This window comes from Heloderma suspectum, chromosome 6 (assembly GCF_057233095.1).
Source record: "Heloderma suspectum isolate Gila_16-S chromosome 6, 16-S_ref, whole genome shotgun sequence".
NCBI classification, from domain to species: domain Eukaryota; kingdom Metazoa; phylum Chordata; class Lepidosauria; order Squamata; family Helodermatidae; genus Heloderma; species Heloderma suspectum.
In genome coordinates, this window is record NC_139463.1 from 31,323,710 (window position 1) to 31,467,888 (window position 144,179).

General features: G+C 47.1%; 3 protein-coding genes across 3 annotated transcripts; all 3 read right to left on the bottom strand.

The window, feature by feature from the left end:
• Positions 1–8,714: 8,714 nt before the first annotated feature.
• On the bottom strand, positions 8,715–29,389 carry GOT1L1 (glutamic-oxaloacetic transaminase 1 like 1). The gene is made up of 9 exons (XM_084807248.1): positions 29,278–29,389; positions 27,871–28,055; positions 25,692–25,815; positions 22,085–22,197; positions 20,414–20,506; positions 17,771–17,921; positions 14,946–15,111; positions 12,082–12,224; positions 8,715–8,890 (listed from the first exon to the last, which is right to left on the bottom strand). The coding sequence occupies exons 1-9, from the start codon at positions 29,387–29,389 to the stop codon at positions 8,715–8,717; spliced, it is 1,263 nt and encodes a 420-aa protein (XP_084663374.1).
• A 9,493-nt stretch (positions 29,390–38,882) lies between these two features.
• Positions 38,883–54,399, bottom strand: LOC146340613 (nucleoplasmin-like). The gene is made up of 6 exons (XM_084807249.1): positions 54,331–54,399; positions 48,981–49,071; positions 45,823–45,905; positions 44,229–44,348; positions 41,074–41,167; positions 38,883–39,043 (listed from the first exon to the last, which is right to left on the bottom strand). The coding sequence occupies exons 1-6, from the start codon at positions 54,397–54,399 to the stop codon at positions 38,883–38,885; spliced, it is 618 nt and encodes a 205-aa protein (XP_084663375.1).
• A 3,261-nt stretch (positions 54,400–57,660) lies between these two features.
• Positions 57,661–78,826, bottom strand: ADRB3 (adrenoceptor beta 3). Its single transcript, XM_084808176.1, has 3 exons — positions 77,225–78,826; positions 67,901–67,966; positions 57,661–58,031 (listed from the first exon to the last, which is right to left on the bottom strand). The coding sequence occupies exons 1-2, from the start codon at positions 78,565–78,567 to the stop codon at positions 67,927–67,929; spliced, it is 1,383 nt and encodes a 460-aa protein (XP_084664302.1). The 5' UTR covers positions 78,568–78,826; the 3' UTR covers positions 57,661–58,031; positions 67,901–67,926.
• Positions 78,827–144,179: the final 65,353 nt, after the last annotated feature.

Genomic DNA, 144,179 nt, shown 5'->3' on the forward strand with positions numbered 1-144,179 from the left:
AAACAACGATCTGGTGGATCCACAGTTGGCTACAGAATCGGACTCAAAGAGTGCTTATCAATGGGACCTTCTCCAACTGGGGAGAGGTAACGAGTGGGGTACCGCAGGGCTCAGTCCTGGGCCCAGTGCTCTTCAACATTTTTATTAATGACTTGGAGGAGGAGGTGCAGGGAATGCTGATCAGATTTGCAGATGACACAAAATTGGGCAGGCTGGCTAATACTTTGGAAGACAGAAACAAAATTCAAAGTGATCTGGATAGACTAGAGTGCTGGGCAGAAAACAACAGAATGACATTTAATAGGGATAAATGCCAAGTTCTGCACCTAGGAAAAAGAAACCAAATGCACAGTTACAAGATGGGGGATATGTGGCTCAACAACACTACAAGCGAGAAGGATCTTGGAATTGTTGTCGATCACAAGCTGAATATGAGCCAACAATGTGATGTGGCTGCAAAAAAGGCCAATGCTATTTTGGGCTCCATTAATAGAAGCATAGCTTCCAAATCCCAGGAAGTACTAGTCCCCTTCTACTCAGCACTGGTTAGGCCTCATTTGGAGTACTGTGTCCAGTTCTGGGCACCACATTTCAAGAAGGATGCAGACAAGCTGGAGAGGGTTCAGAGGAGGGCAACAAAGATGATCAGGGGACTGGAAACAAAGCCCTATGAAGAGAGACTGAAAGAACTGGGCATGTCTAGCCTTGAGAAGAGAAGACTGAGGGGAGATATGATAGTGCTCTTCAAATCCTTGAAAGGTTGTCACAGAGAGGAAGGCCAGCATCTCTTCCCGATCATCCCAGAGTGCAGGACCTGGAATAATGGGCTCAAGTTACAGGAAGCCAGATTCTGGCTGAACACCAGGAAAAACATCCTGACTGTTAGAGCAATACGACAATGGAACACATGACCTAGGGAGGTGGTGGACACTGGAGGCATTCAAGACAAGGCTGGACAGCCATTTGTCAGGGATGCTCTGACCTGGATTCCTGCACTGAGCAGGGGGTTGGACTCGATGGCCTTGTAGGCCCCTTTCAACCCTACTATTCTATGATTCTAAAAAGATATCAAAACATACCCACTCATTGCGATCCTTCTCAAAGACATACCACCAACTACCCTCTGAGAAGGAGAGGAAAGACCAACTGGGGTCTTCTTTGCTTGCCTCCCTTGCTCTCCTTTTCCTTCCTACAGGGCAAATCTGGTTTGTTGGCCCTGTGGAGTGGAATGGAGTGTGGTAGATATGGAAGAGTCAGGGGACAATTGAAAGTTGGTCGTTGACCTCAGATTCAGCATCTGAATTCCAGAATTAAAACCAACATTCAAAATGGGTCAGTTTCAAATGATTAAATAAATTACGTTAATATAAAATTTACTAACTTCTGTCTATCAAATCCTGCCAAATACTTAGTGCTACTGCATGTCAGCTGACAGATTCTGTCAAAAACTGCTGAGGCAGAATAACAAATATTTGCTCCTCTAGAGCAGGGATGGAGAATGTATAGCCCTCCAGACGTTGCTGGACTGCAACTCCCTCACCATTGGCTATGCCAGCTAGGGCTGATGGGAATTGTAGTCCAGCAACATCTTCAAGGCCATATGTTCCCCACTCCTGATCTAGAGGATACTATGCCATCCAGATTCACATAGGAGAATTTTGCTGAAGGTTTGGAGGTGGGGGTGGGGAGTTGGTTTTAGCTTCGATGTCTCTGAGCAGTAGAGAATTAAGACACAGCCTCCCAAATTACCTCTAGAGAAGTTCTTAGAACACAGTTTACTTGCATCCGTGAAGGCAGCCTTTGGAGCACGCTTAGCTGTGGTTAAAGCAAACTGAAGTGATTGATCACTTTGTCCTTTGGTTCTCTTGTTCTTGCCAGTGTTTTTAAAAAAGATACACATACGCAACTCTCCCCTTTGAGGTGGTGATGGGGTGCATGTTCCTCTATGCACTTGAGTATGTTCTGTACTTGCTGCTTTACAGGGGAGTCTGTGCCTTAAAAATGACACAAGTTGTGGGTTTGGCAAAAGGCTCATGAGTTATTTTTATTTCCTGCCTGATTGGCTGTTAAAATAGCTAGACTGCCCTTTTTGGCGGTGCAGATCACCGAGTACTTTCTCTCCATTACCATCACTTTTTCCCAAGAGTGGTCTGTTAGACATATCATGCCGAGTCCAGACTTAGCACACGCAGGTCCTCTGCCGCTTGTTTGCCTCTCTTTTGTTTGGCCTTCTCTGTCTCTGCCTCAGAGATGGTTCATGAGGTTACCATAGAAACTGCTGAGTGCACTAGCACAGGATCCCACGTAAATACAAACTAGGCCCAAATGAATCCTAAAAGCAGGAATGGACAGTTGGCTGTAACGACAGACAGTTCAACACTTCACAGTTGAAAAAACAGGAACCCCTTTATAGGGTTTTTTTTTTGGGGGGAGCAGCATACACATGTCTCATGAGTAGTACTAGGGAGAGAGCATATTTTAAAAGCATGAAAGGTGCTCAGTCCACCTTTGATTCAGGTCCCTTACAATCAAAAAGAAAGAAAACAAGAAATTGATGTTGAAGTTTGGCCTTGCCATGCAAGGCTTAGGCCTGAAGTACACATTACACTATTCACACCTTTTTAAATAGTATGTTTAAACTGGCCCCTTTTAGTCTGAGGAAAAAGCACCCACAGAACGCGATGCAGAATGTGCTTCCAGTCTGGAATGGGTCCCCACACCAATGTCCTGCTGCTACCAACTCACCACCTTGTGCTGTTTGTCCCGAAAAGTGCTGCTTACTGCACCTGCATGTGCGTGCGTGTGTGTGTGCATGCATCTGTGTGTGTGTGTGTGTGTGTGTGTATAAGCAGCCACAAGACCAGCAGCAAATAGCAGCAGCAGCAGAGGGCAGCAGCTTTAAAGACCAGGGGAAGGGGCAAACGTGGACTATCTGCTCCTTCTTAGCTGCTGTTCTCTTTTATCTCTTTTATATTCTTTTAAACTGTTGTATATTTTATATCTTAATATTTTAATATGTGCCTGGGAGGACTATTGGATAACTCAGGGGGTGGGGGAGGTGCCACCATAACTGTGGTCATGGGCAGGGGGAGGTATGGCGTTGGGGGATTAACAGGCCAGATGAGGAGAAGAGGGGCTAGACACCTTACAGCTGTCCCCTCTTCTGGTTCTTCCCCCAACCTGATGGTTCCTGGCAGCCTTACCAGTCTGCCCTCGGGTCTGGTGCTGCTGCTGCTGAATGCCAGGTCGGCCCAAAATAAGACCTCCCTCATCCATGATTTGATTGTGGATGAGGGGGCTGACCTGGCATGTATTACTGAGACCTGGGTGGGGGAACTGGGAGGGGTCACTCTCTCCCAGCTGTGCCCTCCTGGGTACTCAGTGCAGCACCAACACCGACTTGAGGGTCGGGGAGGGGGGGTTGCCGTGGTCTATAGGAATTCAATCTCCCTCTCCAGGCTTCCTGCTCATTCGAGTGCAGATCTTGAGTGTCTGTACCTTGTGTTGGGTACCTGGGACAGATTAGGGATTCTGTTGGTGTACCGCCCACCCCGCTGCCCATCAGACTCCCTGCCTGAGCTGACGGAGGTGGTCTCGGACTTGGTGTTGAGGACCCCCAGGATGATGGTCCTGGGGGATCTCAACTTCCATGCTGAGGCCGCTGTATCCGGGGCAGCTCAGGACTTCATGGCCACCATGACAACCATGGGGCTGTCCCAACATGTCATTGGCCCAACGCATATAAAAGGACACACGCTTGATCTGGTTTTCTCGACTGGGCAGGAGGATGGTGATCTGAAAGTAGAGGAATTAACATCTGTCCCTTTGTCATGGTCAGATCACTTCCTGCTGAGGTTTAGACTTCTGGCGGCCTTTCCCCTCTGCAAGGGTGGGGGACCTATTAAAATGGTCCACCCCCGGAGATTAATGGATTCCGATGGATTCCAGAGGGCTCTGGGGGATTTTCCTGCTGGTATGGCTGGTGCTCCTGTTGAAGCCCAGGTCGCTCTGTGGAATGCAGAGATGACTCGGGCGGTTGACACGATCGCACCCAAGCGCCCTCTCCCTCTGAGCAGAGCCCGGCCAGCTCCTTGGTATACACCTGAGCTGAGGGCAATGAAGCAAGAGGGGAGACGGCTAGAATGCAGGTGGAGGAAAACTTGTGCTGAGTCTGACCGAACACAGGTAAGAGCCCACTATCGAGCCTACTCTGTGGCGGTGAGGGTGGCAAAGAGGCAGTTCTTTTCCACCAGCATTGCATCTTCTCAGTGTCGTCCGGCGGAGCTTTTCCGAGTGGTTCGCGGCCTGTTACATTCTGGGCCAAGGAGAGAGACGGTGGAACCCTCGGTAGCACGCTGTGACGGGTTTGCGCAGCACTTTGAGGATAAAGTCGCTCAGATTCGTCATGAATTGGACACCACGATTAATGCAGTTCCATTGGTAGAGGCGTTCAGAGCACCGTCTGGTCCAGTTTTATTGGATGAGTTTCAGTTACTGAGGCCTGAGGATGCGGACAAGGTGCTTGGCCAAGTCCGATCGACCACTTGTGTGCTTGACCCTTGCCCTTCATGGCTTATTAAATCAAACAAGGAGGGGTTGTCCGGCTGGGTCCAGGAGGTTGTAAATTCCTCCTTGAGAGAGGGAGTGGTGCCTGCCACTTTAAAAGAGGCAGTAATTAGACCACTCCTGAAAAAGCCTAACCTGGACTCAGAGGATGTTAACAATTATAGGCCAGTGGCCAACATCCCCTTCCTGGGCAAGGTGCTTGAGCGGGTGGTTGTAGGACAGCTCCAGGCACTCTTGAATGAAACGGAATATCTAGATCCATTTCAATCGGGCTTCAGGCCTGGTTTTGGAATGGAAACTGCCTTGGTCGCCCTGTGGGATGACCTCTGCCGGGAGAGGGACAGGGGGAGTGCGACCCTGTTGATTCTCCTGGACCTCTCAGCGGCTTTTGATACCATCGACCATGGTATCCTTCTGGATAGGTTGTCTGGGTTGGGAGTTGGAGGCACTGCACTACAGTGGTTCCGCTCCTACTTGGATGGCCGATTCCAGAAGGTGGTGCTGGGGGATTATTGCTCTGTGCCATGGCAATTGTGCCATGGGGTTCCACAGGGCTCTATTCTATCCCCCATGCTGTTTAACATCTACATGAAACCGCTGGGGGAGGTTATCCGGAGGTGTGGGCTGAGGTGCCATCAATATGCGGATGACACCCAGCTCTACCTCTCTTTCTCATCAAAACCAGGTGAGGCAGTGGCTGTTCTGAACCAGTGCCTGGGCACGGTAATGGACTGGATGAGGGCCAATAAACTGAAACTCAATCCAGACAAGACGGAGGTACTGTTAGTGGGTGGTTCGTCTGCCCGGCTAGGTGATAATCAACCTGTTCTGGAGGGGGTTGCACTCCCCCTAAAGGATCAGGTTCGTAGTTTGGGGGTGCTCTTGGATCCAGAACTGTCACTTGAGGCACAGGTGAACTCAGTGGCACGGAGCACTTTTTATCAGCTTAGGCTGGTATACCAACTACGCCCTTATCTGGACAGAGATAGCCTAGCTACAGTTATCCATGCTCTGATAACTTCTCGTCTGGATTACTGCAATGCGTTATACGTGGGGCTGCCTTTGAAAACGGTCCGGAAACTTCAGCTGGTCCAAAATAGGGCAGCAAGATTGTTAACAGGGACTGGCCTGCGAGCTCATATTACGCCAGTACTTTTCCAGCTGCACTGGCTGCCGGTCCATTTCCGGGCCCGATTCAAAGTGCTGGTGTTAACATTCAAAGCCCTTAACGGCTTGGGGCCAGGTTACCTGAAGGATCGCCTCCTCCCATATGTGCCTGCCCGGACCTTAAGATCATCAGCAGCAGCCCTTCTCCGTGAGCCCCTGCCAAAGGAAGTGAGGCGGGTGGCTACTAGGAGGAGGGCTTTTTCTGTTGTGGCACCCCGGCTCTGGAATGAGCTCCCTTTTTATTTTCCCAGGCATTTTAGCTTTCTAAATTTTTATCTTTGCTGTTTTAAATCTGTATTTTAAACTCCTGTACTGCTGCTAGGTTTTATTGTGGTTGTATTGTTATATTGTGGTTTTAATGTTCTATATATTTTAAATTGTTTTATTGTGTGTTGTTTGGTTTTAGTTTTTGTGAACCGCCCAGAGAGCTTCGGCTATTGGGCGGTATAGAAATAAATAAAATAAATAAATAAATAAATAAATATAAAACAGCCATGGACTCCTGATCTGGAACATGCTTCTGTGCCTCAGGGAAATGGTGCTGTGGCCCTGCTCTGGATCAGAAGCATGTTCCAGATCAGGGGTCCATGGCTGCTTTTTTCTTCAAAATAAAAGCAACCTGTTCAAGCACACTTTTTAACACAGTATGAATAAGTCAATGTGCACTTTGGTTCTCGCTTTTTTTCTGCACATTATCCCATTGCTGGGGCAGAAGAAAGAGCCATTCAGTTTGCTGGTGAAAGAGAAGGCAACCAGGGGAATCATCAGTGATCGCTAACAAGAGAACTGTGTCGTTTCTCCGTCATTACTGCTCAGAACTCGTGTTTGCGTGCATTTCTGGCACCAACTGAATGTTAAGCCAGCTGGCAAATATGACCAACCACAGTGAAAGGGACAGCTCTAATCCCAGGAAACAGGACAACAACAAAGAAACCAGACACCTGTCGCTACAGCTCGAAAACTACTCAGGTAGCCAGAGTGCCTGATCGAGCAGTTGAGCTCAGGAGCTGAGCGTTTCACACAGCAGAATCCAGGAGCCACGCAGAGTCATTTGGACAAGCATGACAGGGCCTGCGCAGACCAGTGTGAAGCTCATTCTTCAAACCAGCAAAAAAAATATTTTTTTTTAAAGGCTGGGTTTTTTTAGTACACCACGTTACCATTTCATACCACCCCATAGCCAAAGCTCTCTAGGTTGTTCACAAAATTAAAAACTATTAAAACACATTATACAAGGTACAAAAAGAAAAGCATTTACATAAAACCATACGTACAGATAACACAGACAACATATGTCTAAAATCAGTTTGTTAAACTATCAGCCAAAAACGATCCAAGACCTAGTTTAAAACTCACTGTATGCTGCCAAATGCCTGAGAGAAGAAGTCAGTTTTAAGCTGGCACCGAAAAGATGATGATGTTGGAGCCAGGGAGATCATTTCACAATTGGGGGGTCACCACCAAGAAGGCTTTCTCTCTTGTTGCCACCCTTAGAGCCTCCCTCAGAGGAGGCACCTGGATAAGGGCCTTGGATGCTGAGTGTAGCATATGGATCGGTATCAAATACTCTAGGGCAGCCCTCCCCAAGCTGGCGCCCTCCAAATGTGTTGAACTACACCTCCCAGCATCCCCTGCCAGCATGGCAAGTTGGGGATGATGGGAGTTGCAGTCAACACATCTGGAGGGTGCCAGATTGGGGAAGGCTGCCGCAAAAACAAGACTACATAAACAGGACTAGCTTTCACAAGCAGGGACACAACATCCTGACGGGGTTTTTTTTAGTAGGCAACAGCAGTAGATACATAGCTGAAACATTTGATTTTTATGCCTTTGCATAAAAGCTCTTTTGGTGGGGGCAGACCAAGCTCGGAAGGCTGGATGACATCAAGGGGTTGGGTGGGTGGGACCTCACCAGAAAGCCCTGCCTCCTCTCATGGCATCATTGGTGTCAGCTGGGAAGGGACTCAGATGGTGCTTGCAGGACCAGGTCTTGCAAGCATCTGCAAGTCAGGGTGCATCTCCTTGTTATCTCTGATCAGACATGGGTGATAACAAGGTGATTCCTCTCCCCAGGCCAGAGGATAGGACTTGGCGAGGGAGGAGGTGGGGTCTGCAGAGGGTGCCCAACCCTCTGCAGGCCAGATTGGGCTGGATTAGGCCTGTGGGCCAGAGTTTGCCCTCCCCTGAAGTACATTATGCAAAGAAGGTGGGTTTTTTTTGGTGCATATGGCAGATTGTTTTTGTCAGATTGTCCCTGCCACTGCTTAATCAAGCAGGAGTTGGGCCCCTCTACCTACCCACTCTCCACAGAGATCATTCCACCCAACTGCCCTGTGAGCAGGAGAGGAAGAGGAACCAGCAGTCTCCATCACCATCTTTTCAAATAGGCTCCCCCCACCCCATTTTTAATTGCATCTATCTTCCCTCCATATCCTTCTTCCTTGTGTGTCATGTCTTAAACGTAAGCCTGAAGGCAGGCTGCTTTGGGAGCATTTTTATCTAAAGGGCAGGGTATAAATGCTGTAAATAAATAATGGTCATTTTAATGATCAATGACTGAAGAGACCTCAACAGATGGGGTTAGATCCAGAATTAGAGGTATGCAACTGGGCTGGCAAAAACAGATCTCCCCAGCCCCTCCTCTTCCCACAGCCACTCCAGGCTCCAGAAAATGCTACACAGAGGGTCAGAGGACCCTGCTGAGTGGGGTGAGCTGTGGTGCAGGTGGAAAATGTGGATCCCCGAAAACTGGGCAAAGGAACCTTCCATAAGTGGAGTTGTTCTGTCAACAGAAGGCAGACCTTGGATCCAAGTCTTGGTTTCCTGAAGATCAGATTATGGCTTCTGTTATGCCTAATGGACCAAAGAAATGACTTCTATCTGATCTGACAGAGGTTTTCCAAAACACAGTTTTATTACCTCTACAACTATTTCAAAATGCTCAGACTGGCTCCCTCCATGCAACTGTTGGCCGGGTCTTCTTAGTCGACCTTCTCCATGCTGTGACTGTGGTCTTGAAGACTGGTTGCCACAACTGCTTCATGGATGCTTTGTGCCACATAGTCCAGGTTCTTGGAGTTAATGCTGCAGATGTTGATCTGCCCGTTTGGAAGGAGGTAGATGTGTTTGTGCTTTGCCAGGTACTCCACTTGGGAAGCTGGCAGGGAAACAGTAACATTATTCACTTTGGCATATAACCAGATAGGCACAAAAGCCAGTGTGGTGGAGTGGTTAGAATGGCGGACTGGGACTCAAGTCCCCACTCAGCCATGACGGTCACTGGGTGACTTTGGGCCAGTCACTGAGTCCCAGCCTAACCTACTTCACAGGGCTGTTGTGAGGATAAAATGGAGAGGAGGGGGACTATCTAAGCCGCCTTGGGTTCCTTAGTGGAAGAAAAAGAGTGGGATATAAATGCAACAATAAAAATAAAAGGTATTGTTAGCATATGCATTATTTTCACAAAACTTAAAACTCTAAAATACAATTTGATAAAACATAATATAAAATCTTTAAAAGTTTGAAGCGGAATAAAATCAGAGTAAAATACACAAAATGCATGCATTTACTTAGCCTGGGTGGCTGCAGATTTTAGGGCCGATGTTGTATATATCTGTAGGTTGGGAAATCCCACCACCCTCGTGTAATGAGATTGGTCCCCACATGAAACTGCCCATTCACTCAGGTAATCTCTGAAAAACTTGCTTCACATCCTCCCCACCATCAGAATGAGGTGTGTGGTTCCACTCCTGATTTTACTCTAGTACAGCTAGTTAATTGGAACATTAATTAATGCTTAATCCAATTAATTTGCAACCATTCATGAGTGATGAACAGAACCATATTTCCTTTATAGGATCTTGTGAAATCATTTTTAAGCATGACTACAATTCATCAAGAGATTCAACTCTGTTTTCAGTGCTTTGAATAAGGACGAAGGTGGGTTTTTTCCATTTTTGTTTTAAATCACACTTTGCATGTTAATAGGCTCACCATTGTTATGATGACTGTGTTATATCACCCAACAACATTTTGTGTATGGCAACTGTTAAGGTCATCATCACTCTGTGTACTTTCTGCATTTCAATTTCCTCTGAAACACAGTTTGCATCTCCACCCCTTCCCCCAGCATTTGTAGATGAATCTACTGATTTGAGGTTAACACTTAATTCATCTGATGAAGTGGTCAGTGTCCACAAGAGCTTATGCCAGAATGGATTTATTAGTCTTTAAGGTGTCACAGCCCTCTCTTCTTCTTTTTTTTAACCATATTAGAGACTCCCTCCTGAATCCAGTAAAGATTATCTGTTTGGTTTTATGTGCAAAAATATGTTTTAGGGTGAAATTTGCAGGTATGGGGCATAGGGGATCTTTGTGGATAACTTTAACTCCAATTCAGCCCTGTGAACTCAAGAACAAATAAAAGTTTGAAGTGAGTCCAGGAATTATACCAGGATATTTTATAGTCAGATGGGGTGTTCAGAGGTGTTCCCTCCATATATTTAATCCACACATGGAGGGGGTAGAGGAACTGCACATCCTGCCCCCAACCTTGATATCCTCTCATTAAGCAGAACATAAGCATGGAGGAGTGTATGTGTGTATATTATGTATAAATGTATGTATTATATTTGTTAGTGCTGATAGTGTTTGCATTATTTGAAGAGCTAAGTGTTTGGAAAGATATTTATTATTATTAAACAATAATAAAATACTCTAATCATCTGCCATTCTCTGGGTGATCATTTGAGGTCCCCCTTGGTTGTGGAGCCCTGGACTTTCACCCCAAGGTCCAGTTCTAGCTGCACCACTGGCAGGGAGTTCTCCTGAACAGCCTTTAAATAAGTCCAGGGTCACCTACCCTTGTACACATGTGTTAAAAGAACAGAGGTGGTGAGATTAGAGATAATTCCAGGTAAGCAGGCAAGACTGAATCCATGGCGAAAACTAGACATGTTGGAGAAATCTGCAATGGAACCAAATAAGTTCAGATTTTCATGGATCCGACCCATGGATTCTGCAGTGGACCAGCTTTTCCCCTGTTGGGTGGATTCCACAGACTTGCAGACTATTTTTCTAACTTTCCCAAATTTTGCACAAATTTTGTCATAGAAAAATATGCATTAAAAAAAAAAAACCTGGCCAAAAATGCACATTTTCCCCATACGCTAAAGTGTGAAAATGTGCATTTGGGGGGAAGTTGCCCATTTTCGCAAATGTGAATGTGCACAAATTCACACGTGTACAAATGTGAATTTGTGCAAATTCAGAGACACCAAAATCTGATTCCATCGATGGGCAGATGATTGGAACGAAAGGTGCCTGACAATCCACAAAACACAGACAGAATGGATTTTTCACAGTCTGTACATCCCGAGTGAAAGCAGCCCTGCGATTGCTTTACCAGGCAGCCAGGCAGCAGCTCATCATCGCAGCACAGCAGTGACTGATAAGATCCACACTGCTGGCAGGATTTGAACTTAGTGCTTACGAAGGCTATCCACAGGCAGCTGCTTGACCACTGTGTAAACAGAATACTGGACTAGATTTCATTTCCTTTCATTTATTGTATTTCTATACCTCCCCATAGCCAAAGCTCTCCAGGCGGTTCACAAAAATTAAAAACCATTAAAATACATTAAAAAAAGGTGTCCCCAACCAGTCGTGTCCAACTTTAGGGTGTGGTGCTCATCTCCATTTCTAAGCCGAAGAGCCAGCGCTGTCTGAAGACGCTTCCGTGGTCATGTGGCCGGCATGACTGAACACCAAGGTGCACGGAACGCTGCTACCTTTCCCGCCGAAGCGGTACCTATTTATCTACTTGCAATTTCTTGCTTTCGAACTGCTAGGTTGGCAGAAGCTGGGACTGAAGACGGGAGCTCACTCCATCACGCGGCACTTGGGTCTCGAACTGCTGTCCTGCCGACCTTCCAGTCTGCAGTTCAGCGTCTTAACCACTAAGCCACCGCAGTCCCTTTAAAATACATTATATAAACATTAAAAAAAATATTCACATAAAGACATAAAACAAAGAACACACAACAACATATATCTAAAACAATTTCAAACCATCAGCCAGAGACAATCAAGAAACTCATTATATGCTGCCAAATGCCTGAGAGAAGAGGGCAGTTTTAACCTGGCTCTGAAAAGATGTCAATGTTGTCACCAGGCAGGCCTCATCAGGGAGATTATTCCATAAATGGGGAGCCACCACTAAAAAGGCCCTCTCCCTTGTAGATAGGCCTTTGGCCTGATTTATCAGAGCTCTTCTTGGGTTCTTATGACACCGCCCAGATGCAGACCTGCCCTGGGCTTAGCAATGGAATAAGCTTATGGGATACTTACAGTTGAGCCCAATGAAGCTATATACTCCCGACTGCTCTGTAAGATGCTCCCAGGAACCTGGTGTTCCCAGGATACGCAATTTCTCTTTTAGTTTCTCTCTGATCAGCATAATCCTCTTTACTAGCATCTGGAGGCTCTGTTTCCTGAGAAAGATGGAGTTAGAAAAGATATGGCATGAGATTTCTCTGGCAATCCTTGTTTAGGACTCAAATGTAAGTCGGGGGTTTTTTGTTTTGTTTTTTAAACCCCTCTCGTTAGAAGGGTTACGTTAGCACAGCAAAACTAGGATGTTGGTGTTCTTCACAGAATAATAGAATCACAGAACAGTAGGGTTGGAAGAGGCCTACAAGGCCATCGAGTCCACCCCCCTGCCCAATGCAGGAATCCAAGTCAGGAATCTTGCCAATTACTGTGTTGTGACAGGCCACGGTGCTCGTCTTGTATACCTTTGACAACAGCGTTTGCATTTTAGCATATATACAATAACTTAAAAGCAACTAAACATCACCCCAAGCAAGTAGGATCCAGATACTAGAAGGATACTGTCAAACAGCAAATTTTAATGTACATACATATATAAGTGAATGACCAAATAGAGTTTAGTTAAACACTTTGGCTTCCGCCCTTCTGGGAAGGATAGAGTTAGGCAAGGTATGGCATCCATTTCACCGTGTAAGATTGATTCTATTTGTTTCAGACTCAGTCAGAACTTTGAAGAAGGCTTTAGGGGTAAAGGGTTTAGAAAGGGGCTGTGGGGACTTGGTTGAAGCCCCACCCACAACGATGCACAGCTCCTTCCAGCCAAGCTCCTCCTGTCCTCACGTCCATGTGGACATCTGAGGCAGGGTCAGGGACGCATTTGCTCCTAGATCTCAGCGAGCAGAGGACCTGCTGGATTCCAGAACCTGATGACACAAGGAAGCCAACCTGTGTAGAGGTCTGCGTGGGTAGGTTTCCCCACCCCAGACATTCACATGAACGCCAGGAGGAGCAGTACCTCATAGCAACACAGGAAGCTCTGCCCTACACTGACTCAGACCATTGGTCCATCCAGGTCAGTCAGTATCATCTACATTGGCTGGCAGTGACTGTCTAGGGTTTCGGATACAAATCTTTGCCAGCCTTACCTGGAGATGCTGGGGAGTGAACTTGGGACCCTCTGCATGCAACGCATGTGCTCTACCACCGAGCTATGGCTCTCCCCTTATTGGGGGTAGCCCCAGAACCCCTTTCTACAAGCTTAACCCTTTCAGGTGAGTTAATATCCTTAAAGGCAGCCTAAATATATTAAATATAAATAAATAAAACACAGGAAGGGAGATGGTGAGATGGACAGGTGCTTGCTGAAGAGAAACACTTCATGCATATGATGAAGTTGGCTCCAATCCAAGGGTTTTGAACCTCTTTCAGTCCAAGAGTTGAATTCCCTTTCAGAGAAGCTCTTGGGGGAGGTGAATTCCAGTGCCGGGCAGGACTGAAGGCAAAACTGACAGGGCCCAAATACCAACATGGTTTAGCTTCAAGCACTTACTGCCAGTAATTCAGCCTTAGGAGAGGCATTTCAACCTTTTAGAATGGGGAAAAGATCTGTGCAAAAGCCAGGAAACCACCCAAAGTTCGGTGGTCAGGGGGAAAGGGGTGAGGCCAGGGGAAGGAGTCATGGCCATATGGGGAAACTCTGGTGGGCTGGATTGGGACCCCAAATGGGCTGGATTGGGCCCACAGATCTGAGGTTCTGCACCTCTGTTCTAGCCCATAACAGCCTGTGCCACAAGACTCTCTCTGTCTGTCATTCTCTCTCTCTCTCTCTCTCTCTGTGTGTATGTGTGTGTGTTGAAAAACTTGGTTCAGACATATTGATCCCAGTCCAACAATCCAGGGGATTTGGGGTGCAGATTAAGCCATGTGCTCATCCTTCCCTCCTCCATTCTCTCACATACCTGAATTCAATACGTTTTGGTTTGTTATATCTTAGTTTCCCCTTGATGTCAGAACCAGGAAACTGTGGTTTAAGCAAATCCGATAAACCAAGATATCCAACCAGGATTGAGACATCCATAGCTTTGGGGTTATTTTTAAGGAAGGGAGAATTCCTGCTTCTCTGCCTGCTATAATGCATGCATGCATCATCTAAAACAGAAGTAGGCAGACTGCAGCATTGCGGGATCTACTTTTCTTTTTATTAGAACGAACACCAAGATTAACCAACTAGAACCTGGTACAAATAAAACACACTTAGAATTAAAGAATTCTGAGCTTGGGAATTTGTTCTGAGTACTAGAACTGAACTGAACTCACAGTCCTTCCACACACAGAAATCTACTCCTGGTTACCCCAAGCTTTCTTCATGTCTGCAGTATAAATTCAGGTGGCATGTGGAGGGGAGAAGAGTGATTTTGTTGCTGGGAGCCAAAAACCCTTGCTGATCTACTGCAAACCACCCAGGAAATCCAGGTCTACCTTCTGCCCATCAATGATCTAAAACAGAAGAACATCACTTTTTCTTCTTTAGTGGTTTGACTTCTGCATAGGCAAATTTAACCAGATGTAATGAAACCCATGAATTAATCACTCAGGCAGTTCATTGACTAAGATTTCTTCAACCAGGGCACAATCTTAATAATTTATTCTAATCATAGGATCTGTATATTAGATCACTAAGTGCTGTCAAGAGCCCCTGCTCATGCCTCGTTTAAATTATAGCACTAATGGCTGCAGAATATTTATTTGAGGAATGCCCTTGCTTCGTTTGCTCTTCTCTGTTCTGTTGCTTTGTCTCAGCCAGAGTGAATGGGTTGGAATTTTGCAAAGTACTGTGGGATAATTCATTATTACAGATGGGAGTTACCTACATTCCTCCTTACCACTCATACAGCAGGGCAGGGCTGGTCAGCACCATCGCAATAACCCGTCCCCCCAAGCTGGTGGGGCCAAGCCATGTCATGGTTATTTGCTTGGCAATCTGGGAGTGGATTCTGAGCAGCGTCTCATTGTTTTTCGTCACCACAATGAGGTTCCCCACCCGCTCATCTGCATGAAAAAGCAAATGGAACATGGCATGTAGTGCATGCCACAATGATATCATTTGTATTTGGATCAATAACATTTCTATACAGCAAACCCTGCCCCACAAAACGCCTCCACACTGCACTTCCTGTCCCTCCACCAAATTCAGAAACTCATCCTGACCCACACTCTCTAGATACTGACAACTGATGACAGAAGAGATTCTATAAAGGGGTTGGGGTTGGGAACCTTTCTAATGTTGAGGACCAAGTTCCCTCAGGGGTCATTTGTTAGGTTGTCTCTTTTTTGCCCCATTCTGCCCCCTTCCCCCCTCTCTTTCTGCCCTTTCTCTCTCTTTCTGACACCTGCTTCCCTCTCTCTCCCTCTCTCTCTCCCTTCTCACTAAGTGGGCTGCTGGGGGAGGGATAAATTGCTCTTGCCAATGGTCTGAAGTGATTGATTTCAGAGGAGGTTTGAAATTAGGCTGAGGGCTGCATGAAAGTATGTCGGCTAGTGGTCCCCCCCCCTTTAGTTCATATGCAATATTTTGTATGAAGACTACCAGCTTGTTATCAGGACCAGCCAATGCCCAGACACAGAATTTGATGAGACTTAGTTAGAGAAGGAGGACCACACCACTGGCTGCATTAAAGGACCCAGTGCTCCCAGCTCTGGACTGGACTCCACCAACCCTAGGACCCCCAGAAATAGAGGCAGTGATGAGTCCAAGTGGGAATTCAGAGCAGGAGACGGGATACATACTCCAAGTCATACTTGAGTCAAGGGAACAGCAATACGTACTCTGAATTAGGGCCCTCTTGAAGTTCCAGGAAGGGGTGGGCCAGCTATCAAACCACTCACTTGCTGCCTGACGGCTGCTCCTGCAGTATTTCCTCATGCCCATTTCCTTGTTGTCTGAGCCCTTGGTTGGACAGCTCCCCACTGATTCAGCACGCTTTCCTTAGGACTTGTCCTCCCAATGCTGGATAGCTCCCCAGCCTTGCTAGTAATATGTGAAACTGAGCCAAACCACTTAGGTTCAGTGGGATTCAGACCACAGCATATGAACTGAGCACTGCTGGAGCAAGGGGAAGTCTGGGAATACTCCCAGAAAAAGAAGTGAATATTTCCAAAACAACAAAGGGATCTCTCGCCGTCTTTTTCTACCTAATGTCTGAATTCCTTTTCTCAGGTCTTCGGGGACCTCTAGTGTTCGCACATGGCGACGATACCTTCTCAGAGCTGGCGCAGAGTTTCAACATTTCCAACTAGGGCACTGCTCTTTCTCTTGGGGCAATTATGCCTCAGTTCATACTCATGTGTGGCTGCCATATGAGTGTTTTAGCAGGAAGGACCACAGCACAGCAGTAGAGTGCATGCCTTGCATGCGGAAGGTCCCAGGTTCAATTCCTGCCATCTCCCATTAAAAAGATCAGGTAGCAGGTGAGAGGAACGTCCTCTGCCTGAGATCTTGCTACCTGTCAGGTGATGGTTTTTAAGCCAGTTAAGGGCTTGCCAACATGTGATTAGGGGACGGTCTATGGCTCAGGGGCAGAGCACCTGCTTTGCGTGCAGAAGGTCCCAGGTTCAATCCCCGGCATCTCCAGGCAGGGCTGGAAAGAATCCTGCTTCAGATCCTAGGGAGCTGCTGCCAGTCATTGCTGACAATACTGGGCTAAGTGGACCAAGGGTCTGACTTAGTATAAGGCAGCTTCCTGTTCTCCTGTTCCTGAGATTGTACAAGTATAGACTTGAGTGCATGGTAAAGATGAGTTCATTCGCTCACACTGAAAATGGAGAGGATAGCCAGCTGCAAATACAGAAGGTGCATGCACTTTACCCAGATGTGAATGACTGGTTGAGCATGCACCTATCTGGAAATGTAATCCAAATATTTTATCTAAGCCCTGGCAAATATGACTGCAGGTTGAGAAAATGTTCCACCTCATCAGATCTGTGTATAACAATGCCTTGTTGTGCATAGTTAAACTATGGAAGTTACTACCACAAGATCTGGTGATGGCCAACATCTTAGATGGCTTTAAAGGGGGATAAAGGTATCAGTGGCTACTAGTCATGAGGGCTATATACTACCCACAGGATCAGAGGTAGCATGCCTTTGGATACCAGTCACTGGAGAACAACCCTGAACATTGGGTTGGCCACTGTGAGAAAAAGGATGCTGCACTAGATAGGCCTTTTGGCCTGATCCAGCAAGGTTCTTCTTATGTTCTTCTTATGTTCTTAATCTGTTCTGGAATGTGGTTATTTCTGAATTTCAGCAGCTTCCTTATTCTCAATAAAGAGGTCCACATAAATCTGGTCACATACTGAAAGTATGCACTAGGGGGTTGCACCAGCTACCCCTCCATCTGCTGCCAACGTGCCTGCTGGCCATATACCCTGCCCCCCACCAGTGATGCATTCAGTGGCCATGTACCCCCCTGCTGGCCATGTACTCCCCCTCACCAGTGATGCATTCAGTGGCAGTGTCAAGGAGATGCATGTTCCTACCAATTCACACAAGCCCTCTTTCACATGGGAAAGGGATGTGGTTAGCTGGTGCCACCTCCTCAATGTGTGCTTTCATCCTTTGAGGGGTTTCTTGCAAACCACCCTCAAGACGACACTCAGACTGTCTAAGTCCCATAAAGTGTGGCCAACTGAGAATGCAAAGATTTACCGTATAGGCCGAATATTTTGGAAAAGGACTGGGCACATAGCAGCTCGAAACCTTTGTCCACGAAGTGTCGCAGTGCCCAGGCATCTCTGTCTAAGTTTCCCGAAGCCAGTCCTTGAGCTGCGATGTCGAAAAAGGGGAAGAGGTGCCTTTCCTGGGGAAGCAATGGAGGGGAGGAGTAGGAAGAAGCAGATGCATCATTGTGAATGAGGAAGACTCGTTACTGTGAATGAGTCTCCTACAGGGGTGGCCAATGTCAGGTGGTCCGGGGGCCAATTTCCAGTTCCTGGACTCCCCCAGTGGTGGCGCTCCTGCCATTGCACTGCTGCCACATGTTTGCTGCTGAAATTTGGTGGTACAGCAGCCAAAAAATTAGTAGTTTGCTGCTGAAATTCGACAGCGGACCAATATGGAGATACAAAAGGATCACATTTAGCCTGAAAACAAGCTACGTTTTGCACTGTGGGTCTCCATAGGGGTTTGCTGCTGAATTTTGGCAGCAAACCACTGGATTGTTTTTTTGCTGCTGCATCACTGGATTTCAGCAGTGCATGGGTGGCCCCATGGATGGCAGAGGCAGTACTCGAGGCCACCGGGGACTGCATGCAGCTCTAGGGCAATGCGTTGCCAGGTCTTGCACTATAGTTTTGCCTAAAAATATTCTACTCTGTAAGCCAGGGGCAAGGAGCCTGTGGCCCTCCAGATGTTGTCAGACTACAGCTCCCATCATCCCTGACCATTGGCCATGCTGCCTGAGGTTGATGGGAGATAGAGTCAGGAGGGCCACAGGTTCCCCCCTCCTGATTTAAACACTAGCTTGGTCACCATAGGCGACAAGGAATTGTATGTAGGTGCATGAATGGAATTCCATGCAGCTGAGCATGCAGTCTGGTGGAAGGAGGGATGGAGTGTGCCATCCTTCCTCTGCTCCAAGCATTGAAACTAAGTGGGCTGGCAGAGGAGGGAAGCCACTCCTGCACCCAGCTATGGGATGGAGGGATCTTTCTGTCCCTCCTCTGCCAGCTCCTAAGCAGGCTAATGTTTTTGTAGTGGTTTGCTAGCTTGCTTTTTGCAGGCTAGTAACTTTTGTGGCCTTATTTACAAGGTTGCTTAAAATTGTCTCCTGATTAGTGTCTGGGATTTCAACAGTCTATATAGAAAGCAATCCTATGCCCCATAGACAGCATCTCGGGGGGCCAGACCAGAAAATATTTTAGATTCCCATATCCAAGGTGGAGTCAGCACTCTGACCTCAGAGGAGGGAATCTGTGCTCTGCCCCCCTCACCATCCCAGACGGTGCAAAAAAAAACCAACTACATCAGCTACTTCTCCAAGGTTGGAAATGCGACCTTGGAGAGCAGGCAAAGGCAGTGTTCTGATGGGCAGGGAGTGGAGGGGAGCAGAGAGGCTGGGATACAAGCTATCCTGAAGCCATTCCAGCCTCCCTGTCTGAAGTGCCCCACTAGATGTGCAAAAAAGCACATCTAGTGAAAATGCAGACTGGGAGGAGTGGGGAGGCAATGGGTGCCTCTGCCATTCTCCCTGCTCTGCACTGGATGCTTGTAAGCCTCCAAATTCAGCATCAAGGCATAAACAATAGGACTTAATTTATTAATTTTAAATATAGTGGTCCAAATCATCAAATAAACAGGACAACGTTAACACTCATAATTTACATATGTCATAGGTATGATTATGATTGTGTGCAGTACATATGAAGGTTTTCCTCTCGCAGTCCTCTTATGGACACTGTATTGTAGTTTCTCTTGTAGCTAAAATACCTTTTCAGAAGGAGTACTGATTTGCAGATGGTCTTAATATTGTTGCTTTATTATTGACATAGGATATAAATGGAAACCAATTTTCAAGAAATCTTTTTTTCTTTTAATAACCTCTCTGACTAACTTGTTTTGCTGACTTAAATCTGCTGGCCAGTGCAATTTGCCAGATAGTTTTTGCAAACCAGCCATCAACTGTATATCCTGCAATGGTTTTCCAGCCCTTTGCTTCTTCCAGTTTGGCTGCTACTAATAGTAATGAGATCCTTGTGGGAAATATTTTCCAGTTTAGGTAGAAAGATGGATAGCAATGCCAGCAAAGGATCTGGAGCCATAATCGGATGGACAATATCTGACAATTAGTGTCTGGAATTTAACAGCTGAATGTCCTTTTTTCATGGCTGTGAATGTTTCCTGAATGGGCAGTTCACCTGTAGAGGTGGGATCCCAGGCTAGTGCTCTGCAGAGAGTGTGTGTATGTACAGAAGAAGCAGGTGGTTGGCAGTCTTTGAATGGTAGAGGCACGGAAAACTTCAAGCAGGAAAGTGGCATGCAGCTACTGGAAGCTGTGCTCCCTGCTGAAGGAGGGTCTGATTTGCTCTGCTTGCATATTTGTAAATAAAGCAAATATTGCAAAGACAGCTTAAGTAAAGTGATGTTAATGATATACAGCTTAAGTAAAGTGATGTTAATGATATACAGAAATCATTAACATCACTCTTGAGATAGATAGATAGATAGATAGATAGATAGATGATAGATAGATGATAGATAGATAGATGATAGATAGATAGATAGATAGATAGATAGATAGATAGATAGATAGATAGATAGATAGCAAAAACACAAGCTGTTCCCTAGGCTTGCCTCCATCACTGCTGCAACTTTTTCCCACTGCTTGGGTGTCAGGCCAGTTTCTTCAGGAGCATGAATGAACACAACAGACCCTTCTGGTGCATCCTGCAAGAAAAGCATCCCATCATTCATCACCTTATGTCAGAGGTGCAAAAAGTCCAGCCCATGGGCCAGAAGTGCCCCCCCATGCTCTGGCAGCCCCCCAAGTAAAGCCCAGGGAAACATGAACACTCTAGAGGTAAGGCTGTATGGTTCCTGCCGTAGAAGCTTCATTCTAGAGCAACCCTGGAGCATCCTTGGGCACAGTGTTCAGAGGCTCCTGCCTGCTTCCTATAATGCTCTAGGAATGAGGACAGAGTCAGACTATTAGTCCATTTAGCCCAGTTTTCTTTTCTCAATATTGTCTGGCGGCGGCTCTCTAGGGTTTCAGGCAGGATTCTTTCTTAGCCCTACCTGGAAAAGCTACGGATTGAACCTGGGACTCTCTTCATGCAAAGTATGTGCTGTACCACTGAGCTCTAGGGCTTCCCTACATGAAGCTTTTATTGTGCACTTGTGATTGGTCACTCTTGGCTTTTGTGGGTCTTTTGCATGATGTCATCAGCCTCCAGGGCCCCTCCCATTCTTTCTGCCCATTATAGCGGCTTTATTCTCAATGGGGGAAATGCAATAAGAGATTTTATTGTGCTTTGAAGTGTGATACATTTCTGGTGAATTCCTGGAATCCCACTAGATGGCAGATATACCACAGCACCATCTAGTGGATGTATAATGAAACATTTAGAACTTGCCCAGAAAGAAAACCCCCTGGGAAAAAAACCATGTGTAAATGAGCTGATCTTAATTCCATAGGGAATCCAGAAGCAGAAGCTCTGGTAAGGGTGTGGGATTTTAGCCTTATGTAGAGAAGCCCATAGTCCCTCTCAGAAAACTGGGGAAGCCCAAGACTAATTTATGATCCATCAATAGTGCCGTACTTACTAGGAGTAACACCTTCATGTTCAATACATCTCCAATTGTAAGATGCTGGCAAGGAAGAGCAGGAGCAATTATTTCCATCACAAACAGGTGTGTGGGGAGGGAATATCTCTCAGACATGCTTTGCCTGCAGGTGGTTCCAGGGTCAATCCCTAGCACCTTCTGCAGACAGGATCAAGAGGTAGGTGATAAGGAAGGGCTTGGCATGAGATGCAGGAGAGCTGCTACCCATCAAAGTGGGCAATACTGGGTAAGATGGACAAATAGGGCAGTATCCCATGTTAGTCTTACACAGAGTAGACCTATTGAAATGAACTGGACTTAAGTTAGTCATGGCTACCTTAAAGTCTCATTCATTTCAATGGGTCTATTCTACATAGGACTACCCATCATTTTACCTGGTATAAGGCAGCTTTCTATGTTCCTGGGGACAACAGGCTGGACTTTGTTGGAGGCAGGATGCAGTATTTATTTCATCAATTGCATTAGTACTGCATCCTTCCTCCATAAGAGTTTAAAGTCTTTGCAACAGCCCTGTGAAGTGGGTTAGGCTGAGAGAGAGGGTGGGTACCCAGTCAACTTCATAACCAAGCAGAGATTTGTACCTGAGTTTCCCTCAAGCCCAACAGTCTAGCACCAAACTGAACTATATATGAACCATTGGTCTGCTCAAGCGGGGAAGTTCTTACATTCTTATGACTATACCTGCAGTTCCTTCAGTAACCCTTCAGTGTCGACCATCAATTTGATGGGATCCCAGTAATGGTATGTACGAATGTCTGTAAAGCCAGCATGTTTGAAGATTGAACCGAGACTGCCTGAAAAGATGGGTAAAAAACCCAGTTGTCAGGGTTTCCCTTCTGACCTGGACCCCCTGAGCAATTCCTTAAGGATTTCTTGCCTCCTTAAGAGTCCCACCTCCCTTCTTTTAAATTTCCCCTTCTCAGTACCGTGGGGCTTAGGCTGTAGGTGTGGGGTGATTGACACTCTAGAAGCAAGGTTAACCCACAACAGTTTACTGGTAAATTAAAGCAAGCAAATCACAACTAAAGGTATTTACACAATAGAGCTGAGTGATACAAAAGGTATCAAGAGAAAATAAAGGTGGCAAAAATCCAAGTTCCTCTACCCTAGCTGTACTTAGACTTCTCCAGGCTGCTTCTTCCTGCTCCCTCTTCAGTCTCTGGTCTTGCTGACTTTGCTTTTACTGGCTCTCTCACCCTCCTCCCTCAAAACCAAAAGTACTGCTTCAAACCTGAAGAAATGAAGTTTAACTGGGGAAATGAAACTGAAACTTAACTGGGCAAGTGAAACTACTCCTCTCAGGGATACCCCCTTCCAACAAAAAAACTCTTAAGCCTGACCTTTTATCCCTTTACCTCTGTAGGTCGCAAACCTTCACACCAGTAGAGCGATTTGTACCACCTTTATATTTTGGTTGGGACAGAGGAGTATACTCATGTGTAAGAGATGGGGAGCGGCTCATCGTTCAGTGGCAGAGCACATGCATTGTATGCAGAAGGTCTTAGATCCAATCTCCAGTTAAAGGACTTCTGCCTGAATCCCTGGAGATCTGCTGCCTGCCAGAGTAGGCAATACTGAAATAGGTGGGCCAGTGGCATAGAACAGTTTCATATGTTCATCAGATGTGCTGGGCTGGACAGGGCAGAAGATGGCCTGATTTAGGAGCTAAATCATCCTAAACCCCTTAAGTCTCTAGACCAGTGGTGCAGAACTTATTTCAGCCCAGAGGGCTAATTCCCTTTTGGAGAAATTCTCAGGGGCCATATATCAGTGCTGGGCAGGGTCAAAGGCAAAAGGCAGGACCAAAAATACCAGCATATTTGCACTTAAATGTTCTTACTAGCAGTAACTAAGCCTTAGGAGAGGCATTTCAATCTTTTAGAATCGGAGGGCGGGGGAATGCACAAAAGCCTGGAAACACCAAACAACTGGTGGTTGAGGGAAGAGGCGTGGCCTTCCAGGCAACCCCAGAGGGCCAGATTTGGCTCCTGGGCCTGAGGTTCTCCACCCCTGCTGTAGACACATTTATTTCCCACAGCCTTCTCTTGAGTTCTAGTTTTTTACTGGACTGAGAGTGGTTTTAACTAGAGCTGTGCACAAATAGCCTCTCAAAATTCTCCAGTCTATTCATGGGCAGAGAAATTGCGGGAAGAATTTCACCGAATATCTCCTAAGGGAGGAGAAATTCTCCATCAGTTTCTCACAGATAGGGCTCACTATTGGCAGGGGTTGTAGCACAGCTTCTTTCTTTTTTCCCAAGGGATTTTGGTTTATTGCACTGCTCCTGCAAGTGGCAACAGCATCAACTATGTCAAGGCTTCCACTTTTCTGAGGCAGAACTTTAAATTTCTTTTGGGTTTTGAGCTTGCCTAATCACTGCAAGGTGGCCGAGGGTGCTGTGTGTGTTTTTCCTCTCTGTTACACATCTTTCTGTTGTTCTGCAGCCTCCTAGGCCACCTGCACTTCCTAAACTGAAATAGCTCCATGGGAGGAATTGCCTCATGACATCTTCCTCATGATGGCTTTAACTGAAGTGCAGGAAGCTGAGGAGTAGCAGACTGCTGCAGAGATGACTGTACAATGACAGACAAGACACTCACACACACTCTCCAGCCACCCCATAAGTAAGGTAAGCACAAGAACCCCAAACCCAACCCATGAAAAATTCTCTGAAATTTCTCCTTTGAATTTCTTTTCAAAAGCAATTTATTTTCTCTCAGATTGAATGAGAATGGTTGAAAAAAATGTGGGAGACATTTTCAGCACAGCACTAGTTTTATCTCCGATGGCTTTTTGGGTTGTAGTATTTTGGGGTGGGATGTGTGCTTTACTCTTGTCACCGGCTTCTAATAATTATGATGCTTGTTGTTATATTGCATTTATCTTGTGATCCACCTTGAGAGGGTTTTAAAAATAAATAGCTAGGAATAGCATCTGGGGCTTAGAGTAAAGGAGTCCCTAGCCTTTTTTTGGTCAGTGGGCACATTTGGAAGTTTTAGAGACTGTTGTAAGCATTCTCACAAAATGGCTGCTATGGAAGGCCTTGGCCATTCATAAAATGGGTACCATGGTGGGCATGGCAGGACAAACCACTCATTTCCCAGAAGGCAACTGGTAAGACTAAAAGAAAGAGAACCAAGAACAAAAGTACAAGTCAGAAGTGGGCTCTGAGTTCCAAAGCACAACAACACTCCTTTGAATCCAAAGACAGATAGTGCTGGATGGCTGCACTTTGCTCTGAAGCATGCCAGCCTCCCAGTTTAAAAAATGTATTAAAAAATACTGCAAGAAACAAAATAAAAATCAGGAGGGGCAGGGAGACTGGCAGGCACAAAGACAATATCTGTAGACACATTGGTATCCATGGGTACTATGCTGGAGATGGTTAGGAGTCCTCTTGATTTCACAGTTCTGAAAGACACTATCAGCTATGTTGCTTGCACTACTACAGACTGGATTTTTACCACTCATCATGGTCTCATCTGGATTCAGATGATCCCTCCAGCCTCCACACATTGAAAAGACATGTGAGGAGGGCTTATGTGGCTGTGTGGTCTAGACCCACCTATGCTCTTGCCATCCATGTATTTGGAGAAAGGTTCTACACAGGGGGTCCCCAACCATTTTGGGTCAATGGACACATTCAGAATATTAAGGGAGTAACGTGGGCACTCTCCCCAAATGGCTCCCATATACTAATGTAGACACGTAGAGCTCCTTGGCACGAGGAGGGACATCTTCCAACATGCTGTGAACCTGTGGGGGGGGGGGTGAGCCTAGGCCAGGGGTGAGTAGCATGCATGCGCCCCTGCTGCCACTCTTGTGTGGCTGCTGCCAACCCTAGTGTAACCCTGCTGCCCGTCACCCCCAAAAGTAAGGGGGAAAGACCCTATTGGCGGTTGCCCAAACCACTATGGAGGCTTACTGAGGACAAATTTAGCTTGTTTCAAGCTTAATTTGTCCTCAGTAAATCCTGTAGTGGTTTTTAATAATTTGTTTTGCTGCTGATGCTGCGGCAGGGTGCAGGCAGCCCACGGGTGTGTGTGTGTGTGTGTGTGTGTGTGTGTGTGTCTGGGGGCAGAGGTGGCCCCCAGACCACCTGAAGTTGCTCAACCCTGGTCTAGCCTGCATAGCTTTGAGGCCCCCTTCATGAGTACTTTCAGTGTGCGTGGAGGATTTTGTCTGACCACCCACACATCCCCTGCTAGCAGCATGACCCATGATTTGTCGTTTCAACTGTAGGACTAGACCAAAACTAAGTGATGGAGCAGGAGGGGAAATCATATACCCAATTGTGGTATGTCAATATAGACAGTTGCTGAAGTTAAACCCCTGGGCTTGTACCACCGGCGCAGAAATTCAGCTCCAATCCACACAGCGCCTGTCCCGCCTATTGTGTGAACACCACCTGCCTGTTTACAGAAAAAACAGAGAACACAGTCTTTTTTTCTTTCTTTCTTTAAAAAAATAAAACCAAGCATCTAGGATTGACAGTTCAAACTTCCAGAAATACAAAACATTGCTTGCCCCAAAGCAGGTGTGTGTGTGTGTGTGTGTGTGTGTGTGTGAGAGGGGGGGGGGAGGAACGGAAGGAGACAGAGGGAGAGGGAATATGAATATCCAAGTACCCAGTTACCACTGACAATCTAAAAAATGGGCCTTGGCAATTGTCATTTGGATTGCCAAGGCCAACCCAAGACATTTTGCTGCCTGAAGCAGAGCAGCAAATGGTACCCACCAACCAGTCAAGGTTGGTGACTTGTATTTCAGTGGGGCAGTAAATCCACCCTGGGTTTCAGTCCAGAACTCTAAAGGAGCTACCCAAGGTGCTGAGCCCATTTGGGGGATGGGGTTCAGCACTTTGGATATCTCTTTGAGAGTTCTGACGGGTTCTGACTGAAAGCCAGAGTGGATTCCCTGCCCCACTGACATCTGAGCCACCAGCCTCCACTGCCAACCATCCAAATCAAGGTACATTGTACCCAAAACCAGACAAGTTATTTTGGCACATAAGGCAGAAAATCCCACAAGCACCTGTCCCCGTCCCTGGCAGTAAAAACAGTGGCGTAGTGGAGAATGGTGAAAAAAAATGTGGGAGGAATTCTCAGCACAGTACTAATTGAAGCCCATTAGCTTGACAAAAGACGTGCTCCTGGTGGACATAAAACTGCCAGAACTGGCCTGCTGATATGGGTCCACACAGTGGCCTGGATTTCTGAACTCTCCTTGAGAGCATTGCACTGGGGGCTGTCATGATGAGCACCTACACTTCCAAATTTACCCCTCCACCACTGAGTAAAAATACAACAAATTAAAAGCTAACACTTCGCTGTCCTTTCATGCCATCCAGGAGCTGATACCTGAGGCAATCACTGCACTCTGCCTGATGTTACGACCAGCCCTATGGATTGCTGATGATTGCTGTGACCCAACTGTCCTCCTTCCACATGTTACTACTGCTGGGTGGGGTCTGGCCATCTTCTCCTTTACCTTCCTTTACCTCTTGCTGGAAGAAGGCCAAACCACATGTAATACAGCAGATCCATTAAAAAAGAAAAAGAAAAAGGAAGCACTTGTGGAAGGCTCCAGTTTGAATTCATTGGAGGTAGGGATGTAGGGATTGTGTAAAATCCGTTCCGTCCCTGTTCCACAGGTTGTCAGGAGCCTTTCATTCCATCATCTGCCCATCAATGGAATTGGGTTTTTTTTTTTTAGTTTATGAATTCGCACAAATTTGCACATGCAAAAATGTGCAAATTTCCACAAAATGTGCAAATCCCCCCAAAATGCACATCTTCACACTTTAGCCTATGGAGGAAATGCACATTTTCTGCTGTGTTTTTTTTTTAAGTGCATATTTTTCTATGATGAAATTTGTGCAAAATTCCCAAAGGTTAGAAAAATAGTCTGCAAGCCCATGGAATCTGCCTGACGGGGGAAAGCTGATCCACTGTGAAATCCGCAGGTCAGATTCATAAAAATCTAAACTCATTTGGTTCCATTGCAGATTTCTCCAATATCCCTAATTGAAGGAGCAGTGAAACTGGAAGAGGTGCTGTTTAACCCTTCCCCTGATCCAAACTCCCCCCTCCAATCTCCTGTTGTCCTTAAACACCCTCTTATCCTATCCCATGACACCAGTAGAAGTGGGCACCATTTAAAAGAGAACAAGAGAGAGTTTATGCTACTGTACTGGGGGTGACGACGGCCAACAGGAAGCTCTGGCGTGGGCTGGTCCATGAAGTCACGAAGAGTCGGAAGCGACTGAACGAATAAACAACAACAAAGAAGCCCTTCAAGCTTCTGAACACTATCATGTATGTATGTATGTATGTATGTATGTATGGGGTTAGTTTGAATGATGTCTCAAGGATCTCCCCCCTCCCCAACTCTGTGACCTGGCAATTCCTGGGTTGTTTAACTCTTGAGTTACATCTAATTTTGGTGATATTACTTAAAAGCCATACCCTGTTGTCTAAGAGTGCACGACTATTCTTGCCAATGATGAGTTCCATGGCTGCTTTGGTGAATTCCACAATGCCAAGCTCTGGGAGGTATTCATGGTCCAGCGTTGGGTCTTGGGGGATTTGAAGCAGAATTCGTTGCACAACTGGTGGTATCCAGACTATTTCCGCAGTATCGGTCTGACAGCCTAGGAAAAGCAGCAAGGCTCACCTGAGACATACCGGCCAACACTTCAGGAATTAAAATAGGGGCACTCTCATGTATCAATCACATCCTTATTCTCATATGAAAGGTCACTTGAACCCTACATAGGCCTCTGAACTGAATTTCCCCCTGGAATTTTGGAGTTCCAAATTACTTAGACTTTTGCTGCCCTTTACAGTGTTGCCAAAATGTGGCCCTTCTTCTTTGTCCCCTTGACAAAACTTGTAGTCTACATTCTGGTCATGTTTTGCCTTGACTACTATGATCTCTGATCTTCTGTTGTCTTACCCTGGTCCCCTCACATCTACCCAGTATACTGCTGCCAAAATTGTTTGCCTTTCTTGTTACTCTGATCATGTGATACTGATCCCTAAATCCTTACACTGGCTTCCTGTATGGTCCCAGATCCAGCATTAACCCTCCATAGCCTTGTTCCTACATATTTTGCTGTTCTGGCATCCAGATATAACCCTGTCTATTATCCTCCCTCCTCCAGCTCCACCACCCTCCATTGTCCCAAAGTCTCCTTCTCTCCCAAATGATGCTACCCTTTCTTCCTTGCTGCCCCATATGCTTGGAACTGCCCAGGACACCTCTGTGACACCAACTTTCTTAATTCCTTCAGATCCCTCAAACCCCACTGTCTCTGCAAGCCTTTCTCAGCAATGAATTTGGGTTCAATTTGGTGCAGAATTATGACCTTGTATAAGGCAACATAGGAAGTTTCTTTATACCAGGTCAAACTATTGTCCATCCAGTCCAGTATTGCCAGTGGGTCTCCAGAGTCTTAGGCAGATATCTTTCTTATCAGCTGCTGCCAATCCTTTAAACTGGAGATGCCCAAGACTGAACCCCAGGAATCTTCTCCATGCAAAGCATGTAGTCTACCATTGGGCTACGGTCCCACTCCTATTGACTGATGTATACATGTAAGCACATATGCAGTCCTGACCTCAGACCTGTCATGAAGCCACTGGGTTCACACATCTATTTTGGCTCAAAGCTATTTCTGTTCTCAGAAGGGGCAGCAGAAGGTTGATTCCATGTCTCCAACTCCATGTTAATGGCTGAATATTTGTCGACTCTTTGCGACAATGTTGTAGATTATGCACTCTTCCCTACTCACAACCCTGTGAAGGGATGCAAAGCAGCTGGTAGAGAAACAGTATTGGTTGGAGACAACCACGCTTGGCCAGGAGATTTACCTGCATTGCCAAGGCACACCTTTTGGGGTGAAGGATCTGCCCTGTAGGCATCCAAAGGAATGTCTGTTGCTTTGGCTAATGGAACATCAAGGAAGACTGAAAGAGTCTCCATAGCCTAGCCGAGCAAGACCTTTCATGCGGGCCTTTCGTCTGCTCAAAGAGTAGCCAGCAAATGCTTGCTTAGAGCACTTCAGAAAGGGCCACACCAATGCTTCTCCTGATGGAACTCTTAAGACAGTGGTTTCCTGGGATACCATAAATATTTGCATCTAAACATTCTGAGGTAAGACCATTGACAGAAAGGAGCCTATATGATGGAAGTGAGCATGCATGATTGTCCATGGAATGTGTATTTTTTCTCTCCTTTGACTAAGTAGGGAAACACATACATAGACACGCACAGAGAGCCAAGGTTTATACAGTTATTCATGGCACGGAGCAAGCAGATCGAGAATATTTTTCTCCTTCTCCAATAATATGACAACTCCAGATCACCCATTGAAATGGATGAGTGGTAGATTCAGGGCAGATTAAACAAAGTACTTCTTCCAGTTGTGCAGTCTCCTCCAACCTAGTGCCTTCTAGGAGAATTTCAGGAGGTGATCCCCTATCTAATCTACACAAGAGAGATTCTTAAAGGGGTCAGGAAACCAGAAGCAAAAGCCATGATCCTGTATCCCACTGTAACTAAGCCTAAGCACATGTGACTGAAATAAATGCATACTCTTCTCCTGTTTGCTTCCACCTCCATTTCCCTCCTCTTCCTCTCTTCTCCCAAGTTAGATTGTAGATCAAAAGTCTTTTTGGGGAAGGAACTGCCCTCTTGTATTACGGCCACCCAGAACAAAAAGGAGAGACAGTTGTGTTGGTTTAAACAGGGACACAACTTTATTACCATATACCTCCCAGACTAACTACAACTCCCAGAATTCTTGATCAGTGTCCATCCTGTCTGGGGTGATGGGAACTGAAGTCCAAACCATCTGGAAGCCACCAGGTTGGGGAAAGCTGACATTGGAGATGCACACAGACACTGAAAGTTTTGTGGGAATTAGCTAGGGCAGAAGCCATCGTGTGTCCTTCTCCTGCTTGCCTAATTAAGGGCAAGTCTGAACCTGTCTCAAGCCAGAAGCAGTGTACTGCCTACTTTGGCCCCACTTCATCACACCTTTTCAGGGTGGAGAGAGGCTCTTCAAGTCCCACTCCAAGTGTATGGACATATGAATTAGGGAAGCCCTGATGAGGTTCTTTCCCCCACCCCTGGGTCCCAAAGCCCTGAAGGCAAGTCTAGGTGCTTACTTGCTCCTGATGAATACCACACTTCCCACTCATGCTTGAGAATACCATCCAAGAGGACCTTTTTGGAAACCTTTAACACCCCCCTCCCATTCCCCACCAGGCTACTAGACCACAAAGCGAGCATGGCACAGACCAGAAGAAAAGCAGCCATCTTTCCTACAACAAATCTTTAATCATGCATCTGTAGTATAATCCATCTGTAGTGTAATCCATTGGTAGCATATGGAACCATTTAAAGTTGTTCCTTTGGCAGACCTCCTCCATCCGATACTTGCTATGACACAGAAACTGGACATCATCTTTGGTTAGATGCTTCCTCCTAAGGGGAGAAAACCCAAGGATCATTCCAGTGCTAAAACAAGAAGTCATCACAAATGGAACATTCCCAGTTTGAAGAAGCTAACAATCAACATCCCCACATCTTTAAATAGCCCAAGAACGCTTGTTATTGGGTGGATTAAAAATTAATTAATACATAAATAAATACGTTACTGTTCTCGTTGACTTTAGGAATATAGGAAGCTGCCTTATACCACCTCAGACCATTGAGTCCATCTAGTTCAATATTGTCTACACTGACTGGCAGTGACTCCCTGGGATTTCAGACAGGGGTCTTTCCCTGCCCTGCCTTGAGATGCTGTGGACTGAACCTAGAATCTACATACAGAGCATTTGCTCTACCATTGAACAACAGCCCTTCCCCATTCTGTAAGCCACTCTGTGAGTCTTGTTGGCACCCACCCAAATTCCCTCTTCAATCTTCTCCTGTGACTTGTGTGAACTGTAGTGGAGGGATGTCCATTGCTGGGAAATCTGGGGGGGCGGTTGGCTCGACTGAGTTCCACAGCATGTATGACTTGACTTGCATCTGTGAGTTGAGCTGCAGGCTTTCCCCAAACTCTGGGAATGTTTTTGTGCATCTTGGGAGGGAGGTTCTGCAATTTGCATGGATTATAGCTGACTGTACACAAATTTGGCCTTAATTTGTGCAAATTGCTCAGAAATTTTAAGAAAAACTTTTACAAATGTGCAAACCTCCTGGAAAATCCATGAACTGGCCCAACTCTCTGCAGATCGAGTTGAGTGCCACATCAGGAACTGACACAAAGTCCAGGTGGGGGGGGGAGCCTAGGGTGTCAAACCCACCCTCCAAATGTATTTCTCTGACATCCCTAGTGAAGTGAGATTTGAAAGACACTAAATATTCTCTAGCTGCACAGATAGCCACTTGATATTCCATATCAGCATTTAACACCCAACCATTTATTGCAGGACACTTCTAGCAGCATTTGGAAGCTGACACACCATTATCTTTATTAAATCTTGTTCTGTATTTAGTTCATTAACTTGAGCACACTCCGGGAGAGAGCGGAGGGCAGGAAGGCCTGGCGTGCTATGGTCCATGGGGTCACAAAGAGTCAGACACGACTTAACGACTGAACAACAACAATTTAGTTCATTCAATCCATCAGGAAAAACAACAACCGTATTCTCTTGGGTGGATGTGGCACAAAGTAGCATTGTGCTGAAAATTTCTCCCACATTTTTTTTGAACATTGTCATTCAACTTAATCAAAAAGAAATGTAAAGGAGGAGAAATTTCAGAGAAATTCTCATGGGTTGGGTTTGGGGTTCTTGTGCTTACCTTACTTAGGAGGTGGCTGAGGAGTGTGCATGAGTGTCCTGTCTGTCATCATACAGTAATCTCTGTGGCAGCCTGTAGCCTCCTCAGCTTCCCACACTTCACTGAAAGCCATCATGAGGAAGATATCATGATTCATGACGCAATTCCTCCCATGGGGCTTTTTCAAGTGCAGGTGGCCTGGGAGGCTGCAGAGCAATGGAAAGATGTGTAACAGAAAGCGAGAGAACACACAGCACCCTTGGCCACCTCGCAGTGATAGGCAAGCTCAAAATCCAAAAGAAATTCAAAATTCTACCTCAGAAAAGTGGAAGCCTCAACATAGTTGATGCTGTTGCCACTTGCAGGAGCAGTGCAATAAACCAAAAACCCTTAGGAAATAAGAAAGATCCTGTGCTACAACCCCTGCCCTATCTGTGAGAAACTGTTGGAAATTTCTCCTCCCCTAGGAGAAACTTGGTGAAATTGTCCCCCAATTTCTCTGCCCACAAATAGGCTGGAGAATTTTGAGAGAACATTTGAGCACAGTTCTAGTACAAAGTACGCATAAATTCTGTTATGTTGGGAAGAAAACCTGTACCTCAGGGGTGTAGAACCTCAGGTCCGGGGGCAAAATCCAGCCCTCCAGGGGTCTCAGTATGGTCCTCCAGGGTTTCCCAGAATGCCATATTCCTTTCCCTGGACCCCGAATTCTTTCGTAGTTTATTGGTTTCGTGCAGTTCTTTCCCCATTCTAAAAAGTTGAAATGCCTCTCCTGTGGCTTAGTTATTGACAGTAAGAACTTTATGCTCAAATAAGCTGGTATTTTTGGCCCCATCCTTTTTGCCTTTGGTCCTACCCACCACTGGAATGCAGCCCCCAAGATTTTGTCCAAAATGGAATTTGGCCCTTGGGCTGAAAGAATTTCTGCACCACTGGTCTAGCAACTCAAGGGATTCAGGATGATTCAGCTCCTAAACAAGGCCATCTTCTCCCCTGCCCAGCACACTTTACTTACTGGCAGGAAGAGCTTTAAGTCAAAATATGCTGGTATCTTGTATAATTTGGCCCCACCCCTTTTTGCTTTGACCTTGCCCATCACTGGAATGCAGCCTCCGAGAGTGTCCACAAAACTGTATATGGCCCTTGGGCTAAAAGAGATTTCCCACCCCTGCTGTACCTGAACAGGGAAGTCTCTGCCACTATTGGGATCAAGGCAGGGCATGTCCAATGCGATGCTGTGTATGAGACCTTTGTAAATAAACCTATGGTCTCCAAATGTAAGCCCTGACATCTCGTACCCTTCCCCATATATCACTTGCAAAATTGTAAATCATGCCCCAGGTGACAGCCATGGAAGCGACCACTATGAAGGTATGCATTCAGCAGTATGATCTTGCATTCTTACTTGAGCTGGGGGAAACAATTATTTGACAGTTTCCTTTAGGTTTTAGATCGGAGGTGGGCTCACCATGGCTGTTTGCATGGCCCCAGGGTTCCTGCTGCTGCTGCTGCTGCCACCACCAACACCTGTAAACAAAGTACTCACTCCCTTTGCAACTTGTTTCCCAGCAGAATTCAGCAGGACATTATGTTCCTTGAGGTGAAGGTCAAGATGGAACCCACACCATGACTAGTACAAAACCCAACTTGACTGACTGTTGAAGATTACTTCGGCAAGGGGATGCCCTCCACTGCACCCAAGGGCAGCAGGCTAGCTTAGAGGGCATATGGCATGGCATGCACAGGTCTGTCCTTCCAGCACCTCACCAATGTTTCCCAGTCTCCAGAAAATGGTGCCCAAAGTGACCACCTCAGTCTGCCTAATGGCAGGGCTGACCATGATTGTTAGACACACACACACACACACACACACACACACACACACAGAGAGAGAGAGAGAGAGAGAGAGAGAGAGAGAGAGAGAGATGTATTTTCCAATTTCTAAACCATTTATCTTGGTGTCCCATGGGATTTGGGGCTTGATTTTAAACTGCCTATCATTGAACTGCTTCATTTAATGTCTTTTAGGGCACAATCCTATGTATGTTTAGACAGAACAAAGTCCTACAACTTCCAGCATGGCTGGCTGGGGAATGCTGGGATTTGTAAGACTTTTTCTATCTAAATACACATAGGATTGCACCCATAGGGCGCAACCCTATGGCTGCTAGACAGCGGCTAAATGGCCATAGGATTGTTTGGTTTTCAGGAACCAACCTCAGAGCCCACACTCCAAGGTCAGTTCCCAGAAAACCACCTCCTCATACCCTCCCCTGCCACCTTGTACTTGTAGGCAGAATGGATTATCCTAAGCTCCACATTTGTAAGAGCAGCATGGAGCAGGAGGAAAGGAGGCATTCCTGGGGGCAAGGGGATTCCCAGGGGCGGGAGTGGGGACCTCGGAAGGGCCAGTATGACACTTCCTATGTGTCGTCCAGCCACCACCACCCCTGCTCTGAAGTTCTGTGGCTAGACAGCTGGAATTGGCTATCTAGCCACAAATGCAAGGCAGCCAGAGTGTGGAGGCGAAGATCTCCTCTGTGCTCTGCCCACCCTGCATTGGATAAGCGGTCACCTCCAAGTTTGGAGGCAGCTGCCTGTCCCCATAGGATTGCTCCCTTATTGTTTTGTTTTTGACAAAAACAAGGAAATTGCTGAAACTCTCTAACTGTATCCATCTTGCTTGCTTTTCTCAGACCATTTCCCACCCACCCTCACCCCCACAGTTAGCATGGCTGGGCCAAGACATTTTGCTGCCTGTGGTGAAGGACAAGCTGGCTTCCCCTTCCATGTACAAAAACTGGATCCATTCCAGTCTATGTTCAGGCCTGGTTTTAGGATGGAATTGGCCTTGGTCACCCTGATAGATGACCTTGTTTGGGAGAGGGACAGGGGGAATGTGACTTTGTTATTTCTTCTTGATCTCTCATCGGTATCTTCACGGACTGCCTCAAGGAGTTGGGACTTCGGGGTACTGTTCTACATTGGTTCAGCTCTTATGGAAGCCGACATGAAGCCATTGGGAGTGGTCATTAGGGGATTTGGGGCTAGGTGTCACCAGTATGCTGATGACACCCAGCTCTATTTGTCTCTGACATTGAATCGGGAGCAGCTGTGCATATTCTGAACCAGTGCCTGAATGCAGTTATGGGTTGAATGAAGGCTGATAAACGGAAGTTGAACCCTGATAAAGAGAGACTCTATGGGTGGCTGGATGGTTCTCAGGTCCAGGAATTGGGGTGTTTGCCCATTCTGGATGGGGTTGCACTCCCTCTAAAGGAGAGGTACTTCTGAGGGTGCTTCTGGATCCATCCTTGTCACAGGAGGCCCAGCTGACCTCAGTGGCCCAGAACGCCCATTGCTAACTTTGATTGGTGCATCAACTGTGCCCATTCCTGGATAGGAATAGCCCAACCAGAGTGATTTATGCACTGATTACCTCAAGATTATGCTACTGTAATGTGCTCTACGTAGGGCTGACCTTGCATCCATGCAAAAATATTTCTAAGCTGCCTTTAAGGATGGAGCCCTTCAAGGCAGAAGATGCAGCTGGTAGAGAATGCATGGGAGCACCCAGCTATACACATATTTCACCTGTGTTAAAATAACTGCACCAGCTGCCTATTAGCTACTGAGCCATGTTCAAGGTTTTGTTGCTGACATTCAAAGTCCTAAACTTGGGGCCAGGATACCTAGCAGGCCGCCTTCTCCTGAGGAGAAATCTGAGGAGGCCTTATGGGTCATTCCACAACCAACAGTGTGTTTTCAGGTAACGGCACATAAGCGGGCCTTCTTGCCATTGGTTATGCTGGCTAGGGCAGATGGGAACTGTGGGCTAACACTTCTGGAGGGCTGTTACCCAGCTTTTGCTTTAAAACCAGGAGCACATCTGTGCAGATATTTCACTAACACCCAGGCCACTGCTTTCGTGTGGAAGTTCTGAATGGCGAAACTTGCCAACATTTAATAGATTAAGATGGGGACCTACTCGAATCACCCCTATTCTCATAGAGTCCTCTCCTCATTATACACTGCTGAAGGCTCTACTCCCTTCTGTTGTATGCCTTCGTTCTAAAGCAGGGGTGCAGAACCACAGGCCCAGGGTCCCAATCTGGCCCTCCTCAGGTTTCCCAGAAGGCTCCACCCATCCCCCTGACCATCAATCATTTGCTGGTTTCCCAGTGTTTGTGCAGTTTTTTCCCCATTCTAAAAGGCTGAAATTAGAGCTGTGTGCAAAGGGCCTCCCAAAATTCTCCAGCCTATTTGTGGGCAGAGAAATTGGCGGGACAATTTCACTGAGTTTCTCCTAGGGGAGGAGAACTTCTCCAACTGTTTCTCACAGATAGGGCTCACTATCGGCAGGGGTTGTAGTACAGCTTCTGTCTTTTTTTCCTAAGGGTTTTTGGTTTATTTCACTGCTTCTGTAGGTGGCAACAGCACCAGCTGTGCTGAGGCTTCCACTTTTCTGAGGCAGAGCTTTGAATTTCTTTGGGTGGCATTTTTGAGCTTGCCTAATCACTGCGAGGTGGCTCAGCATGTTGCGTGTTTTTCTCTCTCTATTGCACATCTTTCCCTTGCTCTGCAGCCTCCCAGGCCACCTGCATTTCCTGAACTGAAAAAGCCCCATGAAAGGAATTACCTCATGATGTCTTCCTCATGGTGGCTTTAACTGAAGTGTGGGAAGCCAAGGAGCGACAGGCTGCTACAGAGATGACTACAATGACGGACAGGACACTCACACACTCTCCTCAGCCACCTCATAAGTAAGGTAAGCACAAGAACCCCAAACCCAACCCATGAAAAATTCTCTGAAATGTCTCCTTTGAATTTATTTTCAAAAGCAATTTCTTTTCTCTCAAATTGAATGAGAATGGTTGAAAAAAATGTGGGAGACATTTTTGGCACAGCACTAGTTGAAATGCCTCTTCTGAGCTTGGTTCCTGGCAGTAAGATCTTTAAGCTAAAATAAGCTGAGACTTTGGCCATGCCCACCCTATTTTGGCTTACAGCTCTTCCTGCCAGGAACTAAGCCTTAGGGGAGGCATTTCAATCTTTTAGAAGGGGGGGGGGCTGCACAAAAGCTGGGAAACTACCCAACAATCAGTGGTTGGGGGAAAGGGAAGTGGCCTTCTGGCGAACCCAGAAGGGCCATACTGGGACCTCAAGAGGGCTAGCTTTGCCCCACAGGCATGAAGTTCTGCACTCTTGCTTTAGACCCTGGACTTAATGGTCTTACGGGCACCCTTCAGATGGCCATGTGCATTAGAAATAACATTTCTCTTCTCCCCCTCCAACTGCCACTCCATGCTCTAAAACTGCTTCTCTGTTCCTGATACGTTGGAGCAAGAACAGCAGGAAAACTGCTTAAATCATAGCACCATCATGACTACAGAAATACTATGCAGTTTGCTTCTGCACCTGCCACTTTCAGAGTGTGTGTGCAGGGCCCTGGATTTTGCCCCTGAAGTCCAGCCCTAGCTGCACTATTGCTGGGAGCTGGGCCACCAGCAACTGTATCCTAATAGAAAGGGGAGGAGGTTTGAACCTCTCTCTGAGAGGGACCCAAGCATCATGAAAAATAGGCCCATTGGTTCACTGCCACAATATCAATATTGATTGATGACATTCAAGGAAGGTTTAAAAAAGTGGCTTCCCCTGTCAGAGGATGATCCAGTCCCTCCTTAGGAACAGGGGTGCACTAACTATTTGGGATTCTTAAGTTTGCTAGAGCCCCAGCTCCTGAGGGTTTCCTGAGGGTACAACACATCAGACTGTGCCCTAAATTTGTTAGCCTTTAAGGTGCCACAAGACTCTTTGCTGTATTTCCTGCAACAGACCCACACGGCTACCCCTGGAAATGGCTGTGATGTTGATGTTTTGAAGACGCGAGCGCTGCCTCGAGTGTCCTTTGGTTTTTAAATGGAGAGGTGGGTTATTTAATAAGTGTTTCCCTTAGATAGGAAATGACATAGCAAAAGGAGAGGAAAACCCTTATAAGTGCACTAAAAGCAGGTTTCCCCAATCTGGTGCCAGTGGAGGCTGGTGACCCCGAGATCAGTGGCGTGGTGAATCCACTCTGGGTTTCAGTGAGAAGTAGTCAGAACTCTAAACGTCCTTGGATAGCTCCTTTAGAGTTCTGACTGCTTCTGACTGAAACTTTAATTTATTTAATTTATTAAATTTCTCAATCGCCCATCTGGCTGGTAACCCAGCCACTCTTGGAGTGGATTCACCACCCCGCTGAACTTGGACGCACCAGCCTCCACTGCCTGGTGCTCTCCAGATATATTGGGCTGCCCCCATTATTCCTAGCTGTGAATGATGGGAGTTGTAGTCCAACACATCTGTAGGGCACCAGGTTGGGGAAGGGGGCATGAAAAAAATGAATGAAGAACTTGGAATGGAATGATGAAAATGAAGGGTATAAATTTCCAAAATAAAAATAAAGGTAGCCCAGTCTCTCATATGCCATGGTATAAGCTGAGCTCTGGGTGTGTTTGGTGGTGGGTAAAAGGTTCTGGGTCCAGGCTCTACTTATTTAATAAATGTATATACTGTCCTTCAGGTGGTATTTCGAGGTAGAGGTGTCAATGTATCATGGCCTGCTTACAGGATTCTGCATCACACTTAATGACCATAAATTGCATAGTAGATAGACACACATATGTATAGGGGTGCTTTGCTAACTTACTTCTTGCATCTCTGTACTGGCCTCTTGCACCTCCGTATTGGCTGCTTGCACCTCCGTATTGGCTGCTTGCTCATCATCGTAATTGCTCTCCCCGGTGTCTACATCCTCTGGAACATCACCTTCTGTGGGCTCATAGTCAGAACCATCGTCCACTTGGAAAAGAGGGTTGCAAGGCAGCACTAAATAGAAAACCCACCACCACCAGCACAGCTGGGCTCCTTTGAAGGGCATCCCCTCCTTTCCCATATTGCCCAAAGAGCTCAGGGTAATCAGCAAGAAGAGGAGCGTAAACAGTGCCTGGTTGCACAGATAAGGAGGCACTTGAGGTCTTCTGGGACCAGCTGAATGCATTCAACTGTGCCTAGAGTTCTGTGCCAGTTAAGATGGATTCTGGGCATGGAGAGAAGAAGAATGGAAGTCAGAGCAGGACATGATGTCACAATGACAGCAAAGCCTGGACTTTTTTTTTTCTTTTTCTTTTGAAGAACACAGCGTCAAGGACTGGCAGGTTGGCTGCTCCCAACCTCCATCTTTCCATAAATGCTGCCACTGACACACGCTTCAGGGTTTTTGTTGGCCGAAGGACATAGCTTTGGCAAGGTTATGTTCCTGGCAATTTAGAAATAAAACAAAGACAGTGTTTCTAGCAGGGGTTATAACTTGTGGCCCTCCAGATGTTTTCACCTCCAGTTCTCAGCAGCCCTAGCCAACATAGCCAATAATGAGGGATGATGGAAGCTGTAGGCCAAAACAGCTGGATGGTTACAAGTTGCCCACACCTGTCTTATGAAGTTGGGAGATGGGATTGAAGATGCCTTACAAAAGTGTTTCTGAATCTGTGTGGGCTTTTGTCTGTTTTTGAGAAGTAATATTTTCTAGATAAATAACATTAATGACCCCCCCCTCTCTCTCTCTCACACACACACACACACCCCAGTAAAAACTATTACCTCTTAAAGATTTCTCAGTTTCTGATTAGTTGTACACTGCTTTGAATATATATGTAGGCAAGTGATTTATAAATAATATGAAATGAATAATGCAGTTGCCAAACAACTGGAAAAGAAGCCCAATGCAGCCAAATGCCTGTGAGGGGTGAAAGCTAGACACAGTGGAAGCTGGTGGCTCTGATGTCAGTGGGGCAATGGATCCGCTCCGAGTTTCAGTCAGAACTCTAAAGGAGCTATCCAAGGTGCTTCACACATTGGATAGCTCCTTTAGAGTTCTGACTGATTCTGACTGAAACCTGGAGCAGATTTACAGCCCCACTGACATCAGAGCCACCAGTCTCCACTGGCTAGACATGATGTGAAAGATGCACAAACTGTCTCTTGACTTCTTCTTTTTTTAAACTGAAAAGTAGCTGCAGGGAGGATGCAAATTAGAGCAGAACAGGGGATGCTTAATCCTTCCCTGCATCAGCTCTCCCACTGCTTTCCCACCCATGAGGAAAAGATTCAGGGTTGCTGCATGGGTTTTTCCTCTGTGTGCATGTGTGTGTGTGTGTGTGTGTGTGTGTGTATGTGAAGCAACTCACAGATAAGTAATGTTTTAATAGGAAACACAGTTGGTAGGGGAAGGATTAAGCAGACTTCTCCTCTCCCATTGCTTCAGTCCCACAGATACATCCCTCTGCAGCTGCATTTCAGTAAACCTACCCAGAAACTGTTCACTGGTCTTTCACATGACCTCTAATTTGTCTTTAAAAATCAAGATCTGACTTGGTTTTCTGTCTAAACATACACAGGATTACATCCTAAGCAATCTGAACTCAGAACTCCCCTCCCCTCAAGCGTCAGGCTTGAGTCACACATTAATTGCTGCACCAAAGTCTACATCTTCCCTATGCATACATAGAGGCATTTATCTGGAGATCATTGACAGCTTTTGCCACCACAAAGCTGCCAGTAGTATCCTTAAGAGGCACGATATTGCTAATTTGCATTACCTGGAAATTTGGATGCATTTCCCGAAGCCTGGTAGATGGCGCCCCCATCATCCCCCTCCAAAATGTGGGCTCTGGGTGTTATCTGTACATGCAACTGCACCCTTAAACAGTCAGGAGCCCCAGTCTTTTCTGTCCTGAATTTTCTGGTCTGATTAGGTGACAACGCCACCACTTTCAGCTCTCCCCTCATTCAGACCGCCTTTCACTCACTCCAGTGGCCTGGCTTTCACTCACAGATCAGGTGTTGTCCATTCAGATAGACTGGTCCAGTTCCAGATTTTAAGATAAAGGTAACAGGAGGGATTAATTCAAAGCTGTCAAGACTGACCTGTTAAGAAACAACAACAGCCCAAACAGACAGACATCAGACTTCAGAATGTTTTTCTTCTAAATAACCTGCAGCAGAGGTAGAAAGACAATACAGCAACAACGCATCACAGGCCTGATTGGTCCAAAGGATTTTTAAATTTATTATTAAATTTATAGCCCACCTTTTTTTCTTTTAGCAAGGAACCCAAGGCAACTTATATGGTCCTCTCCATTTTATCCTCACAACAGCCCTGTGAGGTAGGTTAGGCTGAGAGTCAGCGACTGGCCCAAAGTCACCCAAGGAGATTCATGGCCGACTGGGGACTAGAACTGGGATCTCCCACGTCCCAGTCCAGCACTCTAACTACTGCACCACACTGGCTATCAGAGGGGGAGGATCGCAGAGGAAGGCTTTCTAATACAACTTGGGATAGAATTGTGGGAATGTTGCTCTATACTGAGTCAGACCCTGGGTCCATCTAGCCCAGTATTGTTGACGCTGACTGGCAGTGTTTCTCCAGGGTTTCAGGCAGGAATATTTCCAGCTCTACCTGGAGATGCTGGGGATTGAACCAGAGACCTTCTGCATGCAAAGCAGGTGCTCTACCACTGAGTTATTCCCCCCGCCTCCAGTACCCCAGGATCCGGGTTCCTGAAGGACTGCCTTCTACCACATGTGCCTGTCCAAAATCTGCTAGGGTGGGCTACATGGCACATTCAACTCTGTCCTCCAACACCTCACTTCTGCTCACTCCCCACCCCACCTGGCACCTGCCCACTGAAATAGGTGTATCAATGCACCCTGACATCCTCGTTGAGCTCCACAGTCACCATTTTTTGAAAAACAAAACAGTGATTGCAAAAATGTGCAAATCTGCATACACGCGAAAATGTGCATTTTTGCAAAAATGCAAATATGCACATTTACCAAAAATGTGCATTTTCACACATACACAAATATGCACATTTTTGCGATCACCATTTTGTTTTTCAAAAGATGGTGACCATGGAGCTTGATGAGGCCGCCAGGGTGAGTGCAGGCCGCTCGCTGACCGTGAGCAGGAGGTGAGTGGGGGCTGGGGCTTGCTGAGCGGGGTTTGGGGGTGCAGGCAAGGGGGTTTCCACTGGATTTCCAATTGGAATCTGGCGCCTGTGCCATCCCTACTCAAAAGCCATTCAGCAACATGGACATTTCCCTTGGTGATGATGTCATCTCTCCAGCAATGTATTCAGCCTAGGGATGTTGGAGAAATCCACAACGGAATGAAATGAGTTCAGATTTTGCTGAAGCCAACTGGCGGATTATGCACCAGACTGGTTTTTCCCTTGTGGGGTGGATTCTGCTGACCTGTGGACCATTTTTCTAACTCTTCCAAATTTGTGCAAATTTTGTCATCAAAAAATATGCAAAAAGGATTTTAAAAAGCAGCCCAAAATGCAAGGCTAAAGCATGAAAATGCACATTTGGGAGGATTTTGAATACTCTGAGGGATTTTGTGCTTTTTGCACTTGTGAATTTGTGCAAATTCAGGAACGGAAAAAATCTGATTCCGGCAAAACACAGACGGAACAGATTTCTGCAATCCGTACATCCCTAATTCAGTCACATACTATCTCTGTCTGTCAGTCAGTTCAGTTGCATTGTTTATAATCCAAGGTCATCGCAATAGAACAGAAGGAAAAGATCCAGAATTTTACAAAAGTTAAAAAGGGACATATTAAACATGGATAAAAAAATGACAATTTGTTGTTCAGTTGTTCAGTCATGTCCGACTCTTCGTGACCCCATGGACCATAGCACGCCAGGCCTTCCTGTCCTGCGCTCTCTCCCGGAGTGTGCTCAAGTTCATATTCATTGCATCGGTGATGCTATCTAGCCATCTCATCCTCTGCCGTCCCCTTCTCCTTTTGCCTTCAGTCTTTCCCAGCATCAGGGTCTTTTCCAGGGAGTTTTCTCTTCGCATTAGGTGGCCAAAATATTTCAGCTTCAACTTCAGTATCTGTCCTTCCAATGAGCAGTCAGGGTTGATTTCCTTTAGGATTGACTGATTTGACCTCCTTGCAGACCAGGGGACTTGTAAGAGTCTTCTCCAGCACCACAGTTCAAAAGCATCAATTCTTCGGCGCTCAGCCTTCCTTATAGTCCAGCTCTCACAGCCATACATTACTACTGGGAAAACCATAGCTTTGATTAGACAGACCTTTGTCAGCAAGGTGATGTCTCTGCTTCTTACTATGCTGTCTAGGTTTGCCATAGCTTTCCTCCCAAGGAGCAAGCATCTTTTAATTTCATGGCTACAGTCACCATCTGCCGTAATCTTGGAGCCCAAGAAAATAAAATCTGTCACTGCTTCCATTTCTTCCCCTTCTATATGCCAGGAAGTGATGGGGCCAGATGCCATGATCTTCGTTTTTTTAATGTTGAGTTTCAAACCAGCTTTTGCACTCTCCACTTTCACCCTCAACAAGAGGCTCTTTAGATCCTCTTCACTTTCTGTCATTAGGGTGGTATCGTCTGCGTATCTGAGGTTGTTGATAATTCTCCCGGCAATCTTAATTCCGACCTCTGATTAATGCAACTCGGCGTTTCTCATGATGTACTCTGCATATAAGTTAAATAAGCAGGGCGACAATATGCAGCCTTGTCGTACTCCTGTCCCAATTTTGAACCAATCGGTTGTTCCATGTCTGGTTCTTACTGTTGCTTCTTGACCCTGGTACAGGTTTCTCAGGAGACAGGTAAGGTGGTCTGGTACTCCCATCTCTTTAAAAATTTTCCACAGTTTGTTGTGATCCACACAATCAAAGGCTTTAGCGTAGTCAATGAAGCAGAAATAAATGACAAGCTAAAATTAATGCTAAATATTCCCCGATACTATCAATCTTTTCCTAACAAACAAATTTTGCAAATGTGCTTGCAAGCTCGGGAATATGCAAGCTTTGCCCCCAAAATGCGTTCAGGTTCGGGGGTGCGAATGGGGCGAATTTGAGTCAAAAACAAATCACAATGAATTTCTCACCCATCCCCGCTCAAAGATTTCGGGGTTGTTTGAACACGGTTCATTCCCCCGTGGAATTACCATTGGTAAGACGGAGTGCCTCAGCGATGCAATTGGCATGGGCTTGGGGATGCCTGCCATGTTTTTGGACTCCACGGCAATGACATGTGGGACATCATCTGCATCTTCACCCAGGGAGACCTGGAGGAGTGACAAAGAGCACGGTCATTTGCCTGTTCCAGAAACAACCATTTGCCTATTCCAGAAACAACCAAAGCCTTTCCACAAATTCATCCAGCTTGCAGATCAGAGTCATCAGTGCTGTAGCAGAACCGGGGCTCACAGGGACACAACACTGGGACTTTTTTTTATTAGCAGGGACACTGACATCATCTGCCTCCCGCTCCCCTCTCAGATTCCGTTATCTCTGAGCTTAGCTGCAATCCTTACAGCAGCTAGGGGGAAATGAATTTTCCCAGCATCAATATATTCTTCCCTGTTGCGATGCAAAGTGTTTTGGGGTGGCTTGGTCTTGAATGGGCAATTAAGACCCATTAGCTTTACAAAGGCCTGCTCCTGGTGGAGACAAAAACTGCTAGAATTGGTTTGTTGATATGGATCAACACAGCCGCCTGAATTTTTGGACTCTCCTTGGGGGCATGGCTATGGGGACTGCCATGATGAATGCCTGCATCTCAAAATTTACCAGTATACTATTAGGGGTCAGGAATCTCTTTCTGAACATCTGAGTTCATCCATTTCCCACACATCATTCTTTGAGGGACATGGAATGGGGGAAAATACTCTGAAAATCAGAGGGGACTTAGGGCAGGGGTGGAGGAACTTGCAGCCCTCCAGATGTTGTTGGACTACAATTGCCATAATCTCTGACTACTGACCAAGGTGGCTGGGGCAGATGGGATTTGGAATCCAACAACATCTGAAGGCCACAGGTTCCCCACTCCTGTGGTTGAGGAATTAGGTTTAGCCCAGGCTCTCTGACATCTGTTCCCAGGATCAGTTTTCTGCACGGATGCTGTGACTGGTTTTTCTTGGTAACTACAGGCTACCTGGAGAACAGAGTGCCTCTGAGCATGTGAATCTTTTAAAAAAAAGGTAAAGGTGTCCCCAACCAGTCGTGTCCGACTCTAGGGTGCGGTGCTCATCCCCGTTTCTAAGCCGAAGAGCCAGCGCTGTCCGAAGACGCTTCCGTGGTCATGTGGCCGGCATGACTGAACACTGAGGTGCACGGAACGCTGTTACCTTTCCCACCGAAGTGGTACCTATTTATCTACTTGCAATTTCTTGCTTTCGAACTGCTAGGTTGGCAGGAGCTGGGACTGAAGACAGGAGCTCACTCCGTCACGCAGCACTCGGGTCTCGAACTGCTGACCTGCCGACCTTCCAGTCTGCAGTTCAGCGTCTTAACCACTAAGCCACCGCGGCCCCTACAAATGAATCTTTTACCATTCAGTAATTATAGTCAGTTCTCCATAGAGAAGTTCAGTTCTCCCATCTTCTCTGATCATCGACTATGCAGGCTGATGGGAGTTTGAGTCCAGCCACATGTGGTTCATGGAGTCCACCCACATCTAGTCCTGGTTCATGGGAAGGAATGCCTCTGAGTGGAACCTGTGCAGGATCCAGCCTATCGTCTGCAATAATGTAAGCTTACCGTTCGCAGGTATACAAGGTGTTCCAGTAAGTCCTCCTCCTCTTTCACCACACATTTCCTAGTTGTCTTGTTCAATTCACAGCCTACAGGGATACCAAGAGGCCAGGGATGTAACTTCCCAGCTTCAGACTGTTACATGGATCATTCCAGATCAGAAAACTCATTAGTTATTTTGTTTTATCCACCTTTCCACCAAAAGAGCAGCGCTCAAGGCAGCTAATATTAAATCCAGATTAAAAACAAAATCTTAATGCGTAACATAAAAAGAAATACATTAAAAACACAATTTAAAACACAATAAAGGAAATAAACAGCACCAACCAGTGGAAAACCCCTTCAGCAACAAACCAGCTTCTTGCTAAGGGCCTGCATAAAAACAATTTTTCCTGCTGGCGGAAGGACCACAAAGAGGGGGCCAACCTAGCCGCCCTTGGTAGGGAGTTCCAGAGCCAGGGACCAACTACCAGGAAGGCCCTCTCTGGTGTCACCAACGAATCTGCCAGTGACAGGGATACAGGAGAAATCTGTTTGCGTGGAGAGAGCTTGGTGAGCCCTGGATTCTGGCCCAACATCTGCCAGCTGTCCCAACTCGGTCCACAGCGAGTTGGGCCAGCTGGCGGATTTTCCGCATTTGCATGGCAGTGACGGTGGCGGTGACAGGGAGGAAGGGCAGTGCCACGGCACTCCCCTCCCACCCTGTTGCTGCCACTGCTGCGCAACCCTCTCTCTCCCCCTGCTGGTGTTGGCAGTGGCAGAGAGGGAGGGAGGGTCGTGCGGTGGAACTTCTGTTTTTCTTCTTTCTGTAAATGTGGTGCTCCGCAAATTATGGCCGTAATTTGTGCAAAAAAAAAGTTCCTGGATTTTGGGAGCAAACCCTCCTCCTAGCTCGCAAAGGCAAACTGAGCCAGGGAGTCGTGGGAATCTGTTGGGCCCCCAAACGGCCAGATTTTCCTGCAGTGGACATTTCTAGCCACTGACAGCAGTGGTACTGAACGAAGGGCCTCCCCCAAAGTTCGTAAAAGCTGGGCAGACTCATATGGGAGGGGTCTTCCAGGTAGCCTGGTCCTGTGGATGGCCATGCCTCAGATTTCATAGATCACAAAAGCTCTCTCCCTCCCCCCCCCAAAAAAAAAGTCCTTGTGGAGGCTTGCAAGTCCTCACCAGTTACCTCTAGGTCAAGCCTAGCAAGACAGGCTCTTCTGTCTACAGGCTGTCACTTCCTTGCCTGGACATAGAAAGCTGCCTTACACCAGGTCAGACTTGCCCGGACTTCCCCCACCCAGTACCCTCTGTATGTGCTGAACTACAACTCTGGGCTGCTGCAGTCCAAGATATCTAGAGGGCGCCAGGTTGGGGAAGGCTGGGTGGGAGCATCCAGCCCATAATTATCCACTGCTATGACTGGCAGCAGCTTCTCCCGGGTCTCAGACCTTTTCTACAAAAGGCTGTTAATCAGCTGTTAATCCGCCGTATCTGTCTTCAGTTTCGTTACAGAACTGAGATCCAAGCACTACACAAGGAGCGTTTCCTTTCCTGCTTTCCTGCTACATAACCTCTAGGTGGCACTGTGGTAGGATGGAATAGTGCAAATACACAAGAGGAAATCATGCTTTCTTTCGCTTTCACAATTAAATGCTGCATTTTCCTTGTTCTAAAAAAGCTCGCCAAAAGTGCTGGTTCGCCACAGAAATGGAACTGGAGGGTCATTACATCATCTAAAGAACCCATAAACAGTCGTGAGTGGAGTATGATGAGCATACGATAAATGCCTCACGTAGAAAAGCCATCAGGCATAAAGTGGGTTTTTCCCTGTCAGCTGCTACCTAATCCTTTTAAACTGGAAATGCCAGGGGCTGAACTGGAACCTTCTGCATGCAAAGCATGCACAGTCCCTCTCAAGTTCCACAGAAGCAGTGGAAAAAACACACAGCAAAAACTGTTTCCAACTCTTTTAATTAAAATATTTACTATCCAGCCTTTCCATTTGATAAAAACTTCTAAGCTGGCTTACAATAATTGTCTTAACCCACCCACACAAAGGGAACTTTCAACTAAGATAAAACAGCAGAACAGCAATAGAACATTTCATGAGAAGCAGTCACAATAAAATGAAAAATGGAAGTTGCAATCCTATATATAAACTTATCTGAGAGTAAGCCTCATTGAACTGAATGGAACATACTTCTGAATAGACATGTATAGCATCGTACTATAGAAGGCTAAGGAGCTAAGAGGCTACCAGGCAAATGGCATCTAGCAAATGGCATCTATTCTGGCTCGGGACTACAAGACCTGATGGAGTGCCTCTCCTGACCTGAACACTATAGTCAACATCTGAGGCCTTTGAGTGCCACCTCCAAAGGAGGCTTGGAAAGTGGCAACAAGGGAGAGGGCCTTCTCAGTGTTGGCCCCCTGACTGTAGAATGATCTCCCCACTGAGGCCCACCTGGTGCCAACACTGTCATCTTTTCGGTGCCAGGTTAAAACTGTCCTCTGCTCCCAGAGATGTAATGGCATATGATGTGGTATTTATGCCAGCTGTTTAACAGGTCTAGTATTTTACTGAAATTGTTTAGCTTTTTAAACTGTTCTTAAATTTTGTATATTTATTTTTTATGCTGTATTTTTTTCTTGTGAACTGCCCAGAGCGCTTCGGCTATTGGGTGGTATAGACATGAAAATAACAACGACAGCAGCAGCAGCAGCAGCAGCAGCACTTCATATGATTTGGTGCTGGGAGAACCTTCCTGGGGAGGCCATTTCATATCTGGGGTGCTACCATGAAAAAGGTCATTCTCTTCGTCACCTTCAGCCTGACCTGTTGTCAGGAGCACCCAGAGCTGAAGTATTTTAGAACAGGGGTGGAAAACCTGTGGCACTCCAGATGTTGTTAGACTCCAACCCCAGGATGATGGGAGTTGTAGTCCAGCAACATCTGGAGGGCCACAGGTTTCCCCATCTCTGGTTTGGAAGAAAGACATTTCTATTGGACTTTCAAAGCTTCGGGGGCCAAGGTGGGAAGATGGAAAAGAGGACAGGACTCCTTCACCTTTAGCACTTGTTGCTACTGCCCTCTAGTGGCTACAGAGAACCTGGTTTCATCACACTGCAAAGTCCTGAGTGGCTGTAAAGGAATATAGCAAAACAGACATCCTTACCCCAAAGGACAGCCACAGGTTTTTCTGCTATAGACAGTGAACTGGAGGAATGGGAGTTCATCCTTCTCAGTGACAATCTGAGGGTGTGGATCTAGGATAAGAAGCACAGGAGAGACAAAAAGAATAGCAGAGAACATCGTAATACTCCATGCTTACTATCAACTTTTGCACCATTAGCTTTCACAAGTCCCTTTTACATATAGCAGGCACAAGATACTGTTGGAATGAATTTGATCTTCGGGGGAAGATGAGCCCTCTTGCAGGATGACAGCACAGCTACTGGCTCTGGTTCTACCACTTTAAACCTGAGGTGCTTCTAAATTTCAGAAGGGACCTAATCACTAGGACAGCAGCAATTGAGGGCCTTCAAAGGATTTTCTAGAATTTCTTTTCTTTTAAGCTTATGAGTATGAGGAAGGCTCTGGATAGGGGTGAATGCTCCTTCCTTGTTCTCCTCGACCCCTCAGCGGCTTTTGATACCATTGACCACAGTATCCTCCTGGACCGCCTGGAGGGGTTGGGCATTGGAGACACCGTATTGCGGTGGTTCCGGTCCTTCCTCTCTGGCAGGTACCAGAGGGTAGCACTGGGAGAGGAGGTTTTGGACCCATGGCCACTTACTTGTGGGGTGCCACAGGGTTCCATCCTCTCCCCGATGCTATTTAATATCTATGTGAAGCCGCTGGGGGCTATCATCAGGAGGTTTGGGGTGCAGTGTCATCAATATGCGGATGACACGCAGCTCTACCTCTCGTTCAAATCTTCACCAAGGTTGGCCGTAGAATCCCTATCCAAATGTCTGGAGACCGCGAGTGGCTGGATGGGGAGGAATAAGCTGAAGCTGAACCCTGACAAGTCCGAGGTACTTTTGGTGGGAGACAAGAGGAGGCTAGGGGATGTTGACCTGGTGTTGAATGGGGTACGGCTACCCTTAAAAGACCAGGTCCGCAGCCTGGGGGTCATTTTGGACTCCCAGCTGTCCATGGAGGCTCAAGTGTCAGCTGTGAGCTGGACAGCGCTGTATCAACTCCATCTGATACAGCGGCTGCGCCCCTTCCTTCCCGACCATCTGCTCCCATCGGTAGTACATGCCCTGGTCTCCTCTTGTTTAAACGACTACTGTAATGCGCTCTACGTGGGGTTACCCTTGACGTCGGTTCAGAAGCTGCAGCTGGTACAGAATGCGGCGGCTCGCCTGATTAAAGGCAGCCGCCGGCGAGATCACATCACTCCAGTGCTGAAGGAGTTGCACTGGTTACCAGTTGTTTTCCGGGCCAAATTCAAGGTGTTGGTTTTGACCTTTAAAACCCTATATGGTTCCGGCCCAGCCTATCTTAAGGACGCCTCCAGCAGCACCAGACAGGCCGCTTAACAAGATCAGCCTCGGATGGCCTTGTCTCTGTCCCATCAGCCAGGACAGCTAGACTGGTAGGGACAAGGGAGAGGGCCTTTTTTGTGGTGGCCCCCACTCTGTGGAACTCCCTCCCTAGGGAACTCTGTCATGCCCCCTCCTTAATGAGCTTCCGTCATGCATTAAAAACATGGTTGTTCAGGCAGGCATTTGGGGTGGGTTAGGGTATTTTAGAAAATGTTTTTATTGTAGAATTTTATTGTTTTAAACTCTTTTATTGTATGCTGTACATCGCCCAGAGTGGCTGGGTGACCAGCCAGATGGGCGATTAATAAATTTAATAATAAATAAATAAATAAATAAATAAATGAGTAGTGGTAAATTTGAGGGACATCTTGCTAATGTACCCAAAGAAAACATGGCACACAGTAATCAGCACAGCAATTAGCATATTATGAAATGCAGGAAGAGCCACAATATCTCCCCCAGCTATAAGATAGTTCGCTTTGAGTGCTAGTGAAAAATCATCTCACAACGACAGAGATTTCATTTATTTTAAGTGTTTATAGCCTGCTTTTCAAGGCAAAAAACCAAAACCCACAACACTTCCAAAGCAGCTTCCATAAAACCATAAGCAACACACTATCAAATAAAACACCATGCTTTAAACAGCCATTAGAAAGATTTCAAAGCCCAGCTAAGCATTCCATAGAACTAATTAAGAGTGCAATCCTATGCAGGTTTAGACAGACAAAAGTCCTACAACTCCCAGCAAGCCCCAGCCAGTCCAAAAGTAGGTGGCTGATCTAATGCAGAACAAATAAGAAAGCAAATACATATGTGGTGCGACACTAAACTGTGCAGAATGAGTCACTGGAAGAGACTCAAATATCACTCTCTGTCTAACCTAAGGCAAAGCCTGCCACATTCTCCTATAACATTTTGGAGTCACACTTTAATCCTTACCCAACTACTTACAGAATTTATTAATAGCAGTAGCAGAGAGTTGAAAAGCAAATGTGGTAGAGGGTTGAAAAGCTTCTATAAAATGGCCAGGGCTCCTCCCTATATCTTTCCCAAGGCCTGGAACCATACCCCACATCCCTGCCCCCTTAAAGTGTTCTTATTATAATTACTTAATTGATTTATATATTGCTTACCATATCTACAAGATATATCTAAGCAGTTTACAAATCAAATGTTAAAATGCATCGTAATAAATATGTAACTCATCAGATGAAATATTTCGAGCGAGAAACTCAAAACACAATAGTTAACAAACAACCTGGACAACACACTCAGTCCAGGAACACCTGGGAAAACAGATGGATCTTTATCAGGCACCTACAACACACCACATATGTGGCATGTTCTTCCATAGGTGCAGCTTCAATCAGATTGTTGTTGTTTTACTTAGAATCTGCAGCATGAATGTGAAGCCTATCTTGCCTAGTACATACTTTGATTTAAATGCAGATTTCTTCTAGTCTTTTATAGTTTGTTCCATCCCCTCCCCTTGGAAACATCAGCAGAATGTTTAACATCCATGATAAAAAGCAATCCTTCTTTGATCCCTTATTTTAAAAGAGAGATCCCTGAATATTTTAACCAGGGCTTGATCTGTGCCAAGGCTAGTACCTGTTTTGAACATCATGGAAAGTGGGAATGCCAGCACCTCTGAGCATGTGCAGAGTGCCTTTCGAGCAACACTGGAACCTCACAGCTGGCCCCCACACAGGCAATTCTAGGGGAAAAACTTCCAGGTGAGAGGAAGTAGCAGCCAGGCCAACACAAGCTTTGCACTCAGCACCACTCTTTTTTAAAAAAGACATTACGAGCAAGCTTGTTTACAAATTATGGGAAGGTAGTAACCATGGGTGATGCTGGCACTTGGAGGAAATAATTATTCTCTTATACATGTTTAGATAAGTGGAAAAAATCACCACCCACACTCTGCTTTGCTGCTTACTCTCTCTGTATACAAACACCAACCAGTTAGTTTCTGCCCCCAATAATTCTTTTTCTCTTCTGGTCAGAAGCAGACAGCCCGATAGCTGTTTTTTTAATGCTATCTCCACCTATCCTGCATGGGAGTTTATGCAAAAGAAAATGTATCTACCGCAAGTCTGCCAGCTGCTCAAAGAAAAACTAGCCCAGTTTGCTTCTGTGCCTTTAGAAGTGGTTTGATCCACCAAAATGCATTGGTGAAGCCTTTCGGTGCATAGATCTCAGCATTTGCACCGACTTCAGCCTTCCCCAACCTGGTGCCCTTGAGATGAGTTGCACTACACTTCCCATCAGTCCCAGCCAGGACAGGCATGATGTATGTTGTAGCCCACCTGCTGGGCATCAGGTTGGCAAAGGCTCTCTTAATTGCTGCAGAACAACCTAAATCAGCAGACATAGCTGATGAGATAGCAAGGAATAAGTCTTCTGTGGTTACCAGTAGTCGCTTCTTGCTCCATTGTTTGCAGGGAGTAAAGAAGGAACGGATGTCAAACAGAGATCAGTTAGTTCTCCGGTGTTCCATGGAGTGATCTCCATATCCAGCAGATGGCAGCAGATCATTCTTAAAAGGATGATCGTTCTTAATAAGGGAGATCAAGAATGCAGGAAGTCTGGAGTAGCGTTAAGACAAATGTACATGTGTTACTTAACATCCTTTTGTAGTTGCTGTTTTTGTATGGGCGAAAGACGGAAACTCTGTCTGATGATATAGACTCTAGTCCTCATAAGTTTATGCATTTGTTTGTCTTTTATGTGCTACTAGACACCTTTTTGGTTTTGCTGCAACAGACTGCAATCCTATTCACATTTACCTGGGAGTAAGTCCCACTGAACTCAGTGGGACTTACTTCTGGGTAGACGTGCATAGCATTGGACTGTAACACAGCCAATGCCCTGGAAAATGGCTTTATTCATAAGCTGTACTGAAAATATCTTTTTATCAAAGGATGGCCTCGACATTCTTACAATAATTAGGATGGATTATTTATCAGAAACACATTTTTCAGTCTTCTAACTACTGGTGTCTACAGATTTTGGCGGCACACTACCTTGGGAGGAAAGGATGAGAGCCCTGCCTGGGGGAAACTATGGAGCATTTCTCCTCCCCCTGGAGAAATTCGGTGAAATTGTCTCCCAAATTTCTCTCCCCACAAGTAAGGTGGAGAATTTCAAGAGGCCATTTGCACACAGCTCTAATTTAAACAAGTGAAAAATATCTAAGAACTTGGTCTACTTTCTTGGAACTATTTGATAGTTAACCCATATCTGTGAGGGGATATGAAAGCTGTGACTCAGAAGTTACCTTCCCTGTTCCTTTCCCTCCCATTCTGCTTTCTCCCCCTTCCCTGTTGTCTCTTGTGTATTTGATTTGTGCGTTGTTACGTCTGTACGTGTGGCTGAACTCTACATTGCAGAGTCAGCGCTCATTGCTGATAATCACATCGGATTTGTGTTGAAGGTTGGGGAAGGATAATTTTAGGGAGGTGTCGGTGGGCTGGGGATACTGGTTTGTGTTATTTTGCTGTACTAAAAATGCAAATAAAACAAAATGTCCATCACTGACAGCCTCTTGGGTTCATTGCTCCCCTTGGAAGTGCAAAGGAACCTACTGTTTTCCAAAGCCATGACTGTAAATAAGATTTCTCAACACTGATTTTTCAACACATTTTATGGCTGTAAATAAGATTTCTCAAGACTCCCAAGGGTTTTTAGTATTTATTTATTTACAAACAGGGACAGCTAAGGAGTTCTCTGAAGGGTCATTTCACATGGCAGGGGACAGAAACACAATAACATTATACATAGAGTCCAAAATGCCAGTCGTCCCCAACCTGGCGCCCTGCACCTGTGTTGGACTACAACTCCCACTATCTCCAGCCAGCACAGCCTGGGGTGATGGGAGTTGTAGTCTAACAACAGCTGGCAGGTGCCACTTTGGGTACAGCTGCTAAATGCCATTTGTATAAGATTATCGGGAACAACTCCTTTTACCTCTTGCAGATGTGGGGACCGGGCAACATGGAGCAAGCACTGCTTCTTGCGGCTCAGTGCTGCAGGCATGAGGATTAAGCTGGAGCTGCTAAAACTCTCTCTTCTTCATAACTCTTACAAATATGGGAGCCCTGTTTTTATTGCAACTATTTGTAGATAGCATTGAGGATCTGGAATGTGAAAGGTAACCCCCAAGACATGACTCTCTGTAGGGGCATCGATTCATACTGGCGGTGTACAGCTATCATGCAGTGCAGAGAAAACAAAACGAATGAATGAAAAAACAACTCTGTCTCCTGGGTTCCTGCTGCTACTTTGCAGCAGCCTTCCAGTTGTTTGGAACTCCAACTCTCATCATGCACAACTGGTAGGATGATGGGAGTTGTAGTCCACACTGGTGGAAAGCCAGGGCTTCATGGACCAAGCATCATCAGTGAAACCTGTCTGAAGGATATGAGCTTCAGGCTTGCTGTATTGCCCATGAGTTTGCAAGGCCCAGAGTAGAGACAAAAACACATGCACAACCTTTCCTTGTGAGCCCCTGAAGCTTACACAGAGTGTCCTAGGGAATTATTCCCTAAACGTATAAAAATATGAAAATAAAAATGGGAGGAAAATGGATATGAAGCTGTACTCTGGCTGAGCTCCAAAGTTCTGGCTTCTGAGGTAGATAATACATACAGGAAAGCATTTAACTTGTAGCTGCTTTGGGGGATTATATGTAGTTCATCTCTGTCCCAGGACTAAAAGCCAAAGGATTATCTTCATGGATCAAATTTGAATATTCATGGACTTGGACATATATTCAAAGCTGAAGATGTACAGTTTTGAAATGCAAATTGGCCTGCATTATAATGGGATTCATTCCAAGTCTTTCCATTTGAATCAGGCTGTGGGTTTTTGATACATTTTAATGAAAAGAACTGGGAATGGAACTGAACATGAATCTCAAAAAAGATGTTCACTATAATCTCTGCATTTTCAGTTGAACGGGTGCCACATTGCAGAGTTGATAACGTGTGTGAAAATCAATGCCAGCTTTCAAATAATTGCTATCTCAAACATGCTGGTTTGGGAAAAAGGGTACCTCGCAGATGTTCCTTCTTTCTTTCATTCAGTTTTCAAACATATTCTTGGGTCTGCAAAGCAGCAGACCCAAACAGGGTGGGAAGAGGACTTTGGATTTTAATGTGTATCAGTGACTTCTGAATGAGTCAAAAAAAGGCATCACATTCCATAGACCACTCACTTCCTTATTTATAGCAATCAGCAGACACAGCAACTACTGCAAGCTATCCTAATATTCTGCCAAATGCCTTGGGAGATTGTGTGACCTGATACGACGAGGTCAGAACTCCTGGGACTCTTAAAAGTTGCGTAGAGCAGGGAAATGTTAACAGAAGCAGCTTTACCCACTCCTGCATGGCCAGATGCAGATGTCAACATTTCCTTTTATACTGAAGAGCTAAATGTTCAGGGCCCTTGTCCTCCTTTACAACTGACCACCCTATCAAAAGACAGAAGATCCCCTTAAGAAACAGATCCAAAAGGCCTCTCTATTTGGGCTTTGGATTAGAAGAAGCTTGGATGAATTAATTCAGTACATCTGAGTCCTTTAGAAGTGACTGAACACCTTTGGTCTCAATGGCAGACCAGGCAAAAGGAGGGATCAATGGCTGGTTGATGGTTTAAGGCACAAAATCTCACTGCAACTTGAACTGCCAATTCTCCCCCACTCCTGGTTTTAATGACAGCAACCCAACAGGTGCAACTTTTCCATACTGGAGATGCATATGAAGCTGCCTTCTAGTGAACCCAGGCCAAATGAAACATTAAACTGATCACACACAGCAGAGCTTACTTACATGAGTGACAGTGCACAAGGCCTCAATTCGTATTGGAACTGTGGCAGTTCAGGAGAGGGTATTTAAGCTTCTCCCCTCCTGTTTTCATCCTGAAATTCCATCCCCACACCCCAGGGGTGTTAAAAAAAGAAAAAAAATGTTCCCATTAAATCGCCCTTTCCAAATTGCCATGGTCCAAATCAGGGCCACACATGCTTACACTCAAGAAAGTAAGCCAATCTCTCTGCTGTGTGTGATTAGCAGAACGTTTAGTTTGGCCCACAAACCATTGTTGGTCCATCTAAGTCAGGGGTGTCGAACCTCTTTCAGCCCAATGGTGAAGTTCAATTTTGGAGAAGCTCTTGGGGTGGGGCACATTTCAGTGGTGGGTGGGGCCAAAGGCAAAATGGGCTAGGGCCAAAAATCCAGCATGTTTGAGCTTAAAGCTCTTACTGACAGTAACTAAGCCTTAGGAGAGGAATTTCAGACTTTTAGAATGGGGGACAAAAAAACTGCACAAAAGCTGGGAAACCATCCAATGATCGGTGGTTGGGGGAACGGCAGTGGGGTGTGGCCAGCTGGGCAACCCAAGAAAGCCAGACTGGGATCCCAGGCCCGGGGACCTGAGGATCAACACCCCTGATAGAAGCCCAGCACTGTTTGCTCCAAGTGGAATTGGCTTTTCTAGCAGTGATAAACCAGTCTTCTTGGAAGCTTCACTGTGCACACGTGGCACACGTGTTGCAACAGGTTGAGGAAGCTGCTAGAACTGACTGATTTGTGGGGCGAGGTGACTTTATTATGAAATTGTAACACATGTGGATTCAGCCTGGTTAGAGCCTTGATCATCAAAACCAACACCGATCAGGGTATAAATCCCCCTCCCCCTCCCCCTCCCCACACCCGGGGGAAGCAACCTCCAGCTCCCTCATTTGCAGTGGAGGGGCTGGCTCTGATGTCAGTGGGGCGGTGAATCCTTTCCAGGTTTCAGCCTGAACCAGTCAGAACCCTAAAGAAGCTATCCAAGGTGCAAAGCACCTTTAGAGTTCTGACTGGTTCAGACTGAAAGCCAGAGCAGTTTCACCACCCCCACTGACACTGTAGCCTCCCACCTCCATTGCCTACATCTTGTTGCATTATAACTCCCATCCTGCCCTACCATTGGCCACACTGCCTGGGGCTGATAGGAGTTGGAGTCCAGCAGCAGCTGGAGTCCCAGAGGTTCCCCACTGCCTGCTGTACAAGGAAATTAAAGTGTGCACAGTTCCAAATACCTGAGTCAATTTCAAAAAGGTACACATCCATACACGTCAAGCACGCATTCATACTAGTGGTCTCCTGCTGGACAAAGACTTGTACTCCCTCGGTGGTTGTTCCATGTAAATTCAGAACCAGCGGTACCACTGAGCATCGGGGGGTGGGGTGCGGTGGAGGGTGGAGGGTGGGGTGGTGAGAAAAAACGGGGTTAAAGGAACAGAAGTTGTTTCTAGGACCTGTACAGTGGCTAGCACATAGTTGGCTTTATATAAATGATAAATTAGCGTCAATGGTTCTGGGATTCAGAATAACTACTTCTGTACTTCCTCAACCAAATCAGACACGTCTCGAATATCCATATTAGAGGCAGCATGTTCACTCTCCTGAGGGAGCACGGGACAGGCGTTCCCAGTTTGAAACAAAAGGGACAAACTGGTGTGAGACAAGAAGTTAGTTTTCTTCTTCACAAGAGTTGATGTTGTCACTGTTGATGCAGGATCAGGTCTTGTTATTCAGGGCAGAAGGCAGGAGCCAGCACACAAAGCAGCAGGGGTGGCGGGGGGGGGGAGCTCCCTCACAGCAAAGCTGTCGTCTACAGCCCTGAAAGGAAAGAAGACAAGAAGTTGTTTGAGAGGGGAAACAACAGTTTGGTTCCTGAGCGTGGATTCTCATCAAACGCCAAAGGGCTCTAATCCAACACAGCAATTAAGCTTGTCATTGACAAATCAACCCGGGCTTAAGTTTCATTAAGGCAAACGAACACAGAGGGCAGGAATCAATAAGCAAGTGTGTGAACTGATTGCATAACTGGTTCTTCGGAGCTCCTAGGTGGATTCCCCATGCGGGGGAAATGAACAGGTTTGCCCACCACCCTTCTCCGCCCTTAGCCAGGATATCGAGCCAACAAAAGCAAAAGCAAACTGAAGAGGAGACACACATTTTACTTCAGCAAAGGCTAGCCAGGCAGTGGCATACCTGCAGAGCTGCGTAAAGGGGTAAAGCGTGAGGGGGCGAGAGACGCAAGTCTCTAAACACCCGATGGATGTGTGCCAAAGGGCTGCAGCCAACACAGCACCCTCCCCGCAAGTGACTGGGAGGTGCACTGAGTTTTCAGTCCTGCCCGCTTTACTCCAGAGAACACTGGTGCATCAAAGTGTGGACTGGCCCTCAGGGTCACTTCGTGGGTCACTTTCCCCCTATTTTTAAGCATTCACATAACGATTCATTCATTCATTCATTTTATTATTCCATTTATATCCTGCCTTTTTTCCTCTTTCAAGGAACCAAAGGTGGCTTATATGGCCCACCTCCTCTCCATTTTAAACTCACAACAGCCCTGTGAGGTAGGTTAGGCTGAGAGTCAGTGACTGGGCCAAAGTCACCCAGTGAGCTTCCTGGCTGAGTGGGGACTAGAACCCAGATCTCCCAAATCCCAGACTAACACTCTAGCCACTACACCAAAATGTCATTGGAACATGACGAAGACATTCGCAAATGTGTTTGTTCAGAGCCATATGCCCTTGCCTCCCACCCCCACTCAGTGCCAGTTCGGCCCTGCTCACTTCCAGTTGACTGGGGGTGAGCCGGACCATGTGGCCCCCCCTGGACTCACCACAGCCTGGAGAAGATTCACATGCATGTGCATCTGTGCACATGTAGGCCCCTTTCAGACTACCACCATTCACATACTGGGTGGGGGAAGTGGTGCCATCCAAGCCGGCCCTACCATTAGGCAGGGTGTGGCAGATGCTGGGATGCCGCAGCACAGTGTCAATGGAGAGAACCGTGTGCCTTGCAGCCTACTCTGTGCCCTCTAAGTTAGCCTGCTGCCTTCAAGTTCCATGGAAAATATTGTCCTATCATTAGTGTGGAAGACAGATTCATCTGCCTGACCAGTCCACTTTCGTACATGGAATGGGAGGGGGCGCCATCTTGCCCTTTGCCTCAGGCAGCAAAATATCTTGGGCTGGCCCTGGCGGCATCTAAGACGTAGGGATAGCCAGCTGCATTCTAGAGAACCCTTCACGTCTTCAGTACTCACTGGAACTAAATGACTGAATAGGGCTTTTAGGAGAGCCTCGCTGGTGGATCTTAATTGTATGGGAGGGAGGAGTTCAGCTCTGAGATCATTTAGAGCGGCCGTTCACAATCTGGTGCTCTCCAGATGTTTTGGGCCCCCAAGTCCTATCATCCCTGACCATGCTGGCTGGGGTTGATGGAAATTGTAGTCTGAAACATCTGGAGCCCACCACACTGGGAAAGGCTGGTTTAGGGCTCTATAAGGCAAAGCAAATACCTTGAGTTGGGTCCAGAAACAGACTGAATGCCTCTGCAGCTGCATTTCAGGGAAGGTGGCACATGTGGAAAAAAATCATTTCTGGCCTGTCAACAACTGAGCCACCTCACTTTGCACCAGCTGACGTTTCTGAACTATCTATCAAGGGCAGCCCTGTTAGAAAGACTAGGAGGTCATCAAGTCTGTCCTCTCTGCTTGTACAGCACAATCACATCAACCCCTCCACAATGATGTGGGGCAGAAAAATTTCCATGGAAAAATTTCCAAAACTGGAACTTTTCCCATGGCTTTATTTTTCCACAGACATTTTTTTTTCCATTTCATATGTTCATTAGTAACATATAGATACCAATTGCAAATGCAGTATTAGGCAAGTGTGGCAGTTTCAAAGTTGTAATTAATATTTTTCAGGCTAGTATCCCTAGCAAGTATGTGAGAGAATACATATATGTCACTGAAATACATATGTGTCTCAATATTGACAGCAAAACTAAGGGTGCCCCAGCAACCTTCGGGGAAGAGAGTTGAAGTCTGCTGAAACAGATGAGTGGTTGTGAGTATATCCTGCACAGTTCCTCGGGTCGCTAAAATGTATTAGTGTAAGGGAGGCATATGTAGGGATGTACGAAAGTCACTTACCTTTTCGAAGGGTGACATTCGCGGTGGGGGGAGGCGCTCCATCCCTCCCCCCAAAATTCTGGCCGGGGGGGAAGAGCTCCGTCCCTCCCCCCCGAATCCTGGCTGGCCGGCTCCGCAAATGGCGGCGGCCGTAGCCACCGCCGTTTGCATACCTGCAGTCAGCCATGATAGGCTATGTAAATGTTTACGTAGCCTATCACGGCTGATATAAAAGAAAAAAAAACCTGCGCGTACGCAAATGGCGGCGCCCATGGGCGCCGCCATCTGCGTTCCTTATTTTGGCACGTCTTAGTCTACGTAAACATTTACGTAGACTAAGACAGCGAAAATAAGGGGAACACAAATAGCATAGACGCTACGCTATTTGTGTTCCCCTTATTTTTGCCGTCTTAGTCTACATAAATGTTTACGTAGACTAAGACATGCCAAAATAAGGAACGCAAATGGCAGCGCCATTTGCGTACGTGCGTGTGTTTTTTTTCTTTTAAATCAGCCGTGATAAGCTACGTAAACATTTATGTAGCCTATCACGGTGTTTTTTAAAAATCTAGCCGTGATAGGCTACATAAATCTTTACGTAGCCTATCACGTTTTGTTTTTGTTTTGTTTTTTTAACTGGAAATGGCGGTGGCGGCGGCCTGTCGGAAGACCGGCCGCTGCAGCCGCCGCCACCACCGAACCGCTGCCGAACCACTGCCGGAGCCGCCGCTGCTAGGAAGATTCGCCGAAGGTAAGTCCCGTCCCGGGGGGGGGGCGGGGGGGCAGACCGTTTCACCACCGATTTTGGGGGGCTGAATGCGCTGGCATTCGGCCTCCCCGAGATTCGTGGCGAAATTCTCTGACATCCCTAGGTATATGCTATTGTCTTTAAATTTTTAGAAGCGTTCCAGTAAAAACATTCTACATAATTATAACATTTAAATCAAATTAAAAGTGCAATCGTATACATGTTTAAAAAGAAAAACAGTCCTACAACTCCCAGCATTTCCCAACTCCCAGCGTTCCCCAGCCAGCCTGGCTTGCAAACACTGGGTGTTGTTGGACTTTTTTCTGTCTAAACATGCATACCATTGGACTCTAAGAGTGCAATCCTATTCAGATAGGCATCCACCTCCGAACTTGGAGTCGACCGCCTATCCAATGCAGGGCAGGAGAAGCACAGAGGGGATCATTCCCTCCATGATTCTCCTGCCCTGAATTTGTGGCTAGACAGCGGATTGAGGCTGTGTAGCCACGGGAGGGCAGAGTAGGGGAGAAGGCTGCTGTACGACACACTGGATGTGTTGTACAGGCATTTCCGCCCTCCCCGCCCTGGAACCCTCCCAGACATGCCCCTTTACAGCCTCTCCGTGCTCCTCTTGCAAGTGTGGAGGACGGGGCTGTTCCACGCTGCCTTGGAGGCAGCATGGAAGTGGCGGGAGGTCAGTTCTCTGGCAACCAACCTCGGAGCGCGGGCTCTGAGGTCGGTTCCCAGAAAACCAGATATCCTATGGCCATCTAGCCACTGTCTAGCAGCCATAGGATTGCTCCCTCCATGTACTTTCATTTCCACCCTCAAATATTTCAGGTCATATACTTGTGGTGTGTTGGGACAAATAATTAACATAGGGTATTTTTTAAAGCTGTGTTTAGAAAATATCAGTGAACCAGCTGAATTAGATCACTCCCTAGAGCATGAGACATTTTTAATGCAAACTGACACATTTCCAATGCAGATTGAGCCAAGCAGATGGATTTATTTGTTACATTTGTATCCTGCCTTTTCTCCAAGGAGCCCAAGGCAGAATATACAATCCTCCTCCTCCTCTCCATTTTACCCTCACAACAACCTGCGGCTGATTAGGCTGAGTGTCAGTGATTGGCCCAAAGTCACCCAGTGAGCTTCATGGCCAAGTGAGGACTAGAACCTGGGTCTCCCCACTCTAACCACTACATCATATTCACTCCAATTAGCCTAATTTGCACAGGAACATTTCCAGAAAGGGTTCTAATTCAAAATTTTCTGGAAAACTCGCATCACTAACCCCCCACAGGCCAAGGTCTGGACCACAGAATTCAGACCACCATGACAGCCACCAGCAATCGGAAGATTCTATCCCAACCCCAAATAGGGCAGTAAAAACCTGGAAGGGAACATTTGAGCAAACAGTGAATTGTGGGTGACCAAGGACCAAGAACACTTCCAAAGTCTAAATATGGCCTCTAGATTCCGGGAGCGTAAAAGCAAGATTACCCAGGATAAGCATCCAAGATAAAATTCTCTGTGTAAGCTTGGCTATAGAAAAGCCCTTCTGATGTTTTCTCTGCTCTTATGATGCTGCCTCTGATGTTTTACCAGAAAGGAGAGGGGGAGAAATATGTTGGTCAATTCCAACACTCACACACAGTAACCCAAGCATCAGATTAAGAACCCGGGCTTACAGCAGTACTCAAATCCATCAAGCTCCAACTTAAAAACAGTGCATTCTTCAGCCTCTCTGACTCCTTTAAGGTTGTCAGATGTTACAATGGCTGTTTTTCCTGCCATCTTAGAGTACTACACTACCAACTGAATGACGGGAAATCTGGAGAGAAAGGTGAATCCTCCAGTTTGGTTAACTCAGGGGTGGGCAGACATCAGGCTTGCAGGATCTACTTTTGGTTTTGTTTTGTTTTTTACTAAAATTCCAATATTCACCAACTGGAGCCTGGTGCAAAACACATATACTTAGAATGAAAGAATTCTGAGCCCAAGAATTTGTTTTGTGTACTGGAACCGAATCAAGCTCACCGTCATGCCATTAAAAAAAAAAAAATCAATTCTGGGTTACCTTAACCAAGCCTTCCCCAACTTGATGCCCTCCAGATGTCTTGGACACCAGCTCCCAGAATCCCACAGCCAGCATACTCTAACACATCTGGAGGACACCAGTTTGGGGAAAGATAGCATAAGTTTTCTTCATTTCAGAAAAAGAACATGCAAGCTTTCTGTCAGGAATGACTCTGAGCATGTGGAGATGTCCGACAGCTCAGATTTGGAATCAGAATGGGAACAGCCAGAACAGAGGGAGGCACCCTCCCTAGTGAGCTCAGATATGGCAAGACTTTCTTCCCAAGACCTTGGCACACAGATGGCCCAGCCTGAAGGCCCCCCCATTCCTCTACCATGGGAACCCCAGTTTTGGAGGAGAGTGAGAAGCATAACTTGAGGGACGCTAGGGTCCGTCACAGAGCAAAGTGGGAAAAGTTAGGGGCAGGGCTCAGACGCTCCACCAGATTGGCCACTTGTGGAAGCCAACATAGGAGGGAGCCACCCTAAGGGAGGGGCATCCCTGTCAAGCAAGTCTGGCCAACCAGTTCATGCCCAGACTGCTGGCAACTTCTTAAACCAGCCCCCATTGTAACCGATGCTGCATAGGATCTCTATAATGAAGGGTCAAAGTAGTTACTTCCTAAGGCAATAAAGCAAACAACCGGGAATCGTAGCCTTGAGATCACACTTTACAGCACTTAGGGAATTGGGCTTTAAACTGTGCAATTTCAATTGAGGGGGATATTGACCAAAATGAAAGTTATTTCTGAGTAGACATTAATTGGTTTGTGCAAGGATGGGAAACACCCCTTGACCGGGGTCATGGTGAAAGGCACACCCCTGGGCAGAGCTAGCATACCTGAAGTAAATGCGGGGCTTGGGGCACTGAGCAACTATACCAGAGAGAACCCAACTGAAGGAAAAGAATCAGACCTTAAGCAGTCTCAGGAAATCTGGTTTTCCCCTGATAAGCTCTGGGGGGGGGGGGCTGCTGGATGGCCATGACATCATGGAGACACCCCCCAGATCTACCTTCTGCCCACCTATGGATTAACCTGCATGGTTAAACTGACTGAATATATTGTTTAGCTTGTAAAATGTGACCAGCAAGGCCTACACAGAAGTCATGATCCAGCTCCATCAGTTGAGGCATAAGTGTCCTTGGTGGAAAGGGGTGTTTTTTACTACTGCTGTGCTGAAAATTTCTCCCACATTTTTTTCGACCATTCTCATTCAATTTGATAGAAAAGAAATGGGTTTTGAAAAGAAATTCAAAGGGAAAGAAAATTTCAGAGAACTCCTAACGGGTAGCATTCAGGTTTCTTGTGTTTACTTTCCTTAGGAGTAGGGATGTTGAGGGAGTCCAAGAGCGGGGTGGAGTCCAGCTGACTCCCTTCCCCCTGCTTGTCCTCCTGGACTCCCCAGACCCAGCTTACCGGGTCCATTTGCCAAGCACTGAACAGTCCATGAGCACCTGGCAGCCGCCCGTCCCCTTAGCAAACTACCATTTGAGTAAAAATGGCGGCTTGGGGTTTTCCATAAATGTAATGTTGCATAAATGGCCCCTTTACAGCCACCATTTAGGCAATATTACATTTATGGAAAATCCCAAGCCACCGTTTTTACTCAAATGATGATTTGCTAAGGGGACAGGTGGCCACCAGGTGCTCACAGGCTGACTAGCGCCTTGCACAGCAAGTGGGGGGCAGGCAACAGTGGTTCGGCAAGCGCCTGGCAAGGATGGACAGAGGTGAGTCCATCCATCCCTACTTAGGAAGAGGCTGAGGAGTGTGTGGAAGTGTCTTTCATCATACAATCTCCAGCAGCCTGTTGCCTCCTTGGCTTCCTGCATTTCAATTAAGGCCCAGGGGGAGGCATCATGAAGCAATTCCTCCCATAGGGCTTTTTCAGGTCAGGGCGTGCAGGCAGCCTGGGAGGCTGCAGAGCAATGGAGAGATGTGCAACAGAGAGATAAAACACGCAAATCACCATTGTCCACCTCACAGTGATTAGGTAGGCTCAAAAACATCACAAAAATACATTATAAAAGACCTGGTGAATGAGGCAGAACAATGGAAGCCTCTTCCATGGGGGAAGAAAACTTCCAGGAATTTGGAGGACGGATTTAGGCATAGCACTAGCTCCACCTTTTTCCTGGAGCTCAACACAAAATGATGTAAAATGCTCAGTGCAAAAAGGGGTTACAGCTAACGCTCTTGCCACTTGCAGTGGCCGCACAACCCCCCCGCCAAACCCTTACAAAAAAAGAAAGAAGCTGTGCCACAACCCCTGCCAGTGGTGAGCCCTACCTGTGAGAAACCTTCAAGACTTTCTTCTCCCCCTGGAGAATTTTGGTGAAGTTGTCCCTGCAGTTTCTCTGCCCATAAACATTTGCACACAGCTCTACTTTTTACCAGCTTAGGTTGATAGGTCAGCTGTAAGCTCTCCTGGATGGTGATAGTCTGGCAACAGGGATCGATGCTCTGGGAACATCTGGCTTAGACTACTGTGATGCGTGGCATGTGGGGCTGCCCTTGAAGACCGTTCAGAAGCTTCAGTTAGTTGAAAATACATCAGCCAGGATATTAAGTAAGATGGCACATCGTAAAGAGTTTGGAGAAATCTGCACTGGTTACTAGTTTGCTTCCGAACTCAATTCAAGGTGCTGGTTTTAACCTTGGAAGCCCTTCAGGGCTTGGGTCCCAGGCACCTTATGGACTACCTTCACCCATATCAACTGTTCAGGTGTTAAGATCTTCCATTCAGGCTCTTCTCTGGGTGTGGCCACCATCTGAGGTTAAGTGGGTTGCAACAAAGGAAAGGGTTCCAGTTGTGGAACACCCTCCCCAGGGATGCCTGCCTGGCACCCACTTTATCATTCAGGCACCAGGTTAAGGGAGCACTACTATGGGGATAGATGGCTGCCTCCGAACTCGGAGGCAACTGCCTATCCAATGCAGGTCTGGCGGAGCATGGAGGAGATGGCCCTGCATTTGTGGCTAGACGGCCATTTTCAAGTGGTGGTGGGGAGGCCGGATGATGCATAGGAAGCATTGTACCAGCACTTCTGCACTCCCAGCCCCTGGAAATGCCCCCTTTTGCCCTGCTCTGCGCTACTCTTCCGAGTGTGGCGCCCAAGGACAATCCATGCTGCCTATGAGGCAGCAGGGGAAGGGGCAGGGAGGCAATTTTCTGGGAACTGACCTCAGAATACAGGCTCCGAGGTCAGTTCCTGAAAACCAAACACTCCTATGGCCATCTAGCCACTGTCTAGTGGCCATAGGATTGCGACCTAAGATGTTTTTATTTTTGCAGGCATTTTAACTAACTGAATTGTAAGGAATGAGGCAAGTGGCATTTTAAACACCAAAAGGGACTTTGATCTCCTTCTGGATTATTTCATACTGTCTGCATCGCTTTACATTGGTTGTTGAATGTATGTTTTATTGATTTAAGGTTACTGTCTATTTTTAGCAATCATCGCCAATTTGATACCAAGAACAAAAACACTACAGGTGCTTCCAGACGAGGCTTTTATTGCACTATGGCCCTACCTCATTCATGGAATTTTACAGAGGTCCAGATGACGATGACTTCCTCCCGCAACCCTCCTGTTTTCCTCACCATCTGTTTTCTTCCATCTTTTTCTTACCACAGAAAATCCGTTTAGAGGGAAAAAAAGATGGAATTGCTGCACAATGCCTTCTGACTGCTAGCACTAGGACCTCTCTGTCTGGAAACACTCACTGAAAACAATGGGTGAACATTTTAATCTCCCTGGACACTGTGTGTTACAGACCTCAGAGTTACAACGGTCAAATTGTCTGGACACATGGAACATAACATTTCATCCAGAAAATTGGCTGTATTGATCTGGGGGCTTAATAGTGATCATGGTTTCTTTGCACGCTGTACAAATAACCTATATTATTGCTGTCCCTTTAAAAACATTAGAGTGTTTCATCCTGGACAGCTGAGTTTCAACAGACTTTTCCATCTTGCTTTCCGTAGCTCCAACTCAGCACCTGGTGAAATAGGTCAGCCTTCCTTCCCCAACCTGGTGCCTTCTGGATGTTTTGCACTACAACTCTCATCAGCCTCAGCCAGACTAGGTGGACCTTTGTTCTGATCTGGCAGGGCTCTTATGTTCTTATTTAAGCTGTGCCCCTAACTCCAGCTCTATAGAGAACTGATGATGGTTACCGAATGGTAAAAGAGAGGCTCTCTTCGCATGCTCAAAGGCACTCTATTTTCCAGGTAGCCTGCAGCTACCAAGAAAAACTGGTCACAGCATCAGTGCAGAAAACTAATCCTGGGAGCTGACATCAGAGAGCCTGAGCTAAACCTAGTTCCTCAACCACAGGAGTGGGGAAGCTGTGGCACTCCAGATGTTGTTGGACTCCAACTCCTATCTGACCCAGCCACCATGGTCAATAGTCAGAGATGATGGCAGTTGTAGTCCGACAATGTCTGGAGGATCACAGGTTCCCCACCCTGCAATAGCAACAACAAGGAACCTGTAACTCCCAGGCCCAGTCAGCTGCAGTCTTTCCGAACAGGCTTCAGAGCTGTAGCTGCAGTCTTTCCGAACAGTCTTCAGAGGCAGCCCCACATACAATAGATTGCAGTAGTCTAACCTGGAGGTTACCAGAGCATAGATAAATGTGGCCCAACTCAAATGCATAGCTTATCAAACAGTTTCCATCTTTGGCTAAATTATCAGCATTTCAAAAGGATACTCACAGTTTTTTCTGCGCTTCCTTCTCCCCTCACATTCCATGTCCCTCTCTTTTTTCTTTGATGGGGAATCTTTAAAGACAAAAAGAACAAAATCAGTTTAAGTTACTAATCATGGGGTTTGTTTACTGATCTCTTTCAGCATCAGAAGTGGGTGCATGTGTTTTTAAAGCAGCAGGGTTATTTCTGGTCAGAACAGATTTGTCTGTGGAGCAAACACTCAAAAGATTATTCTGCTCTCTCAGTCTTTGTTTAATCCGGCACATTTCCTCTGCTCCCTGTAAAAGAAAAAGTCCCCGCAAAAACGGCGATGTTTTTGTTCGATGTGTGGCCGTATTTGTGTGAAGAGGAGCCATATCTGAAGGGCCGTCATGCAGAAGATGAGGCAAACTTGTTCTCTGTTGCTCCAGAAGGCAGGACGAGAACCTGAAGGAAAGCAGCGGTAGGAAACATTTCCTAATGGTAAGAGCTGTTCAACAGCAGAACAGGCAGCCTTAGGAAGTGGTGGGCTCTGCTTCACTAGAGGTATTTAAGCACAGTCTGGACAGCTGTCTGTGAGGGATACTGTAGTTGCATCCTGCAATTCACACTCAGCACTGAGCAGGGGTTAGACTGAATGATCTTTAAGGTCCCTTCCAACTTTATGATTCTATGATAGCCCATCAAACATCCTGGGATTTTGTTACTGTTGCCCTCCAGTTTGTGGGGATTGTGTGTGTGTGTGGAAGCGTGCAAAAGCTGTACATAATTAAAGAGATCCAACATACACTTTTGTGCAACTGGTCTCATGGCATCTCTCTTCCTGAGCATAGTCCAATCTACCCTCCTCCACTATTAGAGGCCACCCCCCTAAAAAAAACAAAAGTTTAGGTACCATTGCACCTAGATGCATCCATTCCCCTAAGGTCCTCTTAATTTCAGTGACTAATTTAAATCCCTTTTAGCAGAAGACGAACATAGTTTACTTCGGGGGTCCCCTATCTGTTTGGACCTGTGGGCGCCTTTGAGAATTTGAGAAACTGCTGTGGGCACTGCCACAAAATGGCTCCCAGGAAGGATGTGGCTAGTTGCATCATGGCTGCCATGGAGGCCTGGCTAGTCAACAAGTGGCGGTGGGGGGACATAGTGAGGCTAAAGGAAAGAGTTCAGGAAAGAGTTGCTTCCTGGCCCGCCCAATCTTCTTCCATCTACACAGATCTTTCCCCTTTGCACTCTCTCTTTCCACTCCCAGCTTCTGGCCTCACTATTTCTTTTCCCCAACCCCTTTCCTTGCTATTTTTCTCCCTTCCCCATCCCTAGCCTCCTTCTTTCTCTCCCTTCCTAGCTGCTAGCCTTGCTATTTCTTTCCCACACCTCTTTACCTCGCCGTTTCCCCACCCCTCCTAGCATCTAGCCTCACTCTTTCTCCTCCTTCTACCTTGTTGCCTTGCTTTTTCTTCACGCCTGCTGAACAGCTGATCAGCAGCAAGTCACAGCTTCTCAGCCCAACCCACCTCACAGGGTTGTTGTTGTGAGGATAAAACGGAGAGGAGGAGGATAATGTACGCCGCCTTGGGTTCCTTGCAAGCGGAAAAAAGGCGGGATATGAATGCAATACATAAATGAGTTCAGGAAAAGGGAGGAGAACCGGGTGCCCTAATATTTTTCAATTTTTTTTAAGGGGGCAGCGACTAAAGAGCTTTGCGGGTGACACTGGAAATGCCATGGGTGCCATGGTGCCTGCAGGTGCTGATTTGTGGATGTTACCCAGGTAACATCATCATCATTATCATCATTGCTACTACTACTATTAATACATTTATATCCTGCCTTTTGTCCTCTTGCAAAGAACCCAAGGTGGGTTACATAGTCCTCCTCCCCCCCATTGTATCCTCAGAACAGCCCTGTGAGGTAGGTTAGGCTGAGAGTCAGTGACTGGCCCAATGTCACCCAGTGAGCTTCATGGCCATGTGGGAACTAAAACCTGGGTCTCCTGGCTCCCAGTCCACCATTCTAACCACTACACCACACTGGCTCTTTCCCCAGCAAATGGGATCAATCCTAGGGGAACGGACAGAAGATGCTGTGAGATGGCTGCAAAAACCTCCAAGCACTGGAGCCTGTAATTCCACAACGAGGAACTGTTTATGGTGGTTCACACAGGGGGCAAAAATGTGATGATTAGTACAGGCAAAGTGAGGGATGAGGGCAAATTAGGATAGATACATTACTGTGGAGGCCCATAGTTCAGTGGCAGAACACATGCTTTGCATGTCTAGGGCTCAGTTTCTGTAAAGGGGGGGGCATGTGTCCTATATCACAGTCCTCTATCTGAAGGACTGTCCAGTTCTGTTTAAAGATCAAGAACCATAAGAAAAGAGAACAAGGCCTTGACATTCCCCTGTATGGTGAGCTCTGTATTGAATTTCTATTTAAATTATAGTCATTATTTCTAAATTTGCATCTACATGTATAAATCAGCACATACACATTTCATGCAGATCTGTGGCCTCTTTTTTGGTGGTGCATCAGTGGCCACCCGAAGGACACAGGCATCTCCTGCTGCTGCTAGTCAGACTACTAGACCAGGGGTGCAGGACCTGAGGCCCGGGGACCAAATCTGGCAAACCCAGGGTCCCTTCCCTTGGCCTCACCCCCTTTCCTCTGACCACCAATCGTTTGGAGGCTTCCCAACATTTGTAGTTTTCCCCTCCATTCCAAAAGGCTGAAATGGCTCTCCTAGGGCTCAGTTACTGCCAGTAAGAGCTTTAACCCAAAATATGCTGGGATTTGAGGTGTTTGGGCCTCACCCATTTTGGCTCTGGCCCTGCCTACCACTGGAATGTGGCCCCCAAGAGAAACAGAATTCGGCCCTTGAGGTGAAAGAGGTTCTGCACCCCTGAGTTAGGGTGTGCGGGAAATCTAACGCAGGCAGGCGAACATATTTCTCCATTTCCAGGGTAGGGGGGAGGTGGAAATCTGCTTATGAACAAACTTTACAGACTTGCAGATTTACTACTGTTCAATGCTAAACAATGTGTCAACTGATGCAGAAAAGGGCATTAACAACAAATCACATTAACAAATCGGCAAGGCTAGGATAAGGCAGGGACTGATTCAAAGTACAAGTCAGGATGGAGAACAGCAGTTCCAGGTTTGGAGCAGGGTAGTGGGCACATGAACAAGATTATTTCAGTGGGACCCCGTCCCCGAGTATGCTCACCTTGTCCCCTGGAATTGTTGCTGCTGCCCATTTGCTTGCCTCTCTGTCAGGGCCCAATCCACAACACCTCCCAGAGGGAGAGGACAAGTCATGCAGTGTTTACTCCTCCTCTTTTCTCCTCTCATTGTTTTGTCGCTCAGAGAGGGCAGGTGAACAAACTGTGGCAGCGAGGAAAAGGAGCAATAGGACCAGGAGGCTTCAAGAATCAGAGGTGAGCCCCCTAATGAGTTACGGGCCTTGGCAGATGCCCAGCAAAGCCAACCCCTGGCACTGGCACTGGGCCTGATCTGGGGGACATAAGAACGTAAGAAGAGCCCTGCTGAATCAGATCAAAGGCCTATCTAATCCAGCATTCCATTCCCATAGTGGGTCAACCAGATGCCTACACACAGCCTGCAAGCAAGACGTAAGCACATCATGACTCTATAGGAATGGTTCAGGAGATCTGCTGAAGAAACCGATCTTGAGAAGAAACTTGCAAGGGAAGAGTAGGGATGTGTTCCAAAATAGTGTTCGGAGTTCCAGATTATCTGGTCTTTTTTCTGATGTCAAAAGAGACGAAGTAGGTATATTCCATTGTTTATTTGTCTTATCTGTGCACTGCCCTAGAATTTTGTTAAGAAACACTCTCCAGGCATCAGATGTATGTGCTTCTTGCTTGCCTGAAATGGCTCCCTTAGAATCAATAAATGGAATTCTGTAGTTCAGCCAACTACATTACCCAGCCTTGTTTCTGAAATGGAACTAATATTTTTTTTAAAATCCCAAATTTTGGACAGAGCACCGCACATGCATAGTTTGGCAGAGCCGAGCTTTCTGTCTTTTCAGTTCATTTGCGTCTCTCCCCTCCCCTGTGTCACCCATGAGCATTGCTAAAATACTGCCAAAAACAAAAGCAGCAGCAAACCCGATGCCCTTGGAGACAACCGTTTGCACGGTCTTTGTTGTGTGGTGTTTTACTGATGTACAGGAGCACACATGCGCGTCAGTAAAACACTGTACACAAAGAATCTTGTTGCAGTCAAGTCTACGACCAAGACTGCATTTTAGCAATGCACATCAGTAAGACAGAATGTGTAGTGGGGAAAGATGCAACTTCATGGAAGGAACTGAAAGCTGCAGAAACCTATGCACACTCGCACAGATGATTAATTCTGGAATTAATTTTTTAGAAATTCTCCTGGAAACCAAGTCCTATGAGGAATGATTGAAAGAGCTGGATATATGTTAAACTTGGAGAAGGTAAGATTATGGGGAGACATGATAATGGTCTTTAAATATCTCAAAGGCCATCATGCAGATGCTGGAAAAGACTTGTTCTCTGTTGGTCCAGAGGGCAGGAGTAAAATGAACAGGTGGAAACTGCAAATTTCATCTCAACGTTAGGAGAAACTTCTTAATGGTAAGGGCTGTTCGACAATGGAACAGACTACCTTGGACAGTGGGGGTCTCCTTCACTGGATGTCCTTCAGTTAGGGATGCGGTAGTTGCATCTTGAAATGCAGAGAGCTGGACTAAATGCACTCCAAGGTTCCTTCCTACTCTAAAATGTTATGAATCTATGAAACTAGAATTTAGAAGGAAAGGAGCACAGCTCAGAGTGAACCAGAGGAAAGAGAAGGGAACCCTGGGGCTGGGGTGGGTGGGGAATCCTGTCATTCCAACACAGTGCCCATGTGGTGTAGTGGCTAGAGTGTTGGACTGGGAGCCAGGAGATCCAGGTTCTAGTCCCCACTCAGCCATGGATGCTCACTGGATGACTCTGGGCCAGTCACAGACTCTCACCCCAACCCACCTCACAGGGTGGGTGTTGCGAGGATAAAATGGAAAGGAGGACCAGGTAAGCTGCCTTGGGTTCCATGGAGGAAAAAGGGTGGGATATAAATGCGATAAATAAATAAATAAATAAGTGGTTTGACAACAGAATGGGAGAGGTTGCCCCGTGCATGGGGAATAGAATAGCAGAAGGCATGAAAGCAAGACAACAATGGAAATGGAGATAACAAGGACCCAACAGCTGATGATCAGTGTGTGCCATGGAAGGGACATGACAGATGTAATGTGAGAAAAAAAGGAAAAAAAGAAAAAAGACGGGAGGGAGGGAGGGAGGGAGGGAGACTCAGTGTGATGGACAATTGCAAAGTAATGGCCAAGTGTTTGACATTGACATAAAAAGTGACAAAGAGAAAATGCAAGAACTGACTTGTAAAGCACCTGCTCTACAACTCTACACAAGCTGTACACTCTCTTTGCACAAGAAAAGAAACCTCTCACAACTATGCCTAAGAACATAAGGAGAGCCCTAATCCATCAGAACAAAGTCCATTTAGTCCAGCATGTTGTTTCCAACACCGGCCAGCTAGGTGCTTCTGGGAAGCCCATAAGTCAGGCTTGCAAGTAACAGCTTGCCCGTTTGTCCTCAGCAAGTGGTAATTCAGAGGCATATTGCTCCTGAACATAGAGCTTTCAGCTGAAATCCTCCCCTCTATTTCTGAACTTCAGAGGCGAGTATAGATACTTATCTAGCCACAAGTGCACCACCCATGCACCCAAGGGAAGGATCAGCGGGCTTGGGGGAACGCAAAGGCTTGCAGAGGTAAAGAAATCTTTAGGTGGGGGGGGGATCTTTAGGAAGTGGAGGGGAACCTCATGGGGCAACCTCCCCTCAAACCAGCCCAGTGAGGACTGGGCACGCTCAGTGGCCACAGAATGCTGATTGACTGTTGAGGAAGAGGGAAGAGTGGAAAACTAAGCAGAATGGAATGGAGTAGACTGGAAAAGGGCATGGCTGAACAAGAGCACTCCACAACTGCAACATTTTGTTGCAGGTCCCGCTTGTCAATCTCTTACGCGAATGTAAAACCAGCACCGGCTCAAACAGCCTTCCCCAGTCTGGTGGCCCCCAGAGGTGTTGGGCTGCAACTCCCATTCTCCCCACACACAGAGACAATGGTCCTGCTGGCTGGGGATGATGGGAGTTGCAGTCCAACACCTCTGGGGCCCACCAGACTGGGAAAGGCTGGAACAGAATATACATTTGCTCTCTCTTCCACACAGTCTACCCTGCCGCATAACACACACACACACTCACACACACACTCCATCAACAAGTCACACACAGCAGAAACAAGAGGCAAAGGTACTCTTTGGAGTCTCGTGCGAAAAGAGGCAAAAAGCAGCCATGCCACTTGCCCGTGGACTGGTCCGAGTTGCCTCAGGCGAGGAAGCCATGGGGTTTGCTCTGAATGGAAGCTGCCAGCGACGCTGGAGTTCGTCCTCATCCGCTCAATCTCTTCTGGCGATGAGGGAGAGAGAACGAGATAGAGTCCAGACAGGCAGCTGCCACAGATCTCCTCTTTGACTCCCCAATCATAGCTAGGGATGTCAGAGAATTCTGGCACAGATCTCAGTGAGGCCGAATGCCAGTGCATTCGGCCCCCCGAAATCCGTGGTGGAACAAAGCCCCCCACCCCCCCACCCCACAAAAGATGCGCGAAATGGAGCACTTACTTGCTGCCATTCGCGCTGCTTTGCGAATGGTGGCCGCATTTGCGGCCATTTGCTTCCTCATTATAGCTGTGATAGGCTACATAAATAATTAAGTAGCCTATCACGGCTAACACAGGGCATGTGCGTGCCTGCAAAGGCCATGATAGGCTACGTAAGTATTTACGTAGCCTATCACAGCAAAGGAAAGAAAAAAACAGCGGACGCAAATGGCGGTGGCTACGGCGGCCGCCATTTGCATTCCCTATTTTTTTTTGCCGTTTTAGCGTACGTAAATATTTATGTAGGCTATTACGGCAAAAAAAAGGGAACGCAAATGGCGGCCGCCGTAGCCACCGCCATTTGCGTCCACTGTTTTTTTCTTTTTTTTTGCCGTGATAGGCTATGTAAATATTTATGTAGCCTATCATGGCAAAATACAGGGACGCAAATGGCAGCGGCTACGGCCGCCGCCATTTGCGTCCCTGCAGGCTGCCCAGTGGCTGGATGTCCGGCTGCAGGCAGCCCCGGCCAGCGGCTCTGCGGAATCTCCACGGAGCGGAGCCAGCCGGAGAGAATTTCGGGGGGAGGGACGGAGCGCCTCCCCCCCCCCCACCACCACGAATGTCACCCTTCAAAAAGGTAAGTGACTTTCGTACATCCCTAATCACAGCACAGGGAGAATAAGGACCTCGGCAGTTCCTAAAAACACAAGCCAGTGAGCTTTTACCTTCTGGAAGGACGACGGCCCCCAGATCCCTTGCATGACCACTAGATCTAGCCCAACCAGCAGCATCATACAGATGGACACTTGGAGAACTCCTGCCGCATAGGACCGAGAGCCAAGCACAAGTTTGCATTCCCTCCATGGCCTGGAGGTGCGGATTTATGCAAAGTGGTGAAGCGGGAACAGGTACCTGCTGTTCGTCTTTTGGTGAAAAGCTGGACGGCTGAGCCACCGCTGCATTAAGTTTACGTGTGAGAGGCTGATGGAAAGTGAGATTCCATTTCCCCATTTGCCCTTCCAAATGTGCATTTGGAACTCTGCAAAAGGGGGAGACATCTGCAGGAGGGGGGAGGGAGGCAATTTGGGGAGAAAAACAGTGAGTGGGTAAAGACACCCACCCAGTACCTCTTTGCTCCAAATCCCCCTTCCCTAAGCCCCTTTGCTTTCCTTTCCTTAAAAAAAAAGGTATTGGTGCTCTGATATACATATTTCCATGCAAGATGTAGAGTTAGCTCCACAGTTTCTCCTTTCACCCCCTCATTCCCCCACCACCAGATTTTCTTTTGGCTCTGGAATTTTAAATGCACTGAACTTTTCCGTTTTTTCTAAAAGAAGACAGGAGCTGGAGGGACGGCGCAGCAACCAGAGAATGGGAAACACCAAGAAGCAAAGCCAAGGTCAAACAAGGAGAAAGCAATCCACCTAAACTAGGCTTCTCCCAACCCAGTGCCCTCTAGATGTTTTGGACTACAGCTCCCAGCAGCCTGGCCAATGGTCAGGGATAATGGGAGTTGTAGTCCAACAATATCTGGAGGGCGACATGGTTCAGGAAGAAGGCTGATCTATCCAACCAAGCCTCACTTGGTTCACCTGTGCTACTATAAGCTTCCTCCTCTCATTCCAGTTGGTGTAGTGGTTAGAGTGTTGGACTGGGACTCAGGAAATCTGGGTGAGTTTAGGCCAGGCTCTCAGCCTAACCTACCTTGCAGGGTTGTTGTGAGGGTAAAATGGAGAGGAGGAGGACCATGTAAGCCACCTTGGTTCCTTGAAAGCGCAAAAAAGGCAGGATAAAAATGTAATATCATCATCATCATCAATCATCATCCTATTATCCCATCAGCTCCCCACCACAGTCTTGCAGTTTTGCTGTACATTGTAAACTCCTGAAACAGGGATAATCTCTCTTTTAATATGGTCTTCCCCAGCCTGGCTGGGGATCATGGGAGTTGTAGTCCAACCCATCTAGAGGGCACCAGGTTGGGGATGGCTGACCTAACATGTTATTCACACACGCCAATACACACACCTCTCCCAGATATCCATGTCTATCAAGGATGGATGCTAACCCAACCTGTGAAGCAAGAGAGTTACCCTGTGTGGGGCTGTTCTCCATCATTCCGCCGGCACCACAGACACACACAGAAAATGCTAGTTGGGGGTGGTGACCGCATCCCCCTTGTTAGCTGCAGAAATTTGGGGGCCCAAACTTCATTGGCTGGGAGCAGCATTTGGGTCCAGAACGTTTTTGACATGTTTTTGAGGTGTCAGTGGGAAGAGCCTGCAATTTCTGGAGGTGGACTTCCTACGGTTCAGTGGCCTCTGTGAAGAAGATGAGGAACCAATGAGTGAGCCCCATGTCAGAAAGCTGCAGGTCCAAAAATAAAATAAAATAAAATAAACCAGATGGAGAAAGGAAGCAGGGCTTAGAGCTCCTAAAATTACTGCAACAGAAGGACAGCCGAGGAAGCTGCCTTTGACCATGTCAGACCATTGCTCCAGGCAGCCCAGGATGTCTGTTCTGACTGGCGATGGCTCCGCAGGGTCAAAAGCAGAGGTCATTTTCCTGCTCCCTAGGGCCCACATATACCCTCTGGCCAGCTGTCTCTCTTTCCCCAGATACATTTTTGACACCTACTCTTCCAGCTGTGGGCACAAGGTGATCTGGGTGCCTTGGAGTTGGGCTTCCCCCAGGGGGCGCTGTGTCCCACCATGCCCATTGCTGGTGAGGCAGGAGAGCTTCGTTTCCCCAGTCCTGCTGCTGGAACCACTGCTGGTACTGTTGGTGCCCACCTCCTCCTCCTCCTCTTCCTCCTCCTCCTCCTCTTCCTCCTCTCTGGCCACCGTAGCAATGGGCTTGCTCTCCTTCTCCAACAGGGCTCGGGGCCCAAAGGCACAGGGGCACCTGCACAGGTCCCAGGAGATGGCGTGGAGGTGACGCTTGGCACTCCAAGAGCAGCACAACAGCTTCTTGAAGGCGCACCTGAAGCCAGGGCTGCGGCAGTAGATGATGGGGTTGAAGGCCGAGTTGACGTAGCCCAACCAGTTGAAGAAGCGGAAGAGCTGGTCGGGGACCAGGGGCCGGGCGAAGACTTTGATAATGTTGGCCACGAAGAAGGGCAGCCAACAGAGGGTGAAGACGCCCATAATGATGCCCAACGTCTTGAGGGCCTTGTGCTCTTTGATGGCCAGCAGGAGGCGGGAGGGCCTTCTCCGGCGAGCACCCTTGGCAGTGTCTGGCAGGAACCTGCCCTTGTCCTTCTCGATGGCGTGGAGCTGCCGGGTGGCCACCGCGAAGACTCGGGCATAGACAAAGATCATGACCAGCAGGGGGACATAGAAGGAGATGATGGAGGAGAGGATGGCGTAGGGCATGTTGCTGACGAAGTCACAGCACTGAGGGTCCTGGTAGCAGCGCAGCGCCTCGGCGTCGGCCCCGTCGCGCCACCAGTGGTTCATGATAGGCACAAAGGAGATGAAGGCCGCCACGGCCCACACCAGGCACACCACACCCCGGGCCCGGGCCTTGGTCACCAGCGCCTCGTACTGCAGGGGCGCCGTGATGGCCAGATAGCGGTCCACGGCGATGGCGCACAGCGTCTCAATGCTGGCCGTCACGCACAGCACGTCCAGTGAGGTCCACAGCTCGCAGGCGGTGGTGCCGTAGGGCCAGCGGCCGCTCAGCACCAGCGTGGCCCCCGGCGGCACCACCAGTGAGCCCATGATGAGGTCGGCGCAGGCCAGCGAGGTGATGAAGAGGTTGGTCATGGTCTGCAGGCGCGGCGTCTTGGCCACGGCCACGATCACCAGCAGGTTGCCGCCCACCGTCACCAGCACGGCCAGGCTGAGGGCGGCGCCCAGCGCCCCCTGCCGGCCGAGGCTGCAAAGGGCCCCCGAGCAATTGCTGCTGCCGTTGCCCGACGGCGCCGCCGCCACCTCGTCCCCCGGCCACGTCCCGTTGGGGGGCCAAGGAGGAGCCATCGCAGCCCAGACGGGACGGGAGCGAGCCTCGGCGCGCGCCTCTCTCTGTCGCTCTCTGTCTCTGTCTCGCTGTCCCTCAGCAGCAGCAGCCCTCGACGGCTTTAGTCCGAAGGGGCCGCCTTCCGCGACGGTCGCGGCGAGGGAGCGGGCTCCATGCGTCTCGGACGCCGGGCGGCTACTGGGGGCGGCTCAGGCGCTCGGCCCATGCTCCTGGGAAGACGGTAGACGCCTCGGCGGGGCCGGCGCCCTCCCTTTCGGTGGGCACTGCTTAGAGGAGGAGCCCTTAAAGACGCAGGGAGCCAGGATGGAGACGGGACACGCCCCGGGCATTGCTCTCTCTCTCACTCTCTCTCTCTCTCTCTCCCCCCTCTTGTGCCTCTCCCCACCCCGCTTTCCCGCGCTGGCGCCGGACAGGGCTTTCTGAAAAGCCACCCCCTTCCTCTGCAAAGGCCCCCCCCTCCCTTACACACACACACCCCGCCAACCCATGGCACGTTTTAGATTAACTTTTCATTCAGATTTTTCCACGGAGAATAACGATACGTGCCCTGCTCTCTCCTGCTCCCGCTGTACTCACCGTCCAAAACGATTGCAATTCCGTTTTCTAAAACCCCCGACCTTTAAAAACAAAACAAAAAACAGGAACCCCCCCCAACCCCCGCCGCCCTTAATATACGGCGCCCCTCGGTGTCTAAAGCGTCTTACAGTTCTGTAGAGACCTACATAAGACTCGTGGTTTACAATGCACTCGGCTAGCGGGATGGCGGGGGGGGGGGGGAATGTGTCCCAAACAGCTTCTTGACTTGCGCATCCTCCGTCTGTAAGGCGATCTGTTTGCCTGTATGTCCCCCGCCCCCTTAATCACTCCACCGGGATCTGCCTTGCTGGGGTGCGGAGAGCTACCCAGTCCGGTTTTTGTCTCTCCTCCAGTTCAAAGACCCAGTGGGGGCTGGTGGCTCCGATGTCGGAGGATGGGGGGATGAATCCTCTCTGGGTTTCAGGCAGAACCAGCTAGAACTCTGAAGGAGCTATCCAAGGTGCTGAACCCTATCCCGCAAATGGATCCAGCACCTTGGATAGCTCCTTTAGAGTTCTGGCTGGTTCTGACTGAAACCCAGAGCGGATTTACCTCCCCACTGACATCGGATCCACCAGCCTCCACTGCAAAGCGCGTTCCCCTTGTCCGCGCTATTCCTTCCTTTCTCTACCCCCACCTCCAGATCCTCGCCTTTCCTACTGGTCCCACCCCACCCCCCTTTAATAATGATGGACTGTTCAGCGCAAGGCAAGCGGAAGCGGAGGGAGCGAAATGAACTCTGATAGGTACCACCGACGGTCGGACCTATAGTCAGGCACTTGGCCGTCTACGGACGGCAGAGTGAATCAAGGGCGCCCCTAGGCGCCGAGCTGGGAATAGCAGCATTTCTAGGAGAGAGAACGAAGCGCTGGGTCCGCCACTGACTGCAACAGGCGTCCCCAGCCTTTTTGGACCTGTGGGCGGCTTTGGGAATTTGAGAAACGGCTGTGGGCACCGCCACAAAATGGCTCCCAGGGAGGCTGTGGCTAGACACATAACGGCTGCCGTGGGGGCCTGGCTAGTCAACAGGTGGGTGGTGGGCGGGTGGATAGAAAAATAGTGAGGCTAGAGGCTGGGAGGGAGGGGGAAATAGAAAGAGTTGCTTTCTGGCCTGCCCAATCTTCCATCTACACCATCCTTTCCCCTTTGCTCTCTCTCTCTCTCTCTCTCTTTCTCCACTCCCTGCCTCTACACACTATTTCTCTCCCCAACCCCTTTCTTTGCTATTTCTCTCCCTTCCCTGTCCCTAGCCACCTTCTTAATCTCCCTTTACCTTGCTGTTTCTCCGCCCCCCCCCGCCCTTAGCCTCTAGCCTCAGTGTTTCTCTCCTCCCTCCCCCTTTGCCTTGCTTTCTCTTCCTGACTGCTGAACAGCTGAGCAGTGACAGGTTCAGGAGCAGGAAGTAGAACCAGGCACCCTAACAATTTTCTCCCCCCCCTTTTTGAGGGGGCAGGGTGTGAAGAGCTTTTCAGGTGCCATTGGGGGGTGCTCGCTGGCACCATTGGGCATTGGGGACCCCTGGATTACAACAATAGGCGTGATGATGAAGACTTCCTAACTTTGCTAGACTGGGCATACACTGGGGTGGGGGGGACCCTGTTCCTGATTCGTGTCCTTAATGAACAGAATCAAACTTACTGATCACACTGGATTCTCCCTTTGAAGTTCTGTTGTTGGGGAATTCTGACCTCTGAGTCAGCAGCAGAATATTCTAGCAATAATCAAGCCCCACAAGAGTTATTTGCTATCTGATCCTCTATTCCAACACTTCTTCCTGTTGTTTCTGAAAGAGCTTCCTCCCCTCCGTCTTGAGCTATTTCTCATCGCCACCCATTGCTATCCCCATCTGCCTCTGATTTTCGTAAGGAATGAAGATAAAGTTAGAAAGGAGAAAGGGTGGAAGGAAAACCACATCCTATGTGTGCCACCCCCAAGATTTGTAGAATGAAGTTGAAACACAGAGTAAAGCGGTCAGAGCTGGAGCTGCTCGTCAAAGCATGTCTGGTTTATAAAGATTCAGATCTATAAATGCAGCAGAAGCGAGATTGATTTGGGTGCTCAAATAGGGCTGTGCGATCGGCTCTGTGCCAGTTTGCCTTGGCAGGAGAGATGCAGTGGATGTTAGCTGTGTGTACTGGAGAAACTCCAGTTTGGAGGAGAAGGGGGGGGTTCTGACATTTTATTACTCATTGGTGACGTAGAAGCCTTGTCTTGGAAGAGAGAAGGGTGCTTGCATCTACCCATATGGAAGATGGCGCCTATGCCTAGGACTGCGTTGGCTGTAGCTTCACATCGCTCTTTAAATGTTGGCCTTCCCAGCCTCAGGATGTCACAGTAATAGTGCAGGATGAGCAAACCAGAATATTGGACGGTGTGGCTTATCTCATTTAACAATGGAGGGAGCAATCCTATGGCCGCTAGTCAGCAGCTAGACAGCCATAGGATATCTGGTTTTCCAGGAACCGACGTCGGAGCCTGTGCTCCGAGGTCGGTCCCCAGCGAACCAACCTTCCCCACCTTCCATGCTGCCTCACAGGCAGCACGGGGCAGCCCTGCACCCCGCACTTGCAAGAGGAGCACAGAGCGGCCAAAACAGGGCGTTCCAGGGCAGGGAAGGTGGAAATGTTGGTATGGCACATCCTACGTGTCATCTGGCAGTCTCCTCCCCTGCGGCTAGTCAGCCGAAATCAGCTGTCTAGCCACAAATGCAGGGCAGGGGAAGCGTGGAGGGAATGATCCCCTCTGTGCTTCTCCTGCCCTACATTGGATAGGCGGTCACCTCCGAGTTCGGAGGCGCCTGCCTATCTGCATAGGATTGCACCCTGAGAGGTGAAAGGCAGCTGTCTAAGCCTTGCTGAGTATCCATGTGCCTTGATGCTCAAACCAGTGGTGTCGTGGAGCCAGGACTCAGGGATGTAGCATGGCCCTTTTTGATTAGCAGGGATCCAGACATCCTCCACCACCTCCCACAAAATCCTCTGTTCCCTCTGTGCTTAGCTGCAGTCATTTCAGCAGCAGAGGGGTGGGGGATGATTTTTCTCTGCAACAATATATGTTGTTGTTCAGTCGTTCAGTCATGTCCGACTCTTCGTGACCCCATGGACCATAGCACGCCAGGCCTTCCTGTCCTGCGCTCTCTCCCGGAGTGTGCTCAAGTTCATATTCATTGCATCGGTGATGCTATCTAGCCATCTCATCCTCTGCCGTCCCCTTCTCCTTTTGCCTTCAGTCTTTCCCAGCATCAGGGTCTTTTCCAGAGAGTTTTCTCTTCGCATTAGGTGGCCAAAATATTTGAGCTTCAGCTTCAGTATCTGTCCTTCCAATGAGCACTCAGGGTTGATTTCCTTTAGGATGGACTGATTTGACCTCCTTGCAGTCCAGGGGACTCGTAAGAGTCTTCTCCAGCACCACAGTTCGAAAGCATCAATTCTTCAGAGCTCAGCCTTCCTTATAGTCCAGCTCTCACAGCCATACATTACTACTGGGAAAACCATAGCTTTGATTAGACAGACCTTTGTCGACAAGGTGATGTCTCTGCTTCTTACTATGCTGTTTAGGTTTGCCATAGCTTTCCTCCCAAGGAGCAAGCGTCTTTTAATTTCATGGCTACAGTCACCATCTCCGGTGATCTTGGAGCCCAAGAAAGTAAAATCTGTCACTGCTTCCATTTCTTCCCCTTCTATATGCCAGGAAGTGATGGGGCCAGATGCCATGATCTTCGTTTTTTTATGTTGAGTTTCAAACCAGCTTTTGCACTCTCCTCTTTCACCCTCAACAAGAGGCTCTTGAGATCCTCTTTGCTTTCTGCCATTAGGGTGGTATCGTCTGCATATCGGAGGTTGTTGATAATTCTCCCAGCAATCTTAATTCCGACCTCTGATTCATCCAACCCGGCATTTCTCATGATGTACTCTGCATATAAGTTAAATAAGCAGGGTGACAATATGCAGCCTTGTCGTACTCCTTTCCCAATTTTGAACCAATCAGTTGTTCCATGTCTGGTTCTTACTGTTGCTTCTTGACCCTCGTACAGGTTTCTCAGGAGACAGGTAAGGTGGTCTGGTATCCCATCACTTTCAGAATTTGCCACAGTTTGTTGTGATCCACACAATCAAAGGCTTTAGCATAGTCAATGAAGCAGAAATAGATCTTTTTCTGGAATTCTCTTGCTTTCTCCATGATGCAGCGAATGTTGGCGATTTGATCTCTAGTTCCTCTGCCTCTTCGAAACCCAGCTTGTACTTCTGGTAGTTCTCGGTTCGCATACTGCTGAAGCCTAGCTTGTAGGATTTTGAGCAACAATATATAGTTGTAAGCAATCCCTGTTGTAATGCAAAGTATGTTGGGGTGGCCTGGTGTTGAATGGACAATTAAGACCTAGTAGCTTTATAAAAGAACAGCTCCAGTTAGAGACAAAAACCTGCTAGAGTTGGTTTGTTGAAATGGATCCTTTCATTCATTTCATGTATTATTTTTCTCCTTTCATTCATTTCATGTATTATGTTTCTATCCTGACCCATAGCCGAAGCCCTCTGGGCAGTTCACAAAAATTAAAATCCATTAAAATGCATTCCACAAAGTACAAATAAGCATGGTGCAAAGTACAAATAAAGCCAGGATCTCTTCTTGATCATCCCACAGTGCAGAACATGGAATAATGGGCTCAGGTGACAGGAAGCCAGATTCCGGCTGAACATCAGGAAAAACTTCCTGACTGTCAGAGCAATATGGCAATGGAACCCATTACCTAGGGAGGTGGTGGGCTCTCCCACACTGGAGGCATTCAAGATGAGGCTGGACAGCCATCTGTCAGGGATGCTCTGACTTGGATTTGTGCATTGAGCAGGGGGTTGGACTGGATGGTCTTATAGGCCCCTTCCAACCCTACTATTCTATGATTCTATGTGCATTAAAACATATCGACAGATAACAAACACACAGACGACATATATCTAAACATTTCCACAAAGCTGCCTGAATTTTTGGACTCTTCTTGGGGGCATGGCTATGGGGACTGTCGCAAGGAGTGCCTGCACCTCAAAATGTACCACTACACCACTGGCTCAAAGACGTACATACACATGCAGTTTAATGCACACCGCCATATATACAGCATGTACAGAAGCCAGGGCTGGGAACAGCTCTTGGAATAGTGTTGCTGCCACACACACACCCCTTCCTTGGCAACACCATCCATCAAGCCCAGCCACCTCTGATGGGGCTATCCCCTCCTGTGACCTTACATGGCAGCACTGGATGGCACACTTCCTATCCAGCATCAGGCGGCTGCCATTTTTGATTTCCCATAATGCTGTGCCATGCAGCATTCGACATAGCAATGCTCCAGTGGGAGCTCTGTGGCATTGCATTATGGGAAATTAAAGATGGCAGCTGCTTGGCTACCACAGGAAGCCTGCTGGTAATGCTGGGTAAGGCCACGGGGGTGGGAGTGGGGAATTGGTGGCACTCCTGTTGGAGGAAACCCATTTGGTGATGTCTCTCCTGATGCAACCTGCTGGGCCCCAAGGGCCCTATTAGGTGCCTGAATATGGCAAGTGCTGGCACCAGGCAGTGCCAGCTCCTGATCTTCGAGGGCCCTTGGGCAAGACACCCTCAATGGGCCCCCTCCCTCAGTGAGTCTATCTTCTCACCATCTTTGTCAACAGCTGCTCTTGCTCCTTTTCCTCTTTCTCATCATCGCTACTGCTTGTTTGCTTGACAGGCAGAGAACCAGTGAACAAGTAGGTGGGGGCATCGACTGTTCCTCCTCCTTACCACCACCACCATTGTCTTGGCAAAAGCAAGAGGCCGGTGAACAAGCAGGTTGCAAAGGTGAAGAGGAGGAGCAACTCAGGGTGCTTTTTTTCAGTGCGCCATGGCCCGCCACCATGTGTACGCTTGATCTGGCCAGGCCCGATGGAAGCACATGGTGACCAACAGATGCAGAACAGACCATCAGCTATATAAATGCTTTTGCTTTTTTGCCAGGGACAGAGTCTTCAGTTAGCACGCACACCCAGGCAAGTAAAAGTGAAGTGACTTTAGGAACATATGTAAATTCAACATGCAGAATTTATTCAGGCAGCTGGATCTGGGTTTTTGCTTTTTTGCTTTTGCTGCTGAGCAGACACAAGCCATAATTACAGTCATTTTCTTAATCTACTTCTTAGAAGCTGGAATAGTGGAGGGGAAAGAACCTTTCGTCCTATTCAGTCAACAGTGTGTTGTGGGTGTTTTGTGGGGTGGGGGGGTGTAGTAGTGGTGGTGGTGGGAAAATCAAGGCTTTACATCTGGGATGCTTTCCTCTTTTTCCAAGACTGCAAATTGGTACTTGCCATCTAGAAAAGAATGATAATTGGTCACAGGAGATCAAAGCCAGGTTCCTTATGTGAAGAGTCATCAATGATAAGACTTGTGGTGATGGAAGTCTGAAATGCTCACCTGTTGGCAGAATTTGTACAATTCAGAAGCAATCCACTGCAGTCGAAAAATGAGTGGATTTGCCTCCTGGCTGGCTTTGGGAAGCTGACTGAGGCTGGATTGGGCCAGTGGGGGCTGGTGGCTCCGATTTTGGTCGGGCTGGTTTTCAGTCAGAACCAGACAGAAATCTAAAGGAGCTATCCAAGGTGCAAAACCCTATCCCCCAAATACAGTCAGTACCTTGGATAGGTCCTTCAGAGTTCTGCTGGTTTTGACAGAAATCCAGAATGGATTCACAGCCCCACCAAACTCGGAGCCACCAGCCTCCACTGGGTGGGGCTATTTTATGCACCCAGTCCAATACCATCTCTTCTGGATGGCAGTGCATCCCCAGTATCTCAAGCAGAGATTTTTCCCATTACCAACTACTAGATCCTTTCAAAAAACAAAACTAAGAACAAAAAACGATGGATGCTCGGTTTGAATTCATTCATTTAATAAATACATATGCCACCCAACTGGCCGATGCTCTCAAGGAATTTCAGAAGCACAAAAACAACCGACCAAAGCAACAAGTAATCGACAACCAAAACAAACACAATTATGAAAATATCCAAATTTTAAACATTTAAAACACTAAAGAGCCAGCAGTGAAGATAATAATCAGGAAATAAAGAGAGTGTCGGCTATTGGACAGCATAGAAAGAAATAAACAAACAAATAAATAAATAATCAGAACCCCAGATTAGAAAGCAAGTGCCTGCTGGAAGAGAAAGGTCTTAACCTGGCGGCAAACATAGAACAGCGAAATCACATGCTCTTCCACTGAGGTTTAGAGAAGTGGGCTTCAGCTTTTCAGCCTTCCACATGCACCCCATTGTTAAATTTTTGAGCATCATGGCCAAGTGGGGACTTGAACCCCAGTCTCCCCAGTTCAGCACTCTAACCACTACACCACACTGATGTCTGGCTTTGTTCTTGCTCCTGCCAACTGGTTTGCCCTTTAGTCTTGACTGATTCTGCAGTCATGAATACAGGCTGATTCCTAGCTGCTAGCTCACCTCAGATTGCTGCTTGTGGTCAAGCCCTGACAGGTGGGAAGGTCAGACAAGGGTCCCCAAGATTGCCCTGGAGAAAAATCCTGGAGCTAGTGCTGATTTGCTTTCCCCTTTAGTCTCTGTCATGGTAGGGTTTCTAGCAGGAGGCATCAAGATCAGCCTGAAAGAATGGCCACCCATGACTCCCTGCTTCATTTTACAAGTCAACGAGTGTTCGTCTGCAAGAGAATCCATCCAGCAATGAACATCCATCCAAAGGGGGTGGGGCGAAGTGCAGGGTTGGGGGAGGAACTGGGCTCTAGAAATCCAGCGCGGTGTAAATGAGATGAAAATTGAGGCAGATGTTCACTCAGAGGGGCTCACTCACAGTTCCTGGAGATGCACGCAGCATCCCATTCTCTTCCGGACATCTGTACAACAACAAATGTCATGAATCCAGGGAACATCTGGACTTTAAGAAAGCTCAAAACCGTTCGTGCTAGCAAAATTTCACTCTAAAGGGAGACTTTAACATCTATTTAACAAAAAGAAAGAAAGAAAATGAAACATTACCACATGCCTACTAGAACAGGAACAACTTCACCCTGGTCCTAAGTGCATTTAAATGTATGTGTGCTTATAGCTCATCACCTTGTTCCAGCCTTGAAATAATGGAAAACTCCTCCACTCCCCTTCCCTTGTGTGTCTTGTTGTCTTTATAGTCTGCAAGCAGTGGAGGCTGGTGGCTCCAATGTCAATGGGCGATGAATCTGCTCTGGGTTTCAGTCAGAACCAGAAGTCTAAAGGAGCTATCCACCTGTGGAGCATCTCTTTTAGAGTTCTGACTGAAACCTGGAGCGGATTCCCCCTCCCCTGTCATCAGAGCCACCAGCCTCCACTGTTCATAAGGCTGATGGCAGGGGCCCCCCTCCCCCCCTCTTCTATTCATGTGAGCCACTTTGGGAGACACTACTTGTCTGAAAAGCAGGATAAAAATGCAGTAAGAACCCCAAAGGGCTGGATTGGGACCCCAGCAAAGCCATATTTCATCCGCAAGCCTGAGGTTTTGCACTCCTGCTATGAGGGGCTCAGGTCGGCCAATTCACTCCTCCTCCCGCTCACCCAATTTTCCATTTTTCTTTTCCAATGTGACTCTCAACATCCCATGGCTCCTGGAGGCCATAGAACAAGCTCAGTCCTCATTGGCTGCTTTGTACATCTGCGTACCTCAGAATGCAGGTAGATGCCTCCCTCGTGTTTCTCAATGGCATCCTGTTGGCACTCAGCCACTGAGTTTGATATTAGAGGGAAATATATGCATACATTCATACACTTGCAAGCTCTTTATGACCAAACACACTTTCTTTCCATTTGGCCAAGAGCTACACATAAACTGCGCTTTCGGTAAGACCCTCCTCCAAATTCCATGGGTAAGAATTATGGTCCTAAACAGCTCTTTGATACAATAAATAATTTCAATAAGATAATTTCAGTGATGGCTTCTGTTTCTCTGACTTGACACGCTCACTGATCATACTATCAGTAATCAAAAACAACAAGTCCTGACAGCAAATCTAAGCCTATCAAGGAAAGTGTGGACATTAGCTCACATCCTGTAGGAGAGCCCAGGAGAAATGTATTTAAGCTGTGGATCAGATTGTTCTGTAGCTAGAGCCAAATAAATTAATGTGTATTTTCTTTAAAAATGTGCTTGCGTACACATTAATATATATTTTTAGTGTGTAGATTCAGTACAGGCTGTTGTCCTGATGGGAACCAAGTTGGGCTACCTGCCAATAAGATGACTGCCTGCTGCAGTACTGGCCACATCCCTTGGAAGAAAATATGAAGTGGCTGGAAGCCAAAGATCATATACCTAGAGAGTCCCAGTTAGGGCTGGTGTGGCGGGCGGAGTGGCGGGGAAGAACTACTTAAGGACATATCTGTTGTACACAGCCCGTATTGAGTTGCAGCAACAAATAAAAGGTTGGGACAGATGGATATTGCTGCTTTTTGTAGGGAATGCCTGCCCAAGCCAATTTAGGAATGCGTGGGTGACGGCTTGTTCTGCTCCATCATGCATCTGGGATGTGATCCTGCAAGGCAAAAAGGGCTCTTGAACTTTTTGGCCAGCAGTGCCAATGATTGGAGTGAAATGCCTGGTCTTTGCCAACAGAGAGCTTTAAGGTGGGATAGAATTGTAATAAATAAAATGGCTCGCTTGTGGCCTGCTGGATGGATTCTGACCCCCAGGCCTCGGGCCTTCCAGTGTGCAGCAGAGGATTATGATGAGGACAAGACACAGGCTACATCCTTGGGGGTAGGACAGTCAGTGCCTTTTTCAGGGCCCTCACAGCCAGAGTTCACAGTCCTGCCATCGTCCTCTGACTCAGAGCATGAGTCCTCAGTGGAAACTCCATCTTCCCAGCTTTGCAGAAGTCTCAGGCTACAAAATCAGGTTTTGTTTGGTTTTGTACAAGATGTCCCTTTAACAATCCAGTTGGCTCCTTAAGGAGGGGTAGAGCTGAACACACTACAGGTCTGGTCAGCCTACATAAGACTTCAGTTGGCTTTAGCTCCCTGCTGAGACAGCATTCTCTTATTTGTCTAGTAGGAGAGAATTTCAGCCAGCAGGACCCACGTGGAGCTATCCAAGGTCCTATTTTCTTCTTGCCTTGATCTTGCTACCAGCTTCCCCTGAGAGCCTCAAGGGACCAGAGAAGGGGAGAGGATCCGGACACAGGCAAATACAGTTGTTTGACATGGCACATGGGAAGCTTCTATGCTGACACAGATTCTGCTTGGATTACATCTGCATGGGAATTTTGGCACTCCTAATCCTCTACTTAAGCACTAAAGTGGAAATTCAAGAAAAGATCCTTGGGCATAGGGGTGGGACAAAGGCAATATCACATAGCCCAGGACACTTCTGCAGTACCCATACCCTATATTTGGGTCATGTATATAGTACTGTGCTGGTCCCCCTCTGCTATGGTTTTTTGGGGCAACCTGTGAGGACTCAGTTCAGGCTGCATGTGGCTTCCAGGGATCAGAGAATTGTCTACTGTCTCCGTAAACAGCCCCCTGCCTCAGATCAACTCATCAGATGCAGTGTTGCAATTTTCTAGCAGGAAAAAAAAACATTTCAACCCAATTTTGATGCTTGGTTTCTGGGAATGAATGAAGAAGGAATTCATTCCAAACACAACAATTACAGTCCATTGTTCTTTTTCATCTCTGAATGAATGGAATGTTATGATCTGAAAGAGGTCACCTTCTAAGTACATTAACTGAAGGACCATGTAGGGTGGCCATGTGTCCTACCTTAAAGAGGACAGTCCTCTATTTGAAGGCTGTCAGAGGGCAGTAATCCACTTGAAGGCATCCTCTCTTTGAAGGGCTGTCTAGTCCACATCTGGTTTAAACAACCATAAGATGGGAGAGCAGGTGCCTTGAAGTGGCCTCTCAGGAGTTAGGACTTGGACAGCAGACTGAGCAGGCACACAGCTCACCTGGTTGCAGCCTTCTCCACTATGGTGAAATATATTTGTATTTAAATTATAGTCATTATTTTGAAATCTGCATCTAGACATATAAATTAGCATGTGAAAAATATATGCATGTCCTTTATTTAAATGATAGTCATTATTTCCAAATTTGCATCTAGACATATAAATTAGCATGCGCAAATTTTATGCAAACCTGTGTCCTTTCTCGGGTGATGCGTTTCCTCCTTTTTGGCCACCCTAAGAATTAGTCGACCAGAGCTGCTTGATGCACATGAAGCAACTGTTCCTGAACAGGGTTGTGTGAAATGACAAGAAAACAAGAAAGGATCTAGATGTCATGTGGCTCACTTTCATTAAAACTCCAGTGACATCTAATGAAATGCTCATAACTGTGAAACATTTTTTTTTCATTTTTGATTGTGGGGCCATACAGCCTGAATCCACATTCCCCAATACCAAAGGATCTCACTCTTCACTCTGCAGCCCACATCCTGAAAATTCACATTCCCCGCCCCCAATTTCAGTTCTTGGGGAAATGCCAATGTGGGTCAGCTGTGCTGAACATCTGTCTAATGCAGATGCAGCCATGTAGTGCAGTCCTATGTTAAGGCCAACCCTACCATAAGGCAGAGTGAGGTGGCTGCCTCAGGCAGCAGTTGCTGAAGGGTGGTGAGTGGCACCAAGATGTTGGAGGACAGAGCGATGTGTGCCATGTGGCCTGCCCTGTGTCCTCTAAGATAGCCTGATGCCATCAGGTTGGTGGAGGACACTGCTGCATCTCCAATGTTGACCAAAGATTCAACTTCTAAGTCTGGTTGGCTTCTGTACGTTGATTGTGTGGGGAGGGAGCGTCATCTTGTCCTTCACCTCAGTCAGGCAGCAAAATGTCTTGGCCTGGCCCTGAGTCTATGCAGGTTTACTTAGAAGTCAATCCCACTGCTTTCAGTGGGGCTTACTCTTAGGTAAGTGCACACAGGATTGCAGCCAAAGCCTTTCCTTACTTCTCCTTAGATAATACCAGAAAATCCTGTACTGCCCTGTATGTTAAGCCTCAAGAAATAGAAAGGCTGCTATAATTTTCCGGGGCCAGATCCTATAAATATTTACTTGGAAATAAGCTTCACTGAGTTCAGTGGGACTTACTCATGAGTAAGTGTACAGAGGATTGCAGCCTTTGTGATATTTAAGGGTCCGAAAAGTCTCTGTTTATAAATATTAATAAACAGGGAGTGTTGTGCATATTTTCCCATACTGTTTGTGAACAGAGTCAGCAGATTAAAGAGAGGGGAGCACCATCAAAGAGGGAAAAGAGGGAGAAAGCACAATTAGCTTACTAAAGGAATTGGTTTAAAAAATCCATTGAGCAACACATTTTAACAGTTCAATGTGACCTGTGAGACACATGGTATCATATGATTCAAGCAGGTGACAGAATGTGCAGGTATGTGATATAGGACCAAATTGATGGGTATCTCCATGATTCTTCTTTCCCACACTTCTCCTTTAAACAGAAAGCATTTGCAGGAGGCTTTAGGGAGCGGGGTGGTGGTGGTGGTGGTGCTTAACCCTTTCCCTCCTGCCATTTATCTGCTCAGAATCAACCCACCACCTATCCTTCTCCCTGCAGGGATAAAGATACAGGTAACCCATATCTTTTTCTCCAAATACGGCAAAGGTGTGTGTGTGTGTGTGTGTGTGTGTGTGAGAGAGAGAGAGAGGGAGAGAGAGAGAGGGAGAGAGAGAGAGAGAGAGAGAGTTTTTGAGCAGACCTTACCCTCTTTCCACCAGTACTCCTCACCTGATTTCATCCTCTATCGCTTTTCAGTTATGGGGAGAAATATCACAGAATGGCCCATCACATATAATTTGGCCCATGGGCAAACCCATTAGGAAAACATGGGCTTTCCATGCCAATACTAAGCAACTGGCTAATAATGTTTCTTAAATCTGGCAAGCACAGTGCAATATGCTCCTTCATGTTGACAATGTTGTGGGGAGAAGTTGCTGTGGGTGTTGCAGTCCTTGTTGCTGGGTACATGCAGTTACATCTGAAGATGCTTGGGCTTCATGGACAGATTGCGCTTTGAAATTACTAGGGCACATCCTGATAAGCTGGATCCCTGAAGGTGTGTGTGCGTGTGTGTGGTCCATGGCATCCTGATTTCCAGAAATTTTAAAAGAGGACATCTGAATATCTCTCCTTCAGAACAGGTAACTGAGATAGTGTACCCCCTCTTCTCAGCCCAGACCATGCCTAGGGCGCTTTTAGGAAGCTGAAATTTAGCATATATTCAGACCTTCTGGTGACTTTTGAAAGGAGACAAGTTTGCACCAAATTCAAGATGTGGAGCATGAAGCTGACTTCATCACTTGCTACACCAGCACAGAACAAGCCAAACAGGATAGAATGTTGTAGCCTAAGAGTCACGTTTGCCCCTCGGATTCAGGGAGGCAATGCTTCCAGGAGCAGTCAAAGAACAGGGACAAACACCATTGCATACATTTGCTCGCTTTACATTATGATTGATTTTGTTTTGTGAATTTACTCTTAAGTTCTGGCTGCTAGTAGAATTTCTGCTCAAAGCTCCCCTTCACTTTCATCACAGGAGGGAGGGAGGGAGGAAGGGAAGGGAAGAAAGTGGGTGAAAGAAAGAAAGAAAGAAAGAAAGAAGAGAGAGAGAGAGAGAGAGAAAGGAGGAAGAGAGGGAAGGAAGGAAGGAAGGAAGGAGAGAGAGAGAGAGAGGAAGGAAGGGAAGGGCAGGAAGGAAGGAAGGAAAGAAAGAAAGAAAGAAAGGAGAGGGGGAAGAAAGAATGAGAGAGAGAGAGAAAGAAAGGAAAGGAAAGGAAAGGAAAGGAAGAGAGAAATTGGGGAAAATGTATCTGTGGATAGACAAACTATGCATGGTTCTTCTGATTTAAAGTAATGAGCTAGGCCTAGGCCAGAGATGAATGCCTGCTGTTCATAAATTGGGCTTGTTTGCTTTAGGCAGCATTCCACCAAACACAGTTTTCTCACTTCTATTATTGCTCTGTCTTGTCTTACACACATGATGACGGGCAGCATTTTTTTTCTTTTTACAATGGATTCACATTCCTTTCTTCAGAGTCTAATCCTCTCTTTCTACTAGCAGATTCTCCTGACATACTTCTTCCAAAACAGACCCTTTTACTCCCACCGGCTCCATTCTGTGCTTCTTCCCTCTCCTAACATTCAGCCCCTCCTGTCTCTAGACCAGGAATAGGCAATGTGGTGCCTCTTGGCACCCGCCAAGACCCGCTTCCCAACCCACTTAAAAAAAACACACCACATTTTCTTACTGGCAGCTGGGATCGCTGTGAAATAGGTTTCTGTTGGTGCTGAAACTGTGGGTTCAAATAAATTGTTTAGTGCATTGGATGTCAGACTGCAGTTCTGCCTTGTACTCAGTCTTTGGGGCAGGTTACTTGTCCTTTGCCATGCCTCCCATGGCAGCCATTTTGTGGTGGTGCCAGGAGACTTTATCATATTTCCAAAAGTGCCCACAGCCCAGGAAGGTTGCCTACCCTGCATTAGACCCAGTCTGAGGTTTCCCCAGACCCCCTTTAGCCTTTTTGCCGACTTCTTCCTCTTGATCACCATCCTGTCAGACCTCTCGCCATGCAACCCCTGACTTCTAGACCATCTGCAGCAGATGCTTCCCCCCACCTAAGCATGCCCATAAGATTATATGATAGTGCCTTAGAACAAGTCAGAACACTGGACCCACTAACTCAGTATTGTCTACCCCAAAACTGGGCAAAAGATTAGTCCTGGACTTACTGGTAGATGGTCTGGATGAATTCCAGTACACCAGGAAATATTTTGGATTCACAGTTGTTAAGCAATTGTTTAATCAAGAGCCAGTCTGGTGTAGTAGCTAGGGTGTTCGACTAGGACTGGGGAAATCTAGGTTCTAATCCCCACTTGGCTTGGAAGTTTGCTGGATGATTTTGGGCCAGTCACTGACTCTCAGCTTAACCTACCTCACAGGATTGTTGTGAGGATAGAATGGAGAGGAGGAGGATCACATACGTTGTCTTAGGTTCCTTGCAAGAGAAAAAAGAAGAAGACAGGGTATGAATGTGTTGTTCTTCATAGAACAGTAGAGTTGGAAGGGGCTTACAAGAACAACGAGTCCATTAACAATAATAACAACAACACGGCAGCAATAAAATGACTCTCCCACCCTCCTAATTTTACTGCTGAAATAAAAGTCAACAACCATAGGGTAACTGGGGGGGGGGGATTTTTGTGTGGAAAGACTGTGGGCTCTTTTCAGTTCAAGTACTCAGAACAAATTTCTGGGCTCAGAATTCTTTCATTGTAAATCTATGGGTTGTATCCAATATTAGTCCTACCTAGGGTAGACCCATTAAAATGGATGGGACTTCAGTCAGACTAACACTGGATACAGTGCTTTTTGTGCCTGTTTCTGGTTGCTGGATCTCAGGTTCAAATAAATAAATAAATAGCGCATCTGAATTCTGTCTGGCCCTTTTCTTCACTGACCAGCCGCATAGGTTCATACAAAACTTCTGTGTGTATCGGTGCTGTGCCAAAAATTTCTCCCATATTTTTGTACCATTCTCATTCAATTTGATAGAAATGAAATTGCTTTTGAAAAAGAATTCAAAGGAGAAGACAATTCCAGAGAAATTCTCATGGGTTGGGTTTGGGTTTCTTGTGTTTATCCTGCTTAGCAGGTGGCCAAAGAGTGTGCACAAGTGTAGTGTCTTTCAGTGTACAATCATCTCTCCAGCAGCGTGTAGCCTCCTCAGCTTCCCTCACTTCAATTAAAGCCCAGGGGAAGATATTCTGAGGAAATTCCTCCCATAGGGCTTTTTCAGATCAGGGTGTGCAGGCAGCCTGGGAGGCTGCAGAGCAATGGAGAGATGTGTCATAGAAAGGTCAGAGAGAGAGAGAGAGAGAGAGAGCACTGTCAGCTGCCTCACAGTGATTAGGTAAGCTCAAAAACACCACAAACATAAATTAAAGAACATCCTAAGAATGAAGCAGAAAAATGGAAACCTTTTTCATGGGGGAAGAAAACATCCAGAAAATTGGAAGGTAGATTGTGGCACAGTGCTAGCTCCACCTCTTCCCTGGAGCTGGCCACAACACTGCCCCCCTCACACCTGCATTGTGGAGGATGCAAAATGGGGGTCAGCCTGCCAACACATGCTGTTGTTGCCGCTTGCAGTGGCAGCACAAAACCTCCCAAAAGCCCTTATGAAAAAAGCAAGAAGCTGTGCTATAAGACCTGTCAATGGTGAGCCCTACCTGTGAGAATGTCTCCTCTCCCCAGAGAAATTCAGTGAAAACCCCACCCCCTCACTCCCATTTCTCTCTGCCAACAAACAGGGTACAGAATTTTGAGAAGCCATAGCTCTAGTGCTCAGCCTCTGTATGTGCAATCAGAGGTTCTGCCTAGTCAAAGGTTCCCTGATCATGTATATAGAATTTATATGCACATGGGGACAGTGGCAAGAAAAAGTCTGTGAACCCCTTAGGACTGTCACATATTTCCAATCCAAAATGTTATTAGGTCTTAATCTAACTCCATAATCCTAGATGAAGAACAATAGATAACCCGATTAAGCAAATGACACACAAACACCATGCTTTTTCAACAGTTATTTATCCACAACTGATCCAACATTCAATATCCATGCGTGAAAAAGTATGAGAACCTTTAGATGCAGTACCTGGTGGCACCCCCTTGAGCAGCAATGACATCAAGTCAGCATTTCCTGTAACTGTTGGCCAGTCTGTCACCTCCGTTTTGACAAATTTTTGCCCATTCCTTCTTAAAGAACTGCTTGACCTCAGTGCCATTTGAGGGCTTCCTTGCATGAACAGCTCCACACAACCGTATGGTGAAGACCAAATTCACAGTTTCTGATAGGGCTGTGCACCGCTTCGATCCGAAGCTGGAATAACGAGGCAAAGTGGGCTGATTCTGAGGTGCATCAGCACGATACGAGGCAGATCAGAACAGCACTGAGGTGCCCCGACGCAAAGCAGGTCACCTACAAGGCTCCTCAGTCCACCTTGTATATTCGGAGTTCTTCTTATGCCTTCTGAGCAGCCCAGACAGGCTGTCCCCAAAATGTATCAACTTGGGAAAGATCATGTGGAGGAGGAGGAGGAGGAGGAAGGGGTGAAGGGGAAAGAAGGCAGAGGCGCCAAATGTATCAATTTGAGAGAGATCCAGCCACCAGGAGGGGCAGAAAATGAGGGGGGAGGATGGAAGGGGAGAGGAGGAAGAGGAGGAGGAGGAGGGAGCTTTGCTGTGACTTAGCCTCCGTTTACTCATTGTGAGAGAGATGGTGTTACTAGAGAGGAGAGGACTAGAAGCTAGAGCAGTGGTCTCCAAAGTGGGATGCACACACCCCAGGGGGTGCACAAGATGATCCATTGGCATATGCGAGCTGCCTGATAACTGAGCAGCCTCCTTCTGCCCTGATGAGCTGCCATTGTGTGCAATGATGGTGGTGGTGGCGGCAGCCTCAGGATGGGATGGGAGCCAAGAGGGAAGCTCAATCGCATTTCTCTCTTGGCCAGTCCTATCCTGCCTCTGCTGCAGCCACTGAGAGCAACTGTGCTGGTCTGCTCCAGGGATGGCAGAGGAAGCCACAGCACCAGAGCAGCTGGCATCCTGCCAAAAGAGAGTGGGAAGGAGATTAACCCTTCCCACTCTCTTATGGCAGAATGAAGCCAAGAAGGAAACACATGCTATGACAGCTATGTTAGTGTCTCCCCACCCCACTCCACCCTTCTGTAATAGGTTTACCATTCATTCTTGTTGTTTGTTCATTTATAAATCCAGACAATTTCACTGTAGTTGCTTATCTCCCCATCACCACCTTTTCATTTCTCTCTCAACCATTAGTTTGCCCTTACTTGATTCTGTCTAGATTACACACACACACACACACACACACATTCCTTTCCTTTCCTTGTTGTTGGCTCCCCTCCACCACTACCCTTCTCAAATCCTGTATTCCTTCCCTTCCCATTTTTTATCTTTTCCCTAAAAAAATATAAAAAATAAGCAAACTCCCCTTTCTCTTCTGTTAGTCATCTCCCCGTTGCTTGTAGTTTAGTGTTTGCTTTTCTTTTGCTCGTGTGTGTGTGTGTGTGGGTGTGAGCTTGCGCTGTGTGGACAAGCAAACAGTGTGTGTCAAAGGACTACACACAGTTGACATTTCCAAAAATAGCAGGCAAAGGACTACACACATTAACAGGTATTATTTAAATAATATAATACTACACCATGTGTTGCAAAGCAAGCAAGCCCAATATGAGGCATCTTTGGTGTCCTGGCGGGGGCAGAGGTGGGCGAGGTGCTGCTGTGCCCTCCTGGCAGGGTTGTTGTGTTGCTTCCTGCCTCTGTCAGTCCAGCAAGCAACTGTCATTGCTCTTCGTTCCAGTCAGTGTGCCCACCTGGCAGGCTTGCTGTGTTTGTTTGCTTCCTGCCTACCAGCCAGTGCTTTCCTAGGCAATTCAGCCAAAGAGACCCTGAGGTTATTGACTGTGAATAGGAAAGTAGTACTATTTGCACTTCAAAGAAACCTACAGCAGAGTTTAGGGATAATGACCTCCTCACCGCTTCAACGCCTTAACTTGATTATCCCTTTAAGAGCTTGGCTTTGCTCTTTGCTTTGGGAGATTTCCTTGGAAAAAAAATCAAATTTCACCTGCACCTTGCACAAAATCTAGTGTTCCAATAGTGTCTGATATTTGCCAGGCAGGATGCCTTCCAGGGGGGCTGAGTGTTTCCCAAATTTCATGCATTTATCCTGAAAACTGAAAAAGTTATGGCTGTTCATGTTTTCCCATGCAAGTCAATGGGAATATGCCAAAAATGAGTGATTCAGATGTCCGAATCTCACTTTGGATTCAGATCCAAGTTGAAGAGGATGGGGTCCAAAGCAGTCTGAAGGTCCAAAGCAGCATCTGAAGCGAAGTGTGTGTGGGGGGTCTGTGCACAGCCCTAGTTTCTGGTTGTTTTTTAGGGTGGGGCCTCCCAAACTCACCCCGAAGATCTACCTAATTACTTAAACACCTGATTCTAATTATTCCCTTTAATTGAGCTGATGCAACCAGGGGTTCACTTACTTTTGCACATACCCTGACTCTTAAGTGCTTATTGTTTGCCTAATTTATGCATCGTTTTATTTCATAAGACATGGAATTGGTTTATATAAACCTTGTTGGATATTTAGAAAAGAACAGGTTTTGATTCACGAAGGCTGTCATGGTAAAACCATGGACTTCCTCTAATTATCATTAGGGTTCACAAACTTTTTCACACACCACTGTAGGGTTTTCACAGATTAACTGACATAAGGGCTCAGGACAATCAGGCACCATCCCATTTCTCTCTGTGTGTGCATTCAAGGTAAAGAAAAGGCAATGGAATGATAACAATTGAACTGGGAAAGCAAATGCAGATGATATATGGTGGCCTCTTACACATTGCCAAAAAAGAGAGGATAAAACAGGATACAGATTTGCATAAAATTTGCATGTGCTAATTTATATGTATAGATGCAAATTTAGAAATAATGACTATAATTTACATATAAATTTAATAGCGATCTTGCCTTTGTGGGGAAGACTGTGATCAGGTGACCTGTGTGTCTATCAGTGCTAACTTCTGTGGATGGGCAACTTCAAGGCCCCTGTTGTTCTTCCTTCTGATGGTTCTTGATCTTTAAACCCAACTTGGACTGGATGGTCCTTCAAATAGTAGAGAGCTGTCCTCTGTAAAGAAGGACACCTGGCCACCCTAAATTATCTTCTGATATTGCATCCCATTCAGGGGCACTCTGCAATGTGTATACTTCCTCCACAAAGAAAGACAGAATCCAAAAAAGTTGAGAAAATGTTATTTATTGGGCCAATTATTTTAACGTTGTAGCTAGTTTTCAGTGTGTTCGTAGAGACTGAACATTCTTATGCACCCAAACTTTTACTACAGCTGGCCCAATTAAAAGCATCACATTAGCTAACCAATGTGAGTTCCTATCTGAACACAAGTGAACAGTTTCCTGTGTTCTCTTTGGCAAGAAGAATAGAGAAATACTGCTTTTTTCTTTCTTTTTTGGTCGGAGGAGAAACTCTGCCTGTTTCACAGCAGGGTTTAGGGCAGATGTCCTTCCCCCTCTTGCTAAATCTGAAAAAATAATGAACTAGATGGGAAAACCCTTGGAACCTTATATGTATATATAGTAGAAGATGTTGCAAGATTACTCTCCTATGATCCCTCCACACTGGAACATTGAGAACGTACTGTTGAGTGTTGCTATGGCATCCCAGTGAGAAGCTGTAATGTCACTTGTTATTCATGCATTCTTTGGCTAGAAGTTCTGGGAATTGCTATGGAAAGGGGGGCAGGCTTTTCTATTGGAAAAGGCATGAAAAGGTTGGTAACAGGAACATGGACTTCAGAAACAGCCAAGGGGGTGTCCTGGGATCTCAAGTCCTCTTCATTCACTGGACTGTTCCAGTATAGTTAGGAGGAAGTAATCTAGTACATTACCCAGAGTACAAAACATTCATGTCCCACATGTCTTCAAAGGACACTGCACATTGCATGTTAAATCTGAAGGAGAGAAGTCTTGCAGCACACACATTTTTAGAATGTATCAGTATTCCTTTCCGACAGACTTGGCACAACTCTTAGGAGCCAAATTAGCTGGAGAGAATACAATACCGCATAGCAAAGAGCTAAATGCGGCACCTATATCAGATGGGTATCTCAGGTTGGTTTCAAATTCCTATTGATCCAGTGCCAGTGGAAAATATGAGGAACTTGACAAGCTGGGATTGATCTGGATTACAGGCTGATGTCTTTCTGATTACTGACAATGGGCCAAGACCAGTTGGGAAGTTTTGTTGACCATCTGGAAGGAGTCCTCATAAAAGTTCATCGGTCTTGACCCATGCCTTGATCCTCCTGTCCTAAGAGTGGAGAGCTGCATACGTTCAACTATATATGAAATTTAATGCCTATGGGAGTGCCATGCAATATATGGCAAAAGCCAACATGCAGATGTGCAAAAAAGAAAAAGAAAAAAAAGTTAGCATCTGGGATTTCCCCTGCTTCCAATTCATGTAATTCAAATTGGTGATAAGAAAGAGATCCAGTGTCAGCTGGGAAATTCCGGCATGCCAAGACATACTCGTGTAATAAGGGAACAAAAGTGTTTGAAATTAGTTAAGACCACAAGATTCATTTTAAAGAGCAGATCTTGCAAGTGGAGGCTGGTGGCTCCAATGTCAGAGGAGTGGTGAATCCGCTCTGGGTTTCAGTCAGAACCAGTCAGATCTCTCAAGGAGCTATCCAAGGTGTGAAGCACTTTGGATAGCTCCTTTAGGGTTCTGATTGAAACTTGGAGCAGATGCATTGCCCCACTGACATCGGCACCACCAGCCTCAATCTTGCATATATTCCCAATATTCTTATGAGGTTCATTCATGGGCAAAGCAATCCTAAATGGGGTGGTGGGGGAAGTGGTGGATCATCTTCCACTTCTGAGCAGGTAGGGGGGGTCTCACATTTTTCTTCTTCAGTGGATCTTGGGGTGGGGGGTTAACCCTCCCATTGGTTTCAATGGAAGGAGAAATACCTATGCCAATTCCAGGCTGGTGTAGGTGGGGAGCCCAATCCTGGGATAACTTGGGGAAACAAAGGAGCCTTGGATCCAGCAGATCCAAGGGCACCTCTCATCTGCTCCACCCCGCCTGCAGAATGCCTTGTCTGGGGGCCTACTGCCAGGAAACACAGCTGGCAGTAGTTCTACATTCACTGAAGCCTCTGTGAGAGTACTGGGTCTGCCCCATTTGAACCCTCTCAACCTAGTGGATTTGGGGGTTAGGATTTCACTTCCATGCATGCATGCATGCATGCATGCATGCATTATTATTATTATTATTTTTTATATGATGAGGAGAGGGGGATACAGGTACCAATGTTGTGCCCATCTTTTTCTCACTGTGGGTCTAAAAGCAGCTTTGAGGGATGATTTAGACCAGGAAAACACTACAGAGTTGAAGAATTAACCCCCCCCCCTCCAAAAAGTATTCATGCGCTGCTCTGATCAAAATGGTAGTCTCCAGCATAGCTCCTTTAAACTTTTTTTTTTTTCTGGGCGGAGGGGAGACCTAATAATGACCTAATCATTGGGAGACCCAATTATGACTGCCTCACATCACAGTGGTTTTGACTCTTGGTGCCGAGTATAAACAACATTACCCGGAACTCTCTCTAACATGTACAAAAAAGCAATAGGGCAGCAGCCATGAGATAATGTAGAACAAAGTATTGTTGTTGGTTGATTTGTTTGTTTCAATGCTGTTCTTCCACCATGGGTAGCTTGTGTTCACTTAGTAAGGTTCATCACACTAGGCTGAAATCCTGCATCCTTACCAGGGCTTTCTGCTTCCAAATTCTTTGCGGGATTGCAACCGGCTCTTTTACACAGGTGGATATGTGGTTTGAATCAAGGAATGTCCTTCTTCTGCAAGTTCTATATGTTTCTATACATTTCATTTTACAGCCTCTAGGTGGTGCTGTGATAATAGCACCTTGCCATCATTACACCCAGCGGATAGAACGGATTACCATCCCTTGTTGCTTTATTTCTGATCTTTTTGAAAGCAGGATAAAGGGAAAGTGCAGGAGACATCCTGGAGGTTGATGACATCATGTAAAGGACCCACAAACTTCCATGAGTGGCCAATCACGAGTGCACAATACATTGCTCGTGTAGAAATGCTTTAAGTGTTGCTCATGGCCTCTGCATTTAGTGTGTATGTGTGTGTCTCTGTGAGTGTGAATACGCTAATTAAATCAGTTACCCAAAGCCACTGCATAAATTGCCAGAGAGAGAACACAACTGAGTCTGTGATCATTCTAGATTTCTGTCTTCAGCTATTTGGTTTTGATGTGCCGACAGACATATCTGCTTGAGTGAGGCACTATTGTCTGCAGGTCCGGCTTGAGAATTTCTTCAACAGAGGCACCTGGTTGCCCACTGTGGGAAGCAGATTGCTGGATTAGATGAACTGTTGCGCTGATCCAACAGGACTCACCTCATGTTCTTTTGCTTTAAATGCTTCTGCTGTTCATAGAGGAATAGCAACTCTTTTACCAGGCAATGAAAGGACACGGATAATACATGCTCCAGTGTTCTAACAATGGAAAGAAACATGCACGCACGCATGCACACGCACACACATAACATTTGTTAGTTGCATCAGGCTTGCAGGACAGAAGATAGACACAGGCGTTGAATGGACACTTATTAAAGAACCTGAAGCTGTATTACACAACCTGTTATATCATTCCAAACCCAACCTAATACCTTAAACATAAAGCTATCCTTTTTCAATTTGATAGAATCCTCCTTTGCTGTCTCCTCCCCTCAGAGGAGACATTACCAATTGATACTTCGGCTTTTGGTCGGTATGGAAATATAATAAATAAATAAATAAATACTGCTGAGTCTTTGCAGAGATTCTGGCAGAGTCTCCTCCATGCTTGTGCTGACTTCTTTGCAGGAAGTTAAACATTAGCAATGCAGTGTGCATTCCACCAAGTATAACTGTCTCTAATAGAATGAAGATTTTTTTAAACACACACAGCAATGACAACCAGCACTGCAACAACAACAACAACAACCAAATCAAAACAAGCCCACCGTTTCAGTCTGAGAAATTTTACAATGGCGTTATGAGGGATCTTGAGTCTTTGGTATAAATCCAGGATGTGGTGGAAGATGGTACATGGCCAATGTGTGGTGCAGGTTTGTAGCTGGAAATGTTGGGGTGAGGAGGCCAAAGAGCACAGGGAAGCATTGTGTAGCAGCCAGGACAGAGATGCAAAGAGTGTAGCATGTTTAGAGTCCTTTTGTTGCATGACTGAGGAAGCAATTGGTCCCATGAAGCTGACTGGTGGGAGATTCTGGGCAAATTCAAGGCAGTCCTTCACACAGCGCATAGTTAAACTATGGAATTTGTTACCACAAGAGGTAGTCATGGCCACCAATTTGCATGGCTTTAAAAGGGGATTGAACAAATTCCTGGAGGAGAATAAGGTGATCAATGGCTACTAGTCCTGATAGCTATATGCTACCTCCTGTATTTGAGGCAGTATGCCACTGTACACATGTTGCTGGGGAACATGGGTGGGAGGGTGCTGTTGCACTCATGTCCTGCTTGTGGGTTTCCCGTGGGCATCTGGTTGTCCACTGTGTGAACAGAATGCTGGACTAGATGGACCCTTGGTCTGATCCAGCAGGGCTCTTCTTATGTTATGAATTGGGTCTTATGCTTTTGCTTCTTTCCCTGAAATCAAAAGGGCTAGAGACCTAGGCTGCAGTCATATATGCCAGTCTTTCCCCACCAGGTGCCCCCCAGATGTGCTTGACTACAGCTTCCATCATCCCGAGCCAGCATAGCCCTTAGGCCCCCTCACCACCACATTTTCAACTACAACCCTGCTCCACACATTGGCTGTGTACCACTGATTTTAAAAAAAGCTTGTGTCTTCCGACTGGCGTTCTCTAATCATAGAATCATAGAATCATAGAATCATAGAATAGTAGGGTTGGAAGGGGCCTACAAGGCCATCGAGTCCAACCCCCTGCTCAATGCAGGAATCCAAGTCAGAGCATCCCTGACAAATGGCTGTCCAGCCTCGTCTTGAAGGCCTCCAGTGTGGGAGAGCCCACCACCTCCCCAGGTAATTGGTTCCATTGCCGTATTGCTCTGACACTCAGGAAGTTTTTCCTGATGTTCAGTCGGAATCTGGCTTCCTGTAACTTGAGCCCATTATTCCGTGTCCTGCACTCTGGGATGATCAAGAAGAGATCCTGGCCTTCTTCTCTGTGACAACCTTTCAAGTACTTGAAGAGCGCTATCATATCTCCCCTCAGTCTTCTCTTCTCAAGGCTAAACATGCCCAGTTCTTTCAGTCTCTCTTCATAGGGCTTTGTTTCCAGTCCCCTGATCATCTTTGTTGCCCTCCTTTGAACCCTCTCCAGCTTGTCTGCATCCTTCTTAAAGTGTGGTGCCCAGAACTGGACACAGTACTCCAGATGAGGCCTAACCAGTGCTGAGTAGAGGGGAACTAGTACTTCCCGGGATTTGGAAGCGATGCTTCTATGAATGCAGCCCAAAATAGCATTTGCCTTTTTTGCAGCCACATCACATTGTTGGCTCATATTCAGCTTGTGATCGACGACAATTCCAAGATCCTTCTCGCTCGTAGTGTGGTTGAGCCACGTATCCCCCATCTTGTAACTGTGCATTTGGTTTCTTTTTCCTAGGTGCAGAACTTGGCATTTGTCCCTATTAAATGCCATTCTGTTGTTTTCTGCCCAGCACTCCAGTCTATCCAGATCACTTTGAATTTTGTTTCTGTCTTCCAAAGTATTAGCTATCCCTCCCAATTTTGTGTCATCTGCAAATTTGATCAGCATTCCCTGCACCTCCTCCTCCAAGTCATTAATAAAAATATTGAAGAGCACTGGGCCCAGGACTGAGCCCTGCGGTACCCCACTCATTACCTCTCCCCAGCTTGAGAAGGTCCCATTGATAAGCACTCTTTGAGTCCGATTCTGTAGCCAACTGTGGATCCACATGATCGTTGTTTCATCTAGCCCACTTCGAGCTAGTTTGCTCATCAGGATATCATGGGGCACTTTGTCGAAAGCTTTGCTGAAGTCGAGGTATATGATGTCTACAGCATTCCCACGGTCTACAAGGGAGGTGACTTGATCAAAAAATGAGATCAGATTTGTCTGGCAGGACTTGTTTTTGACAAATCCATGTTGGCTTCGAGTAATCACTGCATTGTTGTCAAGGTGCTTCCAGATGGATTGCTTTATGATCTGCTCCAGAATTTTCCCAGGGATTGATGTCAGACTGACTGGTCTGTAGTTCCCAGGTTCCTCCTTTTTACCCTTTTTGAAGATAGGGACAACGTTAGCCCTCCTCCAGTCATCTGGCACTTCCCCGGTCCTCCATGATTTCTCAAAGAGAATAGACAGCGGTTCTGAGAGCTCTTCTGCCAGTTCCTTTATGACTCTAGGATGCAGTTCATCTGGCCCTGGAGATTTGAACTCATTCAAAGTAATGAGGTGTTCCTTGACCATATGCCTGTCGATCTCAAGCTGCAATCCTGCCCCTTCAGCCTGTACTTCGCCTTTGCCAGGGGGGTCATAGACCCTCTTTTGGGAGAAGACTGAGCCAAAGTAGGAATTGAGCACCTCTGCCTTTTCTTTGTCCTCTGTTATCATTTTGCCATCCTTATTTAATAGCTGAACAACCATTTCTTTCCTCTGCCTTTTACTATGCACGTAGCTGAAGAAAGCCTTTTTGTTGTTTTTAGCATCCCTCGCTAACCTCACCTCGTTCTCCGCTTTAGCCTTCCTGACGCCATCCCTGCAATTCTGTGCTACCTGCCTGTACTCTTCCTTTGTTACTTGGCCTTCTTTCCACTTCCTATATGTGTCCTTTTTTGTTTTCAGGTCATCCCTAAGCTTTTTGTGAAGCCACATTGGCTTCTTCTGTTGTCTTCCACCTTTTCTTCTTGTTGGAATTGTTTGTGATTGTGCCTTGAGAATTTCCTTTTTTAAAAGTTCCCACCCATCTTGGACTCCTTTTCTCGCTAGCATTGCTTGCCATGGGACCTTACTGATCATTGTTCTGAGTTTATTAAAATCAGCTTTCCTAAAATCCAGGGTACGCGTTTGAGTACACTCGGCTTTTGCTTCCCTTAGAACCAAGAACTCAAGTACAACATGGTCGCTTTCCCCCAGAGTTCCTGTAACTGCTACTTTATCCACTAAGTCATCTCTGTTGGTTAGGATCAAGTCAAGGATAGCCGATCCTCTAGTTCCTTCCTCTACTTTCTGTAGGAGGAAGTTATCCGCCACACAAGTCAGGAATTTCCTGGAGGGGCCATGTTTTGCAGAATTTGTCTCCCAACAAATATCGGGGAAATTGAAGTCCCCCATTACTACTACATCATGCTTCCTTAAAACATTGGCTATTTGCTTTTCAAAAGTTTCATCCTTGTCTTCTCCTTGATTGGGTGGCCGGTAGTAGACTCCGACCACCAGGTTCCATTTATTCTTTGCTCCATTTATTTCAACCCAGATGCTCTCGATGGGGCTACCAAGCTCCTCCTCCTGTATTTCTGTGCAGAGATATGTATTTTTCACATACAGTGCAACCCCGCCTCCCTTTCTGTTCCTCCTGTTCTTTTTGAACAAGTTATATCCTTCAACTGCTGTATTCCAGTCATGAGAGTCATCCCACCAAGTCTCAGTTATACCTATCAAGTCATAATTTCCCTCCTGTATTAAGAGTTCAAGTTCGTTCTGTTTGTTTCCCATACTCTGGGCATTAGTATATAGACATCGAAGACCATGTGCTTCATAGTCTGGCTTTCTTCCTACATGTGTCTGAAGACTATTATTGGGCGCTATCAGCGCTGTTCTCTCCATTGCAGTGCATGCGCCTACGTCCATTGTTACCCCCAACATTACATCTCCCTTCCCCGTAGGATTCAGTTTAAAGCCCTCCTGATGAAGTTCTTCATGCTGTGGCCAAACACATTCTTCCCAGCCTTTGTGAGGTGCAACCCATCCCTAGCCAACAGCCCATCTTCCAGGAAGTATAGCCCGTGGTCCCAGAATCCAAATCTCTCTCGTCGGCACCACCTTCGTAGCCAGTCATTCACCCGGAGTATTTTTCGTTCCCTTTCTATCCCTCTTCTAACTACTGGAAGGATGGATGAGAAAACTATCTGGGCCCCAAAGTTCTTGAGTTTCCTTCCCAAAGCTTCAAAGTCTGACGTGATCTCTTCGTAGCTCCGCTTGGCGGTATCATTTGTTCCCACAAATGATTGCACACATCTACCTTTTTGCTTCTCATGTGTGTTTTGTCTTACTTGGATGGGATGACAGAGGTTATGTCTTATTTTTCTTTTATGTAAATTGTCTAGTTGTAAAACCCTGTAATATACTAATAGCAAACCCATTGTCTGAGTGCCAGTCTTGATACAGCCAAAATGGCACCATCTACACACAAGAGGGAGGTATCAGGAGGCTTGGGCAAAACCCCAAGATTTGCAGAAGTACAAAAAAAGTAAACTTTAAGGGGGAAGTCCTCATGGTAGGGATGTATGAATTTGGTTTAATCTGCTCTGCCTGTGTTTTGTGGATTGTCGCGCATCTTTCGTTCTGTTGTTCACTCATTGACAGAATCGGATTTTTTAAAACCAAAATGTCATTATGCTTGCACTCATTCACATCAGCACATTAGGTTCTGCAAACATGGAAATCTGCATTAGTTAATGAAAAATAGTGCTAATGTGTGTTAACTAATGCAGAGGGATTGGAGTATCCTGGAAAAGGATGTGGCAAATGGGTGGTGAGAGGATGGAATGGAGTATCCTGGAAATGGAGGTGGCAAATGGGTGGTGAGGGGATGGAATGGAGTCTCCTGGAAAAGGGTGTGGCAAATGGGTGGTGAGGAGGTGGAATGGAGTATCCTGGAAAAGGGTGTGGCAAACTGCTGGCAAGGGCATGCAGTGAAATATCTTGGAAAAGGCCAAGCCTGGCTGTCTGGCTGGCTGGAACCTTGAACAGCAGCATGCCAGACGGCAGCATTTAGTTGCAGGTCCCACCTGTTTCCCTCTAATAGCAACCTTGGTGTCCCTGTGACAGTCAGGGGGGCAGTGAAATAGGGTCACCCACAGACTGGTTTCTGCATGCTCAGGGGATTTCCCAGGTGCACAGAAAAATATTGCTTTGTAAAAAGAAAAGGAGATGGGGGGGGGACCCAGCCTCCTGCTGAGGGCTGTGTATGCACAATGCCCTCCCAGGGGGACAATACTAGAAACAGTAAAAAACCTTGACAGCAACAAAGGAAGCGAGGAATGGGGAGAAATGGCTCCAGCTGAGGAACTCTCCTAGACAGTATGAAGAGTATGGGGTAAAGCTCTCTACCCCCACCTCCTGCACTGCTTAGGCTGGGTGCTGATCCCTCCTCCACACAGTTTGCAGCAATATAGTACTCAGGTTAACTTGCCCCCCCCCCCGCCGCCCCCCATCCCTGTGCTGTAGTGTTCAAGTTAGAGGCTGGCTGAGCAGACTGCTGTAAAGTTAGTTCTGAAGGCTTCCCCATTGGGGTCCCCGTTGCTGCCCTGTGAGGCCAGGCTGCGGTGAATGGAGGGATTCCCCTATTCACTTGTATGGGGGTGGGAGGGGATGTCCTCCACACTGAAAATGACTGGGGGGGGTGAAGATCACCCCCCACCAAGGACCTGTGGGGCAACAGGTCCTTGGTAGGGGTGAACTTCACCTCCCCTCCAGCCGATTTTTTGGCAGGGAGGCTTTTTGTCATCCTATGCAAATGAATGGAGAAATTATTCCATTCACTTGCATGGGTATGGGGAGATGGGGGAGAGAAAGAAAGAGGAAAAGACAAGGCAGAGAGAGAGAGAGAGAAGAGCGGCGGCGGGGGGGGGGAGACAGAGATGACAGAGACAAAGACAGAGAGAAAGAGTGAGTAGCACACACACACAGGGTGTACAGTCATACACAGACAGAGATAACGGGGATGGTCCCATCATTTTTGTGATTGGCTCCCCACCCCTCTACAGCATCCAATTTGTGATGGTGCCCAGGACACTTTTTCAAATTGCCAAATGTGCCCACAGTCAGAGGCCCCTGTGCTACAATGCTATGGTTGGTAATAAAGGTTGGGAATGCCAAGAACCACTTAGATGAGCTTCACCTGTTGGACTAAATAACAGCCATTAGTTCAAACCCACGGTAAGGAGGGGAAAATAACTGATTGAAAAATCGGGTGCTGCTTTTGGAGTTGGGGTGCTGCTTTCGCTTTTGCCTACTTCCCTTGCCTGTTTTTAGTTGTAACAACAAACAAGAAGATGCCTCTTAATGTTAAGCAAAGGTCTTGCTTAAGGTTTGCAGTGGCTTTCTGACTTGAGCGGGGCCACACAAAACTTACTCTGCAACACCTCCCACCCTGTTCTCCCGCAACAGTTACTTCCCTTTCCTCAAGGATTGCTTCAGGGGAGAAGGGAGGCTGAGCCCCCCTTTCTCGGACAAGTCTTTACAGGTCCTGTAAAAAGAACACGAAGCAGCAGGAGCACCACAGGGAGAGAGACCTCACATCTCTCTTCTGCACAGCAGGGCAAAATGATTCACAAGAACAGCCGTTGAACCTCCAACTATATCAGGACTGGGGGCCTAATTTGGCCCACCAGGCTCCCCAGTCCAACCCGCAGAGACTCCTAGGAGCAGAGGAATGATGTCAGCGGGCATGGCCATGCTCATCGATATCATCCAGCCCATGGAGGGCTGAGGAGGGGGCAACCCAGTCCACCACTCCATCATTGTTCTGCACCCCTGAACTAGATAGCTGAACCCTTTTTTGCATCCAAACGGACTAGTTTCTTTCATGATGTACTGTGGAGAACCAGCCTAAAATCCCACATTTAAAACGGGGCTTTCTGCTTCTGTTTTAAATGCAGGATCACCACGGATTCCCTTTACAGGGGCTTTCTTCTCCTTCTCCCCTTTCCCCCGCCCCTTCTCCCCCTTATCTGAATCTTCCATACATTTCATTGATCTTGCTCCTCTTCTTGTGGCTTTTCCATTTTCTTTCACAGAAGGAACTCAAGCGGAACACAAGCGGGGTATTTGATAGCTCAAATTATCTCTGACCTATTTAAAAATGGAATAAAGGCCATTTAGTCTGGGAGATGCCCTGGAGGTTGACAGCATCATCTAAAGGGCCCGCAAACGTCCCTGAGTAACCAATCTCAATAGCAGGATAAAAGCTCCATGTGAAGAAGCCCTTAGAATTTAAGGAAGTCTCGGCTTTTTGCTCCTAGCCACTGCACGGTTTTGTACACATTTGCCTGAGGTACCACCAAAAAGCCCAAACAAAACCCCCTGGAGATACACAGACCACAATTTGCATTGTCAAAAAAAGCCTACTGTGGAAAATAACAGGAGGGGACTTTGTAGAAGTGCCCATCTACTCTAGGCTCCTATTTACACAGCCGGAGCAGAGACAACAGGAGCTTTCCTCCAACACAGTTCCTTGTGGTGAAGCAGGTGCTGACAGGTTATGCAAATGTGTTTTTGCTGGGAGAAGTAGCTCCACTTGTACTCCATCCTTGCCCAACCTGGCGCCCTCCAGATATGTTGGACTACAATTTCCATCATCCCCAGTCAACAGGCCCCGCTGGTGGGATAGGGGGTTGGGAAAAGCTGATTCAGTCCCTTCTCCAGGGCTCTATCAGCCAAACGTCCTGTGACACTAAACATGCTTTAAACTAAATAAATGGCCCTGCACCAGTTTCCCACCCAAACTCCATGCAGACACACAACCCAGGCCGCCATTCCCCACCCCACCCCACCCCACCCCAGTTGCTGTTTGTAAATAGCAGCCGCAGGAGATTGGGAGATGCAGGAATTCTGTGATGCTCCCTGCTCTTGATCAACGATCAAGTACGATCCAGATCAGGGGTCCCATAAGGCTGCTTCTCCTTCAGAATAAATATGGCCAGCTTAGAGATCAATTCTATGGCCCCTAGACAGACTTGGGGGTGGGGGGCATAGGATATTTTAGATTCCTGGATCTGTGATTGGAAACAGTGCTCTGTTCAGACCCAGGAGTCTGAGCTCCCCACCCCCTTCCCCTTGCAGCCAATGTGGAGAGAACCATGCTGGCTGCCTCTCTGAGGTTGCAAAGGTGACCTTGGAGGAAAAGGTCTGGGGGTGGTTTTGTGGGTCAGAGTGAGGAGGGCACTGGGGAAGCAGGAATATGAGCTATCCTCGGCCTTTCTAGGCCTCCCCCCTGAGCCCCCGAGCCCTAGCTAGATGGGAGAAAATGCCCGTCTAGTGAAAATGCAGAATGAGGTGAAGATTACCTCCATGCTGCTCCTGCTCTGCATCAGATTCCCATCAGCCTCTGAGTTCAGAGGCTGATGGGAACCCTGGTAGGATTGTGTCTTTAAGAACCATTTTTTTCAAAAAGTGTCTGTAATGCCATGCATCATTTGGCCCAAAGTGCCCCTGCTGGTGGCCAAATGTCCTACTTTACAGAGGACGGTCCTCTGTTTGAAAGGCTGTTGAGTCCAAGTCAGCGATAAAGATAAAGAACCCTAAGAAGAGAGAGCGGGGGACCTTGAAGTTGCCCATCTACAGTTAGCACCTGCAGAGCAGACAAAGTGGGCACACAGGGCACCTGGTCGCCATCTTTCCCACTAGAGTGAAACGTATTGTGTTTCTATTTCAGTTATAGACATTATTTTGATTTGCATCTATACACAGAAATGAGCATATGCAATTCTTTGTGCAACCCTGTTTCCTCCTTTGTCCTTGACAATGTATGTCCTCTTTTTGTCCTCAGTGTGTAACTGGCCACCCTAGGTGGAATTTCAGGCGCATGCAGGATCCCTAGGTGGCCACTCCCCCTTCCCTGGCCCCACCCCCTTCCCCCAACCACTGATCATTTTGTGGTTTCCAGCTTTTGCACGTGTCCCCCCCCCCCATTCTAAAAGGTTGACTTGCTTCTCCAAAGGCTTAGTTACTGGCTGGAAGAGCTTTTAGCTAAAACATGCTGGCATTTTGGCTCCACCTCCTTTGCTGTTGGCTCCACCCTGTTTTGCCTTTGGCCCCACCCACCACTGGAATGCAGTCCCCCAAGAGCTTCTCCAGAACTGAGTTTGGCCCTTGGGCTGAAAGGAGTTCAGCACCCCTGTCTTAGAGGTGCATAGCCAGCCTGCACATTGGGGTCAGTAGGTAGGTCTACTAGGAGTGGTCCTATGTCCCCTGCTCATGTATTTGGTAGGGGTGTATGAACCCCACTCACCGTTCCAGTTCGGGGCGTCCGCAGTGGGGGGGAGGTGATACATCCCTCCCCCCAGAATCCTCCCTGGCCAGCTCCGCTCTGCGGCAAGTCTGCGGAGCTGACAGCCGGGCCCGTTTGCAGCCGGACTTCCATCCGCTGCCAGTCTGCGGCCGCAAATGGAATCCAGCGTAGTGGACGCCATTTGCGTCCCTGCTTTAGCCGTGATAGGCAACATAAATATTTTTTACGTAGCCTAAGAGAAAAGAGTAGTGACGCAAATGGCATAGCAGACGACATTTGCGTCCCTGCTCTTTGCCGTGATAGGCTACGTAATAGCTAAATTACGTAGCTATTTACGTAATAATAGCTATGTAATAGCTTTCATGGCTAAAGCAGGGATGCAAATGGCATCTGCTATGCTGGACGCCATTTGCAGCCGCAGACCGGGGCAGCAGATGGCAGCGAATGGACCGGACCGGCTGGCGGCAGGTAGACTCCATCCAGGGAGAATTTCGCGGGGTGGCAGAGGGAAGTGGTCCATTCCGTCACGGACTCTGGGGGGCCGGATTCTAAAGAATCCGGCTTCATTGGAGTCCATGGCAGAATTCTCTGCCATCCCTAGTATTTGGTGTATGCACTGGGTGAGGGGAAGTCTGAACACACCCTGAAGGAAGGAGTCTGAATCCCATGCAATGCATGGGCAGTTCATGATTGTGTCTTTATTGCAGAACAAATACCTGGAAAGAAAGGGCCCAGAATCCACCTCTCCCCAAAGTTAACACTCAGAGCATCTCTACACCAGCCTAAAACCCTGCATTTAATATGGGGCTTTCCGCTTCCATGATGGACTCCCTTTACATGTGCTTCCTCCCCCCAGCATTTTCCCCCCTTTTCTGAGTCTTCCATATGCTTCATTGTACAGCTGCTAGATGGCGCTGTGGTCTAGCTCCTCTTATTGCAGATTTTCCTTGTTCACGAAAGAACTCAAGTGGAATTCAAACACTGTAATTTGATAGCTCGTTATCTCCGATCTTTTAAAAATGGGATAAAGCTCATTTAGTGTGGGAGACGCCCTGGAGGTTGACAGTGTCATCTAAAGGATCCACAAACTTCCATGAGTAACCAATCTCAATAGCAGGATAAAAACTCCGTGTAAAGAAGCCCTCAGTCTCCTGGGCCACATTGGCTCCCAGCTAACCTTGATAATCTCAATCTAATCTGATTCGAATGTGTGTTGCCTTTGCAGTTTGCAAATCTTGCAAAATGTGTTTCATTTGATTAGCTCGCTGAGAAAACGACGTCATGCAAGGACCTTGACTTTGCGTCCACAGCTAAGCCCAACGTGATGCTGATTCTATGGGGAAAGACCCACATGGTTGGCCCCCATCTATGTGGTTGCACCATTTAAATGTCTTGCTCAGCTATGCAGGAGTTGCTTGCAGATAAAAACAAAAGGCTCCGATATCACTGGGCGTTTTCTGTCAGAGCATACTGTGAAGATGAAGTTACCCTGCTGCAGCCTTCCGGGGACATTTGGTACCCAGTGGGTTAAAGCTATGCACAGTGTTGGTTTTTTTAAAAAAATATATGTGCTGATGGGGAAACATGATGACAGATCATTCCAAACAACATCAAAGGGAGATACAGGAGGCTAACATGGAAACTATTCCTAAGGGCTCAGCACACAAAACCGGACTAATTAGCACGGAAAAAAAAACCATTATAGTGGAAGCTCAAACTCAGTGCCAAAAGCCTAGGATTTTGATTGGCCCAGTGCCCATCCACATCAAACCACATGGCTCAGCCATTCTCTCACCATCCATATAAATTATCAAGGAGCCAAAGGGAATTTGGGGCTAAATATGTATATCAGCATTTAAAAAGAAAAGAAGAAAGGAAAACAAATTGCTTTATCTTCTAAGAGTTCATTTATTGGCCGTGAGCTGAAATGGACTTCAGAAGCTTCCACTGCTGACCTTCCATCTAAGGCGGCCCACACATGCATTGCCACCTTACAAGGAATTACCAAAAGAGGACACTATTTACATATATTTGGCATATGCTAATTTATATATCTAGATGCAAAATTAGAAATATTTATTATAATTTAAATAGAAATACAGTACATCTTATCACAGTGTAGAAGACTGTGACTAGGTAATCTGCGTGTAGGGATGGATGGACTCGCCCCAGCCCGCCTCGTGCACTGCTCACCAGACCCTTGCTGGTCACCCAACCCTGCTCACCATGTGGTCCATGGGTGCCCAGTAAGCGGCGCGTGGCCTGGTCCCTTGCCAAGCCTCCATTTTGTGCAAAATGGTCGTTAGACCTTTTTCGTAAAGGGCCATTTTACACAAATGGCATCTGTAAAGCAGCCCATTTACACAAGATTACAGTCATACATAAATGATCTATTTAGACATTTATGCCTGTAATTTTGCATAAATGTGCCGCTTTACATTTGCATAAAACAGCCGTTTATGAAAAAGGCTGAACTGCCATTTTGCGGCTCAGTGAGGGAGCGGGTATCCCCATGCTTGCCCGACTCGGCACGCACTGAGTTGGGCAAGTGTGGTGATCTGCAGACTGGTGTCAGGGGGGCCGAGCCGGCGAGAAATCGCTGGGCCTTGAGCCCAACCGGATGCCCGCACCATCCCTACCTGTGTGCTGCCTGCTCAGTTTGCTGACCAGGGGCTGTTGATCGGCAATGTCAAGGCCCAGCTTTTCCTTCTGATAATCTTTATACCAGACTTGGACTGGACAGCCCTTCAAGTAGGGGACACCTTCAGAACAGAGAACAGTCTGTGCTTGTTATAGTGATTACTGGTTTGTAGCCATCATTTTGGTTGTATTGTTCAGTGATTTAATTTGTTTTAGCTGCTTTCTAAGCTGCCTTGAGAATTTTGTTGAGGAAAGGTGGGGTAGAAATAATTTGAATGAATGAATGAACAGCAGCTGAGATAGGGCGACATGTTAGGGGCACAGCTGGGATAAGTCATTTTGCTCCCACAATCCTTTGCAGGTGATTTGTCCATTCAGGAGACACACCTACACTGCCATTCAGAAATATTTGCATTCTGTTATCTAATCGAGCACCACTTTAAGGCAAAACCATAGTGACCTTTCTGCTGAAAGGTCAGAAAAGAAGAGTTTGTTCCAAACTGCATCAGAGGGCCAGGCTAAATCTGGTGCCAATTGTGTGAATGCAATAAACGTGTCTAGTTTTTTCAGTGTAAATAGCACTATGGGTAATGGAGGTGTCAGGATTCCTTTTGCCCCCACTTAACTTCAAACACCAAATCAAACACAGACCAGCTTTTAATCCATTACTTCAAAGGGTCATACAGATGCAAATTCTCAGTGACTCTCAGTCTACAAGGAAATGCCTTCAGGGGGTTCAAAAGATAGCTACAAAAGTTGCCCACCATTTGAAAGGAAGGCGGTCTGACTAGCCTAACTTAAGGGGTGGGGGGAGGTCTCTGTCTCTCTCGTGAGGTTTCTAGGCACAGCTGTTCGCACAAGACCAATCGGGTAGACCGTCTAAGTTCCGCCTCGGCCTTCTCCCTCTTTGCTCTGCATCTGCGCCTGGCATCTATTAATTCAGACTCCCCAAACCCCGCCTCTCCCTGTTCACTATCTCTCCTGGGGGGGTGAAGAGGGACCCTCATCCTCCAGGTGGACCTTTGAAACCTGAGGAGCCTGCCTAGCCATGTCTGGACTAGACTGTGGTTCTTCTTCAGAATCTGAACTACTATCCCACTCCCTGTGCTTAGAAACACTCGTGACCAGGGGGGTGGGGGTGGAAAACAGGGTTGGTCATATGGTGCATGGGGTGGGTTTGGGTGGGGGTTAGTCTCCCTAAACCATGATCTCAATAAGAATCACACCTCCCTAGGAGGTGCTATTAGCCCTGGAAGGGAAGCCACAATTAGCATCAATGGGGCTTTCAATTCTGGAGACTAATGACCCCTTTGAAGCAATTTTCATTAGGATCAAAGGGGGGGGGTCAATCCCCCATGTGCCACAGTCCTGATCCTGCTCATCTCCAGCTGGTGGCAGCTGTTTACACTGGAAAAACTATACATGCTAATTACATTCATGCAATTAGCTAACTGCATCCATGTCTAATTTGGACCATCCACAGTCACCAGGTTGTATTTCCAGGAAAAGGCCAGACCAGCCAAAACCTAAATGGTATCTGGAGTCAGGACTGGTGTCAAGGGTACCCAGCCTTGCTGTACATCACCCGGCCACTCTGGGCGATGTACAACAACACAATTTTAAAACAATAAAATTCTACTTTAAAACATCATATTTCTAAAAAATACCCTAACCCACCCCAAATGCCTGCCTGAACAACCACATTTTTAATGCATGGCAGAAGCTCATTAAAGAGGGGGCATGGCAGAGTTCCCTAGGGAGGGAGTTCCACAGAGTGGGGGCCACCACAGAGAAGGCCCTTACCCTCATCCTCACCAGCTTAGCTGTCCTGGCTGATGGGACAGAGAGAAGGCCATCTGAGGCTGATCTTGTTGAGCGGCCTGTCTGGTGTTGCTGGAGGCGCTCCTTAAGATAGGCCAGGCCAGAACCATATAGGATTTTAAAGGTCAAAACCAATACCTTGAATTTGGCCTGGAATGCAACTGGTAACCAGTGCAACTCCTTCAGCACCAGGGTGATGTGATCATGCCGGCAGCTGCCTTTAGTCAGGCGAGCCACCACGTTCTGTACCAGCTGCAGCTTCCGAACTGTCTTCAAGGGTAACCCCAAATAGAGCGCATTACAGTAGTCTAGACGAGAGAAGATCAGGGCATGTAGTACCGATGGGAGTAGATGGTCGGGAAGGTAGGGGCGCAGCCGTCATATCAGATGGAGTTGGTACAGCGCTGTCCAGCTCACAGCTGACACCTGAGCCTCCATGGAAAGCTGGGAGTCTAAAATGGCCCCCAGGCTGCAGACCTGGGCTTTCAAGGGTAGCCATACCCCATTCAACACCAGGTTGACATCCCCCAACCTCCTCTTGTCTCCCACCAAAAGTACCTTGGTCTTTTCAGGGTTCAGCTTATTCCTCCCCATCCAGCCATGTCTCCAGACATTTGGACAGGGATTCTATGGCCAACCTTGGTGAAGATTTAAACTAGAGGTAGAGATGCGTATCATCCACATATTGATGACACCGCACCCCAAACCTCCTGATGATAGCCTCCAGCAGCTTCACATAGATGTTAAATAGCATTGGGGAGAGGATGGAACCTGGTGGCACCCCACAAGTGAGCGGCCATGGGTCCGAAACCTCCTCTCCCAGTGCTACCCTCAGGTACCTGCCAGAGAGGAAGGACTGGAACCACCGCAATACAGTGTCTCCAATGCCCAACCCCTCCAGGCGGTCCAGGAGGATACCATGGTCAATGGTATCAAAAGCTGCTGAGAGGTCGAGGAGAACAAGGAAGGAGCATTCACCCCTTTCCAAAGCTCTCCTCATATCATCCACCAAGGTGACCAAGGCCATTTCTGTCCCATGCCCAGGCCTGAAGGCTGATTGAAATGGATCTAGATAATCGGCTTCTTCCAAGTGTGCCTTCAACTGCATCGCCACCACCCGCTCAGTCACCTTGCCCCAAAATGGCAGATTCAAAACTGGGCAAAAGTCGTTCAGAACTTGGGGATCCAAGGAGGGCTTTTTTAAAAGTGGTCTTATCACTGCCTCCTTGAGGGCTGATGGCATCACTCCCTCCTCAAGGGAGGTGTTCACCACCACCCTGATCCCCTCACCCAGCCTCCCTCTGCAGCTCATAATGAGCCAAGATGGGCAAGGATCAAGTAAGCAGGTGGTCGGTCTTACAGATGAAAAGACCACCTGGAGGGGTTGGGTATTGGAGACACCATATTACCGTGGTTCCGGTCCTTCCTCTCCGGCAGGTACCAGAGGGTAGCACTGGGGGAGGTAGGCATGGTCGGGCACCTGCCAAGGACACACACCCCAGTAGGGGCCCACCGACAACAGCTCCCTGGAGCTGCTCCTCCTCTTCACCATTGCAGCCTGCGTGTTCCCCTGCTTCTCACTCTGGCCCAGACCATGGTGGTGGTAAGGAGGAGGAGCTGGAGATGCCGCTGGCGGCTTGCTCCCTGGCTCTCTGCCTGTCAAGCAAGCAAATGGTAGCCATGGTGGGAAAGAGGAGAAGGAAGAGCAAGAGCAGCTGCTGGCAGTGGCAGTGAGAAGGCAGACTCACTGAGGGAGGGGGCCCATGGAGGGTGTCTTGCCCAAGGGCCCTCCAGAACCTGGAGCTGGCACTGTCTGGAGTCTTACAATGTATCCTCTTAGCTTCTCACGTTGACTTCTTGGCCAAGCATATTATTCAGCTGGATATTTAGGGACGGAATCAATGTTGTGGGGCGGTCAGGGGGATTTGTCTTGGAATGGCTTTTGTCAAAGCACTGTGGCAAGGGCCCAGGAGGAGTTGCCAAACCTTCTGAAATGCCCACAAGTTGGGGAGGGAGCTGTCGCCTGTCATTCACTTGTCACTCACATGGTGTTGGGTCCACCTTCTGTTCCCAGTAGAGATATTTTCCACTGCTTGTTCTGGCTGGTGAGCAGCTGTGAACAGATCCACAGTAAAACCACAAAGGAAGTCCCTTTTATAATCTATCATTCACAACATCACCAGAAGTGCCTCTGCATTTGGCATTTAAGAGTTCAAGTGGCCCCATATGAGGATTCCTGGTGCAAAAGCCAGCGTGGTATAGCAGTTCCTGTTGGATGCTTCTCCTCTCGCCTTTTCCCCTGGTATCGACACCACCCACATACACATTTTTCCCCAAGAATCCAGATAATGCTTCTCCCCACACAGTCCTTTGCATTCCCATGTTGCTCCAGATTGTCTTCTGATGCTGGAGAGTATGACCTCATAGACTGCAACAGCAAAGGGGGTTGGAGCGATTATTCACCCAACTATATTTGGTGGTGATATGATAAAGCAAAGCGACTTGTCTTACAAACGCACCAACACAGGCAGGAACTGGAATTCTACAACCAGTGATGTAGCGGTAAATTCTGAAGGGCAGGAGCTCTTAATAACAGTCCCCATAGCCATACCCCCACCCCCGAGACAAAATATGTAGTTGCTGTGTTGATCCATATCAGAAGCTAAGCAGGGTCAGCCCTGGTTAGTACTTGGATGGGAGACCTCCTGGGAAACAGGCTTCCTGCATTGAGCAGGGGGCTGGACTTGATGGTCTTGTAGGCCCCTTCCAACCCTATGATTCTATGATTCTAAGAAACCAGTTGTAGAAGTTTTCATCTCCAAATATTAATAAAGGTCTTATCTTAAACCAAAATCAACACCCAAAGCAAAATGGGTTTAAGAAAACTTGTGAAGGGGAAGATTAGGATGGAGCTACCATTAAGTAGTTCCATCCTAATCTTCCACTTCATAAGTTTTCTTAAGACCATTTTGCTTTGGGTGTAGTTTTCATCTCCCCCAGGAGCAGGTCTTTTGTAAAGCGAATGGGTCCAGATTGCCCATTTGAGACCAAACCACCCCAAAATGCTTCGCATTACAACAAGGAAAAATATATTGTTGCTAGGAAAATTAATCCCCCCCTCCCAGCTACTGTGAGGATTGCAGCTAAACTCAGGGGGAACAGGGAAGTCTGAGGGGGTGGCAAATGCCAGGATCCCTGCTAATTAAAAAAAAGCACCGTTTGAGCCCTGGATCCACTACACCACTGCTCACCACCTGCTGGCTGTCTGATCTATCCAGCTCAAATGTTTTTCCAGGATTCAGTGACCTCAATATATGTGTCTGAACATTTTGCGGGGGGGGGGGGTAATGCAAATTGCATCCGCTGGGAAGGGGGGTTGAACATTAATGGGATCAGAGTGGGCATGGAGATAATTTTTTAACCCTTTCCTCCCCTGCTGCGGTCTTGAGGAAAATCCTTCTCCTGAAGCTGGAATTTGCTTTGGAGAAAGGGAAAACCCCTATTTTTGGAGCCGGCCAATCTTGGCGTCCACCTGGGAAGCACATTTTCAGGAAATCTATGCAGTGGGACACAGTTCCTCACAGACAAGGGTGGTCAATATTGACAACTATCCTGAGTGGCCACCTGTGGTCTGGAGGTCTGGTGGTCTGGAGACAACCAGACTTATTGCACAGTTAAAACCTGGCAAAGCTCCAGGTGGTGACAATATCCCCCCCAAAACTGCTTAAAGCTTTCAGAGGAAGGATTTTCTTCAGGATCACAGCAAGGGAAGAAGGGTTACATTCTTCTTCTGTGCCTGCTTTGATCTTGTTACTGATCAGCTCCCCTTAAGCTGATGCTATTTGCACTGGGGGAAAAAACTGGTTAAATGCAGGTTAAATGCAAACATACATTTAACTTCATGTCTCATTTGGCCCCAAGCCAAAAAGAAGGTGACTGACATTTTTGTTACTACCTTAGTAGTGCTCTAACATGTCTGTGGAATTGTTTTGGGGGCCACATTTTTAAAAAAATTAAAATTAAGTACTGGCTGTGCCAGAAATGGAAATTAATCTGCATCCTGCAAGAGCTTGGTTGCTTGGGCTTGTTTCCATCCCTATGATGTTACAAGCAAAATCCAGTGCTCAGCAGCCACAGAATCCATCTTCTTGCTATTTACTTTAATCTTATGAAAACAATGGGCAAGTTGCAGGCGGTAAGGTGCAGATAGCCAAGATGACATCAATGCTAGAGTCGCTCCAATCAGATGGGCTTGCAGCAGCCAATATTCCCCCTGTTCCTAAAAATATCCAGTTCATGCCCTGCTAGACTTCAAGCGCTGGGCAAGCCTGTGTGGAGTTCTCCTGTCCTGGGCTCTCCGGAGGTACTTAAACCAGTTTGTTGCCATGTTGCATAAACATGGCTAGGGTCTGGGCTCCTGCAGAGCCTTCTGGTGCACCGCTCAAAATGGCTTGCCCAAGTGGGATTTCTGGAGAAGGGGAAACAGAGATGATGCAAGGGGACTGCACAATAGTCACAGGAAATCTTGGCCTGGGCTTTGAGAGGAGATCAATTAGAGCTGTGCACACTGCACAAAAGGTCTCTCAAAATTCCCCACCTTATTTGTGGGCAGAGAAATGGGGTGAACAATTTCAGTGAATTTCTCTGGGGGAAGGAGAAATTCCCCACCAGTTTCTCGCAGGTGGGGCTCACCACTGGCAGGGGCTGTAGCACAGCTTCTTTCTTTTTTCCTAAGGGTTTTTGCACTGCCACTGCACGTTCTAGCAGCATCAGCTGTGTTGGCAGCCTAGCCCCAATTTTGCATCCTCCACAATGACGGTTGAGGGGGGCAGTGCTCCAGAGAACAGTCCAACACATCTGGAGGGCACCAGGTTGGGGAAGGCTGGCATAGCCAATGGTGAGGGATGACGGAAGTTGCAACATCTGGAGGACTATACATTCCCCATCCCTGTGGTGACGTGTATTACTTCACTGACTTCAAAATGTGGTGAGCCAGCCTTACTGTGTTTGGGGGCCCTCCTGCTCTTTGTGCTGAGTGGGACCCCGGACCTCTGCCCCAAAGTCCTGCCCCAATGGCTCCACATACTATTCTTTTTAGTGCAATTTCACATGCAAGAGCTAAGACCAGAATCTAGACCTCTCAGCTGCCAGCCAGTCTAGTGCCACTACGCAATTCCCTACAGATGCTTTGGCAGGGTTTCACTTTGGCCTTACGAAGTGTCTCATGGTCCCAGCCATCACTGTTCCTCTATAGCAAGGATGTGGAACCTCCAGTCCGCAGGCCTAATCCGGGCTGTGGAGGTTCTGCATCCAGTCCGCGGAGCCTCCTTGGGTTCTTCCAGGGGGTGGGGCTTGGTCTCCAAGCTCCACCCGCTGGAGGAATCCTGGCTGTTATCTCTGATTGGCTATAACAGTGGGGATGAAGGCAGTGAGGGACTCAGCCGGTGCTGGAAGGAGCAGCCACTCTTCTCAGTGCTGACTGAATGGCTTTGCATGGCACTCACAACCCCCATGGGGACCATGCACACTGCACAAAGCCAGGGCCCCTGCTGGCACTGGGAGGAACAGGGTGGCCAGTTCCACACCAAGAAAAAAGAAGATATAGGGTGAGGTGGCTAAGGCAGCCAGCTAAATTGCCAAAAAAGAGGAAATGCATCACCAAAAAAAGGGGGACCGTGATTTGCACACAAATTGTACATGCTGATTTATATGTTTAGATGCAAACTTGGAGATAATTATGGATGGGCAAATTCCCCAACATCCTGTGTGGGGGGTGGGGAAATCCAGGCCACTTGGGACTTACTGGATTTCCCTGGAGCCCTGATGCATCTGCCGAATTTTGCTGCACAACTTTCCAGCTTTAAATAAGGCAAGCTTTGCTAATGGCGGCTGCCATTAGCCTATCTCAGGAAAATTACGGCTGTAATTACACTATTATAGCCGCAAAGGGCTTACTTCTACACAAATTGCAGCCATAAGCACTTTATGGCTGCAATTTACATAGAACTAAGTGTTTTACGGTTGCAAGTGGCGTAATTACAGCTGTAATTGTCCTGAGATAGGCTAATAGCAGCTGCCATTAGCATATCTTGCCTTGTTTAAAGCTGGAAAGACACCCCACATGAAATTCGGAGGACATGTAGGTGAGTGGGGCCGGTTCTCTGCAGACACCACAGGTCAGACTCTTGGGAATCTGGCCTAATTGGAGTCTGTAGCAGATTTCTCCAGCAACCCTAGAAATAATTAGTATAATGTCAATAGAATACAACACATCTCACCATAGTGGGGGAAGACTGTTGACTGGATGCCCTGTGTGCTGACCCTGTGCTGACTGTTGATGTATAACTTCAAGTCTCCTGCTCTCCCTTCTTACACTTTGTTATGGCTCTTTATCTTTAAACCTGAGTTGGACTGGACAGCCTTTCCAACAGAGGACACCTTCCAAGAGAGGACAGTCCTCTGACAGACTCTCAAACAGAGGACTGTCCGCTGTAAAGTAGGGTGGCTGGCTACCCTAGGAGGAACCAGTGCCTGCTGAATCTCTTTCTCCATGCTGAGAAAGGCAAAATGAAAGGCAAAATAATTGGGATGATGATAGCAGTGAGCATGGCCACACCCACTGACATCATCCGGCCCACAAAGGGCCTGGTGGAGGGAAATTTGGCCCCGCCCCACCCCGCTCTGGTTCTGTGCCCCTGATCTATAGCCAACTGCAAATGCCCAGAAAGCTCTGTGCTTCCCTCTTTTCCTGTTTTCCAAAGCATTCCATGGGAAGACCTTTCACTCATAACCATGTCTGAGGGAGCCATTGCATTGTGGATACCAGCAGGGCACATGTTTGCTCTCCTGTCCGCTTGGGGATCGTTCTTGCTGGTTTGTAGGTTGTTCCCACACTGATTTGTATGTGAGGAACTGGGAAATCCCACAAGTGCCTGTGAAGATGGCCATAAGGAACAGCGTAACACTACCACTCTGAGCTAAGGACATTCCTGGACACAGCTGCAAAATGTATGTGCCAGAGCCCCCACTGTGGGGTCGATCAATCATCATCATTATTCAGGACTGTAGCCAAAAACTGTGTCATGAGGGAGCCTAAGTGGACGAGGAACCAGCACGGAACAGACAGAACATAAATACGGGTAGCCTGATGGGATTAAAGTAATTTAGGCTGTAGTCCTGTACCCACTTACCTGAGAGTAAGACTTACCGAATTAGGTGGATGTACTTCTTTGAAGACATGTATAAGACACTTAATTGCCTTCAAGTTATTTATTTGTAATAATATGGATACATAGCACTGGATTTTCTACAGTTTAAAAAGTGAGGACCTGGTGCATGTCAGTTATACCAGTGCCTTTGCCCTTATTGGCCAGAAGAAATAGGAGGCAGGGGCAAGTTTGCTTCTTAGGGAGCATTTAGGTAGAATACTGCCTAAAGACTTGTTTTTCCTTATACCTCCACAAGTAAAATGAATAGAGATTTAGTTTCCAAAATGAAACAACCACAACAGGCCATGGAAGTGCACCAAATTCCATCTTCCTGATCCACCTAGCTCTACCCAACCAAGATTCACGGTAGATTTTTCGAGATCACAATCATTCTTGTCATACCTAAGTGATCCTGAAGGTGGAGGGAGATCATCATTTAGCCCAGGCGTGCAGAGCAGAACCAAAATAGCTTGGGCCCCTGCCACCCACATCCCCACTGTTATCTCTGGTAATAGTTTCTCTGCCCTCTGGAGGAAACTAAGGAGGCTCTGCAGGCCACAAGCTGGAGGTTTTGCATCCCTGCTTTAGCTCCTATGACTGTGAGACCTGGACCAGTTAGTGCACCAGCCAAGGAACATCCTGCTTGACACCCACTCCATTTGTTCAATTTCTGAATCCTTTATTATTATTATTTTGCTACATTTTGTTACTGGGCCAGGTTTAAGGTGTTGGTACTAGTGTATAAAGCCCTAAGTGACTTGGGACCAGGACACCCAATACAGCACCTTCTCCCTTATCAACCTGCCTGGTCACTGAGGTCATCAGATGGCATGCTCTTGGTGGCTCCACATGGACCTATGGCCCAATTGGAGTCCGCCTGGAGAAGAGCCTTCAGTGTGGTGGCCCCCTTTCTATAGAACTCCCTGCCTCTGGAGGTAAGGCAAGCACCAATATTGTGTTGTTTTCAGTACCTCGTGAAAACGTGTTTATTTCGAGAAGCCTTCCTTGATTGGAAGTTTTTATTGGTTTTTACTGGTATTCTGTTTTTTAAAAACAAAAATTTTAATATGGTGCTTTATTCTTTTAACTTTTTTCTTAATAATTCTTTATTCGTTTTTAGTTTCATATCACAAAAGAACTACATATCAAGAAATCAACAGTGACTGCTAGTCCATGTCTTTGTACTGATTAAACATGAATAAACATTCTCAAATCCTGGACATGGTTGCATGAATTTCTGTTTATTTTTCTTACAGTTCTTTTTCTTACCAACCCACCTATTGTTCGCTACTCCAGAATCTGTTTAGATGTGGAGTGGTATATAAATGTTGTAAATAAAAATAAATACATACATACAATGTCTAGCCCATTTCATGACTCCAATGCACGATTTGTATTGATCCCTTTCACGTTATATGCTGCATTTGCACAGCTAGATCTCTAAGTCTGCATGCATTTATTTATTCAAGCCATATAAACTCTTTCTACTATTTGTTTGACCTGCTGAATGGATAGCTGACTAGAGAGCACACGCTGGGTCCTCGCATAATACCCCCCACCACAAGCCAGGTGCCCCATGAAATTGCTTGGGTTGCCTGCCCCTAATTTCCAACCCCAAGGGGTAATTTGAGGGAGGTTATTATTTCGGCCCCGGCCACCATGAGAATGCCACCCATGAGAGCTTCTCCAAAACAGAATTCCATCCTCAGGCTCAAAGTCGTTCAACACCCCTGAGACAGAGGGGTCCTTCAAATAGAAGATTATGCTCTGGTTCTGCTACTCCTTCCATTAGCCAACTGTCCTCTGTTAAAGCAGGGCACCTGGCCACCCCACCTAAAGCCGACATCCAGAAATGCTGAAACTGGAATTCAGGGTGTGTCGATTTAGTTATTTACTCTGGGTGACCTCAGGCAGGTTGTTTTTCTTCACTGAAAACCAGCCCACCTTCACCTTACAGGTGTGATAGCCTGGCATCTTGACTGTCTGTGGCTTCTCCCACTTCCCTCTGTGATGCATAGATAGATCTGGGTGGCCAAGTATTTGTACCAGGAAGTGGTGGTTGTTTTGAAGCACCTACAGCAAGAGAGCCTGCTTCTCCTGTGAGAGGCTGCAAAAGGCTCTGGCCATTGGGAAAATATTTTAACTTATTTATTTCTTTGTTACATTTCTATCCTGCCTTTTCCTCCAAGGAACCCAAGGCAGCATACATGATCCTCTTCCTCCTCTCCATTTTTATCCTCACAACAACCTTGTGAGGTAGGTTAGGCTGAGAGCCAGTGACTGGCCCAAAGTCACTCGGTGAGTTTCATGGCCGAGTGGGGACTTGAACCCAGGTTTCCCCAGTCCCAGACCAACATTCTAACTATAGCTGTGCACAAACGGCCCCTTGAAATTCTCCCCCTTACTTGTGGGCAGAGAAATTTGGGAGTCAGTTTCACCAAATTTATCCAGGGGAAGGAGAAATTCTCCACAGTTTCTCCCAGGTAGGGCTCCCCATTGGCAGGGCTTGTAGCTCAGCTTCTTTCTTTCTTTTGGTAAGGGTTTTGGGAGGGTTTCATGCTGCAATAGCATCAACTGTCTTGGCAGGCAGGCCCCCAGTTTGCAGCCACCGCAATGCAGGTGGGGGCAGTGTTGTGTCCAGCTCCAGGGATGAGGTGGAGTTAGTGCTCTGCCAAAACCGTCCTCCAATTTCCTCCCCCCCCCCCTGGTGAAAGAGGCTCCCATTGTTTTGCCTCATTCAGGATGTTTTATGATGTATGTTTGTGGTGTTTTGAGCTCACCTAATCACAGCTAGCCTCCCAGGCTGCCTGCAGGTCCTGATCTGAAAAAGCCCTGTGGGAGGAATTACCTCAGGGTGCCTCAAACTGGGCTTTAATTGAAGTGTGGGAAACTGAGGAGGCCGTAGGCAGCCAGAGTGTACAATGAAAGACAGGACACTTGTGCTCACTCCTCCTCGGCCACCTTCTAAGCAAGGTAATCCCAAGAACCCCAAACCCAACCCATGAGAATTTCTCCAGAATGTCTTCACCATTGAATTCCTTTTCAAAAGCAATTTCTCTTCTATCAAATGGAATGAGAATGGTCAGAAAAAAATGGGAGAAATTTTCGGCACAGCGCTGCTCTGCTCCTGAGCCAGGCTCTGCTAGTGAGTAGACCATTCTTTGGGTGGCACTGATGGCCTCAGCTGCACTCTGGGTGGGGCACTAAAAGTTCAGATGGAAACGCCATCAGTTCTGGGCACAGAGTGCTGGAACACTGTCTGTGTACCAGCTCCCAGGCCAGGGGTACAGAACCTGAGGTGTGGGAGCCAAGTTTGGCCCTCTGAGGTTCCCCAGAAAGCCTGACTCTTTCCCCAGCCCCATGTCATTCCCCCAAACACTGATAGTTGGGCAGTTTCCTGGCTTTCGCACATGTTTCCTCCCATTCTACAATGGCAACATCCTCCTGTTCTAATCCTATGGCTCAGTAACTGGCCATCGAAGCTTTAAGTTAAAATACACTAGTATTTTGGGCCTGCCCCCTTTGCCTTTGCCCGCACCCATTTTACCTCTGGCCCCACCACTCACTGAAATGCAGTCCCAAAGGGCTTCTCCGAAATGGAATTTGGCCCTCGGACTGAAAGATGTTCTGCACCCCTGACCTAGGGCTCCTTCATACGGAGCTTTTATCCTGCTATTGAGATTGCTCACTCATGGACGTTGTAGGTCCTTTTCACAACATCCAGGACACATCCAGAGGTATTCCTGGTTATTCCATCTCAAAAAAATCCGGAATTAATGAACTATCTCTTTAAGTTGGAATGTTGTGCAATTAAAACAGCCACTAGATGGTGCTGTTTCATTGAGTTCTAGGGAACCTTGAAAATTAAAAGCTTCCCCTCTCAGCAATCACATGGTCACCATCTGGGAGCCTCTGTAAATGTGGAAAGGCTCCACGGGAGGACTGCCGTTTTTTTCTTTAATGTGAAGGCAGCCCTAGACTCTTGCTTTGCATTTCCCTGATAATCTAGCTTTTCCCTGGAACTCACTGTGTTTGGACTGCCTGATGAGCTGGCCTTGCCTTTGGTACTGATCCTGACTAATTCCCTGGAGTTCTTTCCCTGGAGTTCTGTCCCTGCACCACCACAAACAGGACAACAGGCATAGATTGCTTTAGTGCTATTCTTTTTAAGAGGTGTGGTTTTGACAAGCGCAGTGATGTTTCAGGTGGTTAAGCAGGGCTGGCCCCAGCATCTGGCATCCTTGGGTAGGTGCTGGGACCCAAACACTTCAGCTGGGCCCACCACAGATGCCTCCCCTGGACCTCTTTAAAAAAACAACAAACATTCTGGCCTCATGCTCAAAGCCCCACCATGGGCCTAGCTGCTGTTTTAATTTCCCATAATGCCTGGGGGTGACATTATATTGGGGGAACTGTAGGAAATTAAACTGGTGGCTAGATCCAGCCACCCTGCATGGCTCAGACTGGCAGGTGGCACTGGTGCCACCTGCCAGTGCCAGCAGAACACCTCCCCCAGGGCCTATTTCTGAGGGGCAGTTTCCCCAGGGCCCCCTTCAAACCTGGAGTCAGCACTGTGGTTGAGCTCTATCACCATGCCTCTTCCCTTTGGCACACTTTTGCTCTGACTTTTCCAGCTGGTGCTAAACATTCAAAATAGATGTCTTTAATTTGTGCTAAAATGCCTTTCCGCATCTATAATGATTAACGTAATTGAGCAATGGTGCTAAAACAAACAAGCGTTTTAGCACAAATTCAATTAAAATTGATTTTAAACATTAAACACATTACTGAAGGGGCATGTTAGGGTGGCCGTGTGTCCTTGTCTAGAGAGGAGAGTCCTCTATTTGAAAGGATGCCAGGGAACTGCCCTCTATTCTCATGGCAACCTCTTCTTGAAGGGCTGTCCAGTCCAAGTCCTTTTCAGTAATCTAATTTGGAGATTGCCAGCCTAGATTACTGAGACCAGCTCATCCCTGTCCAGATAGGGATGTAGGCTGGACCACCACCTGGAGCTGGTAAAAGGCACTCCATGCCACTGAGGCCAGTTGAGCCTCAAGTGATAGAGATGGCTCCAAGAGAACCCCCAAGCTATGAACCTGCTCCATCAGGGGGAGTGCAACCCCATCCAGAACAGTTGAGCATCCTTCATCCAGTCAGAAGAACCACACACCAACAGCATCTCAGTCTTGTCTGGATTGAACTTCAGTTTATTAACCCTCATCCAGTCCACTGTCGCAGCCAGGCACTGATTTAGCACATCCACAACCTCACCTGGTGAGGATGAAAAGGAGACACAGAGGTGCATGCCATCAGCATATTGATGATAGCGCACTCCAAAACTCTCAGTGACCCTACTAAGAGGTTTCATGTAGATGTTCCCCTGAGGAACCCCATGTTGGAGAGTCCACGGGGCCAAGCACTGTTCCCCAAGCACCACCTTCTGGAGCCGGCCAACCAAAGTAGGAGCAGAACCACTGTAGTACCTCCCACTGCCAACTCTGACAGTCATTTCAGAAGGATACCATGGTTGATGGTATTGAAAGCCACTGAGAGACTGAGGAGTATCAACAGGGTCACACTCCCCTGTCTCTCCTCCTGGCCTGAACCCCAACAGAAATGGATCCAGAGATAATTGGTCTCATCCAAGAGGGCTTGGAGCTGGTTGGCCACCACCCACTGAGGGACTTTGCCCGGGAAAGGAACATTTCCCACCTGTCTAAAGTTGTTCAGATCTTCCAGAGAGGATTTCTTCAGGACTGGTCTCACCACCTCCTCTTTCTGGCAGTGGATATTAGTTAAGTGGCCACCATAGGTTTTTTGGGGATATTAATTAAGTGGCCACCCTAGACCCTAGTGCGGGGGGCTTTTAAGATCTGACTTGGGTTCCCTGTACTTACTCTAGAGTAAAAATGAAAAGAGGATGTCACTGCTAGAGACACATTTCAAGCCAAGTCTGTTTGGGCCCTCTAAGAGCTTTTTTTACATGAGGCTATTAATTGGCTGTATCTACTTTCTGTTTTGTAGCAGAATTGAGGGCTGAGTATGACATGAGGAGCATTTCCTTTTCTGCTATATAACCTGTAGGTGGCACTATGGTATAGCGGAATAGCAGAACTACACAAAAGGAAATCGCACTTTCCTTTGCTTTCACAATTAAATGCCACACTTCCCAGCTCTAAAAAAAAACTCACCGAAAGTGCTAGTCAGACACAAAAGCTAAACTGGAGGGTCACGGCATTGTCTAAAGCACCCATAAACAGCCATGAGTAGGGAGTGATAAGTGCACGGTAAATGCCTCATGTAGAAAAGCCCTAAGATTGCCTGGTCATTCCAGCTAGAACAGCAGAGACATTGTTTCTGCTGCTGGTTCCATGCCTTAGTCACAAAATGTTCTGGATGCCAGCAAAGAATAGTAATTGTGCCCATGCTATAGAATTGGAGGGGGTGTTTTCATTGTTGTTAAAGCTCCTAAGCACTGAAAGAAAGAACAACAGGGCTTCAACTGTTTATTTGGGCTTAAAGAATTGTTTATGAAATGAGGTGGGAGGGAGTACATCCATGATCTCTTTTCCTGGTTGCCTTGCATTTGTGGAACTCCTTGTCCATTGGCAGTGCCTTCCCATGCTAGGAGTCTATTTTTAACCTGTCCTCCCACCTTATGGTGTTGTTGATCCTATGCATAACAAGTAGAGAGAGCTGATGTGTCTTGATCTGTCTTGGATTTCTTTGCATGGGAGAAGTGAGGCGGGTAGGGGGTTAAATATACCACCATTTTTCAGCAGTCTACACATTGAGTGGTAGCATGAAAGCTATGGGAAGGAAGAAGGTAGATCTGGATCTATTGATAAATTGCTGGGTGATTCGCAATATACAGGATTTCTGACTCCTGATTGTTTAAGAGGAGCACAAAATGACCCTCCTGCACCATCCCCAGCACAGATGAAATGAAGAAAGCTTGGGTAACCAGCAGTGGATTTTTATGTGGAATGACTGAGCCTCGTTCAGTTCTGATACTCAAAACAAATTCCTGGTGCAAAAAGACAATTTATACACTTAGAATTAAAGAGTTCAATGTGTATGTCCAAGGGACAGTCACATTTTTTGGCTGAACCCACCTTGCAAGGTGGTTGTAAAGATAAAATGAGTTGGGGCAAGACATGTGTGCCACTCTGAGCGGGTTGGAGGAGGAGGATGCAATTAAAAAAAAAATCATAATAATTTCATATGCATCCCTAGGAATTTTGGGTTTCTAGGCTAGCTGTGCCTTGCATGGCAGCCTGACAGGCAGACACTCAACAGATGCAGTTTTCCATGATGCAGTGGGGAATATTTTACACCTGTTGATTCCCCACTCCCCCATCTTGTGTTTTTGCACCAGGCTCTGGATGGTGGACTTTAGGCTTCTCATTAAAAAACAAAAACAAAACTCAAGATCCTGCAAGCCTGAAGTCTGCCCATCACTGATCTAAATGAGCTCTTAGGATTTTGGATGTGCTCAGATTGGTCTTCAGTAGGGTGAGGCCAGTAATTCAAAAGCAAGGATTTTTCTTTCCTTTTTAGGAATACACTTTTTTTTTCTAGTTGCCCCTGGTTTCGCTCCGCCTGTCTTCTGCTAAGCAAAATCAGTTCTCCAACATTAATCCCCTTATTTCCACATGTTCCATTGCATTTTGCTTGCAGCAACTACCACTTAAGAAAAAGGAAAAATGAGCACACCAGCTCTATCTGTAGTGCAGATAGGAAAAGTACCCACAGTTTCCCCACTAATGTGTCAGAGCTTTCCAGTGGACTTCATAAAGAGCCATTCTGCATTCTTTTACCTTGCTGGAGCATTCTGGGGCATTAACTGGGAGCTAGATTAAATTTGAATGGAAAGACAGGAAAGAGCACATATTCACTGTGGAAATTTCTTAAATAAGGATCTGGAAGAACAATGGATCCTGAGATTATCAGGAACACCAGTGTCCAGGGAGAAATTGGGATGGGCTCAGAGAAGCAATGTAATGGTTAGAATGTCAGACTATGACTAGGGAGATCGGTGTTCAAATCCCAACTCAGCTGTGAAGCCCACTGGGTGACCTTGGGCCGGTCACACCTTTAGCCTAAGCTACCTTGCAAGGTCGTTGTGAGGATAAAATGGTTGGGGGCGAGCCATGTGTGCCACTCTGTGCTGGTTGGAGAAATAGTGACATACATTTTTAAAAAAAATCATAATAATTTCATATACAGCCCTAGGAATTTTGAGCTTCCAAGTTAGCTGTGCCTTAAATGGCAGCTGGGTGGGCAGAAATTCAACAGATGCAGTTTTTCCATGATGCAGTGATGGGTATTCTGCATCTCTTGATCTCTGCCACAACCCTGGGATTTCTAAGGGAAAATTGTAGTAATCAAAGGCATTACTACGTCTGCACCCTGGGTTCAAATCTATTTCCCTGAATCTATCCCACAGAGCCCTGCGTGTCCATTAGTGTCAATAGAAGTCCCCCCCCCCCTCAGCTTTTTCAGGGCAGGGGACAATTTTTAAGGGGGCTTGCTGCCAGGGAAGGAAGGGTTAGCTGTCCATTCCCACATGCTGCAACACCCATTCCTGCCCTCCAGCAAAAACATATTCTCCTGTATGGCAATTAAGCTTAGAAAAACTTTTTTTCCAGTTGGTTTGGGATCATCTAGGTTAGGGTGCAAATTAATGGAATAATTTATTTTGTCTGAGATGATCTGGATGAAAATTTAATGGGCTGGGCTTTGTGAAATCTAAATAAATCCTTGTAATTATTTCTGAATATGCATATATCGTTATCAATTAGCGTGTGCAGATTTGGGTCCTATCGGCATGGATCCTGACCTTTTATGTGCTTAGCAACACCGCTGGTGGAATGATACTAGCTATCATTCATCTGTGGAGCAGACCCTTCTTTGCCAGGGTTTAGTGACATCTGCTGGGAAACCTCATCTCCGGTGAGGATGTTGGGCTTCCTTTGTCTTCTTGGCAGCTCAGGTGGAGGCCCTCCGACAGGGTGGGAGTTTCCCCCAGAGCAGGATGGGGTTGTTTACCAGGGCATCGTTTATCTGTGTCTTGAGCTGGCTGGCAGGCAGGCACACTTGATGTTATCATGGCTGGCAAACAGAGAGGAATGTAAACTTGGCTCAAATGAGAAGTGCCTTGTCAGGCTGATGTCACAAAGAGTAGATGAGTGCTATTCTGGGGGACTGGCAGGGTTCTGAAGTGTCCCTGAAGTCCTGGAACATGGGCTCCCGACACCTCTGGGCTTCTTTGAGACCACCCGCATCGACCTGTCATCAGCTGTTTTGGGGCTGGAGATGATCCCTTGGAAAGTGACCAGACGAAAAGAGAGGACAGTCTCACTCTCACTCTCCCCACCCACTATCTGTGTACTTTTAACTGCTTTGCAGAAGAAGAGCAGCAGCTCTAACCTTCACTCATCTCTGGACCACTGTTGCATAGTATTCAGGCGCACTGAATTCACTGTGCGCAGCCCCCTTCAGTTCACCCTCCCTCTCATCCCTAGACCAGGGATGGGCAAAAAGATAGATCTCTAGATGTTTTGGACTTCAGCTCCCAGAAGGCCCTGCCAACATGGACAATGCTGGGAGCTGAAGTCCCCAAACATCTAAAGATCTGCCTTTTGCCCACCACTGCCATAGACTAGTTGTTAGGAGAAACCCTGCTGCAGGCCTGTGTCAGGACCCCTCCCTGGGAGCTGTATATATCATAAGATCATAAGAGCCTTGCTGGATCATACCAAGGGTCCATCTAATCCAGCATTGTGTTCATGCAATGGCCAAGCAGCTACCCACAGGAAACCCACAAGCAGGACAAGAGAGCAACAGCAACCCCCCCCACCACCCATGTTCCCCAGCAACTGGTGTACATATGCATACTGTCCCTGATACTGGAGGTGGCCTATAGCCATCAGCACTGGTAGACATGGATAGCCTTCTCCTCCAGGAATTTGTCTAACCCCCTTTTAAAGCCTTCCAAATTGGTGGCCATCACTACATCTTGTGGTAGCAAATTCCACAGTTTAACTATGCGCTGTGTGAAGAGGTACTTCCTTTTATCTGTCCTGAAAATGGTGGAGGAGTGTTGGAGAATATAACTTTGTTCAGAGAAGGAAGAAACAAATGTATGGGAAAACAACGAGTCTTTCAGCATCTCAGTGACTAACAGGTTAAAGGTATGATCCTATGCATATTTAGACAGAAAGAAGCCCAACAACTCCCAGCATTTCCCAACCAGAATCTCCCACCAATCAGCTTCATGGGATGACCACAGGTTTTAGTATTATGAGAGAGGGAGAAAAATGTCTCCCTATCCACTTTCTCCATATCATGCATCATTTTGTACATCTCTGTCATGTCTCCCCTTACCCACCTTTTCTCCAAGCTAAACAATCCCAGCTGTTGTTGGACTCCAACTCCCATCATCTGCAGCCAGCATGGCCAATTATCATGGTTGATGGGAACTGTAATCCAGCAACATCTGGTGGGCTGCAGGTCCCTCAATCCTGGCCTTAATCTAAGGACAACATACCATTGAACATTTGACAAGCAAATATAGGGGCACACTTTTAACATCCCTATTCTCATACTAAGGTTCACTGCCCAATCCCCATCTGAACCCCACTACAGGTTTCTGAAGGCTCAGTCTACTCTGACTTCTGTATGCAGTTTGCATTCACTCTGCTACTGTCTCTCTTCCATTTGTGTGATCGTTCCATTTCTTTACTGCTTAATCGGTTCACAAAACAGTTTAAACGTCAGGAGGATGTGTGTTCTTTTGGTCAAAGATATACTAGAACAGGGATGGGCAACCTGTATCCCTCCAGAAGTTGTTGGATTCCAACTCCCACCAGCCCCAGTCAGCATGGCCAATGCTTGGGGGTGATGGGAGTTGTAGTCTCCAACAACATCTGGAGAGACACAGGTTCTCCACCCCTAAATGAGAGAAGCAGAATTGTCCAGCAATAGGTTATCATGACAACTGTTCAAAAATATACACAAGAGTTTTGGCTATTGGGCAGTATAGAAATGTAATAAATATAACAAAATAAATAAATATATCTCAGTGGGTGCGCTGAGTGGAGTGGCTAAGGTGGTCGGTTGTGAATCACCAAAAAAGAGGAAATGCATCACCAAAAGAACAAGGCCAGTGATTTGCAAAACATTTGCATATGCTAATTTATAAGTATAGATGCAAATTTAGAAATAATTATTATAATTTAAATAGAAATACAGTCTATGTCACCATAGTGTGGGAGACTGTGACCAGGTGAGTTATGTGCCTGCTTGTTCAGTCAGCTGTGCAGGTGCTAAGTGAGGATGAGCAACAGGTCTTATGGTTCCTTATCTTTAAACCGAACTTGGATAGGACAATCCTTCAAATAGAGGATTCCTTCAAATAGAGGACAGTCCTCTGCAAAAGGGGACACCTGGCCACCCTAAAAGTGGCAGGCCTTAATGCTCATGCACACGCATGGACACTAGAGATTATATGTCCACTCTCCACTCTGAAACTTAACTTCTAGATGTCCAGAGAGGAAGGTGGACCCTGAAGAATGGCAAATCTAGTAAAGAACGTATAGCATCTCAAAAAAGAAGGCTAAAGTAGAAGCAAAACAGCAAGCATCTTGGATTTAAAGAAGCACTGTCCTAGTAAACAGAGACAATGGCATAAATATGGGATGGGACTGTGTAAAGACTACATTTTGCTATAAATTAGGGCCAATTTAGACCTGATGTTGATCGTGCCCTGGCATGCTTCATTTTTTTTTTTAAGGAATAAAGAGTGGGTGGCTGGGTGGGAAGGGGAGAGTCAGATCAAGACCATGGCATGAAAGGAGGGGGATTTAGCCCTTGCTGTGGTCCCAATCCGTATCTCCCCTTGCTCCTGCTATCCCCTGCTATAATAGGAGAAACGTCGCATTTAATTTGGCCCTCGGACACTGAATATGAAGAGACCGGTAAAAAGCGCAACAGTTTTCAAAAATACGGGGAATGTTTCAACAGTTATTCTGTGTGTTTCTGAACAGAATCATTGAAATGAATATGGCTAACTTTGGTCCAAAGCAGAAGTGATGCAGGAGTCAAAGGAGATGGGATCGGGTCTCCCACATTTCTTACCTTTAAAGCAGCCACGAGAAGGGGGATCCTCCAATTTTGATCAAAGTAAGAATGCTGGAGGAGAGTGGGTTTAACCCTTCCTTCTCTGCTGTTTTCCTGGTCAAGATAATTTCCTTAAACTGCTGTTAGCCCCAATGGAGGAAAAAGAGAAAAAAAGGCAGACACATGCATTGTACCTGCCCCTTTTTCCCCTCTCCAGGGCTTCATTAATAACAACTTTGGTTGGGTGGTGGGGGATTTTGAGGAGGAAAACAGAAGGAAAGGGTTAAACACCACTTGCCCAAAACTCCCTCCTCACCCAGTGCTGCTTTGGGGGCGGGGGGAGATGTGATCTGAAAATGGATCTCCTCTACCAGATTCACGTCTTGTTTTGGCCCTTATTTAGAACAGCGACTTTACTTGAGTCAGAAGATGAATCAGAGGGAAAGAAGCACACAGATATAATCAAAGGTGATGCCGAATTTTTTTCTTGTTGCTGCTGCAAGAAGTAGCATGCCATAGGCACCATCTGTGGATTACTACATGCGCCTCTTGTTTTGAGATGGGTGATCATTTTGTTTCCTTCAGTTTTTGAGAAGAACTTGCCTAAGTTTGCAAATTTCTTCATAAACAGGATGGAAAGAACTTGAGATTTTTAAAAATCTGAATGTGGGAGAAACTGAAACTGACAGATTTATCCATCCGGGTGCAGGGGTTTGAGTGCTCAGTTCATAAATGTCTGCTTATGAATCCCTGCATAACCATGTTAGTGCTGAATTAGGGTGCCACCTTTCTTTTTTTCCTGAGAGGTTCCTCGTATTTAACAGCTATGTGGCAGGCAGGCAGGCAGGCATAATAATGTGGTCCTCTCTATGCTAGGAATAGTTCTACTTACTGAGTACTGAGAAAAACTTCCTGACCGTTAGAGCAATACAACAATGCAACCCATTCCCTAGGGAGGTGGTGGGCTCTCCCACACTGGAAGCATTCAAGATGAAGCTGGGCAGCCATCTGTCAGCGATGCTTTGACTTGGATTCCTGCATTGAGTGGGGGGTTGGACTCAGTGGTCTTATAGGCCCCTTCCAACCCTACTATTCTATGATTCTATGGCCAGTGCAGATGGGTGAGAATTTCATTTCAGTTCGTTTTCTATCAGAATTGACCACAATTTGCAAATTTCCTCATATATAAGATGGAACAAATTTGAGATTTTAAAAACATGACAGCGGGAGAAAGTAAAACAGGGAGATTCATCATCCCTACTCTTGTTACCCACTTGTGTGTCTTTTTGCTGCTTGTCAGAAGCAGCAGTTAGCCAGGGCCTGACCTGACGCAGCCAACGCCACACCGTCCCTGGTGCTTCAGAAGAGATGGCGGCTGTCTACTACAAAGGCAACGACATTCCAATGCCATCATGGGAAGGAAAGGAAATTCCTGGGCCCCTTCCCTCCCCGTCACTATCTCTGCTGCACTTTGTAGCTGGCTGTTTACGGAACAGGGGATGTTTATGCTCTCTTCACTATATTTTCTTCCTGACTCTGGTAAGCTCGCTTTTAAGGAGCGGGCCAGTAAGTATTGGTGGAAGTACCATAGATAACAGCTCATTGGCAGGCAGGAACTTCCTCTTGCTGCAGTCACCGTCCAGTCAGAAACCCCTTGGCGCACAAGGGGCCATAAACACCCTCCTCCCCCTCTGAAATGGGAGGTTGGTTTGAGGGGAGTCTCTTCTCACGCAAAGCAGTCTCTGCAGCATGATGGCATCTGCTGCCCTCCCCCCACCCGGCCCCCCTGCTCCTGGGAAACATCAAGAGACTTAACAGAAGAAACAGCAGGAAGGATCTTGGTGGGAAAAGGGGTTGGGCAGTAGCAAGATGGTCTCTCTGGTTTGAGGCTGGGATGTGGAGCCTCTTTCAATTTTGGAGGACCCAAAATTCCACTGGCAGGCAGGGTCAATGGCAAAGAGGGTGGAGCCAAAGATAAAATGGGTGGGGCCAAAAGTACCCCCCAAAGAACCAGCATATTTTAACTTAAAGCTCTTACTGCTCGTAACTAAGTCTTAGGGGAGGCATTTCAACCTTTTAGAATGGGGGAAAAACTGTACAAAACCACCACCAAATGACTGGCAGAGAAAAAAATGAACAGAAAAAAACAGCAGGAAGGATCCTGGCAGGGAAATGGGTTGGGCAGCAGCAAGATGGTCTCTCTGGTTTGAGGCTCTAAGGGTGGGACGTGGAGCCTCTTTCAGCCCAAGTTCAACAACCTAGACAACGGAATGCTATAAAGGGCTTCCTGTTTGGGCTGGGAAGCAATGGTCATCCTGGCTCTGGTGTGTCTTGGTGTGTTCTTTGCTCCGCCTCCTGCCCTGGTTTTGTCCCTTGGCTCTGACACCAGGGCACAACTCCTGATTCCTGGCTCCCCTGTGAGAATTGCCTACAGCTCAGCCATGACAGAGACAAATGGTCCAACGGGCAAGTGAGGGAGGAACTGTAGTGGATGGTCTTCTCTCCTATCCTCTACCCACAGTGCTGATGACTGTGGGTGGAGAAATTGGCCCACTGATACCACTTCTCCCACTGCTGAGCGTGAGCAGGTTCTTCAGGGCTCAGCTTCAGAAATTCAAACTTCACAGTATCCAATCTGGATCTGAAATTCCTGCAGCAGGCCGGGTTAATGGCAAAGGGGGTGGAGGCAAAGATAAAATGGGTGGGGCCAACCCCCCCCCCCAAAGAACCAGCATATTTTAACTCAAAGCTGTTAGGAGAGGCATTTCAGCCTTTTAGAATGAGGAAAAAACTGTACAAAGCCACCACCAAATGACTGACAGTTGGGAGAAGAGGGGTGGGATTAGGGAAAAAGGTGTGGCCTTGTGGGGAACCCCAGAGGGCCAAATTGGGAACCCAGGATAGCCGGATTTATTCCCCAGACCCGAGGTTCCACACCCCTGGCATAGACAGAGCTACGACTTCAGAGAGGGACATCTGAGAGGGCATTCCCATCCCAACCACCATGAAAAGCTCCACAGGCCTGAGGTCCCCCACCCTTGCTCACAAAACATACATTCCATGTAACCAGCCACATTGGAACCCATGTATAAAGATGGAGGAACTGCCACTGTGGCATGCAAGGACAACGGCTAATCATTAAGCAGCAACTGCTGCCTGGATGTTCGATAATCCTAAAGCTACGGCCAGATCTACACTTTGTGTCATATCATTACGATCCCATCATAGTAATGCTATATCCCTTTTGTGCACTTATACTTCGTAGGACACACAATAACATTTGTTGCAGTATTTTGGATATTGTGGAATAAAAAGCAGGAAATAACACTACACTAGCAGCATATAGAGTGTGTACTCTGCCCCAACAATGATCAGTGCACTTCAATACCGCTATAAAGCAGTAGCGTAGATCTAGCCCAAGACTGTGTGTGATCTGCAATTCCATGGAAGAATTAAAAAAAAAAACCCGCAGGAGTGGGTGCTGGGTACAGAATTCAGCTTCCTCAGAATCTCAGATTTCATTAGGAAAACAGAACAAGCTCCTAGCCCTTGTGGTTACGACGGTGTGCTTATGCTTGGAGGCATGAGCACACCATGGAGAATTACTGGGCTGATGCATTGGTGTGCTTATGGAGGACTGTCTGCTGCAACCTCAGAAGCCAGAGCGGTAGCTGTGTAAGATTTGCAGTGTTGCGATCAAGGCTCAAGTGGCCTGCATAGAAAATAATTCTTTGCATTTGTCTTCACTGTGGAAGATGTAAGACAGATACTTGTGCATGAACTGATACTCGAAGGATGAGATGGCAGAGTAGTGAGGGGATCGCGCCATTGGAAGCAAAGGGGGGAGTCTGTTGGGATAGGGGCAGGGCCTAATGTTGCCTGATGTGGGCAGGATGGCGAGGAAGTGCCTGGCTGTGCCCAGCGCCACAGGGAGGAGCCTCATAGGCAGGCCCAGCATTACCACCCAGCACCCTTGGTAGTGTGGCTGCGGCACCTGGACAGCAGACTGAGCAGGCACACACAGGTCACCTAGTCAGAGTGTTCCCCACAATGGTGAAATATGTATTGCTTTCCTACTGAAATGATTGCCATTACTTCTACATTTGCATCTGCGCATAAAAATTGGCATATGCAAATTATAAGTAAATCCCTGCCCTCTTTTGGGGTGAGGCATTTCCTCCTTTCTGGCAGTGCATGAGTACCCACCCTAACCCTTAGGCAGCTGCCAGGCCCTCCAGCTCTCAGGCAGGGCCCTCCCCAGCACTGAGACTTGCCCCAGCATCTGGATCTGTGAGCCACCATCTAGATTTCCCACAATGCCCTGTCAAAGTGTAGCTCCAGGGCACTGTGGGAAAATCAAATGGCCATCTGCTGTTCTCACCACTGCCAGGTAAACCCACTGACATAGGATAGGAAGGGGCCTGCCAGAGGGCATTTTGCCAAGGGCCCTGTCATACCTGGTGCCAGCGCTGCTCATAGACATTGGGCGGAGGGGTGGGGGCAGAATGGGTTTGATCTGCTGATTTATGTGCTGCCTCCACGCTATTTTGTGGTTTCACTGCTGTTAACTGTTGTATTTTTATTTTGTTATTGTTGTTCATATCTTACTGTTGTTGTTTTAAGCCGCCTTGAGGCCACTTGGGGACAAAAGCAGGGTATAAATTCAGGGCCAGCCCTGCTATTAGACAAAGTGAGGTGATGGCCTCAAGCAGCGGATGGTGCAGCATCTTTGGGGGATGCTGCGGTGTGTTTGGGGGAGACAGCACCAGAAGCTCTCCTGCTCATCCCTCCTGAACGTCCTCTGTTCGCTGCTATGTTTAGTTATGGGTGCCGCAGTTATGGAAAGAACTTGACAAATAGCATGTTTAAAATAAGTTTGGCCTGTATCTGCCGGCAGTGCTTCAGGTATAAAATGATCTGCCTTTGGACCCTAGGACAGCCTTCCACAACCTGGTGTCCTCCAGATCGTTGGAATACAATGGCCATGCTGGCTGGGGGTGATGGGAATTGTAGTACAATACCTCTGGAAGGCACCGGATTGGGGAAGGCTGTTCTAGCAACCCAGGGAGACTATAGCCATGAGCTCAGATCAGATGTCATTCACATTTCCCTTTCAGCTCTCTAGTTCCACCTCTCTATGTAGCCACGGGTGTTAATCAGCTTGGAGTGGACATTTTGCCTGCGGCTGTTCCCCTGGCGCAAGCACTACTGGGCAGAGCTGCTCTCAAGTCCCACAAAAACAGTGCAAATACGGGTTAAGCCCATTGGGTCAATCCCCAAACAAAGGGCCTTTTTTCTGCTTTTATCTCGGCTGAAGCTGTTATCTCAAGACGTAACCAGTGCTCTCATCCCGGCATTTCCTTGAGAACGCATTTGCAATAACAGAGTTCTTTCTTGTCACTTATGCCGTGGCAAAATGCCTTTTTTCATAAGTGCCAAAAACCTGTCAGTCATATTGCTGAGAGGAAAATCAGCTTGAGGAGAAAGCCTGCAGAGGTTTTGAAATGGACTGGCTACTAAAGCAATGCCTTTGGTTTTTGCCCTGCCTCTAAAAAAAAATACCTGGGTTCTTCTGGGACAAATCCCCCCCCCCCCCGCTCCTAATGTAATCAGTTTATGGAGCAACCAATGGTTACTTCAAAAGTAAAGATAGCTGCACAAATATTTAATGTTGTGCTACCTGCACCCATTCCCTCCTGTTTTTGATGCTCTCTAAGGGAAAAGGAACAAGAAAGAAATTGTTTGACTTCAGTATTTGATATCTGAGAGTAGTCAATGAGTGATGTGCAATGGTGTATAGCATTTGGCAGAACATGATTGCTGACATGCAATGGCATTTAGCATTTCACAGCACATCGGTGTGCATGCAGATATTACCATTCCCTCTTCAAGAAAAGAAAGACTGTGATCCTCTGCTGTAATCTCCTGCTGTACATAGTACTCCCCACCCCCAAATATGAAAAGAAAAAAAAATACTCCCACATCCTCTGGAAGTCCCCTAATTTTCTCAGGAGACCAATGGCCCTACAAAAGTGTGCATGTGTGTCTGTGTGCCCAGCACTAGTTTTTATTTAATTTGTGTAAGCCACTCTGGAAGCCTTTAGGGCTGAAGAGCAGGATAAAAATGAGTTCATAGAATCATAGAATCATAGAATAGTACGGTTGGAAGGGGCCTATAAGACCATCGAGTCAGTATACTAACTCAGTATTGTCTCCACCAGCCTTCTCCAACCTGGTGTCCTCCAGATATGTTGGACTACAACTCCCATCATTCCCAGCCATCCTAGCCATTGCTGGCTGGGAATGATGGGAGCTGCTGTCCAACACCAGCCTTGGGGATGGCTCACCTACACTGACGAGTTGCAGCTCTCCCAGGTCTCAGAGAAGGATCTTTCCCTGCTCTGCCTGGAGATGTCAGGGATTGAACCTGGGACCTTTTGCACATGCACAGAGTGTGCTCTACCACAGAGCTACGCCCCTTCCCCAATAGGAAGGGACCAATAGGAAGCTGCCTCATACCGGGTCAGACAGTTTGTGCATCCACCCTTGTCTGCTCTGGCTTGCAACGACTGCGCAGGATCAAAAGCAGAGTGGCGCAGAGTGGTAGGTGGCAGTATTGCAACCGAAACTCTCCCCACGACCTGAGTTCGATCCCAGCGGAAGCCGGGTCTCAGGTAGCCGGCACAGGTCGACTCAGCCCTCTTTCCTTCCAAGGTCAGTAAAATGAGGACCCAGCTTGCTGGGGGAAAGGTAGTCACGACTGGGGAAGGCAATGGCAAACCACCCCGCTATAGTCTGCCATGAAAATGCCAGCGCAAGCAGCGTCCCTCTAGGGGTCAGTAATGACCCGGTGCTTGCACAGGAGGAACCTTTCCTTTCATTCCCACCACCTGCTACCTGATCTCCAAGTGGAGATGCTGGGGACTGAACCTGCAACGCTTGCGTGTAAAGCATGTGCTCTACCGCCGAGCTATGGTTGCTCCCTAATGCAGCACAGGCTGGCTGGTGGCTCCGATGTCAGTGTGGCGGTGAATCCACTCCGGGTTTCAGTCAGAACCAGTCAGAACTCTAAAGGAGCTCTCCAAATAGGTTCGGCACATTGGATCGCTCCTTTAGTGTTGTGACTGGATCCGACTGAAACACAGAGTGAATTCAGTGGCCCACCGACATCGGAGCCAGCAGCCTCCACTGGCCCAGTAATCTGGCTTGCTTTGAGGCAGATTCGGAGAGGGAGCATCTTCCAGGTAGACGTGAGCCCACACAACTGTCTTTCTAGACATCAATCACAGATATTGGGGGCTCCTGCCCCTGAAAACACCCCCCTTCTTTTTTGACCCTCTCGTCAGTAACACATGGAGTCGAACATTGTCAGGCTGGCTGGAATTTGTTTCATGAGGTGCCAGTCTTCGTAAAAGAATGAAACAGGCTATTCTTAGCGATGAAAAAAAATGTTTAGATTTTGAGGGGCACTCACAGACACACACACACACACACACACACACACACACGGGACAGCCCAAAGCCATTCTTCCCTGTTGGCATTTCTTCTTTTTTTAGTCTCAAGGAAGATAAACACATTTCCCTGGGAAAAGCAGATAAGACCATGGGACAGCTGGGGTCTAAAAGGCAACAGGAGAGCATGAGCCACACTCATGCACACTGCAAGACATGGCGGAAGGCAAACATAGGGAAGCATGCATGGAATGTGAGGACGGTCCTCGATTCACTTACCGATGGCCTAATGTGGAGAGGTGCTGGGCGCCTTGACTCCCGGCGGGCAGCCCGCATGGCTCATGTGGTACCAAATGGTGTGCAGGAAACCTGCTCTGTCTTGGCACAGTTAAGCAGAAAAGACTCATCAAGATGCCACCCATCGCAATTCGGCAGGGCTAGGCAATGTGGTGCCTAGGGAAACCAGTGTGCCCCTGGATACTTTGTAGGGGGGGAGGGCTGTTTGCTTGTATATCTGGACGGATGGGGGCAGCATGTGTGAGAGAAAGAGAGAAAGGGTTTAGGGGGATTTTGGAGGGATCCTGAAAATGAGTGAGTGTGTTTTTGTGTGTGCTTGCAGTGAGGAGGACGTGTGTGTGTGTGTGTGTGTGTATGTGTGTGAGAGGAGGAGAGAGAGAGAGAGAGAGAGAGAGAGAGAGAACCAAGAGGGGTGTAGTGATTAGAGAGTTGCACTGGGACTCAGAGATCCAGTTTCTAGTCCCCACTCGGCCATGAAGCTCACTGGATGACTTTTGGCCAGTCACTGAATCTCAGCTGAACCTACCTCACAGGCTGGTTGTGAGGATAAAAGGGAGAGGAGGAGGGCCATGTAAGCCG

Coding starts and splice junctions, on each gene's coding strand:
- GOT1L1 (XM_084807248.1), bottom strand. CDS start 29,389: ATGGAGACTCTTTCAGTCTTCCTTGATGTTCCATTAGCCAAAGCAACA. Junction 22,198..25,691: donor TATTGACATACCACAATTGG/GTATATGATTTC, acceptor CCATCTTTTCAG/GCAGTCTCGGTTCAATCTTC. Junction 8,891..12,081: donor TAGCTTCATTGGGCTCAACT/GTAAGTATCCCA, acceptor TTTCCCTGCCAG/CTTCCCAAGTGGAGTACCTG.
- ADRB3 (XM_084808176.1), bottom strand. CDS start 78,567: ATGGCTCCTCCTTGGCCCCCCAACGGGACGTGGCCGGGGGACGAGGTG. Junction 67,967..77,224: donor TTGTGCCCACAGCTGGAAGA/GTAGGTGTCAAA, acceptor TTGTCTTTAAAG/ATTCCCCATCAAAGAAAAAA.
- LOC146340613 (XM_084807249.1), bottom strand. CDS start 54,399: ATGCCTGCAGCACTGAGCCGCAAGAAGCAGTGCTTGCTCCATGTTGCC. Junction 49,072..54,330: donor GGTCCCCACATCTGCAAGAG/GTAAAAGGAGTT, acceptor TTCTTATCCTAG/ATCCACACCCTCAGATTGTC. Junction 45,906..48,980: donor ACCTGTGGCTGTCCTTTGGG/GTAAGGATGTCT, acceptor GTATCCCTGTAG/GCTGTGAATTGAACAAGACA.